General features: G+C 46.2%; 3 pseudogenes; 1 reads left to right on the forward strand and 2 right to left on the reverse strand.

Moving 5' to 3' along the window:
- Positions 1–525: 525 nt before the first annotated feature.
- On the reverse strand, positions 526–7461 carry LOC8033387 (annotated as a pseudogene).
- Positions 7462–9272: 1811 nt separating this feature from the next.
- On the forward strand, positions 9273–57558 carry LOC115310617 (annotated as a pseudogene).
- A 1965-nt stretch (positions 57559–59523) lies between these two features.
- Positions 59524–60219, reverse strand: LOC121837245 (annotated as a pseudogene).
- Positions 60220–144179: the final 83960 nt, after the last annotated feature.

The raw sequence follows: 144179 nt of genomic DNA on the forward strand, positions 1-144179 counted from the left end.
TACGCCCACGCTGTAGCCTTGACTGCGCTGTTGGTTGCGCCTCAATTCGCCCGCTCGAGTCAGCCAATTTCGGCAACTTGGCGAGTTGCAAAGTTTGCCGCACTCTTTAAGGAACATTTAGAGAACTACGTCGAAATATTTGACGTGTGGTCTTCCTAGGTGATACTGAAGAGGACTGCATTGGTTTTTCAAGAACAAATATGAAGCGGAGTGGCCCTTTAATATGCCGCTAAGATTTCTAACTATAATGACATCAAGTGCAAGGACCCTATATGTATTCAATTTACAATGTTTAAAAGACGGGGGAATGTTACCGAAAGAGTGAAAGGGGTGGTGCAACAATTTTTGGACTTCGGTCAAATAATTGTGGTAGTTGTTCCCTGTCCTGTGTGGAGCAAAGGAGCTGAAAACCAATTTTGCTTCTGCACGTAAGTTTGTTTAAAATAAAAATAAAAATGTGACATAGAACTGAATATAGTGCCGTTTTTTCAATGATATGAAGATTTGTAGACATTTATTCATGTTGAAACGACAATATTTATGAAAGATAGCATTAGATATTGAGCACATAGTAGCACATCTTGCCAAGTTATTACAATGCACCGAGGTTGGTGTCATGCCATAGCTCCCATGGCCGCCACTTGCAGCTGTAAATAGCAAAATGTTCCTTGTTTTTTTTTATTTGCTAATACACAATGGAATTGCGATATTTCACAAGAATGAGGTGGTTTCTCTATACCTCGTGGTAAGGTAATGTAAAAATTAAAAACTGCAAATTCTTTCGAACCTAAAATTGTTGCATTGTCCCTTTAAGCGTTGGGTGCTGAGCCCCTGAACACTACACTGTACTGCCAAAGCACATCAGCAGTGAGCGAGCAGAAATACCTGCTGAAGGCGTCCCTCACCGCTTTAGCCCTGTCGTCAGGCACAGTCGAGCTGATGAAACTTACATCTGACAGGGCAGTGCTATCATTTACATCAGCTCTCCAGCCACCGCTCACCACGCCACCCAAAGGGGTCTCGTGGACAGCGTAGTTTTGAGGGCAGTAGCGGCGATGCCCCTGCTCACTCTCATCACACACCCTCAAGTAGTTGTGCAAGTTGACGCATGCCCAGACAACGACCTCCAGGGTTTCCTCAGAAGCCTGGATTGGTTGTCTGAAAATGCGCCACCTCGCCACCAAGATGCCAAAGGCATTCTCAATGATCCTCCTTGCCCTGGAGAGTCCGTAGTTAAACACCCGAGAGAGTAACTGCAGTTCTCTCCTGGGAAAAGGGCGCATGAGGTTAGGGAGCAGGGGGAACGCCTCATCGCCCACGAATACAAAATGCAGCTTGGTTTCTGTTTGGGGTAGAAGCCCAGCTGGCGGGAGACCAAGTTCCCCCGACAGCATGGACCGCCCCATTTCAGACTCTCTGAAGAACACTCCCCCGTCACTAAACCGCCCCGGCTGCCCAACATCTACGAGAGTGAACTTTTAAGTGGCACCGCAGCTGGCCATGAGTACAGTGCTGTGGAACCCCTTGTAGTTGAAGGTGTCGGAGCCCGCACCGGACAGGGCCTGGATGGCGACGTGCTTGCCATCCAGGGCTCCGACACAGTTCGGGAAGTTCCACAGCCTGCCAAACTCTGCTGCGATCCGCTCCCACTGGGCAGTCTTGGGGGCCTAGAACAACAGTTGACCAAGTCTTAGCCAGAATCACACACACACCACCAAGACATACCAAACACTTCAAATCCAGAAGTGTCATATGTTACATCATTTACAGTTTCTTTTTGTAAGAAGGCATAAGTGCCATGAATACTAAGATGTTTTTTCAAGTGATCCTAGCACAGCACTCATAGTCCGTGTTCCCAAATTGACTCAATCTTACTCTAGGGTAAAGGTTCTATACCTGGTGTTTGAAAACCTAAACGCGTCCAGCGTTTCTTTATCTGTCTTGTCCCGTGGCATGATCTGCTGCAGTAACTCGGATCAATTCGAGTTGGGTTTGGGAAACAGCCGTAATGTTGCATTGGTCGCAATTATTTGCAGTTGAGAGTTTACAGGGAGTGTACGCTTTACACAGAGAACGTATAATCCAAAGTATTCATGAACAGCACAAGCCACGGCATTAATTTCTGGTAAAGAGATGCAGTCATAACTGTCTTTCACTTTACCTTCTTTATTTTATTCACTTCACTTCATCACTGTGGTTGCACAAGAGGTTGTTGTCTGTGTTTGTTGCATCTTCAAGAGTTTTGTGAAGCATTAAGATCACAGCCATGAGATACTGGCTTAAGATAGGGCTTTTGCTGCACGGGTAATTGAAGTTTCTGTGTAAATGGTTAATTAGCAAGACCTAGCCTGTGTCTTGGATTTACTTCTTTAACTCCTAAGTTGACAAGGCACTAGAAGCTACCTGCTCAATTGACTAGTCGTGTGTCTACCTTTCGTCACATGATCACGCTCCCTTCTGTGGCCACGAGCAGAGATAGCGGTCAGAAGACGAAAGGGTGGCGGTTGATTTCTCTGGCAAGCATGTAGCTCCCACCATACTGCCAGCTTAGGGGTGGAGGAAGTGTAGTGCAGCACATAACTTGTACGATGGAGCATAAACACCATTGTGCTTCTGTCACTAATGGAGGCTTTTTGTGGATTCGCTCCTTGTCATCAAATGTCCCAGTGGTCAGCATTTCTGGGAAACAAAAATAGGGCAGTAATGGCAGCTCGTACTTGGCTACAACTTTGCCCTGCGAGCAGAGAATGCCGCGGGAAGGCTAGAAAAAGAGGCAAGCTGAATTCAAGGAAGTGCACAACGAAGTACAAGTGGCTACAAAATGCAGAACCAGGATCGCTCAAATAACCAGACGAACTATATTAGAACGCTCAGCACTGCTGGCGATGCAATGCGCAGCACACTCTAGACACTTACAAATTTCAGGCAGCATGTTGCAATTATTGCAAGAAATGCAGACACATTGTCAAGGCATGCATCAAGAAGCGGAAGGATACGAAACATCCGTACACAAATCACAGCATCTATCTATAACAGCACAAGCTGCAGACAAGTGTGCCACAATTCTCATGCACCCTCCCTCACTGGCTACGTCAACACTGTACGAGCTGAACACCGTGCAAATACTACCAATGTGCTGAAGTTCACAGTGGACGTATCAGTTGACAACAGGTGCTTGAACTTCAAGGTTGACTTCGGAGCAGCCTGCACGCTCATCAGCACAGCGCCGTTATGTTCTACATAGATGAACAGCCCGCCTCGGCTGGAAACTGAATGAGCCGGCGCTGTGTGACGTTAGGTCCGGACATAACAGCAACGCTGACATACTCACCGGGCAATACAATGGGTCCAGTACATGGTGAGGTGCCCAGCACGTCTCCCGTAGGATGCTGCTTGCTGTCGATCACCCGATCCTGTAGTACATGGATGCCAGCTGCTGAGAAGACCCATGAGCCAGGCACCTAAAATGTTAAAGTTGTGGGTCACAATGATACATGTGCTAATAGACAAGCAACAGAAACAGTCAATGCTTGGATCAACAGAGAACAAAAAGAGTGATATAAAAGATGAGTGGGGCTCAAAATAATGTAAATGAGATGTTTGTATGTAGACAGTTAAAGGATGTTCTACCTTTGAAATCTGATGACAGTAGGTTACAATCAGGGTTCCATGCTTTTAGTAAATTCCAATAAAACCTAGAAAAATAAACCCGAGTCAGTTTTGTTAAAATCTGGGAAAACTGAAAAACTGATTTCGAGCTGTCCTTGAATTACAAGAGCCCAAGCTTCACGGGAACAAACTTATTATGTTCAGCTTTATTTTGTGCTGATCCAGAAGAGGGCCATTAGCAAACTGCCTGCTTCTTTCTCAGGAACCACAGACCTTATTCCATTTCCTTCAATTTTGGTCCTTGGAAGTTTTCAAGTATTCGGGTTGCGTGCATATTTATTCAACATTGTCGTTGAAAAACAACCAGTCCGTGGGGAAAATAAACCCAAAAAATACACCCCCAATTTGAAAAAGAAGAACTCTGAAAACATGGAACCTTTTTTATATTGCAAATAAATTAAACCAGTGTAGTATGGATGCTAGCCGTAACATACACTGTGCAGTGGTGACACGAGCAAACACCAATACGATAATCATTAAGATTGAAACGGGTAGGTGCGGGAATTTAGGCCAGGCTTCCTGGATCCGTCAGCATGGACCTTTTGGTCTACCTGCTTGGAGTCATGGTGCATTAACACATTCGGCCACCGATCCCCCACGCTAGGAGTCTCCTCACGGAAAAGTGTCAAGATGGCCTTGCACGCCGAGCGCTGATTGGAACGATTAGTGGGTTGCCTAGAGCTAGCAGCCATTGTCTTATTGCACTCATCGAACCCACTCGAATGTGAGAGCAAAATGCCAGACGCCTGCGTTCCACGTTTTAAAGCGCTCGACGAGTGCAGTGGAGACAAAGGCTGCCCTCGTCTCCACTGCACTAGTCGAACCCCTCCAAATGCAAGAGCCAAACACCAGACGCCTGCGTTCCACGTTTTCACGCGTTCGACACTGCAGCGGATACAAAGGCCGCCTTTATCTCCACTGCACTCGTGTGTTCGAATGCGAAAGCCAAACACCAGACGCCGGCGTTCGAACGTGTTTGATGAGTGCAGTGCAGACAACGGTTGCTAGCTTTCAGTCTACCCACCAATCGTTTCAATGAGAGCTCTGCGTTTCTAAGCCCCTGCGCGCCCTCGTCTCCTCCTTTCCCTCACTTTCTTGGCACACTGTCTTTGCTCTCTTTGTCAGGCATTTTGCATGGCATTAGTCACTTTAAAAAAAAAGTCTCGGGGTTTTACGTGTCACACCAACGACGGGCACCTGGCACGCCCCAGCAAAGCACCGAGGATTAATTTGGACCACCTGGGGATCTTTTGACGTTCAGCCGAAAGCTCAATTACACGGCACCCTCTCCGCAATAAGCCTCTGTCAGATTACGGGCACCTCAGCTAAGATACGAACCCGTCACCTGGGTATCCGCAGGCTGGTGCTTCGCCTCGGAGTCAGCGAGGTAGCGATTAGTCACTTCAGTACACAGACCGTGGATAACTGAATGTCATGAAGGCCTACCCAGAGCGCTTATACATGCCTTGCGCCTGACGTCACGCCGCGATGCCCCGCCCCCGATCGCCATTGCTCTGTACCACGGGGGGACCGGAGAATCTATAAAGCGTAGTCGACGGCGTGTTTCGCCCGACCGTGACGTGTTTACGCAGTTTAAAAGCATAGAGTTTTTTTTTGTGTGTGTGTTTGTTGTTTTTCGCACAATTTATAAACAAATTGTTTTAATCTATTTTTACCAGCGCCTACGGGCTAAATATGCCGTCGCCGGAGGAGCGGATGTTGCCGCTCTGTGGAGATCACTTTGACGAGCTCATTGGGCCTACGAGAGCGAGATACGCGAAGAAGGTTGAACTTTGCGAAGGCGAGGATCCCTACGAACTTCGCATCGGCGTGGACACGACATTCGACACCGCCTTTTTCCCTAACGTAACTCGCTGAGCCTCGAGCACTGCGACTCGAGGCTGAGCAATCTCCTTCGTCCGTGTAACCGAGCTTCAAACTCGGCCCCCAGTCAGGATTCGTGTCATCGAACAACTTAGAAGGAGGTCCTGTAAAACAAAGAAAAAACGCCATTCGCTGACGCACTCACGTTCGCGAAACTCGGCGCAGCAGACAATGCTGCGCCGAGTTTTACATTCTTGCGACAGCAACCGGGTGAACGCGTCCTGAAAACGGAGAACGACAAGAAGCATTTCTTACCTGTAACAAAGTGCTCGCTGCACACCTGTGTGTTCCCGTTTACGGCCAAGTCGGCCCTGTTAATCTTCGCAAACCACATGCTCCTTCGCTTCTATGACAGTTCCTGTGTCCGCCGACACTGAGCGAAGATCACCTTCGGTAGTTTGAAAAATCTCGCATCCTCAACGGTGTTACGATGACGACGCTTGTTGCTCTTAGTCCTGTTTCCACAATTAATAACCACACATGCAACCATTCTACGTAGCGAAACCTTCGCTCAGCGAGGCAAACTGACGGCAACTGCAGGGAACTTCCTATGCAGCGATGACGATTTGGTACAGCGTAATAGCGACGGCCCTCCAGCATGCAATTTTAATGACGTAGGTGCAAGGCATGTATATGCACTGGAATGCTGTGAGAGATATAGGATGTATAATAGCTGCTTTACTTTGGCTAAATAAATAGGACTGCCTCGGAATTCCCATACATGTACACCTTTTCAAGTTGGCTTATGGCAAGGTTATTTGAGAGGTTCTTTAACTTACCGGATTGTGAACGACAAACGTTCTGCAGGGCTTATGGGCTCCCTGAAGAAAGTCGCCTCTTTCTGCAAAAGAGGCCCCACCAAGGAGAGCAGGTGGTCAAATCTGTAGACAAAGTGGTTATTAATGTTTGTACTCAAAAGCAATTTGTTCAATACTGTGGGAAGCTATTCTTAAGAAGTGAGCCACTGAAATTAACAATTGCAGGAACAGCCTGTAAAACGCTATTTTGTAATTTGGTCTTGTCTTCTCGGTGAAATGAAATCAAAGCAGACAAACTTGTGCACTTTAGAATTTGTCGAACACAGCTGACAGGAGTCTACTGAAAGTGACCAAAAATGACCTGCCAATGTTGTTTTTTTTTCTCAATCTTTTCTTCAAAAGTGATCGAAGAAAAACTGGTTATTTGAACGTAACCCAGCCATACTGAAGTAATTGCACATGGTCGAAAAAGGTAAAAACTCAGGTGTTTTACGAACCAAATCAACAAATTAGATTACATGTTTGGATACATGGTTTTGCGCAAAAAAAGACGGACTCAAGAGAGAAAAATAAACACGAGCGCACGTTCACCAACTCGCCCAACAACAAACTATTTTACAGTAGATTACATGGCACGCCCCAGTCATGGAACAATTTCGAGCACTTTCTTTCTCGATTACACAGCGGATACTGCGGGTGGGATTCGAACCCCCACTGCCGAATCATAAGCAAAGGGCGGCCCTTTGCCTCAGAGCCACCGAGACGATCGAACATCCAAACGTATCTTTTTTGTGACTGTTTATGTTTAAGGAGAGTTAAGTACCCACCTTTGCGGCGTCATGCGGAAGTATAGGAAGAAGTCGCTTCCGTCGTCGAGGCGCATGTCCCGGACAAGCTGGTGAAATTCACCGTGCGTTGCCCGGGACCGGAGCAGAAAGCGAATCCACCCGCGTGGCTCCCTCCGTCGGGAACGCAGGCGCATCGCTGCGGACGCTCGTGCCACATGTACCCAGTCCACGTCGTTCCCTGACTCCGCTACATATGCATCAACACACTGCAGGAACAGTGTCCGCAGCACATTATTGCTGCCGGAATCGGGCCAGTTTGGCGGGATCGGGGCCAGGGGTGAGCTAATCGCCGGAGCAGCCATGTTGGGACGAGAAGCGAGCACCGTCGCATCATCCAGTGTTGCCTGAGTATGTCGATTGCTAGTGGCTGAAGCCGAGCCCTTTTAGCGTTCTGCTATTGGTTGTCGACGCGACTACGTACGACGCGACTACGTACGACGTGAACAAAATGTTTAGCTGGTCGTAGCAAAACGCAGTGGTTGCTATAGCAACTGTCGTTCTAAGAGGTTGTAAGAGGTTTCAAGAAGTTTTAGCGCACTCGGTCGAAGTCGGTCGCAAGAGTGTGAACGGGCCTTTAAGGTGACGTTGTAGGTATCTGCTCACTTGTGCCTGCCAGGTGGCACAAGTGAGCAGAGCAAAAAAGGGTGCATGTCACTCCATACAAGCACAAAGTTTCACACAGCATTAAAAAAGATTGCCAGCAGATACAATGTTAACATTATTTTTTCTGCGCCCTGCAAACCGGCTAAGATTTGTCCGATGATGACTAGAAAAAAGAAAGTTCTGTGCTCCAAGAAGCATGCAAGCCAATATACTGACTGTGTTACTAACGTCATCTATGAAATACCGCTTAGTTGCGGGAAAGTTTATATAGGACAAACAGGACGCTGTTTCAATGACCGGGCAAGAGAGCACAAACTATCTGTACGCAACAATTCGGGGGGTCATCTGTCGGAGCATTGCAAACGTTGTGGTTGCGAGCCGATCTTGGAGTCAACAACGCTCTTGAAAAAAGCGAAAGAAAAAACAGAGCGGGAGATTATAGAGGCTTTCTTTATTAAAGAGAAGAATGACAAGTGCATCAGTGCGCCATCTGTTAGCCTACTAGGTAAAGAAGTGACCTATCTCGATGGGTGTTTGTAAGGCGTTTTATTGGCTGTTGGCGTTGTTTGAAATGTAAACGGTGGATGAGTTTTCTGTTATGGCGCACCGTGCATTTACGAGGGCGCCCATCAAACCATTCTGCCAATCTGTGGCCGCCAGGCAGCTGCGTAGGTGCCTCGCCTCAGACACGATCACATGGTCGTGTCGCCGCGGGGTCGATCGGGATCTCGAATTTGGCTCCCGACGCGCCGCTTTCTCTCCTAGCCACTGGAGGGCGCTGCAGGCGCCCCCATGGCGGGTGAGGAGAAACCTTCTCGCCCATCGATGGATATATACTCGGTGGGGCAGGGGGCGAGAGGCCTTTTAGGAACTCCGCACGAGACCGAGACGGAGGCAGGCAGGTGGGTGGCGACCGGACCTAGGATATCGCGGAAAGCGAGGTCTAAGGGCCTTCTTCGTGTTTCGGTTGGGCTTAACGTGCGTTTGTAAATATTTGTGTAATGTCGCGTGTATTTGCAGTTTAGATTAAGTGTTTTGTAGCGTTGTGTTTTATTGTACGAATAAACTGGGAGCGGCATCTCGCTTCCGTGAAAGAACCAGGCTGGACTCGGGTTGTTGACGGACCACGTGGGAAACGGGGAATCGGCGGCGGTACGCGATTTCCTACAAATGACGCATCAACGTTGGGGCAGGCGAGCCGTAATTACGGTCGCAACGTCCGTCGACGACACTGCGTGAAAGTTCACGCGGGGCGGTCCCCCTGGTTGGCGGGTCTATACCGCGGCACTTTGAAGGTGGAAAAGGCACGTCCAAACAAGTGTTCGGGATGGCCGCGGGTAATTTCGCGCTAACAGATTTAATGTTTTTGGCTGACGTCGCGACGACACAAGCGTAGAAAGAGCGACGGCTCTCGGGGTTGGCGGAGGGGAACGCCGCGGAGATGACCGTAGTGCGGAGTTCGGAAACGCCGACGGTATCGCCAGTAGTGTCTATGCCGCAAAGCACGGAGATGTCCCGTAAATCCACGGCGTTGGTTGCGGCGTTCGCTCAGGCCTTGCAGAGAATGCAGTGGCAAATGCCACCGCCAAAAACCCTCATCCGCATTCCGGTGCCGGAGTACAGCGGACACAGCGATCGAGCTCTGAGTGCGATCGACTTCTTGCTGGAAATCCAGCGATATCGGAAGGCTACCGGCCTGACCGAGAAGGAGACGCTGGGCAGGGTTCTGCCGGCGACTCTTGTAGGCCCAGCAGCCAGGTGGCATCGCCTTGTGGGCGAGTCAGCCGGAACACTCGACGAGTTCACGGCCCTCTTCCGACATGAGTTCTTGCCGGCAGACTACCTGCCAAGAATGCGCAGGGAACTGGAGGAAAGAACGCAGGCTCCCGCTGAGCCCTTTGCTGAGTACCTGCGGGCAATGCAGGAACTCCTGCAGATCGCCGATCCGAATGCTACGAACCAGGAGCAGGTCGAGCGGGTGGTGAGGCAGGCGGATCCCACCTTTTCGCGGTATCTGCGTGGGCGCCCATTCGGAAGTCTGAGTGAGCTCGCACAGGAGGCGCGCAGGGTTCAGGCCGACATACTGGCAGAGCGCAGGTACTACCTTCCCCCAGCACCAATCGACACGCTCGAACCGCGATGCGCGTGGCACGGGCCGGTGCCTCGTGGGTGTCAACGGGGGGAGGCCGCAATGGCGGCGGCCAGCGGGGAGCCGAGCGGGAATCCCTGGGAGCTCATGGATGACGACTTGGAGCCAGGACGGCGCCGAGGAGGGGGCGCGGCCGTCCACGCGGCGGAATTCCGGCCGATCGGCGCACCACGGATCGCCGCAGCCCAGGAGCAGTCTGCCGCCGACCCGCTGCCACAAAGCGGTGAGCGCATCGGACGTCCCACTGGGGAGAATCCTATCCCAGGTTGGCGAGGCCGCTGCTTTTGGTGCCACGAAATCGGGCACTATAGGCGCGACTGCACAAGGGACATTCCGGGAAACGGAGGAGGCCGCCGATAAAGTTATCGGCGGCGAAACAGACCAACGAGCGGGTCCCCGACACCCCATCGAACGTGTGCGTGCCGACGGCGTATCGAGTCGGAACAGCGACAAGCACCGCGGCCCCATTTATTTCCCTGACAGTGACGGGAAAGGAGTTCGCAGCTCTTCTGGATAGCGGGGCTAGTGCGTCGCTAATTGGGGACGATGTCCCCAGTCATCTCCAACAGAAGTCCGTTCGGGTGAGGCATGGGTAGACCACTTTCCAGTTGGCTTGTGGGTCGACGACTTCGAGGGGAGCAGTGCGTCTCGTGGTTCGGTGGATCAACGCGCGCAGAGACAGCGGTTCGTCAATTTGGCCGGGCTGACAGTGCCCATCATTCTGGGACGGGATTTCCTGTCCCACACCGGCATCATCATTGACGTGGCAAGTGGCGGGTACCGAGAGGGAGCACATGCATCCCTTTCAAGTTTCTGAGAGCGCTCCATGGGGGCCATGGCGGCAGCGCTGGGAAAAGCGACAGAACAGGAAAGAACCGACCGCGACGACGCCATGCCCTTGAGTCACCCAACTCCGAGCTCCGCCGAGCACTGCGACGGAATGGGCCACCCGTTGGCCAATGCCGATGGACTGTCTTGACCAGAGCGAGAGAGGTTGGCGGCTTTGCTACATAACTTTGACGAAATGTTCACCGAACAGCCTGGCTGCACTAAGCAGGTGCAGCATCGCATTGAAACTGGGGACGCACGCCCTTGGAAGTCCAATCCGCGTCCTGTGAGCCTGGCGAAGCGAAAAGCGATAGATGCCGCAGTCGATGAACTCCTGAAGTCGGGAATCATTCGCCGGTCATCAGGACCCTGGGGATTCCCGGTGGTTTTGGTGCCCAAGAAGAACGGAACATCGAGACTCTGCGTCGATTATCGGCGCTTGAACGCGGTGACCGTAAAAGATGCGTATCCATTTCCGAGCATCGAAGAAATCATCTCGAATCTTGGGAAGGCGAAGTATTTCACTACCCTCGCCGCAAGCAAAGGCTACCTCCAAGTGGAAATGAGCCCGGGCGACGAAAACAAAACTGCATTCGTATGTCACCGAGGCTTGTTCGAGTTCACTCGGATGCCGTTCGGATTAACAGGTGCACCGATGACATTTCAGCGGTTGATCGACGGGGTGCTTGGAGATGCCAAGTGGCAGCACGCGCTCGCGTACCTGGACGACATCAATGTGTACTCGAAAACTTTCGAGGACCACCTTCGTCATCTCGAGGACGTGTTGCGCAAACTACGGATCGCCGGCCTCACACTAAACCCGACTAAAGCCCAAGTTGGGGCTTCTGTGATCGGTCTGTTGGGATTCCGGATCGAGAGAGGAAAAGTTTCCCCCGACGCGGACAAGTTGCGGGCGATCTTGGAGTTCCCAGTCCCTACCGATGTCGGGGGAGTGCGCCGTTTTCTCGGCATGATAGGATACTACCGAGCCTACATCCCGAACTGCGCAGCCATGCAGGCACCCCTCACGCAATTGCTGAGGAAAGCGGCTCCCTGGAGCTGGGAGGCGCCACAGGAGGAGGCGTTCCTCCAGCTGACTGAGGCCTTGGCGCGTACAACATCCCTCAGACTGCCAGACCTGAATAGGCCCTTCACGATCCAAACGGACGCCAGCGACCAAGGACTCGGCGCGGTGCTCTTGCAGGAGACAGGGGGAGAGATCCGCCCGGTGGCATTTGCCAGCCGGGCGCTGAACCCGGCGGAGAAGAACTACACGGTGAGTGAGCGCGAATGCCTCTCCATCTTTTTTGCTCTTAAGAAGTTCGATCATTATGTCGAAGGGACGGAATTCACGATCGAGACGGACCATATGGCCCTCGCGTGGCTCTCCCGAATCAAGGAACCCGCCGGAAGACTGGCGCGCTGGGCCTTGACACTGCATAAGTACGAGTACCGAATTCGGTACCGGAAGGGCACGACAAATGTGGTGGCCGACGCGCTCTCCCGCGCACCCGTGGATCCCCCACCGCGCGAGGCAGCAGACTACGGAGGCGGGGCCATCCCCCGGGAGACGAGAAATCCCGCCTCGCGCTCCGCTCCCCACTGTGGCGGCGTCGCGCAGCTGGCTGAGGCGATTACCTCACTGGGATCGGCGTTCAACTGAACGGAACTGTACGAAGCACAACAGAGCGATTCGTTTTGTCGCGCTATCTTCGACCGGCTCAGGCAAGAGATGGATCCTGACCAGACGGGCGAAAAGACGCTCCGGCACTCCGGAACACCGAGAGGGCCAAGTGCCATCGCCCAGGAGTCAGACATCTAAGCAGATGAGCTGGAATCTTACCTGATCGATGGGGACGGCGTCCTGCTGCGCTACTTCCCGGAAAAGAGCGATTCAAGTGGGACGTTCAAGACTGTGATTCCCCGCGATCTCAGAGTGGCAGCGCTGCGTCATTACCACGATGCGGACGGTCACGGCAGTGCACCGAAGTCGTGGCATAAGCTGCGCCGTTTCGCTACCTGGCCGGGCATGAAGGGGCGGCTGTGCCGTTATGTCCGTAGCTGCGCAGTGTGCCAAGAGCGCAAGCCCAGGTGCGGCAGACCACCCGGCCTGCTCGAGCCCATCGTGAGTACGCGGCCATGGGAGATCGCGGCCTGCGACTTGATGGGACCCCTGCCGCGGTCAAGCGGAGGCTATCAACATGTGTTGGTAGTAACTTGCCACTTCACCGGGTTTGTCGAGATGTTTCCAATGCGGAAGGTGACAGCCAAGGGAGTCCTGAGCAGGCTGTCCGAGGTCTGGTGTCGCTACGGGTTCCCCGAGAGACTGGTGAGTGACAACGCCTCGATATTTTGCTCGAAAGTCTTCACGGCAACCTGCCAGGCCCTCGGGATTAAGCATTGTAAGACTTCGTGTTACCATCCCCAAGCAAATGTGACCGAGCGGCGGAACCGCGACATCAAGCCGCTGCTCGGGGCGTATGCTCGAAAGCAGCGGGACTGGGATCTGCATTTGGATTTGATTTCGTTTGCATTGCGGTCCAACCTCAACCGAAGCACTGGGTTCACGGCTGCGCTTTTGAACTTCGGCAGAGAACTCTCTACGCCGACCGATGCGGTTCTTCACCCGCGACAGGGTGCGGCCAAAGCGGTGCCCTCGCACGAGGATTTCGCGACGCGCACGAGAGAGCGACTGTCGCGGGCGCTGGACGCCGCCCGCGGAAACAGGCTCCCGCGCGGGCGGAGCAGAAGAACACCTATGACAAAGCGCACCGCGATGCGCAGTTCGAGGTGGGCGACACCGTTCTTCGGCGAAGTCACGTTCAGAGCGATGTGAGCAAGTTCTTCTCGGCGGCGTTGGCCCCCAAGCGGGTTGGCCCCTTTGTCATCGATTTCAAGAAGTCTCGACTGACATACACGCTGAGGGACCAGAATTCTGATCTCGTCCGCGGGACAGTTCACATCGGCGAACTGAAACCCTTTTTCCCCAGGAAAGGGGATGAGCCGGTCAAGCGGCCGCAAAGGGGCATTCGCGGGCGCCAACGATCTTAGGATTTCCTGGGACCACCGCGGCACAGCTACAACACGCGTAGCCGGAGGCAACCCGATGGGATCGGAACCTCGTAGAGTGCCTGTCCCGGGAAAAGGAAGAAGAGGGGGGACGATCCGAAATCGGCGTTCCGTAACCCGGGAAAGGGAAGAAGAGGGGGAGCAATCCGAAATCGGCGTTCCCGGCATTTTTTTTTATTGTTTTTCTTTGTGGGTGGGGGGAGGGTTCCTCGGAACCCTAAGTGTTTGCTTTTCTTTCTTGTTTTTGATTTGAATGTTTTTTTTTGTTTTTTCTTTTTGTGTGCAGCGTTGCTGTTGGTGTTGGGGTGCTGCTCCCTCGCTGGGCGCGCGCCTTGGACTTTTCCCATCTTGTGCGTCATCGCCCCTGCGGCTGCTGCTTCGAGACGCAACTTGGTGTGCACCGAATGGTCCTCTCTGGGAGAGGATGAAAGGAGTCGCCGTTTGGACAAACACCAGCTTTGGCTGAACTCCTCGTCTTCGGTCAGCGTATTCCCCGGCCGGAACCACAGCTCGGGGAGCCTCATGGAACGTCCGCGACGCCACGCAGGACGCCGGGGTGCAGTTCTTAGTGACACTGGACTTCCAGCCCCGTATCGTTCCGGGAGGGCGGTCGCAGCTGGGTCGCACATGCAGTCCCTCTCTGGTGCACCACTCTGTGGAGGGGCCAGTCTCATGGTGGCGAGGCACACTGCTCAAGGACCCCGTTGCCTCGGAGGCCGCCGCCAAGCCGGAGTTGACACAGTCTACTGTGAGGTGTGTGGTGGCCGCGCACCCCAGGTCTCGGGAGAACTGATGGACCTCAGTGAGGACGACCCATGGGACCAGCGGTGTGTGTGTGCGTGTAGGGGGGGGGGGGGTCTCCAGGCCAAACAAAGCGACGGTGTTCCCAGCAGCCTAGCCGTACGTCTGAATTCCGGCGTACATCGATTTTTAGGAGAGGGGAGTATGGCGCACCGTGCATTCACGAGGGCGCCCATCAAACCATTCTGCCTATCTGTGGCCGCCAGGCAGCTGCGTAGCTGTCTCGCCTCAGACACGATCACATGATCGTGTCGCCGCGGGGTCGATCGGGATCTCGAATTCGGCTCCCGACGCGCCGTTTTCTCTCCTAGCCACTGGAGGGCGCTGCAGGCGCCCCCGTGGCGGGTGAGGAGAAACCTCCTCGCCTATCGATGGATATACACTCTGTGGGGCAGGGGGCAAGAGGCTCTCTAAGAACTGCGGACGAGACCGAGACGAAGGCGGGCAGGTGGGTGGCGACCGGACCGAGGATATCGCGGGACGCGAGGCCTAGGGGCCTTCTTTGTGTTTAGCGTTGGGCTTAACGTGCGTTTGTAAATATTTGTGTAATGTCGCGTGTATTTGCAAACCAACTCGCCCAAACAACCATTCTTCGTGTATTTGCAGTTTAGATTAAGTGTTTTGTAGCGTTGTGTTTTATTGCACGAATAAACTGGGAGCGGAATCCCGCTCCCGTGAAAGAACCAGGCTGGACTCGGGTTGTTGACGGACCACGTGGGAAACGGCAATCGGCGGCAGTACGCGATTTCCTACACTATAAAAGCGATGAACGGTCTTGCAATATAATCAGTTGAGAGTAGCGCCTTGCCCCTGTCGTTTGTTTATTTTTTATTGTCCCTGTCTGTTTGCGCTTTTAAAGCTTATACCTACATTTAAGAACGACACACACACATAAAAAATAAACAATAAAAACAAGCCGGTCGCACTTCAAACAACTTAAAAAAATATAAAGATTACATTTTTAGAAAGCCTTTTGAATGGCTTCCAAGATGTAGTGAAGCCTGACTTATGCAGTTGCCTAGAGACTCTATCCGCACGGCCTCCCTTACTGCTCTCTTTACATCGTTCCTTTCTTTGTGTATTATTTCCGTCTCCGACCAGAGCGCCGTGCAGTTGTTACATTCATGAATATGTTTTGCTATTTCCGAGTTTTGTGCATTGTTCTTTACATTTCTTTTTATGTTCGTTTAATCTATCATTTATGCAGCGTGGCGTCTCTCCTACATACTTAAATCTACACCCCAATGGTTTGCGAGGACGTTTGAAGTTCTGTCATTTACGAAGCGAGTAAGAGTTTAGTGTCAGACCGAGCAGCCATGACCCAACGATTCAGCACCGTGAAATTGTTCTGTGTGGACTATCTACGCAGACACTAGAGGAAAGTGCATAGCGATAAGTACCTCGTACTGTAGGGACACTCAATAAAGTGCGGTTGGAAAAGCTACTTGCTCCACGGAGAGTGGATGAATCAGACCTTTTATTCCAACACTGCTACAAATACCCCAGAATGAGATTGCTTCTGCTCACAACGTGAGTACATCAAAATCTTCTTTGCAGGACTGATGAAATTCTGGCTGAAGTGAATCAAGACTTATGTGCTGCTAGTTTGTCGGTAACTGCATTAAAACCATGTAAAACCATAAAAAAAGAGAGGCGCGATGCGAATTTGAAGAAAAAAACAAGCTCAAGTGAGTTCTTTGATTAGAAGAAAGCTGTGAAGCGTTTATGGCTTGAAAACCGGCGAAGACAGTCGAGAGCACTGCGCGGAGTGGTTGGACGCGTTCCGCGAAGCGCTGAAGGCCTGCAGTTCCCACCAAGAACGCAAGCGACTGTACACGATTCTGCCACCAAGCCTCCCGAAGAAAGAAATATACCTTCTGGCGCCAGAAGCGACTGCCTACATGACTGCTCAAACAAAACAAAAAAAAAAAAAAAAATTGAAGCGTAAAGCAAAAAATTGAAGCGAACCCCTGAGCCCAAGATGTGGAAAACGGCGAATGCCGAAGACGTGAAGATTGCACTTGAGTACTACAGATGCGACGACCTCACATCCTCTGTTCGAAGCCCCTACAAAAAGGAGATCGTTAAAGCCATGGTCAGCGACAACAAAACCCGCTCTATTATGGAAGTTAACCAGCTGTATAGGAAGGATCATCCCCATCGAGAACTAAGCATTTCAAAATTGTATTTCCTACTACGAAAATGGGTAAAAAAGAGTACCGAGCACGTGGAGTGCGCATTCGTATACCGCGTCACTTTTCACTTGCTTTTAACAGCAATAGCAAATGCCTCGAAAAAGACATTTTCTGAAGACGACCTCAAGCGCATCTACTTCTGCAGCGCACCACAGAACGATTGCTGCCTGCGCCATTGCGAAAAGTGCCCGAACATGCAGACCCTCTCATTGCGGTCGCTCCATCTCGAAGAATACGAAGAAATCTCTTTCGCGTTATGGGACGCCGGCGAACCCGTGAAAACGGTTATGGATACTTCCGCCTTCTTGCGGGAACTGGAGCCATTGAGCGAAAAGAACATAAGGCATTCTTACATCCGTGACCTTCAACGAAACCTGATAAATGACGCAAGAACCGCCTTACCACCCAAGGCGTGATGTTCCACTTCGATTTTGCGGAAAATTGGACTTTATTCTTCCCAACCGAAGGGCTGAGTTTTTATTAGAAGACGCAAGTGTCTCTCTTCACATGTATGGTTACGTCCACGCAAGGGACGAAAAGCTTTGCCGTTGTCAGCGGTGACACGATACATGACAGAGCTCATGCTCTTCTAGCCACAGGTCCATAGAAGAGTACTTTCATGAACATTACCCAGTCTTTTCTGAAATAATTGTTGTATCAGATGGAGGGGCGGCGCATTTCAAGAATTGCTTCCAATTGCACGAATTGTCTCGGAAGCCGTACTCCTCGGCAAGATGGATTTTTTCACCCACTGGACACAAAAAAAGCGATTGTGATGGAGTAGGTGGTGTTCTTAAACACTACGCAACGCTCACTGACTTGAGATCATTGCTCAACTCAACGATTGTTACCGATAAGTACTTTGTGGAAGTGCTGCGTGAAAAAGCAACAAATGAGTGCATGTTCCACCTGCCTGCGGAACGGGGTCGAGAGTTCTGTGCGGTAATTTAAGCAGAGCGGACCATTGCAAAACTTGTGAGAGGAATCCAAGCATCTCATCTGTGGAAGTCATCATATACCGAGAGGCCGGATGTATACATGGCCACTTGAGCGACTGATACGTTAAAGCTTACTTAAGCATGTTGGCGAACTTGCAGAGTGGGGCCGTTGCATTTTTGTGAATTGTAAGCTAAGTAATGGTATTCCCGTTCAAAGTCTCTTTTCGCTTCAATTATTCTCATCACTTTTGAAAAAAAGATACTTCAAAAATATAAAATACATACCATAACTAACACTCAAAATCTTTAGTGCTGTGCGTCAAAGCCGCTATAACGAAGACATCGTCTCGCTCCGAGTGAAGGTTTGTCGTAGCTTTTACCGTTTGGAGGTCATAGGTTACTCAATGTTTTGCCATCACAAGTTAGTTCAAGTCGTTGCAAAGCGCCAAGAGGAGTTAAAAAAATAAAAGATTGAGCGTTTTCAAACACTAACGCACAATCTTGCCACATTTTGAGATATTAGCTTCATTTCCGCGTAATAACAAGAAGACAATTAAGGACTGGTATAGTACTTTTATATATTCGTAAAGATAGTTTAAAGACGCGCAATAAGATATTTTTGTGAAGTATTATAAAAGATAGTTTATTTGAAAAACAAAAATGTCAATATGTCTCTAAAACGCGTTTTTATGCCGATTGGATTTTTTTGTTTGTATAGAAATATATTATAGATATTTCTTATTTCTTTGCGAATGGTTCAATATCTTTTGTGAAATATATTAAAAAGTTATGGTGGCGTGAAAGCTTCGATGAGAAAATGACGACTATGCAAAATAGCATCGTGAAATCTCACTTTCCACGCTTCGGGCTTCTTTATTTCTTTTTGAGCGAAAAATATTGTTATGGCGTTCATATATAGCTGAATGTGCCTCCCAAAAACATGGCTTTCATATATAATTTTAAGAAAAATATTAGAATTATGACCCGGACCATCATTGTATGAACTGACAACGAATCACCCTGTAACAAGACTGGCCACCTGTCTAAACGCTACATTGTTACAAACAACAAGTCAAAAAGCGCCATTGCTTTATGTATTCACCCAGACTCGGACGGAGGCCCGGATGGGCTTCTTGCAATGGAACCGCAAGGAGCGTTTACCGGGAACCTCAACGCAGTGAAACCGTTCGTGCAGACTTTCCGTCGGGGTGGTGCACCGGTATACATGCAGCTAGACACAGGGGCACCGCTTTCTGTCATCACACGATCCGAGTATCAAAGGCACAAAAACGTCTTGCCGACACTTCGCTAGATGCCGCTTGAGTTGACATGCTTCCTGTGAAAACTGCCGGTGCACGGACAGCTGGATATGCAGGTATCACCAGGGGACAAAATTGTGCCCGATACATTGAAAGTCCTGGAGGGCACTGGTCCTAACTTATGCGGCCGCGACCTGCTGCGATACTTCTACTTACTGCCCACGCCCGCCTTCGTCAACCAATGTCAAGGTGATAGAAATTCAGATGCCGGCGTCAGCCCGATACTTGCAAAGTTCTCCGATTTGTTCGAGCCAGGTTTAGGATTGCTGAAGGGACCCCCGAGTCAGCTACAGCTTCGCGAGGGCGGGATTCCCAAGTTTTACAAAGCTCGACCTCTTACGTACGCACTGCGAAAGCAGGTTTAGGATGAGTTGGATCGGCTTGTACAGCTAGGCTTGTTGTCCTTCTTTGCAATGTCAGTCCGGGCGACACCTCTAGAGTGGTTGTAAAGAGTAATGACAGTATTCGTTTCTGTGGCAATTTTAAAATGACTCTTAGCATGGCATGTCCCGTCGAGGAATATCAGCTTCTACGAATTGAAGGCAACTTTGCGGCGCTAGAGGGCGGAGAAGTGTTTGGCACTATTGACTTGAAAGATGCCTACAACCAGCAGCCCTTGGATAAGGCCGCTAGCATGCTGACGGTAGTAAACACGCAAAAAAGGTTGTTTACCTTTAGTCGCCTACCCTTGGGCGTCGCATCAGCCCCTGCTTTTTGTCAGAGATGCATTCAGGCAGTTCTGCAAGGCTTGCCTGGCGTGCAAGTCTACCTGGACATCATTGTGGCGGAGAACCAGAACGACAGCAGCCTTCTCCGGGCGGTGTTACAGCGACTGTGAGAATCCGGGTTGAGGCTACATCCAGAGAAATGTAAGTTTTGTCAGAAAGAAGCCGATTTCTTGGGTCACAAAATTCATGGGAAAGGGCGGCACCCCAAAGCGGAAAACGTTGCTGCGTTAATTTCCTTACCGTCGCCAACGTGCATGACAGGGTTAAGGGCGTTCGGGGGGTTGGTGACATATTACCATAACTTTTTGCCGGACGTATCCTCGATCACGGGGCCCTTGTACGACGTTTTAGAAAAATGGGACTGTATGGAAGTGGACCGAGGTCCAGGAAGAAGCTTGCAAGCACACGAAGACCCTGCTGCGAGAAGCCAACTTTCTCGCGCACTACGACCCTAACAAACCGTTATGGTTCGAATGCGATGCGTCACCGACGAGAATCGGGGCAGTACTTTTACACGGAGAAGACGGCAAGGAACGCCGATCAGCAGAGCGAAACTACTCGCAGCATGGAGCTCGAAGCACTTACTCTTGTGTTCGGTGTCTAGAAATTTTGTCAATACCTACTGGAACACACTTTTATTCTGGTAACCGTCCATAAACTACTCGTAGGACTTTTTCATCCAGAGAGACTGATCCCTGAGATGACTGCCCCAAGAATACGGCACTGGGCGCCACTCCTAAGTGCCTACTCGTGCAAAATCGTGTACAAGCCGGCGAAAAGCAACATCACGGCAGAGGCTTTGAGTCGCCTACCAGTGCTTGGAATTGGAGGTGACAGCACACGTTTCGCGGATAAAGATGCTCAAGAATACGGTCCTGTCGACCGAACAGTTCAATGACGGAGTGATATCGGCGAAGGAATTAGCAGCACTCAAAGACAATGATTTGCAACTACATGACTGGATACATAACGGCTGGCCGCAGCAGTTGCCGGAGTCGCAGCTGGCGTTACGCCCGTATTTTGACAGCAGAGGCGAGCTGACGCTGAGTCATGGATTGATCTACTGGGGCACCGTGCGCTAATTCCGACAAAGGCGAAAGAAGCAATGCTGAAAATGTTACATGCCACGCACCAAGGCATTGCGGCTATGAAGACGCTTGTGCGCTTACTTTTTTGGTACCCCTTGGTTGACAGCGACATCGAACAGTTGGCTAAGCTTTGTCAGGTTTGCGTGCGATCCTCCTCTATGCTGCCAGCGAAGCCTCCCGTTAGCTGGCGTAACATTGAGGAAAGGTGGTCAAGATTCCATGTCGACTTTGCGGGACCGGTCGATAATGATATGTTGCTGATTGTTGTTGGTTGATTCAGCAAATTGATCGAGGTCAATTCAATAAAAACCGCCAGTTCGCTGACCACTGTCGAAGCCTTGCACACTATTTTTGGGCGGTTTGGGTTGCCACTTACTGTCGTGTCAAATAATTGGCCGCAATTCACAAGAGAGAAATTTCGCAGGTCCTTGTGGCAGATTAACGCCATCCATCTGAGAACGGCGTCCTACCATCCACAGTCAAACGGGCTGGCTGAGCGGGCCGTAAGCACTGTTAAGCAAGGACTGCAGAAAAGTTAAGTAAGTTCCCTTCAGACTCGGCTGGCAAGACGTCTCTACCGGTACCGCCGCACTCCCCTCGGTCATGGCGAAAATCCGCCCATGATGTTGTTCGGCTACGATATCTGCTCGTGCCTCCAGCACAGACGATGGAGTTACACCAACAGACGTTGCAGAAAGCGCAGCCAGCGTGGAGCCGTAATTACGGGATGGGGATAAGTGGGAACCAGCAAACATTAGAAGCAACGATGGGCGCCCAAATGGTCCATGTGCGCGACATACACGATGGCCAACAGCGGAGACACTACGACCAGCTGAGAAACTGAATCGACCGCACCAAACCGGCGTCAACATGGGAAGCCATACCTACGTCTACGGAAGGATCGACGGCAGCCTCTACTGTCGACCTTGCGGACACGGTCTCGAAGCCTGCAAGGATCTCCAAGAATGACCCCCCAGTCACCACTTAGCTTACGACTCCACTGCGGCGTTCTACTAGAAGGCGAAAACCCCTGCTATGTCATACAATGACTGTGCGACCCGCGTTGTAACAGACGATGACGCAGCTGTTATCCGCCACTAATCTATATCTTCCCTTCCTTTCGCTATTTTGTTCTTTCTTTCGTTCCCTAACATGCCAAGCTGTTAAAAAGAGGCAAAGCCCACGTAATAACGGCTCAGCCTACCCTAAACATTGTTCAAGTCACTTCTAAAATTAGAAATTAACGTTTTTGTTCCAACTTTTACAAAAAAGAATTAAAATATATCTATTTGCGTTAGTATTTTAAGACAGCACAAACTCACATTGATTCCCATTGCTACTATAATCTTGCACAGCAGATTTGTAACGCCTTTCGGCTTTAAAAAAAAAAAAAAAGTAGCTTACGCTCGATCTTGATTATAATTTACTGAATGAATGGGAGATTTCATGAGTATTGCTTGATCCGTCTATATAAAATTATGAGTAGGCCGTAAAGAGATGCATTTAAAAAAAATGTGTAGAAGTTTATTTTTTTAGGTTTTTTAATCAAAAACACCACCTTGGATGGCAAATGTACCTTGATAACACCGCTTTTAAAATAAAGATACATTAAAGGTACTCGGCTTTATATTTAACTATAACACTTGTGCGTTTACACGTGAAAGTTGTATGACTGTGGGCAGGACAGATGGGACGTGCTTGATGCGGATATTTTCACTTTCTTAAAGCCTGTACTTTTCATTTTGTTTTAAAAAAGTGAGTTCAGTCAGAGTTCTTGGCAAACATTTTCGATCTCCTCACTAACATGAGAGGGACTCTATGTTTTTCTTGCTGAATCATTTATACTTCTCTTACTGAATTAGAATGGTACTACCAGTAGCCATTTTTTATAACGCGTGATGCATAGGCATCTAGGAAAGAGGCAAAAAAAAGTGAAGTTACCTTCGTTCGTTCGATGTTACCCTCAATAAAACTTTAATGGTGCTTTACGGCAATGGTCTTCGAGCAGTTTGCGCCGCAGTACTAAAACCTGCAGGTGTTTTACTTTTCTAAAACATCATCTGCGCCCTTGTCCGGCACCCCGAAATCAGAATGCCGTTCAAGGACATCTGGGTTGCCCCATGGTCACCTCGGGGTCATTAGCCATTTGGAAGTCGAGCTGGGTTCTTCAGATTTCATGCGTTAAGGTTTTGTTACATGGCTACCAAGAAACCTCTCTCTTACGTAGACCATAAGTCGGTGCACATCGATTGGGAGAATTCGAAATGTACCTCCTCCAGATGTACTAGAGAGTTTTAGTAGATCATAGGCTGCGGAAAGCGGGCCAAGCGGGCCAGTCACTTTTCTACACACCTCCTATGGGGGGGGGGGGGGGGGGGTAAACATTCCTTGTTTTTCTGAAGACACCCCCTTGATTCGCAACGACTCCTCTATTCTCAATGCCCCCCCCCCCAAGTTTAAACACCCCCCTATTTTTAATTCCTTGGGAAACCCCTGCAGCAGGCGCGCTCACACATTTGCGTCCGAGAGCCACTGCAACCACTTGCGTCGCGTTAAGACTTCTTGCGTCGAGCTGTTGCCGTGGCGACACTTAGATGATACGATAAGGAGGTGCTGTGCTACATGACGCAACCGAGCGCAACGGGGTCGATGCAAATGTGTGAACTAGCCTTTAAGACGCGGCCATGAAAGCGACGCGTCTGCGACCGCCTTCGCTTGCGTGCGTCTGCTCTTCCGCCCCCTTCTAAATCCGTCTGTGGCGGTCGCAAGACGCGACCATGAAACGGTGTTCTAGCATTTCATCATGCACGAACCTCTGTCTAATTCAATCGTCTGTCAGCGTTCGTCGGTGTGCGGTAAAAATCGGCCGAAAGACCTAAAAAAATATCAACAAAAATAATATGGAATGCTCTCATTTTTGTTGTTGTTTTCTTGGATAGCGTCCGCGAGCGAATTGGGCAAGCATCATGAACAAATAAAATGCGAGCTAAATTATACGCCTTAGCAAGCCAAGTGCACTGCTCATAACGTGAGAATTAATGACCTTTCGAAGCGAAATGACTGAAACCTACAGGGTGTCACAAAAGAAAATTTACATGGTCTTTGTTACCGCAAAAATAAACTAGGCATCGCCGAACGCTCATTCTCCGTCTAAAGGTAGAGCTAGAGGTCACAACGAGATGCCAAAGTTTCAGCCCGATCCAATAACTTAATCAAACTTTATAAGTTATTTTCTGAAAATTTCATTCGGAAAATGGAGCCCATTTTTGGCCCGTTTTCGGTTTCTGGTGCCGTAGAGCCCCATGTGTTAGAAAACTCCGTCGGCCGCCATTTTCCCATTGAAATTTTCAGAAAATCACTTATAACTTTTGATTAAGTTATTGGATCGGGCTGAAACTTTGGCATCTGGTTGTGACCTCTAGCGCTACCTTTGGGTGGAGAATGAGCGTTTGGCGATGCCTTCTTTATTTTTGCGGTAAAAAAGACCGTGCCAATTTTCTTTTATGACAACCTGTACATGTGAAAACCTCGTGCGTGGAGAAGATTCGATTGCTTCCAGCTAAATGGCTGGGCACTTCTTACCTGTGCTTGATTACCTCTTAATACTCAAACCATGGTCACAATCACGACAGCTGCAGGTTTCTGGGCATAGTGGGGACGCTCTTCCGGGAACTGACCCCTTTGTGTAGCGTCACAACGCGCAAACGAACAAATCAAGCCAGATCAAGCAAAATAGTTGACGTGGAACACTATAGCTTACGCCAGTCCTTCTACGAGAACAAGCAGTCACACACCGCTTCCGAGGGCGTGTATTTGCGTCAGGCGTTTTGCTGCAAACTGTGTCAGTTGATGATATTTTCCGCTAAACACCTCGCAGAACGCCAAACGACTCGCACTAATGGAAATAGACCAACTCACCAAGCTACGCAGTGTGTCAAACGCTGGCCGCCAACGCCGGCAGCCATGTTTGTTATCCCTTGAAACCAACGCGGAAAAGACGATCTCTCGCGATATTTTTAAAAGAGTAATGACTCTATCAACATAGTTTGTTTCTCAAACATACACAAAAATGTCAAATAAAAGACTACGGCTGCATGGTGAAACAAGTTTACAAAGATTTCACACGTGAAACATTTCCCGAGCTAATGAGAGCCGATAAAAGGGGTTTAGTTATCAAAGCACCGGGCGCGGCCTAGAGCGGTTTCAATCTAAATGACGTCTAAAGGTGTAAATAATGCGCACATTTTTTCGCGAAAAAAAAAAAAGGTGTTTGAAATAGGCCTTTGAGTCTGTTTCGTTGTTGTTTCTTTTAATTTCGTATTCCTTTAAGGAGTGGCAGTCGAATAATTTTGCAATGTCATTCAGGTACGTCTGGCATCCTCTTACGTTCGCTGCAAATGGTAGACTGTAAAAAGACACGAAATCGGTGCTAAACACAAGACAAGACAAATGGCCGTTATTTTATTTTTCTTGAATCGGGATTTAAACCACCAACTAGACTGTTCACGTAACGACGAAGAGAATATATATCAGCACTTAACTTTAAGGGTCTCTCTACACACAGTGTCCCAGCGGAGAAGTGCACTCGTATAAGTTTGTGACACATCAGACTGAAAGATAACTAAGCGATAGGAGAAGTCAATTATAAAACCCTGAAACCGCAGCACAGTAAGTTACTTAGTACCGTGTCATTTATTAGCACGTCCAATATTTATAGGTATGCCTGAAAATAATTTATCTGCTGGAAGATTATTCTTTTTGGAGCAGTGTTAATAAATTGATGAATAGATTAAACCGCTTTGCTAGTATATGCTGTTTTTTCTAAGTTATTGTATCTGACAAAACACCGCTTGAACAAGATATATAATTAGACCTCCGACTTTAAAATTATAGTTAATTTTCTCAACCCACATATTGGGCAGCAATCAAGATTGCACACGTTTAACTTCTCAGAAAGATCAGAGATAACTTTTACTTAGTTTTTCCCAAATAAATAAATTCTAACTTTCTTTATACTAGCAATACAGACAAAGCTTCACTCACTCAAACTTCCACACTCATTCCAGGTAATCAAATTACTTGTAATCGAGCATTTTTTTTAGTAATTCTGTAATCACCAGAATGCTTTTATTAGAAAGTTATAGCAAAAACAATCTGATTACTTCTGGAAGGACTAAAATTTCTTGTAACTGCTACAATGTGACGTGTTGGGCTAGTTGGTTTGAGGTGAACATATTCTGAGGAAACAGCGGCAAAGAAACTTGGACAAGCGTGGAGGAACAAACAGGACAGGGCGGCGTTGAACTAACAACTGTTGGCGCTGAACTAACAACTGCATTTTAGTAATAAATAACAGTTGTTGGTTCAGCGCCGTCCTGTCGTGTTTGTTCCTTTACTCTTGTTCAAGTTTCTTTGCCGCTGTTCCTTCCCAATATGTTCACTTGTAACTGCTACTATTTTCCCCTGCCCTTTCTAATGGCGCCCTATGCTTTTGCAAGTTTTCTACAAAACAAAATCTTCGAGCAAGGTCTTCAACACGAGGATGGTTTACCGAAATGGTGAATTAAGAAGATAACTAGTATATAGTTTGTTGATCCTAATCTAATAATGGACAACACGAAAGTCTTGTTTTTAACCCGACAGAAAAATTTTGCGTTTTCAAAAACTGACGCAATCGGAAAAGTAGAGGGCACTGTTTCAAGTAACGGCCAAAAGCGTTTTTCTCAAGTAATCAAGGAATCTAATTGAATATTTTCGAAGAGTAATTGTAAATGTATTTGATTAATTTTTGATTAACGTGTACAATATTGCCGCTGCTTAGTGAGCGTAAATAATTACCTTACATTTACGGGGAAATTGGGACGTCATATAACGTCACGCGACACTCACGTCACATGAGGCGTTTTCTCGCCAAAAATTAGCGAGGAAATTGCAACTTCGTTTGACGTCACGTCACGGGAAATCACCTGACACACTGACCTCATGTGAAGTCTTTCCCGCTAAATTTAGTGGAGAAATTGTGACGTCATGTGCAACTCTGGTGTCGCGTGACATTACATAGCCATATGATGTCACCGTCTTGTTACATCGTCCCAATTTCGTTGCTAAATTTAGCTGGGAATCTGTGTCGTTACGTTTCAATGTAATATCTGCACCTTTGCCAAATGTTCAACGGCGATAGAGAATGATTATGTGCGTAGTCTGCGTGCATCAGAGTGTAAAGCGCCTCGGCTGGCTGTCGCTTTAGTTTATTTAGAGTCCGCGTCAAGAGACAGTCGCTTTTCTCGTGACCGGATGTATCTCAAGATACCTTATAGAATTCTCCACATGGAGCATCAAGATCTCTCTGCCGCGTTACATCTTAAAGTAGAAAAACAAAAGTAAAAAAAAAAAAAGCCATAAGTACGCTTTCTTATATATGTGACACAACGTTGGCTGTCGTCATCTCGCTCCGTTCGCGCCATTCTGATGGTTCGGAAGGGCCTTGTGGATTACATTATAAGGACGGCGCGCAGATGCGGTGTTGGGTAACCGTAAGCTAACACATTATTGCTCGCCAGTCCCGGCACTTTCCGAGCCGGACGAAGTGGATGATGCATAAATTCAATTACGGCTAGAGAGGAGTGTCGACCCAGTGCAGAGGATAGTCCGGGGAGGTTGGTTCGCGGACGTGTAAACGACCGTGCGATTACTTTGACGCAAATTCTTCCGAGCTTCACTCATCTGGCGGGAACGTTCTAGGAGCGTGTTTGTCTCTGCAAGCCGGCAAGTGTGAATAAACAACAAACATACATAAAACCTAATTGAAAAAAAAAAAAAACAATTACCTCGCGCAACCTGCGTGGAAGTCAACTTAAAGCTTTGTGTGAGTTTCCGAGCACAGCTGTTGCTGTAGTAGAATGGGAGAGAAAACGCAGAGTCCTCCCCGAAGCTTACCGAGTGCTCGAAGCTATCGGCAAAAAAGAACAACGTATACACAGTTTGACACTACGTTCGAACTTAGCTGACGCTATGATTCGATGATGTCAATCAATCAAAGCAGGGCCAAGTGTGCATCGCCATGGCCTTCGTCGGCTTTGTGGGGTTGCCATCACCGGCTAAAGCAATCACGTAAAATAAATGCGCCTTGATCCGCCACTTTTCTTTTCACTACGTGAATGGTTTAGTCAATTTTGGCTAACGCACGAAAAACGACGAGCGTCGTTAAAGCTTAGGAGCTGTTTGAGTTGCTTTGTCAAATTGCATAGTTTAGGTTGTGCTGAGACCTATCGTGCAACGTGGTACAGTATTGATAATAGATATTCTCTCGCTAAAAATACAAACGCTTTCTACAATTTAAACGATACTGCACGCTCAAGACGTTTATAATCAAAGTTAGATTTTATGACCGAGAAGTTGATAAACTGAGTTGAGGAGAACACGAAAAGAATGCCCAACGGAATAATTTATCTCTATATCCTACAAATAGTCTCCACGAGTCAAATCCGCCGCTGGTCACAAGTACTGCAATTCACGGAGGGAGAGCTCGGAAAAAGGCGTTTTTGGAAAACAAATGTGAGGTCTGCGATGTGTCACTTTCGAACCTGTCACTTGCGCAGGTCCCGTTCAGTTGGCAAAATTAACTTTTAAGTCGAAAAACTTTTACAACTACGGAAAGTTTTTTTTTTTTTCGTACCGCATATTGCAGTAAGTTGCACCCGGTGTACCGTGTAAAAAAATAAAGCGTAGTTTTTCTTAGGTGTAATTGATTGTGCTTCGTTTCTGTCCTCCAACGATCCTCTTAGATGCTCTACTGTTCCCAAATGGAAGCGGTACACGTAGATAGAGAAATCGGTGTTCATTAAACAGTGAGGTCAACCTGCGCCAATTGCTGGTTTGCTACATTTTGAAATGAACGGAGTGAAGAAAGAGAGAGAGATAGAGAGGGATCACACAAAACGCAGGGGAGATAAACAAATGCCAGCAGTGTCATTTTTTATGAGTTTATCTTCACCTTCAAAAGTCTTTGATGTAGGTGAGCCTTTTTGAGGAACTTCAAAAGAGCTTTTGTAGCATTATACGCTTGAGCAGGAGACGTCCAATAATCAAGTAGAACATGAATGCCTACCTGCTGGTCTTCTGTCAGTAGGGTCTTCATAGCCTTCATGTCAAGGTTGTACTCCACACCATCGCAGAACACGTGCTGTATGTCATGGGCCTTTCGACATGATATGCATTCGGAAATGTCAGTTTTTCCTATTTTATAAAAATAATGGTTGGTGTACGCGACTTTAAGTTTTAGACGACGTAATACTGTCTCAATTGCTCTTGGAAGTCCTCGTGGAGCTCGGAAATGGAGATGAGGATCTATATTGTACAGGAAAGTCTGGTGATATTGAGGATTTTCTCATATAGACGTTCTCATTTCTTTACCTATATTCCTCAATGAGGTATTCGCGTCGTATGTTGAAAATATAATTAAGATAGGTAGCACGCTTTCGTGGGAATCTCTGGCGGCTCTGTCAGCAGGGACATTCCCGGCTATCCCACAATGAGCGGAAATTCATTGCAGAATATTGTTTTGTCCCTGGAATATAGCACGCCGTGCAGTTTCCCGGATTTTGTGGGCAATACGCAAATATGGGCCATTCGTTTTCATTGACGAGAGAATCCGAAGTGTCGGTTTAGAGTCAACAAATATTGCTCAAAATTGCGTGCTTTCACTTTCTACTGTGTTATGGCTGCTTCTATTGCTGCGAGCTCTGCCGGTGTTGATGATATAACACGGCTTAGCTTTGCTTTTAATGTTCTGCCTGCCGTAGATGAAATGTGGACCCTTAACGAAAATGATGCTCCATTGTGGAGCCATCAGTGGAGAAGTGGCTAAAGTAAGAATAGGTCTCGTGGATGTATGTTAGAGTACCCTGCGTGACCACTGGGAGGGCATTGCTGCTTTTAATGTGATTCCTGGATTATAGTTTCTGACGTCTAAGTGGGGTACTTCCATGGCGGATACGTCGGGACAGTTAGCAGTTTCAAAACAGCTGGGAATGTAATCTTCGAGCACTCTTATGACTTCTGCGAAACCTGATGATGGCCTTCCAGTCGCCATATTTCTCAGATGGTGTTGATATACTCGTGTTTTGTGACGAAAATGGGCACGCGAGGTTTCCTGTGCTCGGTAAAATGGCGGGTCAGGGTGCTCGCGCCTCTACCAGAGTTTACGGATTTGAAGAACATTTAGGCAGCCCTAAGCACGCGCGCACAGTTAGTGCCTGGGCACTTTAGAGTTCTTTTAGTAGAGATCGTGATACTTTATGCATAACAGATGGACTGTAGCGCAATAGTTTACAATGCCTTGTTCCAAGGACCATAAGTGCCGATACAAAGCAGCTGCGTTTGGTTTTACATATCATTATAATTATTTGAACGAATCAGTTCAGCTTCATTTTAGGCGCATTATGTTTGCGTTTCTGGTCAGCTGATTTTACAGGGTTACCCAGAAATGTGTGTGCCGTCACAAATCAAATAGCGATTTCATCTATAGTAATTAGGTATTTGTCTCTATGTTTGTTTATGAATGCCATTGCAGCTGGCTTGTCTGGTAATCTCTAGAGATCATGGTAGCGAAGGTACCGTGCTGTGGTGCTGATGGCTTTCTGTAGCCGTGCCCTGTTAATATAGAGAGATCTGCTCCATGCCCAGAGACAGATGTCCTCAGCATAGGTCGATACATGTATAGTTTTTGTAAAAAAATTGTAAGAACTATGAGTGTTATAATAATTAAATAGGGCTCAGAACCCCTCCTTGCGGAACTCCACGCTTGATTTTCTGAAAGTTGGTGTTTTCGACTCCTGTAGACAAGTAAAATTGCCTCTTCCTGAGGTAACTAACAATCCAGGTGTATAGGCGCCACCATATCCCAGCGCCTTTAAAACATATAGAATGGCCACCATGATCCACAGAATCAAATGTTGAATTTATATCTGCGAATGCAGCTGTTGATAGTTTTCATTAGTTCAATGCTAGTTAATAAATCAGTGACGTTGCCGATATATCTCCTTTCTGCCGAAATCAATGGATGGAGAAAGGAAGGAGCCCTCTTTTTTCTAGATCCCACCTCAAACGGGCCAGAAGCATTTTAGAGCTCAGCTCTTAATCGCCCATTTCCGGCTTGAGTGGCGTCGCCGTCGCCGTCGGCGTAACCGCGCGGTACATTACGGGAAATATCCCATAATGCAGTCCGTGAGACCCTCGTGACGTCACGAGGGCCCCGCGCGGTGCGTTATGGGACATTTCAAATGATGCAACCGGGGGGGGAAGGAGGAGGGAGGAGGAGAGGGAGGAGGGCGAGGGCGAGGGGAGGAGGAGGGGGAGGAGGAGGGAGGAGGGGCATACCCTCCCCCTCAGTATTCTTCTCTCCTCTCCTCCTCAAGAACTGCGCTCTAATTCGGCGTTACAGGGTGTTGTAAATGACTTTCATTTTTTCCATCTCTTTGCTAATACAGCTAGTCAGTGCTATTGGGCGGTGTGAGTTAATATATAGAGGCGATTTTGCAGGTTTTAAGATTGGCAATACTACAGCTATTTTTCATTCCTTGGGTACAACACCCGGTTTCCAGTTGAATTATAGATTCTTAACAGAACATTTTTAGCTGTTTCCCCCAAGTGGCGTAAAGGTGAATATCGTGCACCGTCCGAGACAGGTGATGATTTAACATTGGATGTATCGAATGTCATTTAAAGTTCTCTCAAAGCAGTGTTGTATACGTTCCTCAAAAAAAGGAATGAAAGCTCGTTCCTCCTTCCTTCTGATCTTTGGAACGCATTCCCGTTACAAGTTCCATCTGTGAGAAAGGAACCCGTTCCCGTTACAGTAAAAAAATGTAACGCATTGTTACGTATACGTTACATTCGCAATTATCTGATTACCATAATTAGTTAGATCAAGCGAAGTTTTTTTGTTTCTTTCTTAATCTTTCCCATTAAATGGCAACATACGAATTTGAATGCAGTGATGGCAGGGCAACAAGATAAGAAGACACACGACAGCAGGGTTCTTTTTGTTGATATATTCGCCTTTAAAGATCTCAAGGTTTGACCATATTCCTGTTTGGAATGGGCGATTCAGACGAGCCAAATGTACTGCTACCCCACATTGCACGAGCTTTTTACAACCTCACACATTTACATCTAACAAAGTACCTTGTTCGAAGTTAACAGCGCTTGCTTCTCGATGTCGGCGTCCGCAAGACGAGCAAGTAAAGAAGAAGGTACTGTTTTTGAAGGTCAGTCTTAACAAAAACAAGTACTTCTTCGTGAAGTGTAGATTCGTTGTTCTGTTTGAAGGTTGGGGACAAGGGGAGAGGTAAAGATTAATATTTTGTATCATTTAAAAGATCGATATTCGGGATACAAGGGTGCGTTCGATGTCAGATAACCTGTCCTTTTGTTGTAACTGTAGGTCTGTTTGTGGAAGTTCAACGATGGGTGTAGTCGGCCTTAGATTTCTGGGTGTATGAGTATTCGTGGAAGGAAAGAAAGTGGCTAAGTTTGAAACGTCCCTCTCTCTGTGTCTTTTCCTTCGACTAAACATTTTGCGTTTCGTACCGCACTCTCCGGCATTGCAAAAATAATAAATGTCCACTAGCTCTCCCGCACCCGGCCGTTACCAAGCGGAGACTATAGAAATTAAACCCTAAGTGATCAAAAATTTAACGAGTAAAGATATGGTTTTTGTACTTTTAGAATTTCCCTCTTAGAAATAACATACAAATTACCCCATTGGACGAAAAAAAGGAACGCCGTTCCTTTTTCCGTTCCAGTAAAAATGTCACGAGTTCCCGTTCCAGTTCCACCGATGAAAAATGTAACGGCGGCGTTCCTTCGTTCCTTCTAGAAGGAACGTTCCGGGAACGCCGTTCCGTACAACATTCTCTCAAAGTAAAAAAGGCATCCATTGCAGTACAAACACTTGTGGATATGTATCCATGCTCTGCATCAGCTCTGCAATTGGTGATGAAAAAGCAGCAGGTGACATTGGCGCAGAAATCCTCAGTTACGACTCTTCCCAAAACTTGGCGGTTGAGGTTGATGGCCCGGATAGACCAATTTGCTGAGGTTTTACACCCAGGTTTCGCATTATGTGCCATGTTCGCGCCGCCGGCTTTCTTGGGTTCAGGCGGGTACTTAAAGACCTCCAGCGTCTCTTCAAAAGTTTATCGCGGTGCCGCTGTAGTTCCTTGTGCACACGATTAGATGTCCGAACATCCGCTAAATGTTTAGTGTTTTTTTTATTTAAGTTCAACACAACGACGCATGGCCACGAGGGCGCTCATATTATCCTTCGACACCATTCTGACGGTTTGGTATGGTTACAGTTTTGGTAGTTTGGGTAACGGAAGATGTTAAAGCCATAACAAAATCGTTATCATTGGTTAGCACAGAGCAGTCAGTTTCCCTTTCGTCTTCGAAGTTATTCCAGTTTGAGTTTAACAATGAATGTGAGATCCTTCCGAAAGCCTTCTTAGAGTTCGGCAACTCCACTCTTTTTATAAGTATGAAAAAGCTGATAACCGGACAGCCTGATATTCTTTATTACTCGCGACTTTGGAATTGAAATATTAAGAAAATGATACTTGTATATAAATGGCCGAAAATGTGGAAGCCGATTTCGAAGTCCCTTGAAGGACGCTGGCCTCTTCACGCAGCTTCTCTTGTGATACGAGAGCATGATCAGTGGAAAAACGGCGTCAATCAAGCTCAGTAGTCCTTGGACGAAAGGGGAATTCTAAGAAGGAAGAATATTACGACTGACGTTAACAACTGGTTATTTATTTATTTAGTATACCCCAAAGCGCCCTTTCGGGCATTGTTTGAGGGGGGAGTGCACGTTTCTGACAAAAAAAAATAATTGAAACAATAAATTTTGTACATATTTCCTTAAATAAAAGAAACAATGCAAATATACCCACTCAAGAAAAAGTACACTCATACACAAACAAAAATAACGTAATATACCCACTCAAAAGAAGAACACTCGTATACAAACAGGAAGTATCGCGCCAACCAGGCTACAGGAAAAGAAATCAAACTATCTTCGCACATGAAAAACATAAAGGACACCATCTATTCACTTATTTATTTATTAGTACCTTGAAGGCCCTAAAACAGGCCATTATACAAGAGATAGACAGCTAATATTTGTAGGACAATAAGAAAAGCATATAAGCATATACACTCATGAACAACCAAACAAAAAGAATCGACAAAATATTCAAACAAAAGATGACAAAAAGTTCACATACACTTATGTTCAAAAAGTGCTAGTTCATTATGGATTCTAAAAATTCGCCTTACCTTTTTCCAATACATCTATATTGTGAGCTGTGATTATGTTGTTACGCAAAGCGTTGCAATCAATAATTGTAAAAGGTATGAAAGAGTTAGCGTAAGAAGTCGTAGATGCATATATGGGTTGTAGTTTACAGTTGTTATCTAATCTCCAAAAAAAAGAAGTGGGTGGACGAAATAGTTTATTTCTAATTGTAAGGTAATGGTGGTAAATCTTGGAAAACAGTGTCAAACGAAATATTTTCCACCTTAAAGTGAGTTCAGGGAAGTTTGCTCTTTTACGTAGTTCAGACACACTTGTATGAAAACAATAATCAGAATAAATAAATCGTTATGCTCCTCTTTAGACACGTTCTAGTTTGTCTTTCAGATAATTTTGCATCGGAGACCATATGGATGCAACATAATCTAGTTTTGGGCGTACTAATGTGAGATATGCAATTTGTCTTACTTTAGGGGGTGCGAGTCTTATGTTCCGTCGGAGAAAACCGAGTGTGCTGTTCGCCTTAGAAACAATGTGATTGACGTGGGTGGTCCATGTTAGATTGGTGGTTATATGAAGACCAAGATACTTGCAAGATGAGGATGAACCGAGTATAATATCGTTAATGCTGTAGCTACAAGAAGACAGCGACAAAAGACGAGAAAAGGTGAGCACTTTGCATTTATCTAGGTTTGGTGTCATCTGCCAATTATCACACCATTCGGCAATGAATGACATGTCAGTTTGCAGGGATAAGTGGTCGCTGGTGCTCGAGATAGTGCGGTAAATTACGCAGTCGTCTGCGAAAAGGTGGATGGTTGAAGAAACACAAAGAGGGAGGTCATTGATGTAGATTAAAAAAAGAAGTGGTCCGAGTATGCTTACTTGAAAAACGCCAGATGTTACGCTCATTCTGGATGATGCTGAGTTATTAACAACGGTATATTGGCAGCGGTCATAAAGAAATTCAGAAATCCAAGTAATAATGAAGTGGTCAATTTTTAATTGGTGAAGTTTCAATATAAGGCGGCTATGTGGTACTCTATAGAAAGCCTTCGAAAAATCAAGAAAGATAGCATCAGTTCTTTGTTTATGTTCCAAATTAGAATGAATGTTATGTACAAATTCGAGGAGTTGGGTCTGGCATGACAATTCTTTCCTGAATCCATGTTAGTTTATGGTAAGATGGCCATTAGATTCGATATATTTTATAACATTAAAAAGATACATGTTCCAAGATTTTTGAAGGAATGCTGGTCAGTGATATTGGGCGACAACTTAAGGGCGAACTTCGGTTTCCGGACTTATGTATGGGGATGACGCGGCTAATTATCCAGTCATGAGGGACGATACCTGACGAAAGGGATTCACGAAAAATGACGGTTCAAAAAAGAGATGATCCATGGTTTGTATTTTTTAATATATTTGAGTTGAGGAGGTCATCGCCAGAACTCGAGGAAAGTTTCTGATTTTCAATAGCTTTGACAGCCCCAGAATAGTCGATGATAATGGTTTCCATTGACGGATGAGTAAGGGCAGGAAGTACCGGAATGTTGTTAAGATTTTCGTTGGTGAACACGGAACAAAAATAGTTGTTTAGGCAATCAGCACACTGGTCTTCGAAGAGAACTAGACCTTCGCCATTGGTGAGAGCAAGAGGGGTGAACGGCTTAGGATTGATTACATTCCAGAACTGTTCGAGTTTGTCGATTAATACTTGTAATAGGTCGGTACCATAACATTTTGATTTGGCTTTTGTAATTCCAGATCCATAAAAGTCTTCGCATTCTTCATATCTATTTTATATTTCTTTGTTTAAGGGCTTCTGTTTAGCGCGCTTGAATAATCTTTTTTCTTATTGCCTAGTCGCTTGATTGCTATAGTATACCAGGGGTTGTGACTATCTGTCTTGGTGTTCAGCAAAGGCACGTATTTATTCGCAAGGAATGATAACTATTTTTTTTAAAACGGAGCCAGTTTTCCTCAATTAAGTAACTATGGAACGCCTCTTTGAAAAACACATAAAATGCCTATAGTTCAGCGTTAATAGACTTCTAGTCGGCTTTGTTGTAATCCCTTATTTGTTTATAAAGAATACATTTGCGCAGAATAGAAAACAAAAAGTCAAAAAGTGCAACGAGGTTGTCACTGAGCCCAGGTAGTAGTGAAAGGTTGTTGATCACATTTGGATCCGTAGATAAGCAAATATCAAGCATGCCGCGCTACTGTGATCAGTGATTTGAGTTGGCTGACTAATCAGTTGTGTAAAGTTGAAATCCCAACATATATTGATGAAATATCTTGATTCATTGTCATTTTCTGTTAACTTATTCCAGTCGATGGAGGGGTAGTTAAAATCAGCTAAAAGTATAAGCTTTGCTTTAGGAAATTTTAAGGATATATCACTGAGACACTCTTGTAATAAAGGTACAAAGGCATTATTACTGTCAGGTGGTCTTTAGCAGAGGCCAATGACTGTTTGAAAAGATTGTGATGAAAGGTATAGCCAAACGATTTCTAAGCCCGGTGCAGTAGTCACTCGTGATACCGTCACGCGGTTGTTCACAGCTATCAGCACTCCCCCACCCCGTTTGCACATTCTATCACATCTACACAAATCGAAATTCACACACGAGGGGAAAACTTCAAGGTTATGAATCTCGGGAGTGAGCCATGTTTCGGTTGAAAGAACTATGTCAGCTTGCGTTGAGTCTATTAGAGAATACAAAGCATCGCGTTTGGATAACACACTTCTTATGTTGGTAAATAGAACAGAGTAAGCGTAGAACGAATCTTCAGTTTGTTTGGATAACGACGCAGAAGGGGCGGAAGAAACGTATTTTTTATTCTTGGGCTGCCATTCGTCCTTGCCAGTTACACATTGGTTAGCGTGATCATAACCGAAACAGGTGTTATCTACGTAGACCTTATCATATCGAAGCTTAAATTGACAGTTTTTGTGTTTCACGTACGCGAGCAGTTCCCTCCTTGCAGTTCTTATGTTTACCGGAAAATCTTCCCCCACAGATAGATTAGTACCTTTCAGTTAATTACCAGCGTAAAGAATGGCCTGTTTATGTTTGAAAAAGCAGAACTCTGAAATAATGGGCCCACGTTTGTTGGGGTCGAATTGGCCTAGACGATGTGCTTTGTCTACGGCAAAGTCGTCTAGCGCAATGCCAAGTTTTTCGGCACACACAGTTCGGACAATCTGCTCTGACTCAGCCCAAGTTTCTGATTCCTTATCGTCCAGACCATAAAATAGTAAGTTAGACCGGAGTGCTCGGCTCTCCGCGTCGTCAAAACGTGCTTCCAATTGTGTCGGATGAGACTCCGTGATAGCAGCGTTGGCGCCCTCGGTGCGAACCGTCACAGGATTAAATTTTACCGTAGCCAGATCAGCCTCTAAGTTGGTTACTTGGCTGTTGGGAGGCTAGACGTGTTACAACTTGTTCGTATGCGCCTGCTTTTCGTTGAGTTCTTTTACTTGATTTATCAAAGCAGATTGTGCAGTTTCAAGTTTTGTTACAATTGCCATGAATACTCAGCAGAAGTTCTTCGCTTTGGGCCTTGGTCAGCGGACCTAGATTGGACTGTATATTACAACATAATATCAGAAGCAGCAATTTCCAAAAAGGTGTCAGGCATGCCTGTGGGCTCGGCAGAACTACAAGGCAGACTTGGAAGGAATCCGTTACAAGTAACGGAATTACTTGTAATTAATTACTTTTCTAGTAATTTTGTAATTAATCCGTTACTTTTTTGAAAATGTAATTTGTAATCTAATTTCATTACCTTTTCAGTAACGCGTTACTGAAATTACTCGTTACAATTCTTCCGCCCCGTCAAAGGGAAAAATAGAGAGGAAGAAGGGCGATGCAACGGCCTTCGCGCTTTTAGCGTGGTAGCACAAGACGGGGGTTCGCTCGCGAAGAGATCTAGTGGTGGCGAAGGAAAGGAATTCACGGAAACCGCGACAGCCCAGCCAGAGCCCGTTTCTGGATTTGTTCGTACGGTGAGTCAGGCTGGGAGGATTCGACTGTCTACATGAAGGCAACAAGCTTCGACTTGGAAAATGAACGAACTGCTTCGAGCGCACAAAAGAGCAGAAAACTAATGGCCCATAAAACCATCGAGTGGGAGTCGTGAAGAGTACGAACGTGGACACTGTGACCGCGGTGCAGATGTCTCCTCGACCCCTCCCCCCCCCCCCTCCTTTCCGCCCCACACCCCGCGTGTTTTCCCCCAAAAACCAATCAGCTTTTTTTTTTTTTTTTTTTGTCACACGAGACCGTCTTTTGCTTTTCGATGTTCTGCCTACACACACCCACCCCGCAGACAAAAAAAAAAATTGTAACGAGATCTTGACTTTTTTCATCTTTGACAGCGCTGTGAAAGCTAAATACTGGCTGGACCAACCAGCTTTGTGGTTTCTGTCACTTGACTTCGCACTAGCGGATGCGTAAGGCACAAACATAAGGGAAGCGATGGCAGCAGCTCATTTGAACAGAAAAAAAAAGTAGCATCAACACTACTGTCAGCTCAAACAGTAACTTTAGCCAGCAGGCGATAAGGTGGCCGGGGAGCACCGCCAAAATGGCTTGGACTTCGAAGCTGAACCCATATTCCTAGAAACGAGAATGTTGGGGTTCTCGTCAGCTGATTGTGCCTACGGTTACCTACGGGAACTTACTCCGACATTTTAGGGAAAGGGAACACAGCCCGAGTTTTCTGAGAATAAACAGTGGCTGACTTGGACAGAGTAGGGTGCCTACACAGGAGCGCAAGGCGACTGTAAACGCGTGAGATACATTGAAGCCTGCTGTTCACTGAAAATTGTGCTTTTTTAATATTTTCTAAACGAAAAAATCAGCCTAGCTGAAGGATTGTGGGTGAATATTTCATATAAAGTTTCAGTTTTTATTAGTTTGATGATCAAGAAAAAAGATTAGGTGGGCCAAGGCCAGATAACAACCTTCAACAAGCGGTACTTTGAAATCTGCCCAAACGCAAGTACCGCATCTAGGTCTTACAGCCAGTTGGTTTTAGTGGCTAAACCAGCACCAATTGAGGCAATATATAGCAACCGTAGAAAAACCACATCTTCAGGAGAGTCGTGTTCTGAAGTTTGCCGTTGCCATATTTGGAATTGTGTGCGTGCCTCCGCCACCCATGTGCATTCGTCGCATGTTCATGGGATTGAGTTCTGTCCTGGGTGGACAGCGCTAGATTTGTTTATATCGAACACCTGTTTCAGTCCTTTAGAGATTTATAGATCCATCGTCGTAAAATTATTATCCTAAAATAATCGGGAGATATAGTACTGAATCTGTTTTATTTTTGATGGGGCCCGAAATTCCCCCCCTCCCCCCCCCCCCCAAGACGCAATAAATATTGCAGGTATTTAGCGTTTCTTTAAAGTAACGTAAAAGTAATTGAGTAAAGTAACGAAGTAATTAATCAGTTACTTTTTGCGGGGAGCAATTTGTAACGGTAATCCACTACTTTTTAGGCCAAGTAATTATAATTGTAATTAATTACTTTTTTGGAATAACGGGCACAAGTCTGCTACAAGGCCAAATACAGTCGCTCTTAAAACAATCAAACGGTTTGGCTCACCAACCTGTATGGCGAAGAGCAACAGTTTAGCCTTCATCGTTCCACGGGTGTTGCCGAGCCCATAGGCAAACTGTCGAAGCGCACGGTCTTTTGTAGCCGATGCTGTCGTTGTCGATGGTGTTACCATGGTGAGAAGCAGTCTAGCAGCGGCAACGGCAGTACCATCTTGCCCTAATACGTCGCACTTAGATTTCCAGCTCCAACTGACCGCTGAATTGCTTCGTTGCTCCTGGACGCCGCCGACTACTGCAAGCTATCACCCGACCGCCATTGGACAGCGACAAAGAGGCTGAGCGACGTCACCACGCTAACGCGGATAAAACGACTGTCTTCAAGACGGCGCATCAGAAGCAGTCTAGCAGCGGCAACGGCAGTACCCTCTTGCCCTAATACGTCGCACTTACATTTCCAGGTTGGTGCATTGCTTTTTTTTCTTCTATTTCCTTAAACTTAGAAGTTTCACTGGCATTGCTGCTGCTACTGCTACTACTAAATTTAGGATTGTTTCAGTGCGATGTCATCCGATGAAGGGGATTCAGCATGTATAGCGTACGATGAACCCTTGCCAAGAAGTGACTCACTTATGTGTTGTGCTGAATGTGAGTTCAGCTTCCATTTGGGGGCGTGTTCGGGAGTGTCTGAAAGCGCATTCAAAAAGAAAAGTGCTGCTTCGAAAGAAGCCTGGACGTGTCTAACTTGTAAGAAAGCAAAAGCAAGAATTGATCCAGTAGGTGAAAATCCCAAATCAAGCAACGAAAAAGATGATGCAAACACACTTGCGGAAATAAGTAGAAAACTCTCTGTTTTGATGACACTACACGCAAAAGTTGACGCATTGATGGAAATCAAGAACACTGTTGATGGAATCGAGCGCTCGGTCCAGGTCATTTCTGACCAGTGTGACGTACTGCTTACCGAAGTTAAGCAGCAGAAAAACGAAATCAGCGAGCTAAAAAAGCGTATCGGGAGGGTGGAAAAAAGTGGCGACACCGAGGTCCAACAGCTCAGGCGCGAAGTGAACCATCTAGAGCAGTGTAGTAGAAGGCAAAACATTGAAGTACACGGGCTGGCACCTTCCGGAAATGAAAACTTACCGAGTCAACTAAACGCGCTCTCGGAACAACTTCAGTTACCAAAGCTGACCGAGCAAGATATAGAGGCAGCACACAGACTCCCCCCCAAGTCCGACAAAGTTCCAGTCATCTTAGTGCGATTTGCGTCACGTCTCACCCGAGATAAGTGGCTACAGGGAAATGCGCGCCTAAGGCAGATGAAATCTACAGTGCGAATCTATGAAAACCTGACAGCTCAAAACAAAAAGTTATTCTGGCAGATTAGGACAAAAACCGCTCAAAAGGGCTATCGATTTGCATGGCACAAAGAAGGAAAGATGTTCGTGAGAAAAGCTGCCGGTGTCCATCTTATCAGGATAGAACGCGAAGATGACCTGGAACTGATACGTTAATCAGAAACGCGAAGTTCACTTTTACTTTTATTTTGTCGATAATGGGTAGTTGTTCCACAGAACACGGTTATTATGATAACAATTTGTTCAGAAATCTTGTTAATGGAAACATTGCACACAATGACAATAGATTATCTGTATTTCATTTAAACACAAGAAGCATTAGAAACAAATGTGACGAAATTGAACAGTTACTTGACTGCCTAGAACTACGCTTTGATATCCTAGCATTCACTGAGACATGGCTTACGAATGATTCACATATTCCTGAATTTAACGGTTACTACCACACAGAGATATTTCGAACTGGGAAAAAAGGTGGGGGAGTGTCCCTTTACTATAAAAGCTACTTGGAGTGCAGTGTTATCTCTGAATATACTCGTGTCTCTGCGAATTATGAGTGTCTTCTTGTAAGGTGTCGTGATTACATTATATAGGTGTTGTGTACAGACCGCCATCCGGATCACCCAGTGTTTTTCTAGACTTTTTACAAGACATTTTTCAGTATGCATCTGAGAGTAAACTTCCTATGATACTAGTTGGTGATTTTAATATTAATCTGATGTTGTCTGACTCATGGCAGTTAGAATTTTTAGATCTCGTGCAATCACATGGTTATGAAAATGTAATTGATTGTCCTACCCGTGTTACATCTGAGACGGAAACTTTAATTGATTTATGTTTGACCAATGCAATGAGAAATGACGTAGTATCTGGTGTACTGACGGTGGATTTAAGTGATCACTTACCTCTCTTTTGCTTTCTCCCATGCACAAACGTTGGCTACAATAAAACGAATATAACTAACCCTTATTATCGAGACATAAACGATTATAGGATCGAACGCTTTGTTACGCTTGTATCGGCCATACACTGGAATGATATATACAATGAGCCAAACCCTAGTAAATCCTACGATAAGTTTATAGAAAATATAAAAGAAGCCTATGAAGATGCGTTCCCATTTAGGAAAGCTAAAAGACATAAGAAATCACGGAAACCCTGGATTACCGTAAGACTTCTCAAACGAATTAATGAGCGAAATAAACTTTACGGCACATTCATAAAAACAAAAGACCTCGATATACTCGCTGAATACAAAAAGAGACGGAACAAGCTAAACTCCGACATAAAAAAGGCGAAAGTAAACTATTATAAAAATAAATTCATTACAATTCAACATAATCCACTGAAAGTATGGAAGACGGCAAAAGAACTGATGTCCAAGTCAAGCAGTACCATCCCCAATGTCCTTAGAATAGATGACGTGGATTATTCTGGTAGAGAACTTGCAAATCTATTTAATGCTCATTTTTTGCTTTCGGGCGCTCCGACCTTCTCCTTACAACAGGAAAGAAACTTTGAATTTCATACCCGTGTATGTTTACAACAGTCTATATTTTTGTCACCAACTACAGGGACTGAAGTGCTTAACGTAATAAATTCATTAAGAAACAGCGGCGCATGCGGCGATGATGAGTTGAAAGTTAAACCAATCCCTACTGAAAAAAAACATTTGAAATTCAAACGGGTGCAAACTTGTCGACCCGTTTGGATCAAACGTGATTATGGGATACGGGTAGCCGTTTGGAAACGGTACCCGCTCGAAACGGTACCCGTTTGATACAGGTGACCGTTTGATACGGGTGCCCGTTCGACCTTGCACGTGACCACACGTTTGAACGTGCCATTCGAATCGGGAAATTATGCGCTAGCCCTAAATGGGGATCGTCTGGTAGGTCGGTTATCTTAAACTTAAAGTTTATTACGTCTTCTGTAGACAAGTACAAACGTGCTAGCGATCTGTGAAATGTGAGAGGCACTCTAAGCTTTTATACAACTGAGAAGATAGCAAAGCAAACAAGAACCGAGGTAATTCTTGACTATGAAGGTAGACTTTCGAGAAATTATCCGCCTGGCTGCCGCAAGAATAGTGGCTGCATAATTATATAGGTAATCTGGAAGAGTACGAGTAGAAGAACGGTCAATCGTTGCCAAGAAGTTGGTTGAAGTGCACTTACCATAAAAATAGCGGACTTGAAAGATGTAATCCGTGATATTTGTCGACACGGTCAAAGCAGGACAACCACACAAACACAAACGAGAGGGAACAGCTCCTTGGAAGTTTCAACACGATGTGGCGCACTAGCTGTCATTTGCCGAACCCAACCAAACCGCAAGAATTCCTGACTTCTTTGAAGAATCGCTTGTTGCCGATATAGGCGTAGGACTTTTCGAACACTGATAGTTTTGGTGCACATCCAATACGTTGTCGAGTGACATCCTAATAAGACCGCAGGGTTAGACGACAGATCGAAGCAGGTGGACGAGCGAAGTTGGAACTGGAACTGACTGACAACAACCTTTCCGGATCTCGAGGCTTATCAGCGTGTAGCTCACGCGTTACTGCGGGTCACATGACAGGGGCGACAAGAGAGTAGAGAGGGGGCGAGGTTCAAGGCGCCGGGACCACCGGTACAGCCCCTCTCCCTCTCCCCAGGCATTCCAGTGAGATGTGTTTTCGTAGCCTCAAAAAACATACGCGCGCGCGCGCTCGGATTTTAGCACGCTCGAACCTTGGAAATGGCGGCGGGTCGGCCAGAAGCTCGGCTTGCGCCCGAGCGAAGAAAGTACTCAGCGCGAGCTCGTAGTTTGACTGCTGCAACGGCGGGCGTGCTCTCGCAATGCTCGATGTTCTTGCAGCCGCGTGTACACGTGCTATCTTCGCTGCGTCTTGAATTAAAGTGAAACGGAGTCTAGACATACATTCTTTCACGCGGTCGCGTCGTCTGCGAGAGAGATTCGAGCTGAATAAGTAAATTGAGGCAACAAAGATGGACAAAGTTTTAAAGTTCTGTCAAAAATATCGGCTCAGCAACGTCGCACGTTTACGTAAAACAAGAAAAAAAAAGGTGTTAGCTTTAGTTGCAGTATAAGCGAACATCAGCGCAATTGAAATATAAATATAATTACTTGCATTACGCGGACGATCTGAAATCGATGAACCGGCGCTCCCAGCCTTCCGGAAACATTGGCTTCCACGGCTGAAACGCTAGGCGTGACCACGCCGCCGATCTGTCCGTTCAATATCAAACGGGCTCCGGAGAGCCGTTTGATTAAACCGGAACAGTTTGCAACATGGTCACCGGTTTGAGCAAACGTGCGACAAGTTTGCCCAAACGAGTCGCCCATTTGCCCAGACGAGCGACCCATTTGCCCAGAGGAGCGACCCGTTTGCCAAAGGAGCGACCTGTTTGTCCAAATAGGTGACCGTTATGGCTCATACGGGGGACCCCTTTGAGCCATACGGGCGACCCCTTTTACAAACTGGTGATCGGTATGGTTAAACTGTTACCGGTATGGACCCGTTTATTTTCATATAGGCGCCAAATGGTTTTTTTCAGTAGGAATAAAAGCAATTGCTGGGGTAATATGTCAACCACTATCAGCAATCTGTGATAAAATATTAAGCACCGGGATATTTCCTGCTCAATTAAAAATCGCCCGAGTATCAGTAATACACAAAGGTGGGCGCCACTTAATAATTTAAACAACTACAGACCTATATCTGTATTGCCAGTATTTTCAAAAGTAATAGAGAAGATAATAAACTCCAGGATGTCGGACCATTTCGTTAAAAATAACCTAATTGTTGAACAACAATATGGATTTCAAAAAGGGAAATCAACCGAGGAAGCTTTACTGAAAATCAAGGACAAAATTTTAACCAATTTTGAGACCAAGCTTTACACATTAGGGATATTTTTAGATTTCAGGAAAGCGTTTGATTCTATTAAGCATGAAATAATTCTGAAGAAGTTGTATAACTATGGTATTAGAGGAGTGGCCCTAGAACTTATTCAAAATTACTTATCAGATCGTGTGCAATATACGACTTTAAGTTGCGAGAAATCAGAAATCGGTAAAATACAATATGGTGTTCTCCAGGGGTCCATCCTTGGACCACTCTTATTTTTGGCGTATATTAATGATATTGTCAACATTCCCCACACACCTGACATTGTGCTATACGCCGATGATACAAACTTATTTTTTTCTGGTGCCAACATAGATGAACTTGAATCCCTTTTGAATGATTGGATGTTTGTATTAAGTGCATGGTTGACATGTAATGAATTAGAGCTAAACACCGAGAAAACAAAGTATATGATATTTCGAGCAAAAAATAAAAGTATTAATCAAGAACTTAACTTACGATTTAGAAATAGTGAATTTCAATATGTAAAAGCTCACAAGTTTTAGGTGTATACTTTCAAGAAAAGCTTAATTGGTCTTATCACATTGATCAGATCCGGCCAAACATCTCCCGGTCAATAGGCATTATAAATAGGCTCAAATATATCATTCCGGTTTGGTTAAAAGGACAGTTATACTTTACTCTTGTTCATTCTCGTTTAAATTACTGCAGTTTGGTATGGGGTACGTGCTCACAGACCTGTATATTCAAGCTGCTCATTTTACAGAAAAGAGCAGTACGGTCAATTGCCAATATCTCATATAAGGAACACTCTAGCCCATATTTTATCAAATATTCTCTTCCTACGGTAGAACAATCACTCATTCAAAAACTGGCAATTTACATGTTTTACAAAATAAAAGCACACCCTCAGTTTGTACATGAAAATTACATCAACAATGCATCAATATACTCATTTCGCCATACCCACTACACTCAGTCCAGAGTACGCACAAACTACGGTAAACAAAGAATACTTAATCAGATCGCACAGCTATTAAACAACCACCCTGAAATACTTTCTATGATAAATAATTCCAACACAATATACACATTTAAACGAACACTGAAAACGTACCTTTCAGGTATAACATGATTTATTAAAGTTTCCGGCCGCATTTCTTTTGTTATATCACTGTATCTCAGTGTAATCCCACTATTAGTATTTGATTGTTTTTGTTCCTATGTTTCTGTACGTTGTGCTGCTGACTAGGGGGATGGAGCCCTGTCAGGCGATTTAAATCGCCTTTTGCCCCATCGTCCTAGGCACTTGTCTGAATAAAGAATAATAATAATAATATTATTATTATTATTATAGATGCAGATAATCCAGCGCAGCGGATTCGAAGATAGCCCTGGTGGCTTTTCTCGCTCCAGGCGTTAGGGCGGGCTTGGGTGGGAATGGACCATGTTCCGGCTGATTCAGGATCTGTATGACGAAGAGCAACAGTTTAGCCTTCATCGTTCCACGGGTGTTGCCGAGCCCATCCTATAAGCCTCGCAAGTGGGCTCATTTTCGTCTTCTGCGCATAAGAAAGGAAGTAGCGGTGACGTCAGAACGCCGAACTCTCATTGGCTGATCGCGACCCCCTATCTCAGCGTCGTCTGCTCCTTTGCAACGTCGTCTGCTCGCAACGTCGTCTGCGTCTGTCTTACCTTTCCTGCGACTTTCGGAGCGAACTCGACCTCGCCTTTCAGAGAGGGCAGACGAAATAACTCGAGCGGTACGTTGTTTTTGTCTAGCAACTGGCAGACGCGCATCAAGGAGGGAAGTCAAAGGACTCCCTGGCGAGGTGTCCCGGGGCGCCGAGGTTTTTTTGCTTAGAACCGAGGCAAGTTCCCTCCCAAATACTTTTTCCCTCCATTCGTGTGCGGCGAGACCCCTCACTCTTTAACGGCGTCGGCGGGTTGGCGCAGTTAACGTCGTCTGCTTTACGTCTGCTAGTCAAAGGGGTCAAAGCGATGGCTACTTTGCCTTTGCTGCGTCTGTCGGAGATTCACCGCTTTTTCATCGGCGAGAGTCACCGTTGCCTCGGGAAACAAGAAGATAACAAGAGGAAGAAATTGACCCCTTAATCGAAAATTGAGGTCAGCAATCAAAATATTATACGGGAAGGGTTCACAAGGGTCGCGCGGGCATATTCCACTCAGCACGCCAGCCGGTCGTGGGCAGACGGTCGCCGAGTCGCGGAGAGCCTGCTAGGCCTAACTGCCCAGCTCGTTTGGTCGCGTTCGGTGGGATCGTGGCCGTGGGAGCTTTTCCCGGGTGTTTGTGGATCCAGCGTTCTTGTTCGTCGTGGTCTGTTTCAAGTACTTTTTACTTTTTTCTTGCTGCTTGAAGTCGGGACGCGTCAGAACCGCACGTAAAAAAATAAACGTCCGTGGGTCGTCGCGACCGCGACGTTGTCGGCCATGCTGATTTGATCGTAAGAAGTGCGTGAGACAGCTTCGGAGCTGTCGTAGGATTTTGTCGTAACCTGCGCAAAACTTACGAAAATTTCGTTTCGTGAATACGAATTTGTTCTTAAGTTTTGTCTTACGCACATTTTTTGCGTAAGATCGTTTCGTGAATCTGGCCTCTGCACTTCCGAAAGTCGCAGGAAAGGTAAGACAGACGCAGACGACGTTGCGAGCAGACGACGTTGCAAAGGAGCAGACGACGCTCCGATAGGGGGTCGCGATCAGCCAATCAGGGCTCGGCGTTCTGACGTCACCGCTACCCCCTGCGCGAGAAGCAGACGAACTTGCCCTCCGCATTACTCATTCCTGGGAAAAGTGGAACAAACGTTCACATATAGGTTTGAATTCATTTTTATCTGTTGTATCTACAACGTGGTGGGGCAATGAGTTCCATTCTGTAATGACAAGCTGTAATGGCGAATTGCGAAATTGGTTGGTGCGCCAATTTGATAAGCGAATTTTGTGAGGATAATCATGTCTGGGAAAGATGTGATGAGGGGTAGGCAATAAGTGTTCCTTAAGGTTAACATCAAAGTAATATATATTGTGGATGAACGCCAGACGGGAGATTTTGCGCCAGGCGTCTAATAAGGGTAAATTAGCCCTTTTTTCAGCAGTGAAGCGCGCGGCTTTCTTTTGATTTTTTCTATTTGGGCAATCAGGTAATCCTGGTGGGGAGACCATATGATGCTAGCGTATTCGAGCTGAGATCTCACAAAGGGCTTAAAAGCTAGAAAAGGAGTTTCAGGGGGAGCTAAATACAATTTCCGTCTGATGAATCCAAAAGAACGACTGGCTTTCCCCACTATGCACTTAATTTAATCGTGCCAACTAAGAGTAGCGGAAATGAAAACACACACCCTATTGGAAATTCTCATTTGTATTAGAAATTTCTTGTGTCCAATAAATACATATGAATGACACAAGATATATAAGAACATATAAGAGCCATACAACAACTATATAAGATATATAAGAACATGGAACCACCATATAAGACACCTTTGAGAAGTTTCTTACAAGTTTCTTATATGGTTCTTATATATCTTATATAGTTCTTATATGGTTATTATATAGTTCTTATATGTTCTTATATATCTTGTATGATTCATATGTGTTTATTGGACAGTTCTTATATGGTTATTATATAGTTCTTATATGTTCTTATATATCTTGTATGATTCATATGTGTTTATTGGACATAAGAAATTTCTCATACAAATGACTTTTTTCACTGGGGCAGATATTTATATATTTTTACCTTTTCCAGAAGGTTACCAATGATAGCGTATTTCAACTCACTGATGACTGCTTTTTTGTCACAGTCATACATTTGGTTTTGCCGATGTTAATTCGCATCTGCCACCTGTTGCACCATGAAGCAATCGAGTTCAGATCGTTTTGAAGCGTACAGGTGTCGGCTATATGTGCCATCTTTCTATACAACACAGAATCGCCTGCGAAGAGTCGAATCGATGAAGAAATGTTAACAGGGAGATCATTTATATTTATAAGAAAGAGAAGGGGTCTCAGCACGGCGCCCTGGGGCACGCCAGACTTAGCATCAGTGCTTGATGATAACTGAGTAGAAATTGCGACGGATTGAGTTATATTTGTTAGAAATTGTCTAATCCAAAATATAAGTACGAGGTCCATATTCATATTTTCAAGTTTTGTAATAACGGCTGGTGTGGTCCGCAGTCAAATAAGGGAGATGTTCGATGAGTTTTCCTATACCACGTGAACAAACAGTGATCTTTTACAGAAGCGCATGGTCATAGGTCAATTCACAAGAAGGTAACGGAAACGATACGTTGGTGAAAACTTCACTAAAACATTCATTAAAATTGTTAGCAGTTTCAAGGTCGCAAGTTCTATTTCCCTCCGCATTCGCAAAGCTACGATTAGAACTTGTTTTCGGCGCATTTAAGAAATTCAAGCATTTTATTTTATTTGACTTCAGAAGGCCATTTAATTTATCTGTGTAGAAAGTTGTTTCAGCTTTTTTTAATTTTGAGAACGCATATAGATGAATGGGAATTATACAAGTCCCAAGATAGATTGTCGTGGCTTTCCATGCCCCTGTTGTACAAGCGTTTCTTTTTGTTAAGAAGAGGCGTAAGTTTTTTTAGAAAACCACGGACGTAAAGGGTTGTTCGGAATTTTTTATTCTTGGAACGAATTCGTTGAGAATACAATTCAGCTGATTTTTAAATTCGGACCAGTTTTCTTCGACAGATCGTAAGGAGGACAGCTCAAAGCTACCTAGAAAGATCCTGGTAACTGCTTATTTCACTAGTTTTCGCCTTAAAACAGTTATGAATTTCTTTAAACTGGTTGCGGGGGTGCTGAGTTGCCATTTTGATTTCGATTACCACCATTTTATAATCACTAATCTCTTCAAGAACATTTACGCGCTTAATTATGTCAGGGATAGTCGTAAGAAATAGGTCTAGAATGGAGGTTCCTCGGGTAGGCTCAAGAACAACTTGAGAGAGGTGAAGAGATTTGAAAAATGAAAGCCGTTTACAGTTCCCTGTAACGCCGGTCAGAGCGCAGCTCTTGAGGAGGAGGATGGAAGAGTACTGAGGGATAGGTGACTCCTTGAGGTCACGTGACCTCAAGGGGGTCAAGTGACTTCAGGGGGTCACGTGACCTCAGGGGGTCACGTGACCTCAGTGGTCACGTGACCTCAGGGGGTCACATGACCTCAGGGAAGTCACGTGACCTCAAGGGGGTCACGTCACCAGGGGGTCACGTGACTTCAGGGGGTCACATGACCTTAGGGGGGTCACGTGACCTCAATGGGGTCACGTGACTTCGGGGGGTCACGTGACTTCTGGAGGTCACGTGACCTCAGGGGTCACGTGATCTCGGGGGGTCACGTGACCTAGGGGTGTCACGTGACCTCGGTGGGGATTACGTGACCTCGCGGTTACGCCGACGGCGAGGCCGACGCCGCTCAAGCCGGAAACGGGCCCCTAAGAGCTGCGCTCTAAAAACATTCAGGAAATCTATACACTCGTAAACATGTCTGCAATCTGGTAGCGGTCACAAGAAATACAGTCAATTCCTGGATAATAAAAAACCTCCTCCAAAAAATACAGGAAATCCGGGGTAACGAAAAACAACATCATCAAGGTTAATACAAAGATCACGGACGAAATCAACGGTAACATGTGGCGGCTTGTAGCATACACAACCAGGACATAAGAAAATGAAAACTTAACGCGAACCCAAGCCATTTCCAGATCGGTTTTTAATTCGACAGGGACGGAGTGGAAACATTTCTTAATAGCGATTAGCACCCCTCCACCTTTTGAATGCTACCGGTCTTTCCGACAAAGCAGATAATCTTTATCTAAAACAAGCTCACGGTTATCAATGTAACTGGAAAGCAAAGTTTCCGTTCCAAGTATCACGTGCGGTTGACAGATCTCGATCGAACACAAAAGTTCTCCTTGCTTAGAAACAACATTCCTGAAATGGGTGACAAGAAAAGACACAGTTCCCGAAAGGCGCTCCTTTGCGTGACGTCATAATTCAGCTAGTGTAGGTACAGAGCTTGTTCTTTCCTGTTCAATCACATCACCTGGCTCTGAATTGTAAAAGAACATACAATCCCCAACGAAAAGCTTGTCAAAAACAAGGCGCACACGGGTCTGGGTCGAACAAAGAGGCGTACCGTACTCCCTTAGCATTTTTCGAGCATGATGAATGTTAGGTGAAAAGTCTTCACCTATCCAAACACGCCAATTCTAGAGTTGCTTCAGCTTTGACGCATTTTCAAGGATTTCATGCTTCTTTTTAAAGCTACGGAAGTTAACAATGATCTGACAAGGGTATTCCCCCCGCTTTCTTCCCAATCGGTGTGCGCGCTCGATTTCTCCGGCCTGAATTCCAAGGTGCGTTTGAATAAAGTTCTTCACAATTTGCTTAGATGTGTTGCACGATGCTTTGTCTTCTTCAAGAAGACCTTTGAAAATCAGGCTATTCCGGCGTTGTTTGTTATATAGCGTGTCCAAACTGGTTGGCAGACTGCTAAGACGGTTACAGGTGGCGGAAATCGATCTGACTTCATTTTCCAAAGAAGCTATTTTTGCTTGGACACCGACAATGTCGTTCTGAACCCGTGACAAGTCCTCTAACTCTTTCTTTTAAATGAGTCACTCTGTCAGTCATGTTTCTCCCCTCATCTACAATGGTAGAAAGCTTGGTTGCATTTTCTCGTTGATATTGCTCAGATGGCTGTACAAGTTTTTAAGCGTATTTTGAAGTTCTTCCAAGGCCCCGGGGCCGGGGTTCAGCTCCATATTTCCGACAAGAATCAAAACGTTGCAGAGGCACAAAGAAAATAACAATACGTGAGCTGTGGGGACAAATACTAATGCCCGCGGGAAAACAAGGAAGTGTCGGCTTGCGCCGTGCGCGAGAGAGTAGGAAAAACATCCTATGCGAGCGCGATAAACGGACAGGTCAACGCCCATACCACGAAGAGAAGAAACACTGGGGATTTGCAGCCTTACGGCACAGTTTGTCTAACTATAATATTAGTTCAGAGTTCTCACCTGCAAGGTCAGACAAACAGGGTTTAGCCGCTCGGCCTACCAGGCCTCAAGTCCCCTGAAGCTTGTCTCCTGACATAGAAGGGTGTGTTGTGGCCTTTGATCGGACGCTCTCGGGCGGCTTCCTTTCTGAGTCTTGTGTATTAGGACTTGATGCTTGAGTAGGAAGTGGTGGAAATTTATTTTCATTCTCCAACAGCAGTGTAGAGTCCTCAGCATCTATATGTTTTATAGGCTCCTTGGTTTCCTTTCTATTTTGCGTCGGTGGTGGTGAAAGGTGTAGTTATGCGTTGGTTAACTTTTATTGCAGTTGACGAGCTATCAGACCTTGTTTTGTTGTGGAAGCGCATGTGTCAGTAGAAGCTTTGATCTGTCGCGTCCTTGAAGACGGTAGAGCCTCTCTTGCTAATGTGTAATCAACATTTGCTTCGCTTTTGTACCTGTAAATTTTATGTTCTCTTTCGTATGCTGGACACAGACGAGATGTTCAGTCATGAGCTTTGCCACAGTTTAAGCAGAGCGCGTTATGTGCGTCGCACTTAGTCTGATCATGACAACCACCGCATCAAGCGCATCGCGCCTCCTTCGTGCAGGTGGGTGGAATATGTCCAAAGCGCTTGCATTTCAAGCATTTGCAAGGTTTTTTTAAAGAAGGGCTGCATTACGTGCCATGCATAACCAAGAGTGACATACTCAGGCAGAGTGTCGGTGGGGACAACGACGTTGACGGACGCAGATGAACCTGGTCGGCGAATGGAGATCTCTGATGCTGTTGCACGCGTATCCACTTGAAGTTATGCTTCGGTACTGTCTACCGCTACTATGTGGATCACTCCAGCAGCCGATTCCCGTGGTAGGGGCTTGTAACTTTGAATAAAAATTCCAACTATGATTTTGAGTGCTGAAAGAGCTGCAGTGGCATTCGCGCTTCTACTTTCTATTGCCAGCAAGTTCAGTCTTCAGTTTGGCCTGACCAGCATGGCTTCGCCTTGTGCAGTCATTGCCGGCTTTTCTGTGAACTTCATGGGGTTACTTGCTGTGATCATTTTCCCTGTGTCTTTGGGCTTGAGTATCACCCTGAAATAGGACTGCTGATTATTCAGGGACAGAGTTTCGCTGCTCCTTTTTGAGTTCATAAAAGATTTATGTCACTTTCGGTATAGCGTTAGCTGATATTCGGGACCTTGAGCATAGTCAGGAATGCTCTCGCAGTACGAGGTGATGCTTGATGCGCTGGACTTTCCTGTTCACGCCTATTCCATTGCGATTTGTGGCGTATCTTGGGGCGGAGGAGGGGCTAGCCCCGGCTATAACAAGTGACCGCTGCCCTCAAATCGAAGAAACTCTTGTGTTTAGCTGGCCAGAAAATCCAGACTTGATCAAATTCCAGAAATAACGGAACGATTTAAATAGCTGCAGTAGTGAATTGCTTTCATTTTGCAGTACAAGTAGTGCATTTAACTGTGAAATGGTTTAATATTTGTAAATTTAGTACTTTCAAAAAAGACTGCGCTACGCGCGTTGCATTATTTTGCTTTTATTTACAGATAGAGGTATGTAACCCTCTTTTTTATTTACCATTACTTACAGGTACCTAACCCTCTCCTGCTTGGGCAGCAAAGCTGCTGAAGGAGGAGCGGGTTACAAAAATTGTGAAACCAGGAGACGCTCAAATGATTCAACATTTGTGCATTCAGTAAGCAATGACGGCAAACAGTTCCAATGCTCCATTATAAATGGAAAAAAAGATTTTTGAAAAGAAAAAGTTTTGTTCTAGCAAGATATGGGCGTATTATATTAATGTGGTTTAGTCGTGTTAATCTGAGTGGCGCTAAAAATAAATAGTATTCACTTCTCAGGCCAGTACTGTTATGTGATAGTAAATATAGAATCTTTAACCTGGCGGCTTGACGGCGCATGTGGAGTGGGCTGAGGACCAGCTGTTTAAAAAGGCCCTAAACCCCAACAGTAGTTTTTTGTTTTCGTCAGACGATGCAACTTGTAGTTACAAACACGCAAAAGCATACTACAACGCAAAAAAACAAAAAAACAAAAAAATTCCGACGCGCGGTCGCCTTTTTTTTAAACTTTTTTGCGCCCTGCTCTCCCGCTTCTCACCTCCTCGCATCTTTTTACTTATGACGTCAAAAATATCAAATCTAGAAGCTTTGTAAGCGACATTTTGATAATATATATTAGCGGCATTCCCAAAACATGTTTCTTGAACGCAATTGCGAAGGCACTACGGCCCTTATTTTTGAAATACTAAAAATCGAAGACCAGATGATGTCGCCTTTTGGCTTTTTACCCTTCCTCGGAAAACATGGCGGCGCTTGACACATGTAGCACTGAGGATGAGCGGTGAGTAGGGGGAATTGGATGAAGTTCTCTTGTTTAGGTGCCCGATGACCTCTCACACTATGGAAAGGAAATCATCAAACTATCAGAGCAACTGGGTTTGGTGACTGTGTAACGTAGTGTTGATTGTGACTCCGCCGGGGCAGCCTTTCACGCAGAACCGGCGCGACGTGGCCCCTTACGTCTTTCACAAAATTCCACTGCGCGTTCTTTTGCACCTTGTGAAACAGAACAGCATCTCGCTACTGAAAGAGGAGACCAACAGGGAAAAGGATGATCTCGTGCAATCCAAGGCTCGGGCACGCAACACAGTTTTTTTTTCTCTGGACTGATTGTGCAACCGCTTTGACGAGCTGTCCAGATTAGATCGCTTGTAATATCAGAGGCTGTTGGAGGAAGTCTTTACAGAAACTTGATCGTGCCGAAACCCGGGAAGGCTACCTCAACGCTACAAAAAGCGAACCGAGACCTCAAGGAGCTTCTGAAGACAGCCACATGGAGCGAGTACGGAACAAGTGAACGTCTCGTCAAGCCCAGACTACTCGGCTCATCCACGAGGTCAGGGCAACTCTTGCAAATGACGATCATGATCTTAGTTCGCTCTCAACGCTTCTTTAGATATTAACAACAAATATCGAAGAGATGAAAATATTAGATCAAGAGTTCGAATCCTTCGTAAGCGACGAACACTTTGAGCAAGAGTATGAAGCGGTAATGACCTACTAAGACAACTCAACGCAGACATTTGCAACGCTGAGTCATCGAATTGAGATTCTGTAGAATCCAGAAGCCCATGCAGTAGAAGCAAACATGACACCGGCGATTCTTCCGACCACCACCGAGAACACCAGAGCAAGACTTCTGAAATTGGAGATGTTGAAATTTGACGGCAGCACTTCTCAGTGGCAATCCTTCTGAGATATGTCCTAAAACACGATCGACTAGCATGCTCGACTGTGTCAGGCTGACAAGCTTCACTACCTCCGGTCCTTCTCACTGGACCCGCAGCTAGAGCCACTGCTGGCCTTCACGGGTCTAATTCTCTACACAGACGTGTTGGCTATACTCCGAGGGCGATTTGGAGACAACAAACTCATCGAGCAAGACCATCTTTCAAAACTTCGAACGCTCCAAAAGGTCCCATCATCAAACGACGTTGGCGCCTTAATAAGACTTCTCGACGCCGTTCAGCTACACATTCGTGGCTTAAAAGATCTCGGAGTTCACGCTATGTCCTACTCTGCGATGCTGAACGAGATACTAATGAAGGTTCTACCAACCGACGTCTTCATCGAATATCATTGACGAAAATCCTTCAGCGGAGCTATAGAGCCACTAACGTCAGAAGGAGATTTGGAGACCTCAAAATTTCCTCAGATTGAAGTAGAGTATCGAAAACAAAGTGGTCTGACAACAAAAAGGACAAGTCAAGACAGTCGACCTGACACTAGGAAGTACGATTCCAGAAAAAAAGGAACAAGAAGCTCCGCAGCTCTCCTACACAGTGGGGCGAAAGAGTCAGCGGAATATTGCAACATGAATGCTACAATAGATGAGAAAAAGAAGAAGCTCTTTGACGACATGAGATGTTTTAAACGTGCCATGAAGGGGCAGAGAGTGCGAAATTGCAGAATGATAATCGTCTGCAATACTTGCAAAGGCAGACATGCTACATCGATGTTCGACCCACGCTTGCAACGAATTAAGGAGACGAAACAAAACAGCAAAACGAAGGCACTCCATAATTACGCTCCACCAACAACGCAAAAGGAGCCTATCAATTGCCCTATTAATCGGTGCTGATTAAGTATGGAAAATCATGAAGGGTCACAACATCCGCAGTGAGAGTCAGCAGTCAGCAGCTGACAGCGCTAAGCACTTGACTTGGTTAGACGGTGCAAGGACCAACGGACGAAAATTATTTATTGACAACACAAAACCGTGTCATGGCCTGTATCCTTAATGCAGGAGTCACCACCGAAGACGAAACGAACAACTTGTCAGCTTTTTGGGACCTGGAACATCTTGGAATCACTGACGAGGACGATAGGTCCCAGAAAACGGTGTTAGAGACATTTGAAGAGTCGATTCGTTGAACTGAAGGAAGGTATGAAGTCTCACTACCCTTGCAGCCGACCAAAAAAACCGAGCTGCAGGACAACAAGGAGCTGGCGACAGCAAGGTTAAACGGGTTGATACGAAAACCGCGGAGAAATGAACGCCTGCTGAGCACTTACGGCAGTGTGGTCCGTCGACATTTGAAAGATGAACATGCACAGGCGGTTCCAGAATCGAGGAAAAATACAGGACGGCAGTACTACATGCCGCACCATGCTGTAGTACGCGAGGAGGCGCTCACAAGGAAGATCAGAATACATTTGACGCCTCATCTCACGAGCAAGGAAGTGAGAGTCTCAGCGGATTTTTTGAAACGGGACCAAAGGCATCTGACGACCTATTACAGGTTCTCCTAAGGTTCCCAGTGAATAAAATAGCTATGACAGCAGACGCTCAGAAGGCATTTCTGCAAATATCAGTAAAAGAGAGGGATCGAGATGCGCTACGCTTCTTGTGGTTTGAAGAGAGGCCCACAACAACCGGTCAGTTACCACCAATTAAGGAATGGAGGATGACCCGCGTTCCGTTTGGGACCATATCCAGTCTTTTCTTGCTGACAGCTACCCTACAGCATCATTTCCGAACAGTTCAAAACCACCCGGAGGCAGCTCAGGTTTTAGCGAAATCCTTCTATGTCGACGACCTCTTGACTGGCACCCAGAGTGAAGCAGCAGCAGTCAAGTTGTTCAACGAAACACAAGACATCATGCCACAAGCTAGCATGAATCTTCAAAAATGGGCATCCAACAGCAAGGCACTACAAACGTTGTTCCAGAAAGGAGTCCCCCAACCAACTGATATGGCGAGAAACACCAAGGTGCTTGGAATGAATTGGAATACAGAGAAGGACACTTTGAAGTTGTCGTTTACCTCGACGTCGAACTTCTTGAAAACGAATTTAAAAACAAAGCGATATGTCCTTCAAGCAGCCAATATAATCTACGACATCATGGGATTGCTATCACCTTTCACCATCCGGGTTAAGAATATGTTCCAGAAACTGTGGGAATTAAAGATAGACTGAAGCAATAGTCTTCCTGAGGACATACAACAAGAATGGAACACGAAGTGCAACGTGATTCTACAGCTACAAGTCATATCCATATCTCGATTCTTTGTTCGAAGAACTCCGAGACACTACGCTGTTCTACGAACTACATGTCATCACTGACTCCAGTCCGAAGGCTTACGGCGCAGTTGTCTACCTAAGAACATCTGACTCCGAGAACATAGTAGAAATGCATCAACTACTTGCAAAGACGCGAGTAGCACCTCTTAAAAAGCTGACACTTCCTCGCCTAGAGCTGATGGGAGCTCTCATCGGTTCTAGATTAATGCGCTATGTAAAAAAAAACATTGTCTCTTCAAGATTACGAAGTATACTTGTGGACACTACCACAACGTGGAAGAGAAAACAAGGTCAAAGTCACCGGTGGGAGACATTTGTTGCCAATAGAGTGAGGGAAATCCAAAACAACACGGCTACAGCTCGCTAGAGATTCTGCGCGAGTAGAGAAAACCCGGCAGATTGCCTAACAAGAGGGTTCTCCACGTCAAACCTAGAGTCAAACAACCTGTGGTGGACTGGTCCTTCTCGGCTCAAGAAACCATCACTAGAATGGCCACAGGCGCATGCCGAACGAGACGACGTAGACGACATGGAAGACAATGACATCAAGACCAATATACTGAAAGTAACAACTACCGTAGACGATCCTGTACTTGACTTGCAACGCTACAGCGAGCTCTCAAGGGTCCTACGCGTCACTGCTTGGATTTACCGTTTCAAAGAAAACACTGGCGCCACTGAAGGAATCGTCTAACTACCTTTCAACCGCAGAACTCAAAAGGGCGGAACAATACTTCCTGTAAAACCGTCGACAACTCTTCAAATTAAGGTAGCTTCGTCCTAGAACCTCACTGAGGGAGGTCTTCACTGTCCGTATCATTCTCTCCCAGAAACCTACCCACTGTTTCAAAAAATTTGAAATCGCTGAAAGAGCCAAAGAGCTGAAAGAGACTTAAACTCGAAAGTGAAGCGTCGTCTGCTCATTTACAGCGATAGGCGACACGCAAGCGGTTGATCGCGGAACGCGGACGAACACAGTTCTGGCCGGTTCGAAGAAACTCGAGTTCCGGGACGAGTCAATAATTGACGTCACTGCACTGGCGCGGATCGCGCGGGAACTTCAAATTCGGCTTTAGCAAATTGTTTTTTTTTTTTTACTTCACAAACACTAAGTTTATAATTTTCGAATTTTGAGGGCAATGTCAAGGTATCTTATACAATCTTGTGCGCAGCAAGGACGTGGACAAAAGAATAGAACAGGACGCTGCAAGACGGATTTAAGACGGTTTCTCGAGCCTTGTTGTATCGTGTTCTCTTCTTTTGTCCTCGTCCTTGCTGCGGACAAGATTGTATAAGATGTCAAACCAACTCGCCCAAACAACCACTTTCCTTGAATCTAGCCATCGGTTTTAATCATTTCAGATAATACAAATAAAATATAATTTTGACCTGTCACTGCCCTTTAGGCATATCAGTCACGGATGATGATGTCCGATAGTCTGAAGAGATAAACCGAGCAGCAAGACGCTGGATCTGCTCCACCTACGTGGTGTTTTTGATGAAGTATGACTCCCACACGATCGAAGAGTACTCAAGGACTGGTCGGACTAGAGAACGATATGCTTCCAGCGTGACATTTAAAAGACATCCCTTCAATTTTCTGCGCAGGAAGCATAGATTTCGAGTAACGTTACTACTTATATTACTCAAATGTTCGTCCCACTTAAGACTATTTTTTATTGTTACCCTGATGTATTGAACGGAAGAAACTTTCTAGGTGCATTGATTGCCAATGTGATAAATGTAAGGCAAGGGGTTTCTTTTTGTTTTCAAAGGCATTGAGACTTTTTGGTAAAATCAAGTTTCATCTTTTGAAGAACACACCAGTCTGACAGAAAGCGTTTTTGATAACAGAGTAGATTACGCAATCATCTGTAAACAGTTTCACGTTAACAAAATCTTCAATATCTTTGGTAATATTCTTTTTATAAATTAAAAACAGCAAGGATGTAATCACAGAGCCCTGAGGAACTGCTGCAAAAAAATGAAAGGCTAGCAGCCATTGTACAAACTGGATGCTGTACTGCAGATACGCCTGTATCCAGCGTTCACGCCTATCAGGAACACCCACCCTCTTTAATAGTTTATCGACCGGCAAACTATAAAGCACAAAATGAAATACTTTCGACAGATAAAAAAATGCCTCAACTCCTTCGTGATTATCGATTGCTGCGCGGAAGTCGTGAGCGACAAATAAAAGTTGGGCTGTTGATTTTTGTCAAAAAAGGTTGTCGACTAGCTAGATATGTTGCGGCTAATTGTGTGTTCAAGATTCTTGCAAAATGTACTTATTATGGAGATTGGCCCATAACTGCCAGCGTCTAATTTGTTCTCCGATTTAAACAATGGAATCACCCTAACCATTAACTAACCTCAGGGTAGGGCACTCTGGTTGGGTGAGTTATTAAATATTACGTAAAGATGCTCAGAAATGATTTGAGAGTAGCAACGAAGAAAAGCATTCGGTAAACCGTCTGCACCGCACGATTTTTTTACCTTGATATCCAGTAATATTGAAAATATGCCCTCTTGGCTTAAAACCAGATCAGGGATCATCACACTACTAGATGCCGATACACGATACAGACAGTGAGTGAGAAGAAAATTCGGCCTGGTGAACGCTCTTTGGAAACTCTCGTTGAATTCGTTTGTACTGATTTGAAGATTTGTAGTTACATCGTCGTTAATTCTAAGTTGGTCTACAGATTCTTTTGTGCCAGAGAGAAAGCGCCAGAACATTTCTTGGGACTTTTTCAAAAAATTGGTAAGGGTATACGCCTAAAATCTGTCACGTAATTTGCGCAGCTTAGAGAGTAATTTGACTTTGAGAGCGTTTATCTCTGCGCTACTTTTAACTTTTTCCCTGTGCTTTCGCTTAATACGCCGTTTTAGGTAAATTATCTCTCGACTGGCTGATTGTGTCGCTAACTGTTTTTCGATGGTTAAGAACAATTCTATCCACATGACATGACAAGTGACTCGAATTTGTCCCAAAGAAGCGAAACGTCACCACCGCCTTCAAAATCAGAGAAAGAAAAATACAAACGATTTGGAATAGACTCATCATCTTCTGCTGCGAAATCAGAGAAAAAATTTGAAGTGACCGAATTTTCTTATCGTTATACCATTCAGATTGAGATGGACTGATTTATGGTCGTGAATTCCCTCGTTAATACCGACAATTAAATCTTCTGGAAATATTTTAATAAAAATAAGATCTAGGATGGACTCAGTTAAGTCAGTTACTCGTTTTGGGACGGTGACTATTGGTTTAAGGTAAAAAAAAAAAAGCGTAATCGAGAAGAGAATGTGCGCTGTTACCATCTTGAGTTCCCGAGATTGCTAATGTAGTCCAATTGATACTCGGCAAGTTAAAATCACCAGCCAGCACCAATCTTTGATTAGGAGTGATTATGCGTTCTAGCTGGCCCGCCAAGGATTTCAGATACGACACGGGGCGTTTGGGAGGTCTCTAAATGGCGCCGAACAGAGGTGAAAAAATTTTGATAATGATTCTTGCACCTTATGCTTTTATGTTCAGGAATGCCTTCGAGTTGAACGTAGTTGACTCCTTATTTATTATAAGAGCCACGCCACCATGTCTGCCCTCTCGATCTCGTCTTAGTATTTTGTGTGAAGAGGGGAAAATTTTGAAGTCAATAATGTTTGGTGAGAGCTATGTTTCCGTAATAGCTAGAACATCTGGGTACTGGAGGAAGAGCCCATCCTTTAATTGACGTGATTTATTTGCAATACTTCGAGCCCTGAGCACAATTACACGTAGCGTTTTGAGTTAGTTTCAGGTGGACGCTTGCCACAAGCTTGATTGATGAACTTGTTCTGGTCGAACATTAACTGGGTGAGCTAATTCCGCTCGTAAGTTTACTTCGTCCCACACATAGACGGAATCGTCCACATGCGGCCGGTCATAGTCTTTGGTTTCCTTACAACCGTGGGTTTTGCATCTCTTGCCGTGTTGCCATAAGTTAGAGTGTTTGAGTAGAGTAGCTTTGCAGAAATCGTGACTAATATAAATAGGCGAGCCCTTCAGTTTCGAACGATTCTGCAATATATGCTTTTTCTCATTTTAGTCGAATAAATCCAGCATGCTGGGTGTAGGCTTATTGGATCTCTTGGCTATTCTGTGCAGCCTTTCCACGATCTTAACTGTCATACCAAGTTTTGAAGAGAAGACTTCTTCGTGAACGTGATGTTTTAAGCACCCAGTGTTCTCGCCTTCCACTTCAGGCAGGTCAAAAATAACCACGTTACGGCGTAGATTCTTAGTTTCTTGTGTGTGCTGTTTTAAAACGTTCAATGAGTTATTCAGCTCAGCAAATCTGGCTTTTCTAGTCTCCTTCATTGCCGAATGGTTAGAAGAAACGCTGTCCGTTGAGACCTGCAGAGCTGTTTGCATATCTTGTAGTAGATGGTTAAGATAAACCGGCCAAGGGTTGTGCTTGACGTCACCGGCAAGCAGAATCAAAAGGACACTGTACGCTTAATTAAGCATTGCAAAACATATTGCTGGGCACGGCAGGAATATAATATACCGATCTTCGCTACGAAACTTTTATGTGTCCTATTTTAAACGAACCTGGGTAAGGAACAGGAAAGGGTTCATCGTTGCGTCCGGGATGGTCCCGCCGTGCCCACTGAAGCCCGTGAGGGCATGAACGGGTATATGTCTCGCCGGGAGTAGTGGTGGCGCTGTTTTGGAATCCTGTGAGTGCGGCTGAGTCACCAGGCCGCGTCCCCGTGAAGCCGCGTGGTCTTGCTTGAAGACGAACGCAGCAAAGCTGCCAGGTGTATTGCCGAGCGGAGCACACTTGATCTCGGGCCACAGTGTGACATGCTTGTGCCACCTAGCCAGGCTAGGTGGCGCAAACTGCCGCCCGTTACAAAGGGTATAGCCATTACCATCCATCCAACAGAAAAGGGTTCATCGTTGCGTCCGGGATGGTCTTGCCGTGCTCACTGAAGCCCGTTTGGCCATGAACGGGTATATGTCTCGCCGGGAGTAGTGGTGGCGCTGTTTTTGAATCCTGTGAGTGCGGCTGAGTCACCAGGCCGCGTCCCCATGAAGCCGCGTGGTCTTGCTTGAAGACGAACGCAGCAAAGCTGCCAGGTGTATTGCCGAGCGGAGCACACTTGATCTCGGGCCACAGTGTGACATGCTTGTGCCACCTAGCCAGGCTAGGTGGCGCAAACTGCCGCCCGTTACAAAGGGTATAGCCATTACCATCCATCCAACAGAAAAGGGTTCATCGTTGCGTCCGGGATGGTCTTGCCGTGCTCACTGAAGCCCGTTTGGCCATGAACGGGTATATATCTCACCGGGGGTGGTGGTGGCGGTGTTGTCGAACCCTGGAACCTATTCGGCCATGGAAAGGACATGGTTCCAGTTTTGGTGGCTCTGTTGATAAAGTAGTGAATCTCAACACTACATGAAAATAAAGTCGGCACTTGTTTGCATTACACCAATTCATCTTCGTGAGAACCTTCTTGAAACACGGACCTCCATCGGCCGTATGGGCCTGTCTAGGTTTAGCGCGGAGCAGGAGTGCGACCGGCTGCGTCACGCACTTTTCTGGTGGCCTGGCTACGATTCTGGATTCTAACGGTGTTAGTAGGCAACACCAATCCTGTCGTAAGTTTAAGGAATGTCACATTTTTCAAAATTAAACACTGTATTTGGTCGAGACAAAATATTGTGAAGTGAGGTTGCACATCAAACCCGAAACCTACTGTCCAGTGGGTTCTCAAGTTTCTTTTCGCGGCACTACGCTGCTAAGACTGCTTCGATTTTTCAGGAGCTCTATTCGTTACTTCTGAGGTGATGGTACAGCTCAATTTTGACAAGATCGCACTAAGTTGGGTTCGGGTGAGCTCGCCGTAACCGGCCTTTGCGCACCTTTCCCAGCTGAGCAAATGTAGTACTGAATGACAACGAGTCCCAGGCCAAAAATGACGTAGAAGTCGTGTCCAGTTTGCGCCCAGCGCTATCCTCAATCTAACATTACAGCCTTGTTGCATATTCTATGAGGCGGTGGCTTGACCAGATGTTCACAAGAAGCTAATACAAAATGATAAAGCAAGCTCGCGCATTAGTCGTAGCAACTGAACGCACTCTACTAAAAAAGCCAGGTGAACAGGGTGGTCCAAACCAGCCAGCAAAATGTCGCCTAGAATAGAAAAATGGAACAATTTTTTATAACATCAGCAGGTTAGATATGGGGTAATGTGTGAACCGTCTGAATCAGTTAGAGAGACAGTCAACGCGCGGGCGACGGCGGGTTGAGCGGGAAAGGGGAAAACGCACATTAGTCTCCACGGGCGGGAGAGGATGAAAAGGTGCCCTTTGTGAGATTTTTAGTGGTTTTGAGCGGGAGAATACAACAAAAGCAACTGTTTTTTTAAGCCTTCATTTGTCCTTTTGTAGGGCAACCGAGAAGTGACAAGTGCACCCCACCACCTTCCTCCCCCTCCCCCACCCCGCACTTGCACCAGGTTTGTGAGGAGAGCGTGGACGTTCAAGACGTTTTCCGAGGATCTGCTACTACCAAAAATAAGCCGTACTCCGGTTTTGTCCGAGTGCGGCTGAGGTGAATATATTGAACTTTCACCCCGAATGCAGGACCCAAAAACGTCACCGTTTACGTGGCCGTTGACGTCACTCATCTTACCGGAATTTCCCCGGGAGACACTTTGCCGGTTGATTTGGACCTCCTTTTAACGGTGGTCCAATCAGAGCTGGAAGGCGGTTCCCGGAGGAATTCCGGATAGACGAGTCACGTCAACGGTGACGTCAACGTTTTGCGGCTCCCGTTTTGGATGAGGGGCCCCGAGAGTCCATCGGTCGATCAGGGGGAGGCGGTCTACACTCCTTGACCTCCTCACAAACCTTGCGTGGGGTGGGGTGACCCTACAGAAGGACAAAGGGAGGCTAAAAAAGCAGTTGCTTTTGTTCTGTTTTCCTCTTCGAAGCCCTTTTGAAAATAACACTTCAGACCTGACGTGTTAGGGACCTTTTCAGCGCTTCAAACCCCTTCAGCACATCAAACCCTTCAGCCCCACAAACCCCTTCAGCCCGTCAGACCCGCGCACCCCTTCAGCCCTTTAGACGCCCAAATGACTGTGAACAATAGACCAAAAATGCAGTTTAGAACGCTATTTTAAATTTGTTTCAGACATTGAATTTTTTATACATGTTGTAACTCAAGAAGACGATAAGGATCAACGTTTCCTCAAACCCTGCAGCAAGCAGCTGGCAGCTGTAGATGAAAGTGATCAGAAAAAAATAAGAACAGCCGAGTTCTTTGTCGCCACAATATATATCAAGGTACTCACAATGCCACAGGGTAAATTCCTGAGATGTACGAAAGTTCAACTAATAAAACCGAGCAGGTGCTTCACACTGACACATCTACACTGTCAGTAGCACGTTTAGCGAAAACCACAAACCTGCAACGAACATCCGACGCCGTTGAGAAATCCTGAGCACAGTCATGGTATCGTCTCCGGCGTCGTTTTCGATCACTTGATGCTTCAAAATCCGGATAGACGAAGAGACGAAAGAAACTGGGCACTGAGAGACTTTCTTGACCTGCACATTCAGCAGCTCTAGAAGATAGGTCCGACGCATGGAACGGAAAACTGACACTCGGCGTCATTTTGCTGTTGTGCATTTTAGCTTGAGCTTGTTGAAAGAGAAGAAAACAGGGCGACCAGCTTCTGACAAAGACTGTATTTCGACTGACTAAACACAGGTATCTAAAAATAAACAGTGAAATGTCCCCTTTCATTTCCCCCAAGCGCCCTTTTTTCTTTCGTGAGCGACGACCCATGCATCGTGTACGCCTGATAGCATAGCGACGGCGTCACTTTGAAAATCCCGTCCATAAACCGTGCCCCCGTGGTAGAAAGGCGCTCAAAATACACCATACACTAGCTGGAAGGGCGTCACTCCTGTGGTTTCTTGCACTGACGCGTTGTAGGCAAACATGACGTAGGGCAGCACTTCGTCCCAGGCCTTGTACTCCACGTCGACGTACATAAAGACCATGCCGGCGATTGTTTTATTGAACCGCTCCGTCAACCGTTGGTCTGCGGAGGCAAAGCAGTTGTTCGACGGTGGTCCGTGTGGCTCAGACGAAGGAACTCTTGGGTGAACTGTAACACGAAAGACTACCCTCGGTCTGTTTTCAGGAATTCGGGGAGCCAACCGGAGGACGATGGACTCGATGAAGAACTTGGCGACCTTGACAGCAGTCCCCGACGGAATGGCTTTCGTCTCGGCGCAACCAGTAAGATAATCTGTTGCGACGATTATCCAGCCGTTCCCCATCCATCGTCGACGGTGGAAAAGGACCCAACCGATCTATTCGAATTTTCTGGAAGGGCTTGGTTGGGCGAGTAATCGGCTGAAGGAGACCTGCTGGCTTTGACGGCGGTTTCTTGTGTCGCTGGTACTCATGGCACAATCGTCTGTAAAGATGGACGGTCTTCGGAAGCTTGGGCCAGTAGTATTTTTCACGTATTCGGGCTAGTGTCCTACTGTAACCGAGGTGACCTGAAGTCGAGTCGTCGTGGCAGGCTTGAAAAATCTCTTCTCGAAAGCTGGTAGGGACTACCGGAAGCCACGGCGAATTACTGGTTCCGGAATTCTTCCTATAAAGTACAGGTCGTCGACACTGAAGTTCGTCAGGGCTCGTGAAAAGACACGAGGAACGGTACTTTCTTGTCCTTCTAGATGCTCAATCAGAGCGTGCAGCTCAAGATCGTCTCGTCGGAGTCTGCCCATGTCGTCGGTGTCTACGGCACCGACGTCCAATTCTTGCAGTCGAAGACTCCAGCGGGCGAAGCGTCCTGGCGGATCCTTGAGGTTTGCGAGCCAGCAGACGGGCGTGGTTGTCTGTGACCACGTGGAACGGGATCCCGTACAAGTACGGACGGAACTTGGTTATCGCCCAGACGGCTGCAAGATATTCTTTGTCGGTCGTTGAATAAATTTGTTCTGCCTTAGACTGCGCCCGAATTGCGTAAGCGATTACTCTCTTTGCCCCTTCTTGTCGCTGAATGAGTACCGCACTGATACCGGTATTGCTGGCGTCCGTGTGGGCTTCAGTCTCCGCCGACTGATCAAAATGCCCGAGGATAGGGGGCGACTGGAGCCTTTGCTTGAGTTCGTCGATCACTTGTTCTTGCTCCTCTCTCCATCAGAACTGCACGTCGTCCTTCGTCAGATGTGTCAGCGTTGCAGAAATTTGTGCAAAGTCACGAACGAAAGGTCAGTAGTGGGCGCACAACCCAAGGAATCTTCGAACGGCCTTCTTGTCTGCTGGCTACGGGGATTCGGCGAGCCAACACTTGGACGTTTCAGCTCACGATAGGCGAACCAACACTTGGAAGGCTTGAGTGTCAGTCCAGCAGCCTTGAAGGCCCATAGCACGGCTCGCAGTCGTCTCAGGTGCTTCTCGAATTCGCTTGCGAACACCACAACGTCGTCAAGGTAGACGAGGCAGCTTTGCCATTTAATGCCGGAAAGGACGGTGTCCATAACGAGCTGGAAGGTTTCCGACGTTGTGCACGGCCCGAACGGCACTACTTTAAATTTATACAGTCCGTCCGGCGTGATAAAGGCCGTCTTCTCACAATCTCGCTCGTCGACCTCAATATGCCAGTACCCGCTCTGCAGGACCATCGACGAAAAGTATCGGGCGTGGCGCAGCCGATTCAGGGTGTCGTCGATGCGGGGCAGCGAATAGACGTCTTCTTTTGTTACTACGTTCTACCGGCGATAGTCCACGCAGAACCTAAGAGTTCCGTCTTTCTTCTTTACCATGACTACTAAGGAAACTTACGGACTGTTTGAGGGCTGGACGATGTCGTCATCAACCACTTCCTGAACTTGCTTCTGGATGGCTTCCCTTTCTTTCGCGGAGACCCTGTATGGCGGCCGATGCACAGAGAGTGCGCAGTCATCCGTAATTATTCGATGTTTTGCAACCGTCGTTAAGCGCACCTTCGACGACAAGGAGAAGCCCTCACTGAACTCGGCGAGAAGGTCACTGAGTTGTCGTCGTTGTGGGGCTGGGGCGGACGGGTCAATGTTGAGCTCTGATGCAGTGACTCTCTAGTGCTGCGTCGGAAAGGCGTTTTCTGAGGTCACAGTGATCGCGGCTGAGTCCTGAATTTCCTCGACGTAGTCCACAGCTGTGCCCTTGCTAAGGTGCTGCGGACTCTTGCCGGAAGCTGGTGACAAGGGATAAGGGCTACGGTACGCCTGTCCTGGAGCTCGGTTACGCCTCCTGCAATGCCAATCCCCCGTGAAACGAGAAGTTGTACGCTTCCTTCCAACGATACTACGACGCAGGTGCCTTCTTCGGTCCCGACGGGCACAAAGACACTCGACAGCGGCGGCAGGTTTACGTGGCTGGCAAAGACTCGCACTGCAGCTAACGTCGCTTTGGGACGTTAGCTGCAGCGTCGGGGTTTCTTGCGTTGTTGGCATTCGTGGCACAAGCGGACGTTGAGGTAGACAAGTTTTGGGAGTATGGGCCAGTAGTTTTTTTCTCAGATCCATCCAAAGGTCGTGCTGTAGCCAAGGGGACCAGATGTCGTGTGTCACGAATGAGGGTGACAAAAAGTTGAACAGTGAACTGAAAAATAAAGGTTTAATAGGCGAACTTGTGCCAAATAAATTAAGTAGCGAAAGAGCGTCGAGGCAGCAGAAAAGCGGGCGGCGATTCAGCGGCGTAACAGAGAGCGAGAGCGAGACTGACTCCACAAGGTCGCGGGCAGCTGCTTTTCTACAGTGTGTCACTATCTCGAAAGTTCGGCAAAGGACGGTTCGAGCGTCGCGGGCTCGGGGCGAGGATAAACTGGCACTTTCGAAAACAATAAAGCAGGACGAAAGTTACATCCAGTGCAAGAATGAACGCGAATCTTCAAGAGGTCCGTGACCGAGCGTTGCTTTCTCGGCCCTGCGGGCGGCATTATCCCCCCTTTTAAAAGTGCATCGTCTCGATGCAATGCGAAAGGAAAACGGAAATGTCTAAAAAATTTACGGTGAAACGAAATAAACATGCAGGGTCAAAATCCTAATGAGCGTAGAACGCCTTAAGTCGGACTACGTGGACGGCTTCGGGTCGTGGCTGGCGACGTCCTGATGGTCGGGTTCCGCCGGGAGCACCTCGTAGTTCAAGTCCCCAAGGCGGCGAATGACCTTGTAGGGTCCAAAGTAGCGTTTTAGAAGTTTCTAGCTCAGGCCGCGGCGACGAATGGGTGTCCATACCAACACCCTGTCTCCGTGCTGGAACTCAACGTCGCGGTGACGAAGGTTGTACTGGCCACCGTTGGTACATTGCTGGTCCTTTATGCGAAGGCGGGCTAGCTGGCGTAGCTCTTCTGCTCGTTGGATGACCAGCTGGGCGTCGTCGTTCCCGTCGTCCGTCTGGTCGTGGGGCAGCATGGCGTCGAGCATCGTCGTCACCTTTCTGCCGTGCACCAGCAGGCGATTCAAGAAACCAGCCAGTGGTTTCTTGAATCGCCGTGTTGTACGCAAACGTGACGTAGGGCAATACTTCATCCCACCTCTTGTGTTTCACGTCCACGTAGATCGATATCATGCCGGCGATGGTCTTCTTTAGTTACTCCGTCAGCCTGTTGGTCTGCGGGTGATATGCTGTGGTCCGGCGGTGGTCGGTGTGGCTCAGGCGGAGTATCTCTTGTGTCAGTTGCGCCATGAGCGAGGAGCCTAGGTCCGAAATCAGGACTTGGGGAGCGCCGTGTTGGAGGACGATAGACTAGAGCACTGCACGGGCCGGAATTTCTAGTCCCGGCCCGACCCGGCCCGGTAGAGACACGGCCCGGGCTCTCTACCCGACAGAATTTTTAATTTCTAGGCCCGGCCCAACCCGGTCCGGAAGAGACACGGCCCGGGCCCGGCCCGAGCCCGACAGAATTTTTAATTTCTAGGCCCCGCCCGACCGGGCCCGATGGCTGTAGCCCGAAACAACCCATTCCTGTTTGAACCCGTCCCCTGTCGACCCGTTCCCGAAACGAGCTCCCCATTTCAACCCGTCCTGTTTCGACCCATTCTTTAAACGCCCTTCCCATATGAACCCGTCCCGTTTCGACCAGTTCCCTAAACGCCCTTCTCGTTTGAATTTGTCCTGTTTCGACCCATTCCCTAAACGCCCTTTTTATTTGAACCAGTTTCCGAAACACCCTTTGCGTTTGAACGCGTCTCGTTTCAACCTACTTTTATAAGGCCCTGCACATCGCAACCTCTTCGGAAAAAGTCTCCATCGTTTTAAGCCTCGTCTGCGCACCTTTTCTCTTTAAGAATATGTTCTGAAGTAGCTTTACATCTCAACGCGCTCTTAAAATATACAACCCTTTCAGGCAAGCTTTAGTTTAATATATTCCTACTTAACCCCTTACAGCGTTTTTTTTTTTCAAGATGGTTCCCAAAACGTGCAAGCGTGGAACGGAATAAGTACACTGCGCGACACTGATACAGCGAACACGACGTTGGCTCTTTTTTCGAATTTTACTTCGAATTGGTGTTAGTAGGCACCAAAGTATACCGCTTAGGTCTGTGGCCCAGATGAGCACTTCTAGATACATTAATACTTTTGAAAACAGCGTTTTGATTCTATGAGATAAACATAAAAACACGACGATTGCTTGTTCGCGCTAATATAGTGTCGCGCTCTGTGCAATAAGAGAGTCTTACCGCCGATTTCAGAAACCTCACTCAAACTACACTCAAACTGAAGGGCCCCTCCACTTCCTCGAGGAAGGCGCGAGGGCCGGCGCTGGCCAATCGCGAGGACGGATCCGCCGTCGCGATTGGCCAGCGCCGGCCCTCGCGCCTTCCTCGAGGAAGTGGAGGGGCCCTTCAGTTTGAGTGTAGTTTAAGTGAGGTTTCTGAATTCGGCGGTTAGAATAACGTACTGAAGCACTTTGGGCAAGCTAAAATCAGCATCGCCATAGGTTTTACATCGCAACGCTATTCTTACGGTACACAAAGCGCTTGCGTACGTTTTTCGAAATCTTCCTAATAGTGAACTAGATATTTTTGAGAGCGATGAATCAGACAGGTTGACAAGCATATGACTGGGACTTTATTTTGTGTACAATTGATAACACTGAACCCTCGCTCACACGAAAAAGGCTTGAAGGCTTTCTAGCTCCAAGACGTATTTTAGTTATTATTTTCAACGACGCTGTAGTGAATTTGCACTTCGCTTTTTTTTTTTGTATTCAATGAACCTAAAAGATTAATGAGCAAAATTCTTGCTATCAACAACAATTTATGATTTACGGCACAAGATTGCCCAGGCACGACCCGGGCCGGCCCGGGCCGGCGCGGCCCGAGAACTTTTTTGTTCAAGCCCGAGCCCGGCCCGGGCCCGTTGAAAATACGTGCTACCCGGCCCGAGCCCGGCCCGCGGGCCGGGCCGGGCTGGGGCTTTCGGGCTGGCCCGGGCCCGTGCAGTGCTCTACGATAGACTCCACGATGAACTTGACTACTTCCGCGGCGGTCCCACACTGGAGTGCTTTTGTCTCGGCGTACCTGGTGAGATAATCAGTTGCCACGATTATCCAGCGGTTTTCCTGCGTCGACGGCGAGAAAGGTCCGAGAAGATCCATTCCAATCTGCTGGAACGGTGCAGTCGGGGGTGCGATTGGTTGCCGGAGACCTGCCGGCGTCGTCGGTGGTTTTTTGCGCCGTTGGCATTTGGGGCCCGAGCGGACGTAGAGGTGGACAGTCTTAGGGAGCTAGGGCCAGTAGCATTTTTCTCGGATCTGTGGAAGAGCCCTGCTGTAGCCAAGATGACCAGATGTCGGGTCGTCGTGGCAGGCTTGGAAGACCTCTTCTCGAAGACTAGTAGGAATCACCAGGAGCCACGTCGAGCTGCTGTCCCCGAAGTTCTCTTTATAGAAGATACCTCTCCGGACGGCGAATCTGGGCAGGTCACGTGAGAAGGCTCGGGGACTCGTATCCCCTCGTCCCTACAATTGATCGATCAGTGGGCGCAACTCAGGATCGTCCCGCTGGAGCGCTGCCATACCGTGAACGGTCACTGCGTCGAGAAAGTGATCGTCGTCGCCATCGTCTTTGCCACAGCTGGTAGCTGACTCGACGGGGGCTCTGGACAGGCAGTCGGCGTCGCTGTGTTTTTGGCCTGACTTGTAGACCACGGTCACGTCGTGCTCTTGTAGTCGTAGGCTCCACCGAGCGAGGCGTCCCGATGGGTCCTTAAGGCTTGCTAACCAACACAGCGCGTGGTGGTCGCTGACCACCCCAAAAGGACTCCTGTACAGGTACGGGTGGAATTTCGTAATGGCCCAGACGACAGCCAGACATTCCTTCCCTGTCGTGAAGTAATTGCGTTCCGCGTTCAACAGCGATTGGCTAGCGTATGCGATCACGCGCTCTGCACCCTCTTGTCATTGAACCAGTACCGCTCCAAGCCCTGTGTTGCTGGCGTCCGTGTGAACCTCCTTTTCGGCTGATTGGTCGAAGTGGCCGAGAATCCGTGGTGACTGGAGCCGTCGCTTTAGCTCGTCGAACGCCTGTTGTTGTTCTCCACCCCATTCGAAGTTCACGGCGTATTTCGTAAGGTGCATGAGCGGCGCAGAAAACTTTGCGAAATCCCGAACAAATCGCCGGTAGTACGCGCAAAGTCCCAGCAACCTACGGACGGCCTTTTTGTCGCTAGGCGGTGGAAATGACGCTACGGCGCGATTCTTCTCAGGGTCAGGACTTACACCTTTGTTGCTTACAACGTGTCCTAGGAACTTAAGTTCGCCGTAGGCGAACCGGCACTTCGTCGGCTTTAGGGTGAGTCCAGCATTCCTGATTGCCTCAAGAACGGCCCGAAGGCAGCGCAAGTGCTCGTCGAAGTTGGTCGAGAATATCACAACGTCGTCGAGGTAAACGAGACAGCTCTGCCATTTGAGGCCTTCAAGAACGGTGTTCATGACACGTTGAAACGTTGCCGGCGCCGTGCACAGTCCGAAGGGCATCACCTTGAACTCATAGAGTCCGTCGGGCGTGACGAAGGCAGTTTTTTCTCGGTCCCGTTCGTGGACTTTGATCTGCTAGTAGCCACTCTTTAGGTCCATCGACGAAAAGTATCGGCATTAACGCAGCCGGTCCAGCGTGTCGTCGATGCGGGGTAGCAGATACACGTCTTTCTTAGTGACCGCGTTGAGCCGCCGGTAGTCCACGCAGAATCGAAGCGTTCGGTCCTTCTTTTTGACCAGTACAACTGAAGAGGCTTACGGGCTGCTCGAAGGCTGAATGATGTTTGTTTGTTTGTTTGCTTTCTGTGCTTTGTTTGTTTTGTGTTTGCTTTATGTGCGTTTGTCGGTTTATGTTGAGGGTGAGGGTACTCTGTGAAGTGTTCGAGGAGGTCTTTTGAACTGTTTTGGAGGTTGGTGACGTGTATATAAGACGATGGTTGTTAAATAAATTTTCAAGCTGTGTTAGAGACTACGTTGTACTGTCCGTTTTTTTTATTTTTCCTTCGTCTCAGGGTTATTATGGATACCATTCACCAGCTCGCCTGTGTTTTTTACCTTTCTTCACGAATGATGTCGTCGGTCAGCATCTCTTGTACCTGTTCGTGAACGAACTCTCGTTCTTTTGGGGAGACCAAGTAGGGCGGCCGACGCACAGGGAGTGCATCCTCGTTGATAACGATGCGCTGTTACGCAACGGTTGTCTGGCGCACCCTCGACGTCGTCAGAAAGCAGTCGCCGAACTCGGCGAGGAGGTCTCCGAGCTGTCGTTGTTCCGTGGCACAGAGCTTGGGGCACAGAGCTTGGTGGTGTTTTCTTGTTTGAGCAGTTTTTAATAAAACTCCAGTTGATAGTCAGCGCTTGTCCTGTGCTCTTCTCTCGTTGTCTTCGTCTTTTTGCGCGCTGTTTCCAATTTTCTAAGTTAACGTCGAGCTGCGGCGGCGGTGCACTGTACGGCTGGCATGGCGAGGGCTCGTCGGAGATCGCGGCGATTTCGGCGTCGGCCTTGAGTTCCTAGACGTGTCCTACAGCCGCACCATTGGCGAGGTGCTGTGCCTCTGGTCGAAAGTTTGTCACGAGGACCAGTTGACGTCCATCCTATAGCTCCGTTACGCCCCTTCGACGCTTATTCCTCCTCCAAGAAGCAGTTGGACGTTGCCTTCCAGAAGAACTTCCCCGCAGGCGACTGCATCGGACCGCGGAGGCAGGTTCACGTGGTCCGCAATGACTCGGACGGCGTCTGGCGTCGTTTTGGATCCCTCCGGAGGTAGGACGGGCTGTCGGAGCGTCAACCTATTTGCTCCAAGGTCGATCACGGCACCGTATTTACAGAGGAAGTCCATACCAAGGATGACGTCTCTCGAACAGTCCTTGAGGACGACGAATTTCACGGGACAGGTCTCCCCGTGGATGTCCACGCGCGCAATACACCTTCCCACTGGTGTGATGAGATGTCCGCCGGCGGTTCGTATTTTCGGCGTCATCACTTTATGAAGGCGGCGAAAGGGCTTCCCACTTAAAAGGGAAAAGTCTGCTCCGGTGTCGACGAGTGCCTTCGCGTCGTGGTCGTCGATTTTAACGTCGAGGTTATTCGACACCGTCGCAGAAGCGTCGTTCCGGTGCTTTTCGTCGCTAGTGTGGGAGCCCTCCGACGTTTGTGAAGGATATTGGCGTCGTTCGTACTCGGCCAATACCACCTCCTGGCATTGCCGCACTTAGTTTGGCCGAAGAGGCAAGGGGGACAGGCTTTCTCGGCGGGACCTACGACGAGGCGCTGCAGGGCGTTGCGGTGACGGCGATCGTAAACCGCGGCGGGGAGACGGTCCCGGGGATGGCGACCGGCGGATGTATTCGTCGATGTCCCGGGGTCGCTCGCCATAGCGTGGTCGGGGGTCGTCGGTGTGGAAGCCGCGTCAGTGCCCGGTTACTGCCATAAACCCAATGGAGTCGATTTCTGGGTGAACTGGGCGCTCAGCAGCGCTTCCATGGTTGGAGGCGCTCATTACTGTAACGAATTGGTGACTCATTGCTCTATCGATAGATTGCGAAACTAAAATAAGCAACAAAAAGCACGTGCATAAATTGAAGTGCTAACGCTTTAATTATTACTTTTGACGCCATCGAGCTAGCTGGAGCGGCTTCCTAGCCGTTTGCCAAAACGAAGACGCTCAAACTCAAACATAGCGCAGACCCTCCGTCGTGGCTGCGTATTTACGGCCCCGATTTGAAGTCCAGGGGGCGTGGTCAATGACGTCACGGACGTCATAATAACAGCTTTTATTTTGACATCTTGGTTATTTTGACGTCAACAACACGTTTTCTTTGGATGCCGCTAACTGCATTTTGAAATGTCGGTCGCTCGGTGTGTGTGTGCCTGGTTGCTCGGCGGCTCGCTGGTGTCCGCGCTGGTGCGTGTTGTCAACGTTGCCGCCTGTACTCGTCGAGTTCTCAGGAACATCAAAATAAGCGCTCTCCATTTTCAAACTTCGGTCGGCGCCGTCCGTCACTCCTGTTGCAAATGAAGATTACATATACCGAAGGCGACAGAGCCCAGCCGCAGTGATTTTTTACGCATTCTTCTGGAGCTGTACTCGTGTGTAATACGACAGACTATCACCCTTGCATACAATAGCTGCAACGGCCGTAAGAGCGGCGAGCGAGTAGCCTTCACTGGCATGACTGCACCCACTGCAGGGGCGCTCGTGCCGCGCGATCCAAAGCAACTAGCTCGCGCTTTTAGCACTCTCGTCGACAGCATCCTTTTTTTCAGTGTTAATCGTTAAAAGGAAATGTCATAAATATCGCCAAATGCCCCAACAACTCTGTAGACCAACAAAACAAAATGTTCGAATGAAAAAAAAGAAAAAAGTAAGCCTCCACTGCGGATCGAACGCACGACGGCTGGCGTATGAGGCAGGCATCTTAACCGCTAAGCCGCGGTTCCATTTTTGTTTTCTTTATTGTGCACAATGCACTCCAACGATACATAGCAAGCTGGGGCTAAAAGAACACGTGCCTCATCTTGGGGCCGCAGTGATCATTGACATTCTTTCATATCTATCAAAGCATGTAATACGCCAATCCACACTGGCGGGATCTCACTCTGTTCAAAAACACTCTTTACCTGTAAAACAACTTCAACAAAAAACAAACGTGCCGACTTTGGCCTAATTTCGGCATTTCGCACTGTCATGCGTGATTTCCAAAGGCTGTACAATCCCAAGGCCATGAACAGGTCGTATGGCACATTTTCTTCTTTCTCGACAGGAAGGAAACGAATGGTGTACTGGTCAGTGCATAGTTCTTTTTCGGGGTCCATTTTAGCACATAAAAAAAGACAGCGTCCCAGCAATGCAAGAACGCGTGCTCAATTGTTTCCGGCTGTTTGCACAGGAGGCAGTTTATGCCCCAGGGAACTTACATCCCACGCTCCTGGAGCCAGACCTTTACTGGCAAGGTGGAAGTATAAGGACGGAAGAAAAACGATTTTAGACCCGGCGGTACGCACATTTTCTTTACACGCTTCAGTGCATCCTGTCCAGGGCCTGCGATGAACGGCAGCCGGTAAAGCGGCACCGGGAATTATATGTCAAGAAGGTCGCGGGTCAATTTTCCGCGTGTTACCGTTGACAAATATTCAAGAGAAAATCTCACAACCAAAAAAATTAACAAAGTCTACCACCTCGTTTATGAACCCAACCGTCTTTGCAGGAGGAACCACCTCTGTAGACACGACTAAATATGACAGGGCTTCAGCTTGGCGCGTTTCTAACATAACCTGCAACAGTGGGTTTCTTTGGTCGCGTATGAAAAGAAAACGCGACACAGTTTTCTGAGACAAAAGATGGGCAAGCCCAACTCCTCCCTTGGAAACACTGCGAAAAAGATTATCACGGCACATCGGTTCGCTCACCTTTAACCACTCAAACAGCGCAAAAACACGATGTATCTTCTGAATGCAGCTTCGCGTACACCACAATACTTAGAGCACATACCACAACTTGGCGGTTAAAAAGAGATTACATACCGTTGCTCGGCTAAAAATTGACAACTTACGATTCTGCCACACATATGTTTTCTTCTTGAGTTCTTCAACTATACTCTCCCAGTAGGGTCTTGTACGTTTCAAGTGCTGCAGCGGAGCCCCTAAGTATTTGCACAGGGTCGTGCTCCATCAAATTCCGTCGAACTGAGCTGGCGTTGTTGCCCACGAACCATGCCATAAGCCAACGCTTTTGTCTAGGTTAACCGCGGCCCCCGTTGTATCAAAGAACGCCATGCAAAGTCTTAAAGCCTCTCCAACACTCTTCTTGTCGGTACAAAACAGTGCAATATCATTCGCATAAGAAAAAACTTTTGTTTGTATTGAACCTATTTAGAATCATGCACAGTCTTGTTTTGAATCACACTTAAACAAAAGTGCTCTAAATTCAAAGCAAAGAACAAAGGGGACAAGTGGTATCCCTGCCTGACAGAGTCCAACACAGATATTTTCGGGGATAAAGCATTGTTCAATACTAATTTAGTCGTACACCCAGTGTATGCCATACGAATTCCTTCAAAGATAACATTCACAACATTCGCTCGTTTTAAAACAGCAGAAAGCACGTCCTGTTGCACGCGATCAAATGCTTTCTCTAAGTGGACTTGAACCATGGCCACCTAGCCGCTTTCATTATCAGCGCATTCCAAAATAGTACTCGCGACATGCATATTTGTTTGTATGGATCGTCCACGAATCCCACAGGTTTCGTGTTCCCCGCCTAACTCCCGTACCACATGTTGCAGTCTGCTAGTCAAAACTCGAGCAAAACTTTTAAAGTCCACGTTACGTAGAGTAATGGGTCGATATTCGGTAACGCGTCTTGCCTGAATCGTGTCAGGTGTCTTTGGAATCAATTCAGTGCTTGCTTGTAAAAAAAAGGTAACACATTGAGAGAATACACCTCGCGAATAACTTCAAAAAAAAAAAAAAAGGGGGGGGGGGTCAACGAGCTCTTGAATTTTTTACAAAACTCGCCACTAAAGCCCTCAGGCCCAGGCGATTTGTGTGACGCCAGACCATCTATGGCGCATTCAATCTCTTCGGGCGTTATTGGTTCCTCCAACCACTCTTTTACGTCTTCAGCAAGCCTAGGCGTTGCTTCCAGTATCGTTTCGAGGCTATCTTTGTTTAAACTATTTCTTACGCCTACAAATATATCCTGAATAGTATTCTATAAACACACGTTCAATAAAACTCTGATCACTGCTCGAAACCCTTTCATGATAAACTGCTGGGATCTCTTTTGCGATTGCATATTTCTTTTCCTCGTCTAAGGCCCGCCGAGTGGGCTGTTCACCCAACAAAAACTTCTCCGCCCTCGCACGCACAACTGCTCCGCGGTAGCGCTCCTGGTGGAAGCCTTTTAGTTTCGCTCTTACACTCTTTATTTTCTCTCCCGCTGAGCGCGAATTAGCGTTTTCAATTTTGAAAAGTTCGTGCCAATACGTTTGCCACTCTTTCCCCTCTCTGCTCGCCTCACGCTTTAAATAAGACGACCTTTTGATAGGAGGTTGCTTTACCTCTTCCTTAAACTATTCCCAATTGTCGAGATAACATTTCTCTGGCATCGCAATTGTTTTGTTAAATATTCCCATAGCTGCTTCGGCGAATTTGCCATCCTTCAGCAAATTATTATTCATTTTCCAAAGCTGCCACTTAAAACGGTTTCTTCGTGGTCCCTTTTTCCCCAGCGTCACGCCCACAAGGCAGTGATCTGTAAAAAAAAGTGGCTTGACCGTGTAATCTGCTACACTGCTGATAACCGCAGTGGTGACGTAGATGCGATCTAAGCGTGAGTGCGATGCCCGTTGGAAATGAGTAAACTGAAGTCTATCTCGTCTTGCTCTCGCACGCACTTCGTCTTCCAGAAAGTGTCAATTCAATGCTTTGGTCAGTACTTCTGCGCTGTTATTGCGCCGTTCCCTGATCGATGTGCTATCTTCCGGACTGCAGACAAAGTTAAAGTCTCCCATGATTGCTACGACTTTCTCGCATTGCAAATATTGTTCCAAAAATTTAAAGAATAATTTTCTTTCCTTAACCCTGTTGGGCGCGTAGACGCATATAACCCGCCAGTCGTGATTAAACAAAATAAAGTCGCACAATATGAAACGGCCACATTCGTCTGTCACAACGGTCAAGTCTCGCAATGACACGGACTTAAAAAAAAAAAGGAAACAGCCCGCCTAGATTCCAACCGAATGACTAATGCAAATTTCGAGACGTCTAAAAAAGGGTGTAACGCTTGTTATATGTCATTGTCAGAGGACATTTTTGTTTCTTGTAAGGCGAAAAAATCTATTTCTTCTTCAGCTAGCCACTGGAGCTGATAGTGTTTTTTCCTGGAGTTGAAGCCGCGGACGTTTAATGTTGCGAATCGAATGGGGTCGTGAAGATCACGCGTGCCCGGGTCAAAGGGCATCATTTTCTTTTTGCGGAAGGAGACTCACTGAGCTCCGTCGGGTGGGAAGCGAGGCTTTGCCAGGACGACTCTTTTTGGGCGCGGGCCACTGCTGCTTGCCGTATTTTCCTGCTGCAGCGTCTCCCGGGGATGACGTTGGGTCTCGAATTCTCTTGACGACCTGGCTCATCACAACGTCCTAGTCCGGCATGGGAGCCTTGGGGTCACGACTACCATTGCTGTCGTCGCACTCCCTCGGTGCGCTCGCTGTGCGTGCTCGCTCTTGGGCCGGTGGTTTTTCCCTCTTCTCGCCTTTCGCTCCCGCACCTTGGGGCGCAGGCTCGGGGTTGCTTGGCTCAGCCACCGAGACCTGTTGACCGCTATCTTCTGTGGCAGCTGGCCAGATGCCTTCGGACAGCGGTAGTGCGACCAGGGCGGGAGCACCGACCGCCTCCTCCGCTTCGGTGTCGTCCATCATGTAGTCGGTCTGTTTTTCCATCTTGCGGTCACAAGCCATCAAGGCATAAGTCTTGACGCAGTCCTCCGCTTCGTGCCTGGAACTCCGCCGTTTTCTTCATAGTCCCCGATTTGCCTAAAAGCTTGCTTGACACACCAACAAACATCGCTAAACTAGTAACCCAAATATTTGGACAAAATAACTTTTTTTCGTGCAGTTACAGAATTTACAATTTTGGACCTCATCGTGTTTTTCAAAGTGAAAAGCTCTACGGGCAACATTGAAAAAGTGACGTCATGGTTGGGTAGGAGTTCACTCTTTGGGCTGTAGACTTTGTTCACATCTGATTACAAACAGTTTCATGGTGTCAAATGAATGCCTTGCAAGGTCGCTCCAGCTCCCGCGCAGCAGCACGATACAAATGCTCGGCATAGTTCATATTTAGACTGCCCGCTCGAACCGCAATCCAGCCCAACCGTGACGTCAGGGCAATGAAAAGCGCGGGTATATTCGAATCTTCGTTTTGGCGTCGTTTTCATTTGCCGATTTCACAATAACTATTCTGAATTTCGCGATACTAAATAGCATACCGAAAAGAGTAACGCACGGTGATTTCGAATATATGGTTAGTTGGGGTTGCTCAAAATATCGCCGGAGTTCCCCTTTAACGGTGGCATTCAGGGCAACGGGGGACGGAACAGTCCCGGCGAATGTGTCCCGTTCGGCGACAGCAAAGGCAGAGTGGTGCACGTCCGGGCACCACGACAAGTACCTCGCACCCCTCCAGGTGGACCTCGTGCGGGAGGCTGTCGGCAGTATAGCCGTCCTTGAAGGTCAGGCGTACACTGCGGGTGGTTAATTCGACAGCCTCAAATCCTTTCTCCCGGAAGAGGTCCCTGGTGATCTCGGAGACCTTGCCGTAGCGTTCCAGCTCCTCCTTCACCTGGCTCTTGGGCACGTCGTACGGGACCCAGTGAAGCTTCATCTCCACTGCTGTGTTCGCAGGGTCAATAACCAGGCAACACTCCCCTTTAATGGTGAGCTCCTTGGCGTCAACCAACCTTTGCTTCGCCGCAATTGAGTGCAACCAGAGCATCCAGACAAGGTTCATCTGGTATGGACCGGCGCTGGCCAGGTCCCCCATCACATCCAGCCTCTCGAGTTCCTCACGAAAGTCTTGCACTCGGTAGGGTCGTCCTTTTAAGTCGCAGTGCAGGAACACAGTATTTGTAATAAGGTATCCTGTTGGCAGTTGGGGCAGTATTATCTGATAATCAACAGCGGTTCCAGAAACAGACGTACCACGGCCTGACGCTGCCGTTTTCACCGCTCCGACGGATCTCATGATAACACGTCCGTCGCGTTTGAGCGCCGAAAGTGGAATCGCTAAACCGCAGTACGATTTCGGAAATCACCTTTTGACAACTCGTTTTAAACGAGACTTTAACACGGCACATCAACGCGCTGCAAAAGTGACGTCGGATGGTACTGTAGTCATTACGAATCTTCTTTTACGACAAGAGTGACGGCGACGGCAGCGGGCGAACGAAATGGGAAAACACTGTCTCTGGATACGCGACGAGGACAGGCGGCACGTCGACACACACCAGCGAGTACATAGCCGAGCCGCCGAGCACCCGACCACGCTCACACACTCGCCGACCGACCGACGTTTCAAAATGCAGTCGATGCAGTCGGCGGCATCCATAATAAAACGTCTTTAAATCAAAGAACACCAAATAGAATCTGGACGTCCGCGACGTCACTGACCGCGACCCCTGTACCCCAAATCTGTGCCGAAAATACGCACCCCTTTGCCGTGCCCTGCCTCTGCTCCCTACAGCGGTAGGTTTTTTTTTTTTTTTTTTTTTTTTTAGGGATTTATTTGGAAATTTACGGTTCGTGCGTACCATGCCACTTGTTATGGCAAAGAATTGTAAGTTTTGCTTGCCTACCTTGTGTCCAGCAGTTGACAGTCCGTTACTTGTCGTCGGCGTCTTCCAGGGAATCGAAACAGATCAGCATTTTTCGCACTCGTTGACGCATTTATTCAGCCATAGCAGGAAAAAAAAAATTCACACTGTCACTTTAAACAAGCGTTGCTATGCGGAAAAAAATTAATAATGCGCTCAGTATCTACATTAGCAAGAGGTGCTACACGAACACGACATAGTGCTTTTTCACTTCTAAAAGCTATCAGCGGGCACCAAAGATTATTTATTTATTTATTTATTTATTTTACAATACTGCAGGCCAGATCTCTGGCCCAAGCAGGAGGGGAAAAAAATGCAACATATCGGTGCACTGCTAAAGTTCACCAAATGACTGCTTAAAGTTTCGTAAACTCAGATGCAACAATGGCGCGAGACTATCTGTCTTTTTGATTGAAAACACAATAGTCATGTCTCGCTAACATGGTCGATAGTTTCGGTCACGCAGCTATATGCTAGGTCACATTTTCGGAGACTGATATTCGTCTCCATACAATTCTAAGTCGTCAGATTAAATAAAAAAAAAAAAAAAAAAACGAGTCCGGACTATGGACTGGGGAACGAAATGGGTAAATACATGTTTTTATCTTTTTATTTCGGTCTCTGCAAAGACAAACGCAAAAAAGGGGAAAAATATTAGTGAGACAAAAAAGAATAGTAAAGCTGTTCGGTTACATAATTTACCCAAAGCTTCGCCATTGTCAGATAAGAAAATGGCGACTGTGGCTACAATTTTCAGGGGTTTCCAACTTGAATCACTTGCAGTTTAACATATCACCTTCATTGTTTATTATTTGTGATCTTGGCATTGATTCATGATTATGGATGACTAACATTATGGAGAATTGTTTTGGGAACTGGAAATGTCCATATTAAAAAGAAAACATCAGAGATGTCTGTTTCCGTGGCATGAAACGCAATAATTATTTTCTGATGTGTTACATAGAAGCAAACCCAGTGTGAAGTAAATATGCAGCCCTGCCGCAGAATTGTAAGTAAACAACCCTATCGATCGGTGAGGTATGTCTAAAAAGATATTTAAAGGGTCATTAGTGGTGGAATCTTAAATACCAACCTGAACGTATATTATGATAAAGCATCAATTGTTCAACCTGTGTACTAAGACAATAACATAAAATTTTAGTGGTTCAGATAGTGCCCAGCAGAACTTGGTTTAAAGGGGTACTCCACCGATTTTTTGAGCTACCTTAACTAACTATATTTTCTGACTCCCCGGCCTTTACTCTCCCCGGTAGGAATTTAGAATCGCGAAATTCATATTAGGTATTGTGAAATCGGCAAATGAAAATGATCCAAAAACCAACATTCAAATATTCGCACACTTTTCAGTGCCGTGACGTCAGTGGCAGGCAGACTTGCCAGTCGAGCAAGCAGCCAAAAAATAGAATGTGCCAATCATTTGCTCCGTGCTGGAGCGCGGGTACTGCAGCGAGCTTCCCAAGCATTCATTTGACACCATGAAACGGCTTCGAATCAGTTTAAAACAAAATCTACAGCCCAAACAGTGAACCCCTGCCTTCCACTGACGTCACTTTTTCATTGTTGCCAGTAGAGACTTCGAGCTTGAAAAACACGGTGAGGACCAAAACTGTAAATTCTATAACTTTGCAAAAAAACTATATTTTGACCTAATATTTGGGATACTATTTTCACGATGTTTGTTGGTTAGTTTAGCAAAATTTCAAGCAAATCGGAGACAATGAAAAAAACAGTGGAGTATCCCTTTAAAGAGTGAAACTCTCCAAGTACATAGTTTGAGTTGTAGCTGCCAAAGGACTTGAAATCACTTGTTCGAAGCAACAGATCTTCCTCCCCCCTTCTCCACCCACCTTAAAAAAAAAAAATCTGCCTGGAGGTTGTTGGCCACCAGCCGGCTAACAACTTGTCTGAACAAAGTGTATGCTCAGAGGCTTCTGTTCGTCTATGATCTTGCTCCATAAAACTCATGAAAGGAGCAACCTGTTGATGCAGTGGACATTGTCTCTGGAAGGTGTCAAGAAGCAGAGCTAAAAGATTTCATGCCCAGTTGAAAGCTCGTGTCATTCTGATTGGTTCATGCAAATAAAAAGTGAACATAATGCATTGTTATTCGGGCGAACTTATACGTTGCTTGCTTACAGACCTGAACCAAAAATGTTTAGAGACATATTCCTTAAAAAGATGGTGAACCGAAATTGGATTTCAGAAAACAATGAAGGAGCTGTTAGGCGGGACACTACAATCCCTACAACCATACTCGTAAGGCGACATCTCAAATCGACGGCCGTAGTTTAAAAAAAAATAATAATAAGGTTGAGACTGAACGAGGCTGATAAGGCGCCTGACGTCCTGATATCCCGTTTCCCCCTCTCTTCGTTTCGCCCCCACGAAGCAGAGAAGATGCGAGGCCGTTCCTCTCCTTCTCGAGTCTTCTCGAAGAAACAAGACTTAAACATATCTGTCAAATGCGCCTCCTTTTTTTGAAACATACTGTCATCCGTTCGATATGTCGTTGTATGAGTAATATTTGTAGCGTACCGTTGCAAGGTCTTGCCGCCATGCTTTGTGGAATCGCGATTCCGGTTCAGCATCCCTTTAATAACGTGTAGACCTTGCACTCTGTAGAGCACTTTGGTATTTCTAGTTTCTCTTGGCCTCTTGATGAGCTGTTGCTTGCGCCGTCAAGTTGAACCACGAGTTGAAGCCTTTTTTTTCGGTGTGGCCACCGAGATCTTATGATGTCCATGGGATGGACCAGCCACTTCATTGTTCTTTCTAATTTTTGCTGTATGTGTGTTCTCTATCCTCTCAGGATCTGCACAGGAAAATGTAAGAACACATTACTTTGTCCCGTCGCAATACATACACTTGCAGAAGAAAAACAGGGCTACGAAACCTTCCGTAGGGCAGTTCCTACTATATTTTTGTTTTTGTTATCATCCTCTTTGCCCCAGCCACTCTCGTTTTACATTGCAGTTGAACGTAGATTAGGCTGCATAGATCACTATGGCGGAACCTAGCATGCTGATGGTTACATGTTCAGCTTGAAAGGTTGGCCAGCAATCAAGTGCACTTCACAAAAAGGTGACCACGGACACTACCTTTTTTTTTTATCGGGGTTCCCTGTCCCCTGAGGCTTGTTGGAGTGATTTTCATGCCTTGAGAATCTGTCTGGATGCTCACAAAAAAAAGAACACATAATGCAAATGCTGCTATTTTCTGTGAAACAAACGAGAAAAAAGTGACTCACGTGAGTTTTAATTGATTTTGAGGGGAGTGCGCTGGTAGGTCTAAAAACTTCAGAAAGAATTACACATGGAAAGACGGAGAGCACATCTCGCGATCAAGCTCGGCTGTCTGTATTTTGCCCTTCTATGCGTAAATCTTTCGAGATTTCAAAGGTGTCTTTCGAAATTAAATTATTTTATTACCCAGCTTTCTATTTATATCTGAAAGGACTAAAATATAGCAAACTAGTCGCAGGGCTGTCAAAGCATCTACACGAGATACATTAATAAAAACGGGCATATATTATAAGATATGAACTCTGTGAAATATTATAAAACTGGCAGAAGAACATTTATATATAATTACAATTTACTCGACGGGGATCTACACTGTTGAGCACAAAATCGACGAGAGGTAGAGGAGGTGAGATTTCGCCAACAAATTATTTGCAGGACAATCTTCATCCCCAGAACAACGTACTAAAAACGCTCGCCGAAATGTGTACATCGCAATGAAATCGCGGTGTCATTTTGTGAATATCAAAAATGAGACCAATATATTCAATTACCTAAAAAAGTACAAAACCCTCAAATAGTGCAATTTGTGGCTGGAAGATGAACTGAGGAAAAGTTTCAATTGGGGTGAAAACTTTCAAACTCACAGTCGTTAGTTGGGATTCGAACGAACGGGTTCTCCTTGTCTCTAACGCTGCTTGGGGACGACTTTGCGTAACCGCACGAATGAAGTAGCTCAAAAACAAGAAAAACATTCCACTCGCCCTAAAGTGCGAGGCTTGTACAGTGCTATAATCGAGGCGCCGACGCTTGACGCATCGAAGACGAGCGAAAGCGCGAAAGCACCGAGCAGACCCACGGACACCTCCACAACGGACCCGGGTCCACTGGTTTCAGATCGCGCACAGCGCAAGCGCGCATGCGCAAAGGCAGCGGTTTCGTTTTAGACGCGTAAAAAACAGAAAAAGACAAAATTAAGAAAGTGTGATGTTGAAAAAAAAAATGTTATAATTTTAAGAATACGTAATTTGGAATTAGTGAAATAATTTGCACTTAGAACTAGAGCCAAATTAAGTTTGATTCATTGTTCTTCCGTTTAGTGTTTAGTAATGAGCGCCTCCGACCACACAAGCGCTTTGTTGTACACCTCAATGATTGCGCCATCGGTTTTCCGGCCGCGCAACTCGCTTTTTTTCCGGAGATTGGCCGCGTAGCCCCAGCTGCCAGTACGTGCAACAGCGGTAGACATGATCGACTTCCCCGCATTGGAAAAGAGCAGGCGTCGGCTGGCCGTTCGCCACACGTCGGTTTTTCTCGGCGCCAGTTGTCCTCGTAGAACGTACTGAGGTCGATCGTCGAGACGTGGGGGGTACGGCTGGGCTGGTGGGTCCCTTCGTTGTGGCGCAGTAGGTTGACGGACAGCGGGTGGCGGTCGTCGGGCCATGGCGGCGTAGCTCACCGCCGGTTGTTCCGGTGGTGGCAGGTCGACGGGAGACTCATGCTGGAAGGCCCGCTGGCAGCTGCACTTCCTCTCGCACTACTTCGGCCATGGAGAGCGAGTCAGGACGATCGGCACCGGACAGCACCTTCCTGATCTCCTCCCGAACGACGTCGCGGATGATGTGGGGGAGATCCGGGCTGTTGCAGCTGGGAGGCGAGAGGGCAGCGACGCCGGGGTCCCGCTGGTAGTGGGAATCGCGCGCTTTAACGGTGGTCGGCGAGCTGCGGACAAGGCCTCCGAAGATCTCATATTTTACCCCGCGCATGAGAACACGCAGCATCTTGGCGTCGGTGGTTTGTGGGTCGGCACGCGGGCTTAGACGCAGGACGTCTTCAACGAAGCTGGTGATACTTTCGTTGGTGCCTTGCGTCCTCGTTCGAAGGAGGTCCTCGGCTCTCTCCCTTCGGTGCTGACTGGCGAACGTCCGTCGGAGCTCTTCCTTCAGCTGGTCCCATGACGTAACCGAGCTTTCATTAGTCTCGAACCAGTGTCGCGCCGCGCCTTCAAGGGAAAAATAAACGTTTTGCAGACGTTGTTCGGGAGTCCATTGGTTGTGCCACGCCACCCGTTCGTATTGCTGCAACCAGTCTTCGGCGCCTTTGTAGATCTCGCCGTGGAAGGACGTCAGCGCACGAGGGGTGACGGGCAGGTAAACGACGGGGGTTGCTGCTGCGGTTTGCGCCGTCGATGAAGCCATCGTCGTTATCGCTTGCCTTGTTCTCGCCGGGAGTGGTCCGAGTTCAGGAGCTTGCCCTTGAAGACAACGGTTGGCACGATGCTCCGAGTCTTCAACGGAAGGTCGTCGGGGAATGGGGCTTGTTGAACGAGTTCTTGTAGGGGTACGCAGCACGAGTCTCATACCCGCACCTCCACCAGAAATGTCACGAACGAGGGTGACAAAAAAAACAGTGAACTGAAAAATAAACTTTTAATGGGCGAACTCGTGCCAAACAAAATAAGTAAAGAACGAGCGTCGAGGCAGCAGAAAAGCGGGCGGCAATTCGACGGCGTAACAGAGAGCGAGACTGGCTCGACAAGGTCGCGGGCAGCTGCTTATCTACAGTGCGCCATTATCTCGAAAGTTCGGCAAAGGAAGGTTTGAACATCGCACGCTGGGGGGGGGGGGGGGGGGGGGGGGATGAACTGGCACTTTCGAGAACAATAAAGCAGGGCGAAAGTTACGTCCGGTGCAAGAATGAACGCGAATCTTCTAGAAGTCCGTGACCGAGCATTGGTTTCTCGACCCGGCGGGCGGCAATATTTCGGTGTGCCGAAAACCAGAAGAGAGTCCTCGTCTCCAGAACCGCCGTCATGAACAAGAAAGAGCTTATCGTGTGGCCCCAACACTTGGAAAGGATATAAAACATATTGCTCTAAATTGACTAACTGGATAGGTCAGTGGGAATTTATAGTACAAGAACCTTGCACTCGTTTGGTTGAATTGTGTCTTCTCGGAGTTTTGGCACAACGCATGGACTTCGGCGTGCTTGTCCTTGCTCTCGAATGGAACGTTTCAGCGTGCTTGGCGAAGGCATTTGGGAAGCCGCATGCTCACTGACAATAGCGTCCGCATCAAGTAAGATCCGATGTCGTGGGCCTCTTCCATTTTCTGGAATAAAATAGCGCACAAGAAAACAGTTTTGAAAATACACTGCCACTTCCCAAAATCGAAAAATGACAAAATATCTTACCTGCTTTTCTCTTCATGCTCTGACGGCCTTTTCGTATGTTGGTCTCAGTTGGATCCCCATGAGTCTGAATCCCAGGTACTGCCACAACAACACTAATGGACTCGTCAGTAGTTATATTTGCCTTGCAGATATGACGATCCTGACATACCTAATCAATACCAGCACCGCATCTTCTGCAACCTGTGTAGGAAAACCCCTCGTAGAGTAGCAACGGAGCCCCATGCTGAGTTATCGTTACTTCCATACTCTAAATGCACCTAGCAAAGACGTGAAGTTTGTACAGGGTGCCACGTTTTTATAACCCGCGTTCTCGGGCCAGCTTTCCACTAGGCGGAACTGGTCAAAATTCGGGTTCGAATTGTTTTTGTTGGACAAAGCATGATTCATTTAAGCATGGCTATCTTATTTCTAAAAAAGCGCAGGTCGGGCTTCCTTTGTTACACGCGGATACTGGACCCTTTCCCTTTGTGTAAACAAGAAAAAAGAAAACAAAGAAAATTTGCTACAGAAGGACACTAGACCCCAGTTCATTTCTATAAAACAAGGTCAAACGTATACTCTCTAATACGGGGTCAGCCTTGCAACCAGTGTTCCGGTGACGAATCACCGGAACGCTGGTTGCATGTGTCAAACGTCATGTGTCAAAACTATGTGGTCAAACACCCTTGACGAGTGTTCGTTTGACGAAAGGACATCGTACGAGACTGCCGATGTGACCAGTTTTCCTGTGACGAGTTTTCCGGTGAGGAGTGGGATTGTAACGAGTGGGTCGGTTCCGGTGGTGGCCTGCTTAGAAGGAATTCTGGACACTGGCGGCGTTTAAATTGCCACATTTCCTTGTTCCTTTTGGTTCGATTGCGAATAGAATTTCTCGGGATTTTTAAGAAAGCATTGCACAACTTTTGGAAACAAAATCCGACAAATGAAAGATATTTTTGTGAGTCTGTGCGCGACAGAACAAATGCCTTTAAAATGTTTGTTTCATTTTGTGCCAATGGCGTGTCAATCTACCAGGGTCTTAACTGTCTAAAATATTTGACCAGATAGGACAGCCGGAATCCATGGGTAATCCTCGCTTACAACCTCAAATTCAACGAGTCTCATCAATCGAACTACATATTGTACGTACCTCACGGTGCAGCGTTATCCAAAAAGGTTTTTTTTTGTTTTTTTTTTTAACAATCTCAAATAACACAGCATACCCGATATACACTATCGACAAGTCACTTCACGACGAATGGACGGAGTGCGGCTTGTCTTTGGACACGTTTTGAAGAGAGTTACTTTTTTTTTGCACAGCACCAAAGTAAATGAATGAACGCCTCTATTCCGTTTCCATATCCCGGAACCTACCAGCTATATTTAGCGAAGACCGGGAACATAGCAGGGAAGAAGTGTCGGAGATTATCTCGACGGAAATAATCCTCAAAGGATTTCGCACGGCCCGCGTAGCGGGCTGTTTGACGTTCGTCCTTTTCGTTGTTTTGTAGCAAAGGCCAAGCAGGCAAGGAGCCCCAGTATTTCCTGATTCTCAAAGTGGAAGATAACACAGAAAGGGTAAGCATCCTGAAGAGGCAAATAAAATGAAGTCTTTCAAGATAAAGTCGGTAGACTCCGAATGCACGGTGTAGATGGGCAGTCGTGCTGACCGGGTTTCCTCAGCTCAGGCGGGTGGGAGTATATTCTAGTTAATAGGGGTCGCCCTAGTCGGGCAAAATGGTGGCGGCCAAAGAGCTGTTTTTGCAAAGGTCTATAGGCGGATTTTTAATCGGGAGCCACACAAAAGTTTCACAAAAGGAGTTCTTTCTACCGCCCATGATGTGCGTGATGTGCGTTTTCCCCTTTCCCGCTGAACCTTCCCATCCTGTCCGCCCGCTCCTGTGCGTTGGCTGTCTGGCTGTTCCTTCGCGTAGTGTCCAAACACTAAGGCATGCATCTGGGCTAAAACGGCAGGCGATGGTTATAAAAAAAGAAAAAAAGAAAAACGGGTTCCGCTTCTAAATATTGCGGACACGTTTTGCGGCTTGGTTAACCGCCCTTTAGGCGTATTCTTAGATATTCTCCACTTCGAGACAAGTAGACATGCGGCACGAATTGTCTTGCCCGAAGCCCGAAGTCCGACTATCATATTGAGACAAAGGCTGACCTGCTCCCCTGCCTTCAAAATGGTCTTTCATAATTCAATGGCACTTCGAAAGGACTTCTGACTCTTTCATTTACCACATATTACCAACCCGTGTTGGACAAAATACGCGATAAACGTATGTAAGTTAAGTTAATAAATACCTGCTTCATAAAGTATTCAAAATACTACTCAAGTTACCTTCACTGTCATAGGCGTGCGCACAGGGGGGGCAGGGGGGGCGGCCGCCCCCTCTAATCATCTAGGGGGGGGGGGGGCGCAAAGTTGGCCCGACTCGAGGCGCGACGGCGCCGGCGGTATAGGCCTCCTGCGCTGAAGCTTTGAACAAACTATAGCGCCTTCATTTTGGGTAGTACAAGCTCACATGATTGAGCATAGCCCTACTTATGGCACGTTGGTCGAGCTTTTTCAATTTTATGTGGTGCTAAAGAGCGAAGAAACAACTTTGGACGCCAGAAATCGGCCAAACTCAACGTTGCAAGAGAATCGAAAGTGCCAAATTCATGACACCACCGTTAGGGCACGCGTCTCTTACCTCTCGGTGGTGACGTCAGAACATCTGTGTCGCGACGCTTTAATTTTTTTTTCTTTTTGATGTCTACTTTGGAACGCGTGAAACGGCATCTCTTGGCTCACGCTCTCAGCGTCTTAGCTTTGACGGCGTTCGAATTTTTGTTCTGCCTTTGCATTTTCATCGTTACCTCGCGCTCCGCACCAAAGCAGGCACGCTTCTGCATGCGTGACAGTTTGAGACGCTAAAATTTGTACTACCCAAAACAAGTACTAACAAGTCTTATTCGCAACACCCTCTGGGCAGCGCAGGAGGCCCATGGTTTCTTTTTCGACGGCATAAAACACCGACGCAAAGTTCCCCCCCTCTAGTGCGCGCAACGAAAAAAAAAAAAAACAACCATAAAAACACGCCGCGACGCAGTCAGTCATCGAACAGTTCGCGACAAAATCACGTAGATTTTGCTTTAGACTTTTCACGATTGGTGAAAAGTACTATATCTCCCACGTGCTACACATTTTCAGTAATCTAGTCATAAAATATTTTTACCACCACATAACATATCTATTAGTTTGTATAATGTTTGTTGAGCATGACATAATGCGTGCGTGTTATCTTGTTGTTTCTATTACATGTTTCTATCAAGCGTCAGAAAGTAAGATTATAAACTGTACATTTGGATGCTCAGAAGAAAAACAAATGCCATGTCACAGCGTTTATCTTCAATAATTACTAAATATTGTAACTTGCTGTTTCGCGTATTTTTAATCTGCGGTATATTCTCGCGCTTTTAAGCTTTGCTATTACGTTGTGAATTGGGTGGCGTTTTTCGTCCTCTGCATGAACGTTGCAGACGCCATATGACAGCTTTCGCCATGTGTAGGTGCACCCATGCGTTTGCCCTGTATGTATACTATATTTTCCATACAAGCAGAGTCACGTTGAGGCAATATTTTTAAATATTCTGTGCTGTTAAAGATGGCATATGTGTCGCCTCTTTCTCTGGTTTAGAAAGAATAAAGAAATTTTGTATGCGCGTTGTGTCACTGACGCCTCAGCTGCGCAGGGACTGCCTTTCTTTGCGGACGTTTCACAAGAAAGTGAAACCTACTGCTTAATAATATTTTGTATATGTTACAATTCAATATTGTTGAAATAAGCGTTTCATAATCATATTTCGTCTCAGCACTACAATATGAGCGTAAGGACATCAGTGGGAGTGCGTTGATAGAAATCGGGGAGGAGGGGGGGGGGGGGGGGCGGCGGGGGCGCTCTGGGGAAACCTCGGCCCCCCCCCCCCCCTAATGAAAAAAGCCTGCGCACGCCTATGTTCACTGTAAAGTATCTTGCGTATAGTACTCAAGATACTTTACTTAGAAATGTAATTCAATTACTTTTCAAGATATTTGCGCATTATGCAATTTGTATTGACGTCAGTGACAAACACAGTCATACAGTTGCGCGAATCTGGTTTACCAGAATGGTTTGTTAGCCCGGAACAACGAAAAAACACCAAAACAAAAATCCTCGTAGGGCAATTTAATGCAGTCCAACTATAACGAGCAGGGTATCACTGATATACGCTACAAAAAAAATTCAGGCCTAAACAAAATAATAAGAGAGGTCGCTTTTGCTATAGTGACATCGCTGAACATCACATCTTGCGGCGCACCTTAGAAGCAGCGTTTAGCTACAATACATATTCCCTATCTAGGGAGTTCACTATAAACGAACTTGAAATACAGAAATGAGTGAATGGATAACAAAGAGAGCCCACATAGCAGTCACGGCACTGGTCGCATTTTTTACAAATAAGCTGTGGTCGGAAAGGAACTCAACGTTGGGGACACAACATTTAATGTAGTTAAATGCAAAGGTTCAAGCGAGCTTGACAAGAATGACGAAAATGATCCGTGGAAAAGGGGAACAAGAGGGACAGAGGACAAACACAAATCTCTAAACGGAGCTAAGTTACTGGTGCGCGACCGAAAAAATCCGCCTGGTCTGGGTATCGAACCCGGGACCTCTCCATTTCCAGTGGTGCGCTCTACCAACTGAGGTAACCAGGGGTTGGACGTCAGTAGAGCAAACAGGTTTGATCAGCTGCCATTTGTTTAACACCAACAAGGGTGAAAGGCTTCCATTTTAAGGTTATGAATTTAATGCAATTAAATGCAAAGGTACAAAGGAGCTGAACAGGAGTGACGAAAATATTCCCTGGAGAAGGAGAACAAGAGGGGCAAGGAACAAACCCAAATCTCCAAACACAGGTAGGTGATTGGTGCGCGACCGAATAAAATACTTCTGGTTCGGGTATCGAACCTGAGACTTCTCCAGGGATTCTTTTATTCATTCTTGTTCAGCTCGCTTACACATTTGCATTTAATTGCATTAAATTCGTAGCCTCAAAATGCAAGCTTTTCACCCTTGTCAGTGTTAGACTGGTGGCAGCTGATAAGACCTGTTTGCTCTACTGACGTCCAACCCCTGGTTAGCTTAGTTGGTAGAGCGCTCCAGTGGAAATGTAGAGGTCAGGGGTTCGACAGCCGGACCAGGCGAATTTATTTCGGTCGCGCATCAGTCACCTACCTGTGTTTGGAGATTTGTGTTTTTCCTTTCTCCCTCTTGTTTCCCTTTTTCCAGGGAATATTTTCGTCACCGTTCGGGTACATTTTTTTTTGGCATCTTGAGAGGTTATCTTGCTCGTACTTTGTTTCTGTCCTGTTCTCTGCTTATCAATATTGGCTTACAGACTGTGCTCGCGAGAGCAATAAGTGTTGAACTGACGACAAAAGAAAAGAAAAAAGAAATCGAGGTTTCGCCGTAGTGGGGTCAAATATATAAGCAAAAAGTGTTTATTTGTGTGTTCACTCGTCATTTTCTTCAATTTGTTATTTCTTTGAAGCTCAAGTCTGCAGTGTTGTCATGGGTCGTTTCCCGTTCTGGGTTGTGCCTCAGTGTGGCAACCTTTGCCACCGTAAAACCACCCTTTTTGTTTGAGAAGCTTTTTGGGAAACTATAGGAAACAAAAGGCGACTTGGGGAACCCGAAGGGCAAACCTTCATTGTACGAAGTTTGGGGTGAAATATGAGACACAATAGGCACAAAAGCGATGTTTTCACGAGCTCAATCTAAGTCACCGTAACTTATCGGAGCTAGCAACAGGATTTGGTTGCCCGAAAGAATGTTCACGTTACCTCGTGCCACACCCACGCCAGTTCATACCGAAAACTTCGGAAAATGGCGAAATGCCAAACATGTATTTATGGTAATAAGTACACGATACTCATAAATGTAATTAGAACAGAGTATCAAATATTCTCGATCAAAAATATTTGCAAGAGACCAATAAACTGCAAAAAGTATTTGAAAACAGTATCTTGAGTAGAGAATGTGAGATAGGAAAGAGTCTGTTACTAACGAAGCACGAAACAGTCAACTGGGAGTTGTCAAAGCTATCCCCAGAAAGTCCAAAAGAGTCGCTCGCGGTTGATTAAGTTGACTGTTAAGTGGGAATGTTTACACAACTTCGATGCATTTTGAGTGAAAAAGATTAATCGTTCCCTCAAATGTTTGCAGTGATCCATCTGCGAAGCAAAACGCAATTTTCGTGGCATTATAAAAAAAAAAGAAAAATTTTTAAGCAACTATTACGCTTATATCATTGTTGCAAAGAAGGACACAACAACATTGCCGGGTGTAGCAGTTAAAATGCCTGGCTGCCCCCGTCTGTACACTCGTAGCGAGAGTGGATACCGTCCCGCAAGTGCAACCAATACTGGCGGACAGCTGTTACCACTACGCATGCTCAAACGCAAACCCGGGAAGGGCCCAGCATTTGGAACGCGTACCCTGATTTCTACGTGTAATTATAAAGGTACACGGGTAAAAAGACAAACAAACAGTTTGGAAATGGTTAATTTCTTTCGTAAGTTTATGTCAGACTTGTGACGGCATATCCAGAGCGTCAAACGTCCATGCTAAAAGGTGTCAAAACACGGCTTTGCTCGATGATAATCCAATGTATCGTAGTCGAGTCCACGAAGTGCCGAATAAAGCTCTATTGGACGACTCTCTGCGCCAATATTTGCGATGTTAGCGAGCGAACGCCTGTTTGCAAATAAACGCAGTACGGGCCCCACTATCGTTTTGTATGTTGTCAGGCCTCACTTAGCACCTCAGCAAACTGGCGGTGTTTCAACACTTCCCTTATTAAACAATTCAGTATATGATTTTTTTTTTTATTCTATTGAATTCACTCGCGTTAATGCTCTTAAACACAAAACCGTCCTGAGTTAATCTGCAGAAATGAGATGCGCACATTCCGGTAAACTAATTAAGTAATTACATACCCTTCGTCGACAGAAAAAACAACTGCAACGTTCAACAACGGTGGTAATAAAATGTAAAAAAAGCTAATAAAAATGGAGTAATTTGTTTGTATATGCAGCCATCAAATATATCGTAAACAAATATTACTTCTAATATCAAACCCGAAATTCAGTTTGACGCATGAATGACTCGCCTGCTGCGCCGTTGAATAAGTACGGCTCTCCGGTTGCATATTTGTCTAAATATTGCTGCGGCAGAATAAACGATAGGTAACATAAAAAAGGAAGGTATGGCCAAGGGCAGCCAAAATGTGAAAATATGAGAGTTTGAAACAAATAAATAATATACTGATCGAACAAACCGAACGTCACATCACAAAAGGTGTACCGAGAAGGGGGAAGCTTCTTCTAAGGAAAATTGATGCGAATTGTGAGCCCTTTTTGGTATTTCCACATCGCCTTCATTTATATTTATCAAATGACACACGTCTACAATATAACGACAAAATACAATAAAACACCACGATGTTCTTTCGGAGATTTTTTTTTTATTGGTTGCGAAAGGAGCAATAGACATGCTTGCGGAATAAGCGCCTTCTCTCTGAGAGGATGGGACCGATATGGAGGAGTTTCAGTTCTCCCGCATGAAGCTCGGACTTGCTATAGTAAGTTACAGCTCAAGAAGGTAGGGCGAGGGAATGGAAGGCGGGGGAGAAAGAAGCAGACGGAACATGGAGAGAAGAGGAGGAAACCTCCTCCTCCCTCCAGCCTTCCGCCTGCTTCCTCTTCCACGGCCTTTTTTTCCCTCGCCCTACCTTCTTGAGTTGCAACGGACTACAGCTTGAATGACTGTTGGTGTCTCGTGAGACTCGAGCCTTGACGCGCAGCCAAATCACGACAAAGGTCAACCATTGTACTATAGGTCGGGGGTCCGAAAAAGACGCCCCGCTGTTCTCGCCATGTCCGTCGAATCGAGCTAGTGCATCGAATCGTCCAATGCAAACGCCTCGATTTGCTAGCCAAGTTCGTCGAGTCTAGTTCAATCCGATCAGTTTGAAGGGGGCGGTGAAGACTTTCAAGCCGAATCGAGACCTCCCTGTCAACTTTAGCGAATCGAATCGAACGCCTGAAGGGTGGGGGAGGGGACCTTCAAACTTTGCTCCCCGGCTTTGTGCAACCCACCGTCCAGACCTCATCATCGCCAATGGACTCCTTTAATCCTCATCCCCTATCGTAGAGATCTCCGGTACGCTGGAAAAACTAGAAACGACCGCTCACGTGGGTTGCGCTGAAATCAATCGTCACGAGGTGTCGCCTCCGGACGGTTCGAATTTATGGTATAACGCAGTGGTTAAAAAGGATTTGATGCGCGAACTCAATTAGTTGCGCTGCGGTCGAATTCATATAGACGCAGCCAGTCACTATGCGCCGAAAAACTGAGGGAGATGAGGGGACGAGAGCGCACGGGGTTTTCAGAGCGCTGAGCTATGGTTGGAATAACTAGTGGGTAGACCTCGACGGCGCAAACAACGTACATAGACGACGGCTTTGCGCAGGGCGCAAAGGCATCGCCGGTGTATCGAGAATGGTTATCGGAGTCATCGGAACAATCTACTAAATCTTAAATACTCTAAGAAGCCAGACGTTAAATTTAAAATTGATGTGTGTCTGCCTTTCCGCATTGCTTATGCGTCACTGGACGTGGAAGAGCTTCGTGAAGGCATCTTTAAGCTTATGGTTCTCATTTTCATGAAGGCCCGAAGAATCAACTTCCTAGAAATGCTTAGGAGGAGTTATAAAACAAATCCGGGGATTTGGAAGATCCCACATGTCTATGCTTTTGTTTGAGGCTACGAATAAAACCGCAAACCACTTCATGTCACCACTAACCTTTGTTTTTTCCACTTAAATCAAGGTCCCATCCTTCATTAGGTAGTGCGTTTTTTTCGAAAACAGCTGTTCGGCACGAGATATGCATGTCTTTGTTGGATGCTAAGCAAGCTAATTTGAGAGATGGCACACGATGAAATCGCAAAACATTCAAATGAAAATCAAGAAAAAAAAAAAAAAAAAGAAAGACTAGCAGGTAGAAAAGCGGAAATAAAGGCGGGTGAGGAGTTGCCTGTGCGCGTATTGCCGTTTTCTCAGGAGAAAAACCATGGAGCGAATCCAGGGACCTGATCGGCTTATTTGAACATCCCGCTCTTTCGCAAGCAGGAGACGAAAATGACACTTCCGCGCTCGTTTGTTTTTTGAGATATGAAGACAGCTCTCAACGAGGGCGGCGGCGGGGTCGGCCTTTTCGGAGATTAGGTGGGAAACAGCGGAGTGCATCACTGGGGCGGCGCGTGTTGTCTCACTCGACCCCCTCATTCACGCTGCTTCACGGCGAAAGCCTGCGGCGGCACATTGCAAGGCGGCACGAGCGGTGCTGCTGGCGATAGAGATTTGGCGTTTAACAGAAGACTCACTCGGGCGCGCGTTAATCCACCCGACCCCCCTCATTAACGCCGCTTCGCGGCGACAGTATGTATCTGACGCCCATTACAGGGCGATAGATATTTGGCGGCAAACAAACGGCTAGTTTCGGTATCGAACACAAACCCTCAACGCCGTGGCTGGAGCGCCAAAAACGTTCGGGCCCAATCCGCGTGTAGAAGCGAAACGCGAGATGACGGCGTCGCCTTTCCGACAGGGCTGCGACCCTGCCAAGGAAGCGTCCAGCCAGGAAGCAATTATTGCTGGCTGGACGAAAACTGAGAGCGAAAAACGCCATACGTAAGAACAAACTATGGCCGACAAGCATCACATTATTAGATCACTAAAATGCTTAATAGAACAGATATAAACATAAACTTTGTCCAGCCTTTTGGTAGTTTCAAACATGTTTTCAGAAAGATGGTAGTGGCGAGTGATGTGGCATTTTTTTTAGTATAAAAACCTTTTTTTAGGTGTAACGCTGTTTGATTTTCGCCCTACAGTATCATGAATTTGCATAACAGTATCTGTCTGACCTTTTGCAAATTTTGTCAATGGTGCATCAACATAGTGTGCAGATGCTTTTACCTTCTATTAATTGTTTGACCTCTTTGGGATACGTTTCATATCGTTTTTATTCCCGACACTATCATTTATGGTCTCCGTTCATGGCTTGTTTTATTTCGCTACAGCGGTTACTTTGTTGGCTTGGTTGAAACTTTTGTTGCTCCTATGTTGAACTGTACGACTAGGGGAGGGGGGGCAGAGGCTATGTTAGGCATTGTGAATCTCTGCCCTCTCTGCGAAAACAAATTTAAAAAAAAAAACACTCTAGGCGGCCTCTTCATAGCCCAGGCAGCAACTGTGTCCGCGTGAAACACTGGCGCGCGTTTGTCCTGCCGGCGACGCGCGTATTTGTGACGTGCCTCAAAAAAGGCCAATCTTGGGCCTCGGATACGCCCCATAGTTTTATTCCGTGAAAAAGCAACTATAGACGCTGGGCAGGGTTCCAGAGCGCGCCACCGTCGGTTGATCATCAGCGCCACCGTGGCCGAATCAAGCAACACTGGGAAGGCTAAAACCAGCAGCGACGCCGGTGTACCCTCGCAAGATGCGTTATTACGAACTCCGAGCGTTGTGTTATCGCGCACTACACTACCGACTGTTTAAAAAATATATCGTACGTTAAATATAATAATGTGCATGGGTGTGGTTGTGTGGTTCTAGCATCAGGGAGCGTTAGCAGGGGTCCCTTCCTCGATAGGTTGCGAAAACCCAAAACGGGATTTAGGAGAACCAAATGGAACGTCCGAAAAATGCAGATAAATTTCAGTGAAAGCAAACAGGCAAATGCAGTTTTTTTTTCTGTTTCTTTTTTTTCACTCTACGCAAAGGCGCTGTCGGAGTATCGAGTATAGCTATAACGGTACTAATGTTGCATCAACATTGGACACAGTTGTCGGAGATATGGAAACGATCTCTCAAAGTCTCTACGAAGTCTGGATCGTATCGAGCCCGCAAATCAGCGCCTTGTCTTTACAAGAATTTGCAGGTTGACAGGTTGACTGTGAAAGTTATGCTTCAGGGGATTTGATATAAACGTTCAAAATATCAAAAAACCTCACCTGCTGTCAAAAAAAAAAAAAAGAAAAAAATCCAGATTGAGTTTTTTTTGTGGTTCCTCTGAGATTGTCAGGTTACAATAGAGAACTCACGATTCGTCCAAATGCAAACTTCGAATAAACTGTTTGCATAGGATAAACCCGAGCACAGGGCCAAGATTTATTCCAAGTAACGGTTCGCGCTCCCCTGACATAGCCCGCGAGCCGCTTCATCTGGAAGCTGTTTATGTGTGAAAAATGGGAGAAGGAAGTGAAACGGCTCACAGTTCGAACATTTGGATAAGGCTAGCGTGTTGTGATTATGAACACATAAAATATAAATAATAAAAACACGTACGACTTTTAAAGACAACCACACTCTTCCATTTAGCAGCGGCGGATATTTATTGCCGGGCACGAAACATTTGGCAGCAACAAGGATCTGGAAACACATACTCAGTGATTCGAACGTGAAGTCATCGAAACCGTTTTCATCGAAAAAGTAAAAAAAGAACGTTTCGTCTGCATCGTTAGCCCTGACAAGACGTGACGTGGAATTTATCAGGCCAGAACTAGACGAAGAAAAATTATAAACAGCGGCAGTCACGGTACGGTGACTCAATCCTTATCGGTGCTCCCGTTCTGCTCTACGAGCGGATTTTTCGTGCCGAAAAATAAACATTCGTCGTTGCTAAATGAAAGAGTGTGTTTTTTTTGTGAAAATCCTCCATGTTTTCTTTTTTTTTTCTCTTTTAGTCATTCCAACACTTCCGCCACTGTTACGTAATACAGTCGGAAACGAGATTCTGTGATTGACCCGCACACAAGACATGGTGAGCGAGGTCCACTTCGATATCAACACAAACGAATGCAGGGCGATTACGCGCATAGAGGTCTGCACCCGATGAATAGAGAAACAACTTCACTTCTGCTGTTCCGCAAGACGTACGAAACAGAAGCCAGCTTAACATGCTTCCCGCTTTGGCCATCCCGGGAACTTTGGAAGCTGTATTCGGTTGCTACCACTATGACGGTTGCACTGACGGGGGATGTCCAAATAATAAAGCCACTATTTTCACGGTTTACGTAAGTCACGTCACAGACGACAAATAAATTTTGAAGTATCTTGACGGCGGACGCGTTAATAGTCGCGGCCCATTTCCGATTGTTAGAACATTTTCTAGGTAGACCAGAGTTCAGCATGGACACACGGTAAGTGGAATGAACGATGATGCGGCAGATGATGCGCATAACATAGAATCTGCACCCTGTGTATGAACACCATGCGAGTCACCAAGCCTGCAGTGTCAGTTCACAGATGTCCAGAGAGCAGGAAACCAGACTACATCGAAATGGAAACTTATCTCGCTGCTTAAGAGAACCATCTTGGCCAGTGCGATATAACTATTTACTTTATATCGGGAGGTTATATGTTAAAATGTTTCGCTATCGCGCCTCACTCCTGAAGGCGAAGCACAGGCGCCCTTCAAGTTTTTGTACGTATTTTGAGACCTTTTTTGCTCGTGTCTTGATTCTATTCTTTTTTCCGTGGCTCGGCTCCGTGTTCGCAATCGGTTGACCTTTACCGTGGAATCTGACGATCCCTAGTTCCGCTTCCGGTGAGAGTTTTTTCCCCAAAGTTGCAAAATGTATTTCAGATATGGGGTTAGAGGTAGTGAGAAATTCAATTAAGATAGATTAGCAAATACTGTAGACTAAACGTACTTGCAACATAGCAAAATATTACTAGAAATATCTGAAAAAAATTATCTTGAGTGGAGTCTTAAGATACGCACAAGTCTGCATGGTTTTCATTGATCGGAAGGATTGATCCCTCAATTTGCCATGTCTAAAACTGCGTTTTATGATAAAGAATAACATTGTTTTCGCTGCGGTAATTTAAAAATAATTAATCTGTGTATATTAAACAGATGAGATTTAAATGAAATAAATCTCAATAATTAATTGTTTTGAAGAAAAATCATGATTTGTTTTTACTCCGATTTGATTTTTACTTTTTTATTATTTTTTGTGCCCTCGATTTCACGAGATATTCTACTTTGCATCTCCCGATGGGGTCTATAATATGAGCAAATAAATAAAGACCGACAAAATTCCATGTAAAGCTGAAGCGTCACACAAACCGATCTCGCGGTATCAGAAATCTGGAGCGCCCACTTTCCCACAAAGCAGTTGGAAGAGCCAATCACAGGAATGGACGGAAGGAGAAGGGACGATAAAGGCGCTAAACATATGTTTACGCGCAGAGAGCAGTCCGCGCTGTGGCAGTGGACATTACATTTCACCATACTCAGTGCCACTGCGCTCAATATATTTTTTTATGCATAGGCTTATGCTAATTCAGCCTCGTCATTCGCCGACCCGCCTCCTTAAAATGCAGCAATAGTTTGCTCCAAGTGCTTAGTTGAAAGGTAGGCGCTGTAGATTTGACTGAGTGTTGAAGCCTAACAGGTGTAAAATCAGGTACAAAGGCGAGAGCGAAGTCATTCTGAAGGAGGAACTTTTCGGCGTGAACTGTCACATGAACCGAGGTCGTAGCTCAAGGATGTTCAAAAGGGGAAAAATAGAGTGTCAATTGTCCGCATCCCGATGTACCAAACATCTTAATGACCCGTAAACATATTTCGAAAATATAATTATCGATTTGATACGTTATTGTGAGTCTAATATGCAAAAATGTTCAATGCCTACGCAATAAGATATAAAAAAAAAAAAAACGAAGGCGATAAGCAAAAACAAAATGATGGCTTCGTGATTCTCGTTACTTCTCTAGTGTAACCTGTCTTATCTTCCCTTTTCTAGGTTGTTCAAATACTAATATTTTTATTTTATTTTCGTGGCTGCCTTTCCGAAGCCCGCCAAGTTCAGTCCTTACAGACGTAACATAACTAATTTATATAAAGCGCCATCTGCGCGATATTCGTTCACTGGCGAGCACTATTGGAGTTATCATATTTCACTCCCCTCCTTTCTCGTAACATAAATCTTTTGTCCAGCGTGCCGAAATTAATCCATAAAAATGAAATAGGTCAAGTTCACAGTGATTACATATTTTTTCAAGGTAAGGTCAACTAGAAGGGCGATAGACGCAGTGGACGATCGCTCAATCGCGAGCCAGTCACAACCATAGCCGAACCGCAATCTTGTGAATGGCAGAGGCATTCAACGCCATGTATAGCGAGAAAGTACACGGTAGGCAGCGTGTTTGTTAGTCTATAAAAGACCCTGAATATTGAGCGCATGTTGCTTCTTTTTTTTTTCCCCGTGTATAGCCGCCGGAAACGAGAAGAGGAAGGCGCCTTGACCCATTTTTGTTTGACTGAATAATCCAGTCGGAAAAGGCAGGCCATCGATCAAGCCAACGCCTGGGCCTAGTGCTGGAGCTTGTTTACCGCTCGTGCCGGAGACTTACGGCTTAGGAGACTCGGAGTTCTTGGACCTACTGCGCAAAGTCGTGCGAGCAAGAGGCTTGTTGTTGGACATGGAATTTATTCTGCTGCCTTGCCCTGGAAGATTGTGGGTTCGGTGAAGTGCATTAAAACATATAATGGCGTTTTTCTTTTTTGCAGTCGATATTCTTTGTTTATTTTTGTGCGACGCGATTTGTGAGCATTCTAGTTCTGGTTGCCTGGCAGCGAGGCGAATATTTTCAAACTTCGATTTCTGTGATCTGAATGAAAGGCTGTTCTCGAAGAAAACATATGGTATTTTCGGTCTCTTACTCCGAATTTTTCGTTAATGTGAAACAAACAAGCTATCTATACTTACCTGATAAAAATAAAAAGAAGGAGGGATTTTTGTGTAAATATATGCGTAAGTTGGTGTGTAAACGTAAGCCATAATAGCACAGTGAAGTCGTTGAGTTAAAATCTCTAGTTTATAAGTATGGCCGTTACAAGACCGTATCTAACAACATTTGTGCTGCAGCACACTTATCTTCTAACCCACCAGCCTATTTAATCTTCCACACGCTTAACAGTTATTGCAATGTCTAGCTGTGTACGTCTCATAGTATAACTTTGGGTCTCGTTAAGAATTCGCATTTATTGAACATCAGTCAATCATATCAGTTTCCTCAACGAAAAAAAACACACACACACACACACTCAAAATAAATGGTGTTTGGGAGATAGGCATATAATTACCCATAGCCGTGAGATTCTTTCTCCGTGGCATATTCGTAATGTTTAGAACCAATACCCTTACATTAACCGCCGATATAGAAAACAATCGGCAGAGACACTTAAGATTGATTACGTGTAGGAATGCTTTCGCATTCTTACACGCAGCGCATCCTTACAAGCAGAGCACCACGTCTTCCTATCGCACACGGCGCTCCGGCGGTGACATCACGCTCCCCCACTACGAAGGCGCGGAGAATCCTGCCGGCTTCACGACGGCTTCCGTGACGAAGCATTGCGTTGCTGTGCTTTTATTCGTGTTTTATTAGGAATGGGCCAATGGGAATATAAGTGCCGCTTCTCGCAGCCAATCGGGATGTATGTGCCATTTCGCTCAGCCAATGGGAATTTATGTGCCGTTTTTCGCCGGCTTCACTCTATGAGACAATTAATGCTTTTGCATTAAAAACTTGAGAGAATGCATTAGACAGCTCTATGGTTAGCTAACAAAGATGGGTGTGCGAATACTGGTTCGAATCGAATAGTAGTGCCATTTATAAACCTTTGGAACTGTTAATAGAACCATTTGGCATGGCTTTGTTATTCACTGGAAAGTCTATTATTGACTAACCGCTGTTTAACAGACCCTTTCCGGAATTCAGTCTGGCCACTTTGATCACTATCATCGTCTGAAAAATGACATATGTGCTATACTAATGGCGGCCTTCTGTTTACTGAAAAAGGAAGAACTTGAAGATGCTCCTAAGCAGATGATTCGAGGCCTATACATTCTAGATGTTAGCGCGGCGTGAAGCAGGAATTGGACGCAAGAGCTGCGTAAGCGTTCATTTCTAACTCGGTCCCAGTCAATCTGTTAGTAGCACTACCTCGGCTTCAAAGCCCATTGATATATAGAACTCTATCAAGGCGTCTATGTGGGTTGGCGCTTCGTTTCGACTGGCTGCATTTGTTTCGCCATCAACACTAAAAGAGATGGAAAAATAATTGTAGTGAAGTGCACATTCTCGTTTACCGTTGACCTTTAGAAGTGACGGTGCCCCATAAAATACTCCAGACCACAGGTTCCTTGCCGCCATTAGTATAGTAAAAGATACACTGCCATTTGAGTCACCAGATTGCACTGAATTCCGCAAAGGGTCTATCGAAACCACTATTGCACATCCTTGCTTAAAGTCGAGTGAAAGTCATTAATTGCGCTAATAAAACGTTTATACAAAGTTTTCAACGTTTCAAGACGCTCTTAGTCCGTTGGTGACTTGCTAAACATTCGCGTCATCGTGGTTGGTTACGCATTGACTGAGGAAAATTTTGAAAACGTAATTGGTGTTTCCAGATATGCTGTGTATGAAAAAGGATCTTATAAAGACGTTTCCTGTGCAATATGTTTCTCGGTGGTGAGTACGACTCTTGCACGTTTATCCTGCAGCCGATTTCTTCTTACCTAATTGCGTGCTTTATGACTTGATATTGTGGTTTATTGGGGTGTGCTCTGGCGCAAATGAGACGTTAGATGAAGCCACGCACTGGCTTTAGCAGATTTGGCAGCGTTGTATTCTAAGTTTTAAACGGGTAAACAAATTGTGATAATGCAGGCTCCCCATATTCACCTTTCAGATGTCCTATTTGTAGTGCCAGAAAGTCTCTGCAAAAGATGTTCTCTCCGCCGAAGAAGGCTGAACATCTTTTGGGCTCAGGCAACAGATAATTACGATAACTCATGGAACTGTTTTGAGAACGGGCTACTGTGTGTCTTTTTTTAAAGAACGTGGCGCCCAAATCAAGTGCACCAGTTTCTATTTACTATGTCCTCGTGCGATTAATGTTCCTCCTTAGTTTAGGAAGGCAAATATATTCTGGGGATGATTGTCAGGCCGCTTAAGAGCAACGAACTAAGGGCAAGACATATCCGAGGGCCCTCACTAACCTGCAAGCGAAATCCGGGTGCACTATACAGTCGAGGCTTCTACGGTCCCCTATACCAAAATAACGTGTCTGCTTTGACTAACGTCACCGGCTTTGATAACGTTCCAAGTTGGGAAGAAACCTATGGGGATACAGAAACATCGACATTTTTATGCTAATGATATAGAAAGACGTTTGTATTTTTGCCATTATCTAAAGGGTAACCATCGTATTCCAGCTTGTACAGCGTGTTGTAGCTATTGTTAAGCAAAGTCTTGCCAACCGGAATATTAATTTTCGATAAAAAACGCTTCATAAAATCAACCTCATGGGTATTTTCGAGAACAGCGTTGTGCCTTAATTTGATGTCATAAAGACTGTGGCAGTCATCACTCGGGCTTTGCAATCTCGACCGAAAAGAGAATATACAACGATGATGAGATCAGGGTGAAATATTTATTGTCTGGTACCATTAAAGGAAAACAATGAGCTATCCTTCCGCTCAGAGTAGACAATTTAACAAGCACCGAGCCCTCACCTGGCTTGGATGGGGATGTGCAGAATACACAAAATATTTTTTTCTTACATTTTTTTTCACCTTTTGTAAAAGCTTGCATCAGATGTCAGGAATACTTGGCTGGATTAGCTCCCCTGTTTGTTTTGATCTGAACAAGAATTCTACTGGCATTCAGTCGTGTATCACTATCAGAGGCTGGCAATCACACTGCGCTGGGTATTTGATCTACATCGTGATCAAGTGGCGTCACATAAAGGCAAACCGACCTCGCTTTTTCTGTAGTCACCGACAGACCGATAATAGCAGCGCGTGTCCTTCGAACTTCAGGCGTCCAGCCCGCGATCTATGCCTTCCGCCGTGCTTTGACTGCGCGCTTGCTTGCTTTATAGCTGATTCGCACAACGGACCGAATCACGATGTTCGTCCGCAGACCGTGTACCACGTGACTGTCACGTCACCGATTCCTGCCATCCGCGTCTGGTCCGCGGACACGCGGACTGATAAAGTATAAGCACATTGTCACTCGTGGATTTTTGGCCGGTGATTGACTTGAAAAGCGTTTAGTCTAACGGTACTATGTTATTTTGGTTTATTGCAACGTTACTAGAATACTCAGTTAAAAAACTGCCTTAGGAGCCTGTTTTGAAAAACGTGGCTCAGATCCGTGGTCGAAAACCAAACTAAACGCCATCGTAACTCTGCCATTTCTGCCTCAGAAGCCACTCCGGGAACTGCATGGCTGCACGTACTCGTTCAGGTCGAGTCGCGCAATGTCTGGTGGCGCCATCTCGCAGGGCCATCTCGCAGTAGGTATATAAAGCAACTTACATGTTTTTGACTTGTCGCTAAAGTTTGGTGCTGTTATCGCATTTCGTTTGTTCTCGGTGGACGCCATCGGTCCAGGTTTCAAGGTTGAGTTTCCCAGCTGCGTGTTTTAGTCACGTTGGTTTATCGTTTTCGGACAATTAAAACAAAGATGGCACATAGTAGTGTTTTGTGCTTTCGCTGGTTCATTTTGTCGCGTGATTCTTTGCTCCACGTGTGAAAGGAAATGCTGAAACTCTGCCCGGCTACGCGACGCAGGTTCCGGTACTCCTCCGGGTTCGTGTCAAGAAGCATGTCGAAACTTGCCTAACACACGCCGCAGACTTGTACCGTACGCATTACAAGTAATCAAATTACTTGTGATCGATTACTTTTTCGAGTAATTTTGTAATTAGTTGATTACATTTATTAGGCAATAATCACAAGAATAATCTGATTACTTTTTGAAGTAATAAAAATTACTTTTAACCATTACTAATGTTCCACGAACCCCCCCCCCCCCCCCCCCCCCCCCGGGCACACACCTTTTTTTTTTTCTGAAATGACAGTAATAAAAATTGAGTCTTTTTCCAGCAGAAAAAAAAATTGCTGACCTTAGGAAACAAGGTTAACCTCTCTGTATGTATAATTTCTGTAAAACGTCAAGTTTTTTTTTTTTTTTTAGCTGGGATGGGGATTGGAAAGCTTCACAAAAGCCCCAGTGCATGACAAAAAACATTCAGGAAGAAGTTTGAAGGAGCAGAATGTAGCCTTGTAAGTCCTTCGTTCAAACTAGCCCCCTCGCGCACACACGCAGAAATACAAAAAAAAAAAAAAATTCTGTTACGGTACCTATTCGCAGCCCCTAGGAGAGCCAAAACCGAAGAATATCTAAAGCGGATGCAAAATATAACAAAGCCAGTTCAAATACACGTCAAGATCCTATATTTCCCCTACGTGGTCTTTGCGACAAGCAAGGTTTCGAGGTTGGAGGTAGTTAATTGTTATGAGCGCTAAAGTTGTAAATCTTCACACAATAAAGTAATCGGAAAAGTAACGATTACTTCTTAAAGTAATGTCCAGTTACTTTTGCTGTCGAGTAATCAAGTAATCTAATCGAATACTTTTTAGCCAAGAGTAATAGTAATTGCAATCGATTACTTATTTTTAGTAACGTGTACATGACACGCGCAATAATTCTTGAACGTCCAATCAACCTTTCACCAAGCAAGACCTTTCTTCTGGCTGTGGTGCACTTATGTGTTGTGCACGAGCGCGGAGTGCGCGAGGGCATCTCCAAATGCCCCTCCGCGAGCCAAAGGCTTCGTCACTTCTGTACGCCGAAGCCTTCTCGAGCAGGACCATGGCTGTGTCACTGTCATGCCTTGGGTTAGTAAAGCTAAGAACGCTTCGAGCGAAGCCTATCAGCGGTGGTTCGCCTTGCTCTGTACGCCACGACAATATACAATTCTTTTTTTTTTTTTTTGCGGTATTTAACGCCGATTTTTCTCTAGTATGACAGTGCCACAGTTCGATGTTGGAGTGTCGCGGCACTGTGGAGTGGCGAACAGGTTCGGCCCGTGCTCGCTGTCGTCTGCTCGTCGTCTCCTTCGCGCATGCGCTTGAAAGACGGACGAACCGCGGACACTTCGTCACATGATCAGTCTGTCCGCGGGACGGCCCGTCGTGTGAATCGGCCATGAGGTGCACGATACGCCGAAGCGTTGCCGAAAGGTACGAAACTCCGGCCTGACGTTCGTACCTTAAAGGGATGGTGAACCGAAATTCGGATTTAAAAAAAAAAAAAAAACAATGCAGGAGATGTAGGCGGGACGCTACAATCCCTACAACACTACTCGAAAGGCGATATCTCGAATGGATGGCCGCATTTTCGGAAAAAGAGATCGAGATTGAACCAGGCCGACGAGACGCGTGACGTCAAGATACCGCGTTTCCTCCTCTTTTTGCTTCGCTCCCTCAAGGCCGCGAGGCGGAGAAGACGCGAGGCCGTTTTCTCTCCTTCTCAGAGAAACATGACGTCAACATTCCCGCCAAATGCGCCTCCTTTTCTTAAAAATACGGTCATCCGTTCGAGATATCGCTGTATGAGTGATGTTTTCGTGTTTGTATAGCATCCCGTTGCACGCTTTTGCCGCGTGTCTTGGGAAATTTCAAATTTTGGTTCAGCATCCCTTTAACCATCACCGTAGATACTTATGTATAATTTGCATATTAGTTATTTGTATTGGTGTTATTATATTGCGTTAGCCAAACATCAGTAACACTGCTTCAAACAGAAACCTCACTTTTAGACCGGACTACGGGGCAAAGACATCTTAGTTAGATGGTGTCGTGTCATGTGTGACACGCACTGGCAATGCGTGACTTTCAGCATGTTCTCTTATTCTTGTAAATAAATTCAGTCGCGAGTCAGCGCTTGTTTGTCGCGCATGTTCCTTTTCTCTGTCCTTGTCTTTTTGTGCGCTGTTCTGTTCATTATGTCATCGTACCAACTCGCCCAGCTTACCACACTTCTGCAGCATAATTTGTAGGGCAGAAAAATTTATCGATTAATCCACCGATTAATGCTTTAATCGCGATTAATGTTTCTTAACCGGTCAAAAAACCGGTCAAATGTTCTAAGGCCATTGCTATCTTTAATTTATATTATCGACCTCCCGGTTAACATCTCCTCGTCTATGTGTCTGTTTGCTGACGACTGTGTCCTTTGTAGTGAAATAATAGATAATCATGACACCAGTGTTCTACAGTCCGACATTAACACTATCATCGAATGGTGTGATTTATGGTCAATGAGCCTTAACGCTAACAAATGTAAGTCTATGCGTGTATCTCGACAATCTTCTGACAATCCTAACTATTTTCTTGATCAGGTTTATATGGAGCCGGTGTCGTCTTATAAATACCTAGGCGTGCACATAACATCTGACCTTTCATGGAAGAATCATATTCAGTATGTTTCCTTTAACGCTAACCGCATGTTAGGTTTTGTTAAACGAAATTTTTCATTAGCTCCAGTTGCACTAAAGTTGACTCTTTATAAAACATTAATTCGTCCAAGGTTGGAATATGCAGCCTCTGTCTGGGATCCTGGACAAGTCACCCTTATCACTGCATTGGAAGCGATTCAAAACAGATCAGCTCGTTTTTATCCTTTCTAACTACCACAAGGGGGGATCGGTGGCCGAGTGGTCTAGCGCACACCAGCTCGGAGCACGTGGAGCGAAAGCTCGCGCTGCAGAACCCAGGGATCCTGGGTTCGAGCCCCACCCCTGCCCGTTTCGATCTGGATGAGCATCGTACCGGCGTGCGGTCGTGTATCACTACTGCGTGATGCACGTTAAAGACCCCAGGCTAGCGGCTGCACCGCACTGGCTAAATTGCTCATCTACAGCTGGGAGACTCGTCGCCCCTGTGAGGCAGACCAAGTTCTAGGCTGTATAAACACACACACAACCCAATTTTTTTAAACTACCACAACACGGCTAGCGTGACTGCCGTGAAAGCTACTCTATCATTGCCGCCTTTAGCCTTGCGCCGCAGCATTTCTCGCCTTTCTTTATTCCATAAGATGTATTTCCACAATTCTATCCTGCGCGACAAATTAATATCCCGTCCTTTTTACGTTTCTTCTCGCAACGATCACAATCACAAGGTTGGTATTCCAATTTCTAACACAACAACATTTCATTCATCGTTCATCCCTCGTACATCACGAGACTGGAACCACCTTCCCGGGACAATTGCCACCATGACGGACTCTGACCTTTTCAAAACTGCAATTACCAATCTTTTATTTGTTGAGTGTGTTTAACCTATTTCTAGGCTTGTTTTCCTTTTCGGTATTTTTCTTTGCTCTTCCCCTCTGTAATGCCTTTGGCCTTGAGGGGAAATGAAATAGATAAATAAATAAATAAATCGGTAAAGTTTTGACGAACCGAAATGAAGTAAAAATATGACGGTTTTAACACGTAGACGTGGACGAGTTCACCTGCACGGAGGGCAAACTTCGGGTAAACTTTTAACCTAGAGTAAACTCTAAGGACGAGATTTGTAACCTCATAGAAGTGCAGAATTTTATACGTGTCTCAGCCACTTCAATGTTGTGCGAGTGTCCGTTTTGTTCAGCAGAGTCTATGGCGAACAATCAGAGGTCGCTCTTGCCTTAAATTATCAACGAATCTCTGCATCATGCAGATGAATATATAATATCTGAGTCTGAGTGTCTTTGAATTATTCTCAACTACACATCCGTGGTTGATTCATAATCTAAATTCTATACTGCGCCAATAAACACAAATCCAGAAAAATAAGAAGAAAAAATACGACTTTTAAAACGTTTTATGCATGGAAATGAACGAAACCCACAAATCAAATAATTAGTCGTTTAAGAGGTGCCGATTAATCGGGCTAAAAATTTCATCGACACCCAGGCCTAATTAATTTGACTAAGTTTTGATTTCAAATGTGTATATTACAGTAGCATGACTTTCCTGCACAAACGATTCTAATGGCCCCTACAAAGAGAAATTGCGTTTGAGCTAGTTGCGTTCAGTTTCGGCAGGCGGACGAAAAGCGTTGCGAGGAGCGTTAGCACCTAGCAAGTAGTACACACAGTTGCGTTGATACGCATTCGACCGCCCTTTAGGAGCCAATAGGTACTCGCCATCGTATCTTGTGGGTCTCAAATAGTTAACCACATCCGCGGCTACATAGCGACGCCCGGCGAAAGCATCGAGGTGCCCGATATTGTGACGATCCCTCCGGCTTGCGAGACTCTTGTCCAGCTTGAACCATCGCAGACTTTAAACAACCTGCTGGTCCCGTGTCGACCCAACGCGCCCCAGCAGGCAAAAGCAAGGTCCTGTCTCCGACGGTAAAAACGGATGCGCGTCGCTGGCGCTGACCGGCGCGGGCGGGTACGTGACCTTCAGTTTCTTTTGTCGGCTTCTGATTGGTGTACCGCAACGCGACCCTTTTTAAAAGTTGAGCGAGGTTGTAGGCGCTGTAGAGTGCTGCACGACCGCGCGCTTCGTATTTCACAGGTAGCCGGACCCTGCCGCAAGAACACCGTTTCGCACAGATTTGAAACGCAAATGTAAGTATGCGCGTTAAATATAACAATAGTTTCGTTACAGCGCCACGAAATCGTGATAGTACTCTTTTCCATAGCTCCTGAAGGACCCAGAAAGCGGTGAGACAAAGTTGAAGAACCTTACGACTTGATGGCTCCACGCCTAAATAAACTTGGTGTACTCTCCATGGCCAAGAGCTTCGTCACAAATTTGCTTTGTAACATCCAACGCTGGAAATCCACGGCTCTAATTCATAATTTCTCAGACTCTTCTAGTCTTCACTTTGCACTTGGCGAATGAGCTTTGACATTGATGTGCACTGAACCTACTTTGGGGGCACCGATCTTCTTTGTGTGCATGTTGAATGCTGCGAACATTTATAGGGCGAGAGGATTACCTTCCATTGATATTTGGTGACTGCCGACCGGGAATATTTAACGTGCATTCCGAGCTAGTGATTCTGTCATATTGAGCGGTAAAATGCCCGTTCATATGAAAACTCGGGAGAAAGGGTACTGAGCCCGGGAACTCATTGATAGCTTAAGAAACGTACGGCGTGGCTCTTCCAGAGCATCTCATGATAGCTTCGCAGCCGAGAAGCCTGCTGCATAATAGCACCAAAGAAAAAAGTACGGAACAAGAAGCGTTGACAATGTAAGTGACGCGCTGTGTTTTTCAGACTCTCATGGACGATAAACTTTGCACTTCAAGTCCACTAAACCGAAGTTAGTGTAAATATAAATTATGAGACGCTTCATTTGCTAGCTTGCACCATTACTAAAATCTTCGTCATACTTAAACAACCCCCTAAATACTGATACCGTACAGAATACCTCGTTTAAAACGCAAAATAATTTCATAGTGTGCCCAATATCGAACACTGAAGACGCCGTAGCAGAAACGCTTTAGAAGCCTTTTTAACCTTCGAATTTCCCTCAAAGTTCTTCTCAGTCGAAGGTAAACGTGTCCGCTTTTTTTTTTTCGTTTTTTTGTTTTGTTTTGCTAGACGGCGGTGAGAGCAGCTTTTGAAATGGGTCACTTTACTAATTGTTCAATTTATATAATATTTTTTCAGCGAGGAAAAATATTTTCCCCGATCATTGGATTTTGTCGGCATATGAGTAAGGGCCCTTCTATAAAAGATTTACAGAGACAAAAAAATTTACCGGCAAGCATAGAATCGACGTGTTTTCTTAGAGCATGAAATAGTTTAGAACGAAATTGCCACCCCCCCCCCCCTCCCCTGCTCCCGCCTGTCTTAAAGTTTCGTCCGTCCGTCCATCCATTTTTTGCAAAATTAATCGGGGAAATTAAGGTCAGGTGACATTACGTCACGTGACCTACACACCAAGTTCAGGAGTGAGCCTGAAGCGACCTATCCGTCAATTCAGTTTTCCCGCTTTATTTAGCGGTGGAATTGAGGTCCCCTGATCTCATCAATTAAGTTTCCTCGCTAAATTTAAAAAGAGAATTGACATTACGTGACGGACACAAGTCCTGTTTCTCTTCCAAATTTAGCGTAGAAATATACGTCACGTCACACACCGATTCACTGTCCCCCTTCCGCCCTCTATGGTGTCTCACAATTTGGCTCCCATCTCGCTCCCCCTCCCTTTCTGACTGCCTCCCTTCATACCTACAATTCCCTACGTCTCTTTCCCTCCCCCTCCTCTCTTGTCACCTGACAGACAATTAAGTTTCCTCGCTAAATTTAGAGGGGAAATTTACGTCACGGGAAACGCCCATTCCCTTCCTACATACTTCTCTCTCTCGTTCTCCCTCCCTCCCTCCCTCCCTCCCTTTCCCAACCCGTCCCCTGACGCTCCTAAAGATAAAAATATAGGTTCATTCGCGGCACGTTTATCCATTGTATTCTAAAGAATTGAAGCATTGTCTCCTAAGTACCACATTTCAATCATTATAGGCCATTAAAAGTAAAGGTGACTGCCAATCAATTTTTTTGGGGGGGGGGGGCAGGGGGAGGAGAAAGGGGAAAGAGGACTTTGGTGGAGAGTCCTGGGTTTCGCTTATTGGCCTTTAGTAAAGGAAACATGTAGCACCGCCTCTTTTTTCACTTATGCCGCTTTATCTTTTATGGAGTTTCCGCTTGGGTAATCTCTTTCCCCTCATTTGTTAGGAGCTCGTATATCTTACTGTCACTATAACACAAGAAATAAAAATGTTTTCGCTCAGCTTAAACAATTTTTTGCGTCTCATGGCTTTTTTCATTGTCACCTTTGTTCAGCCGGTCGCGGCAAGATTGGATGAATCGTAGCGGGCAAGCTTGTTTGAGTAGCAGTCATCCGAATGTAATGCATAATCCAATCATGCCCATCCGCTACCGCATAAAGAAAACAATGTCACTATCACGCTTATTGCAGTCAAGGATTAAAGAAACCGTATGAATTGAAAGCAGATATCGCCGTCACAATTAGCAACGAAGCTTTCACAATAGTTATTTCCCGTATGTTGTTCAGCGGTTTTTTGTGCTAATCACTCTGGATAAGTACGTTTACAAAAAAGAGCAAACAGAAAAAAAAAATATATGATAATCCAAACAAGAAACCTTTGTCAAGGAGGCAAAAAAGTCGGCGTCAATAATGTTTCTTACAGAGAGTTCGTGGGCTCACTTGTTTCCCAGGAGGAACCCAGTGAGAGGCAAGCATTCAAACAACCTAAAAATAAAAAATAAAAAAAAAATCTCAAGCCTTCGTTTCTACGTATACACACGCACACAAATACACAGATGAAAAAAGAAGGAAAATGCAAGCGGTCACAATAACTGACAAGAGCACGTACGCCCCGAACGAAGCGGCACGCTACTATGGCAACGTCAGTCGAGGAGCGTAAATGTTTTTGCGCGCCCTTGATTGCAAGGTTGCGCGTAGACTGAGAGGACAGTCGCTGCTACCAAGGACAAATTTTTAGGCTATTTCTTTTAAAAGACATCGCAAAAGTGTGCACGACCAAAAAATAAAGAAAAATAAGAGGAGCCTAGATTCTTGAAGACATCAACAATGGGGAAGCTGAGGTAAGTAAATGCATTATAACAATCCGGCCAATGCATATAGGCGTGCAAGTTTCTTAATGATCAAGGTGAAGAAATAGCCAGTTCATTTTGTAGATCACTTGGAAAAGACTTCTACTAATCCAGTTCAAGTTAAACAAAGTTCGATACTCATCTTCGGGGCATTGGAACAGCCAGGATTATTTTAAGGGGGACGGGGAGGGGAGGGGGTGGCTGAGGTGGCTGGGATGTCCATAAATTGGGGTACGGAGAGGGGAAGAGGGGGTCAAAGGTGTTTGTGTATATTAGTATATTACAGGGTCGGCTGGACTTCTTTTTTTTTTTTGGAGGGGGAGGTATGAAGCCGCCTCCCCCTAGATACGCCACTGCTTCGGGGGTTGAGTTTGTAACCCTTCGAATACCAATACCATTGACTACAAGCGTACGGACTTGAAACATCTAATTGGCTACATGAAAAAGACTCGAGCAGAGATGACCGTTCGTCGATCAAATTCAGACAATTACAAATCGTGTACTGAGAGCATTGGCCTGAACCATACACTGAACAAGATATAAAATTGCTCAGAAGCATTTAAGGGGAACGCATCACTTAACTATACTAAAGTAGACGGAGCCACATTTCGCAGGTGCATCATGCCCAATGACCCGTAACCTCAGTCAAAGAAAAATCAAGATTACTGTCATATTTCTTTACTTGCTGGAATTATCAATGTTATACAAATAAAGGCAGTATTCGAAAACATCTCTCATGGTGAACGTTCGTGAACATCCAGACGACCAAAGGCAATCCTCACGCGGACTAGAAACAGTAACATACGTAGATTCATAGTTTCTGAAGCTCGTTATTAAGTTGCGCACTTGATCATTTTTAAGCACATGTGTAAACATTTAAACGGCTGTTATAACTTATAGTGCATATTTATGAATTATGTACATACAACAGTAACGCAGACACGTACACTACTGACTCGTTTGATGCCAAACGATCCATGGATAAATTTGACCCTCACGGATTCGGTTTCAAATGTGAAGCTATTAATTGATGTAAAAGTACCTTTCCCAAGATATTGCTGCTTTAAGTATTTAAAAAACCATTTGAATTTTGCGGAAAACAAACCCCAAGAGCTAAAGAACAAATAAAAAAAAAGACTGAAACGAAACTACAAAATAAACACAGTGCGCATAAACATACGAAGTGTGTGTTCGTAGTAAGGGAAACAGTATTTAAAAAAAAAATTATAAAACATTTGTTATTTTGTTTCCTGAAATAAAACTATATTCAACGCGCAGCAATGGCTCATTTTTGGAAACAATCAAACTCCTAAGGTGGCCGGTTTAAAAATATATGCTAAACCGTCATATGTAGTGTAGAATTCTCACAAGAAACGAGCGAAGTTAGAAACAAATGCTATCATTTAAAAAGCGATTTTTTTTAATTTTGTGAATTTGCATTATTCAAAATATTGCAAAACATCCAGCTTTTATTTCGAAAACCTAAAGTTGCTTGGTATAAAGCTACACGCTTAACGCCTATGTGTAGTTTGAAACTAAGACAAAAAGAGCAAAATTTGAATGAGGTATTTGTTTCGAAAAGATAGAAACATGCGTTTTAACATTGGCTTAATGCAACCACATTGGGCTATACTGACGCAATGGGGTTTTATGAAGCAACTGTTAAAACATATTTTTTTTCTGTTTTACACAATAATTCTGCATTAATCTTCGCTTGTTTGTTCTGTTAGTTACGAGCTACGTATAGGCGTACAATATGTAGTTTCTTACCGAACATCTGTTGGTTTTCTTTTTGAAAACTTTATATTTGCAATATTTTGAATACGGGAAATTCACAAGTAATAAATTTTTCTAACTTTGTTGGTTTGTTGTGTAAATATAACCGATGCGTATAACCGATATACTCTATTACCGATGAGTATATATTTTCAGACCGACAACATTAATGAGTTTCTTTTTAAAATGTGCATTTTGTTATGATCAATATTGTACATTTATTTTAGGTAACGAAGTCCCTAATGTTTTATAAAAATAATCTTTAAATATATCTTTTTGTTATTTCGAGCACACATCAGTGTTAAGTCTTCATGTTGGAGCGTGTTTATCAAAATAAAAGGTGAATATCAGGTTTTTTGGACATTTTAGACGCATCTGAATCCTGAAAATACACCGATATACGTGACAAAACGTATAAGTTAGAATAATGTCTTAAAATAATAAAAACGGTGTTTATTTCGTTGTCTCCTTTCAAGCCTTATTGAAACAAATTTTTATTTTTTACCTATTAGGGCATGTTTTCCGCCAAATTCAAGTGGTAGCAAAAAAACGACAAAGATATAGCAAAAATAGTTTGGAAAAGGTACTTTTACATCACTAATAACACATATATTTTTTTGTCCGGGTCCGTAAGGGTAAACTAAGCCTGGATCGTTTGGCGTTGAATATGATCTTACCACGACTCTATATACATGATATAAAATGTATACAGATATTAGCAAATAGACGATTTAAGCAGTTCCGCATGAGATTTCAAGCCGTACAATAACGGCTTGTATAGAAGTACAGATGTACAAAATTTAATTAAACTACTAACAATTATTTCACAGCAAAATGCCGTCAAAAACGACAGAGCTCAGATATATCTTCACATACTAATAACAGATCTAGAAAAGTTCACCAAACTACTGACAGTTATTTTCACGCCGAAAAGAAACCGGTGAACTCAGATATCAATGCATACACCCAAAACACCACACGCCAAAAATATTCGCATGCAATTAATATAAGGTAAGCACCATTCCAGAAGCACTCAGTTATATCGTTTTCACACAAACGTTTACAAATCGATGAATACCATAACCAGTAAGACTAACAATTATAATTGTGCTATAGTCACATCACACATATAGAATGTTACACACACCAGATATGTGCTGCCGTAAGGTTCCTTCAAACGTCGCAAAAGTTTCTGATCCCACACAGAGAAACAACAACGTGACCACTGTAGAAACCTGATGCCTCCCGGAGAGGACACTTTTAACATCCATCCTTCCCTGACAGTTCTATGTTGCAGCGAACTGTTCCTCGATGCGGAGATCTTGCGCTCGTGACGAGACTTCCTCGGCTGTTCTTGGCGTGCTTAGGGTGCCTGTAAAAGAAATACGACGCAGAGATCGTTGAAACGGGCAGCTCCACTCATGAGGATCTTTGTGTTTGTGCTCAAAGCTCCAGAGAGGGACTAAAAGTGTCCAAGTGGAATCGGAGATGGGGCCGATACGGACACCAAGAGAGATTTTACGTCTGCGCTGCTGGAATGTGCCTCGAATGAGACAGTGAGTGAACTGGAACAGGATATATTTGACCTGGTACGCTCCCTTTACGTATCCAATTCAAGATATTTTACATGTCTGAATTACCCTTCGGCATGACTAGTCCTCCTTAACGTTTCCTGTTTAAAAATTACTATACCCACACCGTGTTTTGCACATTACTCAGGGCTGTCTCTGTGTAACGTATCCACTTTCCATAATATGACCCACGATGCACGTGACCCCCTTTTAAAAAGCGCGTGAATTCTCCTCGTTCTTTGAAGACGACACTTTTTTTTTTAAATCGCGAGCCGAAACGATATGCTACGTAACTAGCGAGGACTTAATGCAGCCATTTAATTTGAATCGATTCTACTATCTGAATAACGCCAGAAAGCTGGTGAAAAACTTGGGCTTACTCTGTCAGTCGCCATGATGATATAATACCAAAGATGAAGTTTGAACCATAAGTTAAAATCCGAGTAGATTAGCATGTAAAAAAAAGTCGATCTGCGGAAAATATATATGCAGAAGGGAGCGCGATGGAGTTGAAGCACAGAAGACATTGAAGAGGTTACACTTGTTGGGGCAGAGGAAAACAGAAAGAGCTCTTTCAAATAGCAACGTACATGTATTCAAATCAAATCAAATCAAATCAAGTTTTATTTGTTGTCACATCTCCTTACATGACAACAGGGAACTTAAGACAAAAAGCTGCTGGGTAGCAGCTTGACGAAGGTCCCAGCCCCCGTGCAGCTCGGGGCAGCAAAAAGGTAAATACAAATTAAAAAAAACTGTCACATAAATGTAGACACATTTCATACAAATGTCTGGTGTAATCGAAACTTTACACAATACCTGACCATAAACTACGAGAGCGGTCAGGAAATACATAAGAAAGCACACAGGATAAAAACAACGCCAGTGTTCAAAAAGTCATAGAGAAAAAATAAAGTTTACTAAAGCTCTATGTGAAAGTGCCTCTAAATTTATGCTCTTTCTGTAGAGTGTGTTTAGTATGGTGGACAGCTTAAAATGACGCGTCTGATCGAGGTAATTTGTGCGGAATGGACGGATTACCCAGGGCTGATTTTGCCTAAGGTCACGCAGGATGATGCAATGTTTTAGGTTAGCTAACTGAATGTAATGAACTTTGTTTTGCTGAACAGCCCTACGATACGTTACTAAAAGTTTGAACGCATATATTTGCGGATTTTTTTTACGTTTAGGGCCTTAAATAATGATGCAGTGGGATGGAGAGAGGGCACAGAAGATATTGCACGTACAGCTCTTTTTTGTAAAAGATGCAACTTTGTCAGGTTTGTTTTCGTTGTGGTGCCCCAAAATAAGGTTGCAGTAGTTTAAATAACAACAGGCTAATGATTTATGGATAGTTAATTTAATATGAGTTGGAAGTACTGTTTTAAACTTTGTTATTAGGCGAGTGCTCTTGAATAGCTTTGCTTGGACATAATCTATATGAGCATTCCAGCTTATATCTTGTGAAAACAACACACCCAGTATTTTAATACGGTTCACAAACTCAATTTGTTCATCAATGATTTTAAGACTAATTGGATCGTTTACCTTTTTATTTTTAGGTTGAAACAGAATGACCTTGGTCTTACTACAGTTCAAATTTAATTTGTAGTTCAGTGTCCAGGCAGTAATTTGTTTTAACACTTCTTGTATTGCGGAAATGGAAGTGCGGACATTGTCATGAGAAGAAAAAATTCTGGTATCGTCCGCGTAGATACCAGTTTTACATCAATGTTTTGAGCCACGTTTACCATGTCGTTAATGCACAGAATGAATAACAATGGGCTTAAATTGCTGCCCTGGGGAACTCCCGATGTTATGGCTAGCCTATCTGAATGAGAATTTGGAAAATACACGTACTGATTTCTATTTAATAAGTAGGATTTTAAAATATCATGCGCTATGCCTCTTATTCCATAAAATGGAAATTTTTCAAGTAAAATGTCATGAACAATTGAATCAAATGCTTTTGAGTAATCGAGAAAACCGCCCAATGTTATGTCTTTTTTTGCGTCGAATGTTTTTAAGATTAGTTATTTTTGATTCAGCAATGCTCTTTCTGTAGATCAAGGCTAACGAATTCCAAATTGTGATTCAGCTACTAATGCATGTTTATCAAGATGTGTTAGGAGCCTTTGATGTAGAAGTTTCGTGCGTGGTTTGGAAAAGACAGGAAGAATTGTAATGGTCCTTTATATAGTTGATTATGTCAAACATATCACCGCCTTTATGTAGCACACTAACTTTTGATACCTGGATTTCAAACGGGAAAACACCGGTTTCGAGAGCAAGGTTATATATATATATGTGTGTGTGTCAGATACGGTGCAATTTTATCAATAACGTATTTGATAGGCTTTATCTGCTTGTCATCGGCGTCAGCAGTTTTACTATTTTTAAGATTCATGATAGCTGAACAGACTTCTGCCTCGTCAGTGGGGAACAAAAACAATGTATTCGTCTGCGACAATTCCATACAGGAGGATGACAAAGACGTTGACGTACCAACATTTACAAAGAAATTATTAAACGCGTTCGCCATGGTGACGTCTGTTAATTGAGCGCCCCTTACGGTTACTTCTTGAGGTGCGTTTTGGGGTGGCTTTTGGTTTATTAAAGGTCGGATTCTCTTCCACATAATTGGCCCATTTCACTGGGGCGGCTCATCCTGGTCAATAAAGAAAGGGAGATGAAGGGGCAGCTAACTTGAAAGGGAATTATCTGAGAGTAGCTGGAACGGAAGACGAAAAACCAAAAATCGAAAACCGGAAATTATAATGAAAATAGAAAGAAAAAGAAATTAACAATAAAAATGAAAGTATCATTAAATTAAAGAAATTATTAAAAATAAAAAGAAATTTAAAAAAAAAATATTAAAATTGGGTGATTTCATTTCAAATCATGCTAGAAAAAACGCTGGTCTATAGGAAAAAAGTTTACAAAAACATATATGTTGGTTTAAAATGTGTGACGAAAACCAAATTGCAAATTAGAACTACGGAACATTTTAGTTCCTGAGGTTTGGGCTCCGAAAGGGCAGAAGGTACGTCTCGTCATTTTTACAGTTTTCACGAGTGACGCGATTTGAAGTCTCAAAACTTTTATATTATTCTTTTTTTGTTCGCAAGAATTATACTTTTTTTTTTACTGCTTGAAGACTTCCTATATAAGGGTTAAAGTTCTCTAGAAGTGTGTTTTTTATTTCATGTTATGAATTTTTTTTTCAATCATGAGCTTTTGACAGTAATAGATCAAGTATGAATATAGCTAGCTTTCGATGTAGACTAATTGAAGGCAGAAGAAGTATGAAATATAGGAGCATGTATCTAAAAAGAATTGATAAATTATAATATTGTTAATTTAGAGTTATTTTATGTGGAAGAATTAAATTTGTAAACTTAAGAAGAAATGCTAAAAATATAAAAATTAGTGTCGTTTAAAAAGCATACATATTTTTATTTTTCCAATTTTTTATATGAAAATCTTTCTATGTGTTCTTGCATTCTTATATATGCAACAACATTTCTGTAACATTTATGGTTTCGTCATACTGAGCGGGACGTTTGAAAAGAAGACATTTTTACCTCCATTCAAAGATGAAAAGATATGAACCGTTGCCATATCTTTTACGTAATTATTATATATATATAGGTATATGCTGGTAACTATGATATACATCTTGTACCATTTAGTAATAAGAAGGGTTAGTGTATTGCGTACGCACACACCGCTGTGGGTTTTACGTTGCGGGCTAGCGGGCTTTGTGGGAAGCTCTCCAGATATCTCGGGCCCAGCAAAAGCAGCAGTTTCAAGACGGCGGTTACTACGGCTGGCGCAGCAAGGGCGACACCGTGTTCGCGAAAGTCAGCGCTACGTAAAATTGCGTAATGTTCGTCTCGGCATTTTTTTCCGAGACCTACCGTGGTCGAATTAGATTGCCGTGCAGCTGAAGGAGTGCACAGTGAAAATGTTCACCGCTCGCAATGTGCGGGAACGCCGCGATTTGCGGCGTTCCCGCACATTTCTTGTTTTGCGATCAAGGCAATGGGTAAATAATATGCTGATGGCAGGGTTCTGGGGCCTATAAATGCGTGTATACTTTCCAAAATAAACAAGAGTTGCGAGTGCGCCTTGTGTTGTTCCACTCCTTTGTTCTTGTCTTTTTCGGCGCTTTCAATTATTTAAAGAACCATGAACCAAGTGGCCCAACTTTCCACTTTGCTGGAATAAAATGTCACGGGTGGTGACCGAAAAACAATAAATAAACAGGATGAAATGAACTTTTAATGCAGCGAACTTTGCCAAAAATAAAAGGGTACAAAAGATAATAACAGAGCGTCGCGGGCGTCGAAGTCGGCGTAACAGCAGAGTCGAACGCTGGGGCGAGACTGACTGCAGATCGCCGCGCGGAGCCCCTTATGAACACGTGTGGGCTTCTGGAATAATCGGCGTAGAAGGTTCGGCGTGTTGAACATTCTGACCTCGAACAAGCCCAACATGATTCTCATTACTTTACAGAGTCAACAAAAATGCGCCTCCACGGCCAGGAATCGAACCCTGGCTTTCAGCGTGGAAAGCAAGCGCGATAACCGTTAGGCCACGCGCGCGCTGCTTACTTGGCCAGCTGTGCGCGCGACATTACTCCCCCCTTTAAAAAGTGCATCGTCCCGATGCAACCCCCCCTCCCCCCCAAAAAAAAGAACGGTAATCTAAAGAGTCATTTGGAAAACATAAGGTCCACAGTCCTATTGAGCGTAGTACGGCTTCAGTCGCACAACATGGACGACTTCCGGTCGTGGAGGGCGGCGTGACGAAGTCCGTATTCCGTCGGGCATCACCTCGTAGTTCAGATCCCCGAGTCGACGAAGCACTTTGTAGGGTCCAAAGTAACGTTTCAGGAGTTTCTCGCTGAGACCGCGGCGGCGAATCGGTGTCCACACCCACACCCTGTCTCCGGGCTGGAAGTGGACGTCCCGACGACGAAGGTTGTAGCGGCCAGTGTCGACGCGTTGTTGAGCCTTAATACGGAGTCTGGCGAGCTGACGGACTTTTTCTGCCCTTTGGGCAACCACCTGGGCGTCGTCGCTTACGTCGACAGCCGGTTCGTGGGGGCAACATAGCGTCCAGCATTGTCGTTACCTTGCGCCCATGCACCAGTTGAAAGGGTGTCACTCCGGTGGTCTCTTGTACGGCAGTGTTGTAGGCAAATGTGACGTACGGCAACACCTCGTCCCATGTCTTGTGCGCCACGTCGACGTACATGGAGATCATGTCGGTGATGGTCTTGTTGAGTCTCTCCGTCAGCCCGTTGGTCTGCGGGTGGTACGCCGTTGTGCGCCGATGGCTGGTGTGGCTCAGACGAAGGATTTTTTGAGTCAGCTGGGTCATGAACGATGATCCACGGTCTGAAATCAGAACTTCCGGAGCGCCGTGCCGGAGAACGATGGACTCGATAAAAAACTTGGCGACTTCCACAGCAGTCCCTGCAGGAAGGGCTTTCGTTCCGGTGTACCGTGTGCGATAATCGGTGGCGACGATAATCCATCTGTTTCCTTGCGTCGATGGTGGAAAAGGACCAAGTAGATCCATTCCGATCTGCTGGAACGGTGCGGTCGGGGGAGCAATCGGCTGCAGGAGACCTGTCGGCTTCGTCGGCGGTTTCTTGCGTCGCTGACACTCGTGGCACGACCGTGTGTAGAAATGGACGGTCTTCGGCAGCTTAGGCCAGTAATACTTTTCACGAATTCGGGCCAGCGTACGGCTGTAACCAAGGTGTCCGGACGTCGGGTCGTCGTGGCAGGCTTGAAAGATCTCCGCTCTAAGGTCGGTAGGGATTACCAGCAACCATGGAGTGCTGTTGTCTCCGAAGTTCTCCTTATAGAGTACACCTTGGCGGAGGACGAAAGTCGGCAAGGCTCTCAAGAAGACACGGGGGACAGCGCCCCGTCGTCCTTCGACCTGCTCGATTAGCGCACGCAACTCAGGATCGTCTCTTTGACGTCGTGCCATGTCGTTGTAGTTCACTGCACCTAGGAAGCACTCGTCGTCATCGTCGTCGCTGCTGCCAGAAGTTGTTCCGACGGATGCTCTGGACAGGCAGTCGGCGTCGCTGTGCTTGCGGCCTGACTTGTAGACCACACTCATGTTGGACTCTTGTACCCGTGGACTCCATCGAGCGAGGCGTCCTGACGGGTCCTTGAGGTTCGCAAGCCAGCAGAGCGAGTGGTGGTCCGTGACTACGCGTAACGGGCTCCCGTACAAGTACGGACGAAACTTCGTGATTGCCCAGACGACCGCAAGGCATTCTTTCTCAGTCGTGGAGTAATTTTTCTCCGCCTTGGACAGTGTCCGACTTGCGTAGGCGATAACTCGCTCGGTGCCTTCTTGGATTTGAACCAGTACCGCGCCAAGTCCAGCGTTACTTGCGTCCGTGTGAATTTCGGTTTCCGCATCTTGATCGAAATGTCCTAGAACAGGAGGAGCCTGCAGTCGTCGTTTCAGCTCGTCGAATGCCTGCTGCTGCTCCTCGGCCCATTTGAACTTCTCGGCGTCCTTTGTGAGGTTTGTGAGCGGTGCGGAAATCCTTGCGAAATCCCGGATGAAGCGCCGTTAGTACGCACATAGTCCAAAAAACCTTCGCACGGCCTTCTTGTCTGTCGGCATCGGAAAGGCAGCGACGGCGCGACTCTTCTCTGGGTCGGGGCGAACGCCATCGTTACTAGCCACGTGGCCTAGGAATTTCAGTTCGTCATAGGCGAACCGACACTTTGACGGCTTCAGGGTGAGTCCGGCGGTCTGTACGGCTTGGAGAACTGCTCGGAGCCGTCGCAAGTGCTCGTCGAACTCGCTGGAAAACACCACGACGTCGTCGAGGTAGACAAGAGAGCTCTGCCACTTCAGTCCTGCCAGTACGGTGTCCATGACACGCTGGAAAATTGCTGGCGTCATGCACAGTCCGAGGGGCATCACCTTGAACTCGTACAGCCCATCCGGCGTGACGAAAGCTGTCTTCTCTCGGTTCCGTTCGTCGACTTCGATCTGCCAGTAGCCGCTCTTCAGGTCCATCGATGAGAAGTATCGAGAGTGGCGCAGCCGGTCTAACGTGTCGTCGATGCGGGGGAGTGGATAGACGTCCTTCTTCGTCACCGCGTTCAGCTGCCGGTAGTCCACGCAGAACCTGAGCGTTCCGTCCTTCTTCTTAACCAGTACGACAGGGGAGGCCCACGGACTGCTTGCAGGTTGGATTATGTCGTCGTTCAGCATCTCTTGAACTTGCTCCTGGATCACCTCCCTTTCTTTAACGGAGTCTCTGTAAGGTGATCGATGCACAGGGCGCGCGTCGTCCTCGGTAACGATGCGGTGCTTCGCAACGGTGGTTTGGCGCACCTTCGACGACGTCGCAAAGCAATCCCGTTATTCGACGAGAAGGTTAAGCAGCTGCCGTCGTTTCGGGTCCGGAAGCTTAGGGTCAATATCGAGCTGCGCCGGCGACGTACTGTTTTGCTGAGGTGGCAAGGATTCGTCAATAATGGAGGCGATAGCGGCGGAGTTTCGAAGTTCCAGGCCTGGCCCACGGCTGCACCTTTTGTGAGGTGTGGCGCTTCATTTTGAAAGTTCGTAACGAGGACCACAGCGCGGCCGTCCTGAAGTTCAGCAACTCCTCTTGCGACGCCTATTCCTCTTCCAAGAAGCAACTGGAGGCTTCCCTGGAGCAGAACTTCGCCGGAGGAAGCTTCGGTGGTCCCGACGGGTACGAAAACACTCGACCGCGGCGGTAAGTTCACGTGGCTGGCGAGGACTCGGACCGCAGATGACGTCGCTTTGGGTTCCTCCGGTGGTGAAATAGGTTTTCGTAGCGTCAACCGGTTTGCTCCGAGGTCGATGACGGCGCCATACTCGCAGAGGAAGTCCATTCCGAGGATAACGTCCCTCGAACAGTCTTGCAGGACGGCGAACTTCACAGGGCACGTCTCACCATGGATCTCGACGCGAGCAGTGCATCGCTCGACTGGTGTGAGGAGGTGCCCAACGGCGGTTCGTATTTGAAGGCCTTCCCACGGCGCTGTTACTTTTCGTAGGTGACGAGAGAGCCTCCCACTCAAGACTGAGTAGTCTGCTCCGGTGTCCACGAGTGCCGATGCGTCGTGGCCGTCGATAGTAATGTTTAGGTTGTTGGACACCGATGCAGGGACGTCGTTGTGATGCGTAGCGTCGAGAGAGTGGGAGCGCTCCGGCGTTCTTGGGGGCTCTCTACTTCGGTCGTCTTCGGCAACGCCACCTCCAGGCGTTGTCGCATTTAGTTTTCCCGGCGGCGCAAAGGAGACAGGCTCTCTGCGGGGTCGTGGCGCTGGAGACGCTGAACGTCTGGGCGACGGTGAGCGGGACTCACGGCGGAGCGGCGTTGAGGATGGCGAACGTCGGAGGTACTCTTCGATGTCACGAGGGCGTTCGTCGTACCTTGGGCGCGGGTCGTTCGGGTGGAACCCGCGCAGCCCCAGTTGTCGGTAGGGGCATCGACGGTAAATGTGGCCGGCTTCACCGCAATGATAACACAACGGGCGTCGGTCGGCCGTCCTCCACACGTCGGTCTCTCGTGGCGCAGCTTGTTCTGGGCGGACGTACGCCCGATCTTCCTGGCGTCGGGAATACTGTGGCGCTAGAGGTTCACGTCGAGGTGGCGCCGTATACGGGTGAGCAGGGGGCGGTGGTCGTCGGGTAGCTGCGGCGTAGCTCAGCTTTGGTGGTTCAGGAGCTGCGCTGGCGAGAACTTCTGGCTGCAGCGCCTGCTGAAGTTCTTCCCGAACAATCTCGGCGATTGAGGGCGTAGTCGGGCTTGTGGCAGCAGGTAGCAGCTTCCTGATTTCCTCCCGCACGACGTCCCGGATAATCTCGTGGAGGTCCGGGCTGTTGCAGCAGGAAGTCGAGAGTGCCGCGACGTCGGGAAGTCGTTGGTAATGGAAGGCCCGTGCTTGAAGGGCACGTTCAATGTTTGTTGCCTCCGTTATGAATCCTTCGACTGTGGTAGACGGGGCTCGCACAAGGCCGCCGAAGATGTTTTCTTTGACGCCTCGCATCAGCATTCTGAGCCTCTTCGCTTCGGAGGCTTGAGAATCGGCGCGGTTGCTGAGTCGCAGGACATCCTCCACGAAACTGACGATGCTCTCATTAGGGCCTTGAATCCTCGCTTGAAGAAGCTCTTCCGCGCGTTCTCTTCGTTGTTGGTTCGTGAACGTTCTCCGCAACTCAGCTTTGAGTCGCTCCCAGGAGGTGATTGATGCTTCGTGGTTCTCGAACCAGTTCCGAGCGGTTGCTTCCAAGGCAAAGTAAGCATTCTGTAGACACTGTTCTAGTGTCCACCCGTTATGACGGGCCACTCGTTCGTACTGTTGGACCTAGCCGTCGATGTCTTCGTGGCTTCCGCCGTGAAAGGGAGCCGGTGTCCGAGGAGCGACGGGTAGGTAGACGACGGCAGGAGCGGCGGGGCTCTGCGACTGGTTGGCCATCGTCGTCGTCTTCGGCTTGGGCGTGTCCAGCAGTAAACCGTAGTCAGGATCCTCTCCCTTGGTGCGGCGGCTGGTCCGAGTTTCAGGTTGCGCGGTGAGTGGTCTTCTCACCGAGCTGGGAACCGGACTTGCACTGCGGGCCCTTGGAGGGGAACGCTGCACGGGCATGCGGTACCCAGCACCTCCACCAAAATGTCACGGGTGGTGACCAAAAAACAATAAAAAAACAGGAAGAAATAAACGTTTAACGTGGCGAACTTGTGCCAAAAATAAAAGGGTACAAAAGATAATAACAGCGCGTCGCGGGCGTCGAAGTCGGCGTAACAGCAGAGTCGAACGCTGGGGCGAGACTGACTGCAGATCGCCACGCGGAGCCCCTTATGTACACGTGTGGGCTTCTGGAATAATCGGCGTAGAAGGTTCGGTGTGTAGAACATTCTGACCTCGAACAAGCAACATGGTTCTCGAATTTACCAGAACATAACTTTACAGAGTCAACAGAAATGCGCCTCCACGGCCAGGAATTGAACCCTGGCTTTCAGTGTGGAAAGCAAGCGCGATAACCGTTAGGCCACGCGCGCGCCGCTTACTTGGCCAGCTGTGGGCACGGCAATATGTATTCTTCAAACTGCTCAAAATCTAGAATAACTTTTGTGTTTCGATGCAATAATGGGCAGCGTACAATCATTTTACCAGATCAGTAAATTTATCCAGGTTCGTAGCTAGATATTCAAGTCAACAATCCAAATCTTAATGTATCTGATTTCTTGCATTTATATTGTTCGGCCTCGTCAATTTCAAATTAATTTCAACATTGGGACCGCCAAGACTTTCAACGCCAAGGAAACTGCGCAGAACTAAATTGGCAACAAACGCACGCGCCATTGTTGTAAAGCTAAAACAAATTTGGTGTTTATGACAGAACCGACCGTCCTGCTCACATTTATTATTCAATTAGAAGATGGGAATAAACACTGCTGTTCTTAGATCTGACACCGAGGACTCATTTATAAACGGCTTAACAAAGAAAGATGATAGCTCCTCGAGCACTGCATTTAATCACGCTAAACTAGATTACCTTAATGAACCGAGCTCCCCTGATAGCCACAGAATTGCATCGAAGCTAAAGAATAATAAAAACATTGGATATATGAGACATCGAAGCATTCCCGGATCTCTAAAAGGACACAAAGGTCATTTTTTTCTGTCTAAAACGATAGAAGTAGCTGTCAGAACCACCGCGGTCACACAAAAAATGCAACGCAAAAAAAAAAAAACAAAAAAAAAAACGGAGTCCTTGCGCGCTCGCATTTTTTTATTTTTAGAGTTCTTTTCTTTTTTTTTTCTTTCCTCGTTTCTTTTTATTTGCGACGTACTCGAATATGAATATAAGACAGACTGGGCGTTGCCTTAACATGCGACTACGAGAACAGCACAATTTTATGAAAGGAACCGCTTCAACACATCTCGCGATGCATTGCGGGATTGGGGATGCCAACCTCATTAACACGACAGTGATGTTCCGACACAATCACAAACTGCCTCAAGAAAAGATGGAGACATACTATATAACACAAAACGGATCCTTGTGTGTGAACCAGCCCACAGTGACTTTGACGAGCACTGAAATAAGCTTTTCGGATCTCGAATAATCCGGCCGGTTTCGTGTAGAGTGAAAGAAGAAGCGCCAGGGCCACGGAGGGGCATGCCTGCACGAGCAGCAGCAGCATCATGTGTATTTTTTTTTAATAGAATCAGTTGTTAGTTCAGCGTTTGTCCTCTGTTTTCTCCTCTGCCTGTCCTCGTCCCAGTCGCGCTGTAAGTTATGGTGGTCCTATAAGGTTATTAGCCGCCTTTGGGACCTCAACTACGAGGTGCTCCCCAATTGAACCCGACTATCAGGACGACACTAGCCGCGGCCCGAAGTAGTGCATGTCGTTCGTCTTATGCCCTATACTTGCTCGATAAGACTAATATCTCTTTACGGTTCAGACTACTCCGCGGTTAACTGTTTAGCATTATTTGGTGTAGCCCTTGGTTAATTTATTCAAAGTTGCACCGGGGCGATGCTCTTTTAAATGGGGTAGTAATGCCACTTGCATGACCGAGAATGAACGCTTTTTCGTTCGTCGAGAAGATTCGCGTCTACTCTTACCCAGATTGCAAAAGATAAGGAGGCCAGATTGACCTCGCCTAGTCAGCATCGCCCATTGCCCTAGCTCACTACCGAACATTCTAAGCCGAATCTTTGAGAAGATTCGGCTTAGAAAGCCGAATCTTAGAGCCATTGTCTCCTTATCTGCTTAGAGCAGATAAGGAGACAATGGCGGTATTGCTGATTCATTCACTCTCGCCCTAGCCAGCTGTCACATCGACGCACCGTCGCTCGCTGCTGCTCTCTAGACGTGTGTCCGTCCTTTTGTTTCTGGCACAATCTCGCTGATTAAACCTTTATTTTCAGTTCATTATTCATTATCTCTTCGCTTTCATCCGTGGCAATAGTAAGCTAGGCTACCGATGTACAAAAAGATTCCAGCTAATTTTTAATTAACGATTGGCAAGCTGCAACACCACTTATCGCAGAGCGCCAGAATTTTGTGATTTAAGGTTTGAGGCTGAAAAATGGCGACAACTTAGCAACTTAGCTTAGATTTAGCAATGCGTGCAAGACACGTGAGATGCGTAAAAATCGACGCAAACGTGACAAAATGTGGGCGCTCCGAATCCGGCAGTGCTCATTTGAGCGTGATGGTTAGCTATCGTCCTTCCTTCTTTTTACGGCGGCTGTTAAAGCTTTTTAGAGCGCAGCTCTTAGGGGCCCGTTCCCGGCTTGAGCGGCGTCGGCGTCGGCGTCGCCGCCAGCGTCGGCGTCGGCGTCGGCGTAACCAAGGTCATCCCAAGGTCACGTGACCCCTCCCAAGGTCATCTCAAGGTCACGTGACCCACGTGACCCCCTGAAGGTCACGTGACCCCCAAGTCACGTGACCCCCGAGGTCACGTGGTCTCCTCCCCAAGGTCACGTGACCCCTCTCAAGGTCATCTCAAGGTCACGTGACCCCAAGGTGACCCCTCTGAGGTCACGTGACCCCTGAGGTCACGTGGGGGTCACCTTGGGGGTCACGTGACCTTGAGGTGACCCCCATGTGACACCCAAGGTCACGTGACCCCTAGGTCACGCCTCCCCGAGGTCACGTGACCCCTCTCCCCGAAGTCACGTGACACCCCCCCCGGAGCCTATTAAAGAATGAGGGGAGGAGGAGGAGAAGGAGGAGGGGTCTACCCTCCCCTCTGTACCCTTCACTCCTCCTCCTCAAGAGCTGCGCTCCAATTCGGCGTTACAGGGATTTGTAAACGGCTTTCACTTTTTTCTTCACGGGACACTACTTCAGCGACCAAAACCTAAAATACCAGGTGCACTAAAAAAAATTTCAGTTTTCTGCGGGTCAGTTTGCTGGCATTAGAAAAAACAAGGCGACCCATAATGCAGTAATTGCTTTCACAGTAGCCTAGTACAATGTAAACCTAGGAACGGCTTCACGCCCACTCGCTTTCACCTAGAGCGGGGGCGCTATCTACGTTCGTGCAAGCGCAACCGATCTTTTTGGAAAAGTCGGTTTTTGCAAAGTTTGAACGATTCTGTTAAGACACTTTGCCCCTGCTGTACATAGGTGCCTCCACAACCGACCTTCAGTTTTTGTTTCCTTTCATTCCGTTTATTATAGCAAGCCAGGCTATTGTCATCTTAGATTTTATTGTGTCCTGCTTAACATTGGTTTTTGTGGAAGTTTGTCAACGCCCGTTTTATACCCCTGTTACACGGGCACACTTAACCGCGGTTAACTCAGCTTTAACTGCGGTTATGTGGCGGCACAGATGCCGCACTATACCCTCGGAGAGCTATTTCAAAAGAAGTGAAGAGAGCGCGTGCACTGCTTTGATGGGTGCTCAAGATGCTCAAGCGCACGTTCGCCCATAGCTCTGACTGCATCGCCGCAGAATGTTGTCGGCAAGTATTGTGCGCTAATTGTGGTTTAGCGTAACTGCAGTTAAGTGTGCTCGTGTAACAAGGGTATTAGTGTATCAGTATCTCGGTAGGACAAGAAAGGGCCAGCATTGGCGGCTGTAATCTGGCGCGTATGTCAAGCGTTTACAGAACCATCCAACCGATACCCGCCAGGAATTTCAACTTTTTCATCATGGACGTTTGCAGCGCTTACCTCCCAGGCAAAAGAATGACAAGTTACTATGCAGTGGACGCACGTGCGACTTCTCATATTCCACTTAAAACAGCTACTGCGCATGCTCAGAATGGATTTCATAAAACAAAAGATATAAAATGTTCGCGCGCACGAGGCGACTATTGCCCATAGCTCAATCTATATTCTCCTGTATTCTTACAGTAACTAAAAAAAACTATCACTGCCTCATCTAGGGCCCTTTCTTATTTTACATTACAGTTCGCGTTCAGTTTAAGTTTTCTGTTTTTCTGTGCCATAAAAGGGATTGCATTCCATTGCACTCACTTAACTTTCTACGTCGTCGCCGCCTGCCCTAGAGTGGTCATAAGGAGGCCCCACAATATCCTTACTTCAATTTCTTTCCACAAATTTTCTGCCTTTATTTGTTAGTTTACTTGTTAAGTATAGACCTTATTTTATAGTTGCCTGTACTTTAGGCAGCAGCGAGTCCCACCTGAGCCTTCAGCGGTGCCAGCAGCTCCCTCGCGCCCTCAGCAGAGGGACAGCCTTCGTCATGACCGCTCGGCAGCGACCTTGTGGTCCAATCCTCCAGCGGCCCCGAGGGCTTCCGACGGAAGCCCATCGTGTTCCTCGCTCAGAGACAGGTATAAAGAATGCCAGCTGGGCTCTCGCTCCGTGGACAGGCTGCCCACACGGTCGATGTACTGGTGCACCAGGCTAGCGCTGTCAAGCTTCTCCACGTCCCTGTACATGCCGCCGTCCTCGTCGTCGTAGTCGTCGGGGGTGTAGGGTACGTTCAGGAACTGGTCTCGGGGTCCCGACAAGGACACCGACGTGGGCAAAGCGCCGAGAGGAGGGGGCCTGTCTGTCGGCGGTCGCATCTCCAGGAGGGGACTGCGGTTCGGGAACGGAACCGGCGATGCAGGCGCGGCTTTGGCCCTGGAAGGGCGAGGGACATGTTGAGGAATATGGAAGGGACGGGCTGAACGGAAGTAGTTTCAATGAAGAGCTACGGTGATGACATTTGTTTGGGAAAGTGGCAGGCTCATAGGGAATGGCTTGTTATCAACAGGGCTGCAAGCAACTGGTGAAGGGTGACGTCATGCTTGGACGAACGTTACTATATGGGAGAACTCATGCGGGTGACCCGAACGAATGCACCGTGGAGAAACGTCTGCGGACTTTGTGTATTGTGCAACGTAAGAACGAGGAAACGGCACAAAGACACCACGTGCTGAGGACGTTCCTAGACGAAATGATACACGAATATAAAAACAAGCCGCTGACCTTTGCCCTTTTCTTTGTGTTGGGACGTTTGCGAGCGCAAGGAAGAAAAACGACATAGTTGTGAGCAAGAGTTCGCTGCTCCTAACGGAACAATGCGGTACGCTTGGAGAGAAAGGTAAAAACATACGAGGAAAATAGGAACTGCAGCAAGGGGAGAAAGTACCTTATACCGAGAGTGCAATATGAAAGACATCGTTCCTTTGACAAGACTGTTAGTTGGGAAATATGGTCGAAATTCCTTCTTTTGGGGGAATACATCATGAATTCTGTGTTTGAGCTCCTGTATGGGAATGAGCGGCTCCAATAAAGATATTTATTTTGTGACTTCTCTGCAGTAGCATTCAGGTAGGCTGTAGTAGTTCTCTGTATACATGAGCGTTTCGATGTAATCTACGCGTAAGATTACTGGCCAAACCCGATGTAACTGAACCTTATATATGATGAATTCAGATCGCTTTAAGGGGGGGGGGGGGTGGCGCGTGTTCACACTTTTGCCCGTGTCCCACTAGAGCGACAGACAGAAACAAAAGACAGCGACAAGCCTCAAACCCATGCAGCATGCTCGCAATGGTACATTTGGCAGGCTTTTAGACGTTCAGTGCTCGTGAAGTAAGCACGAGCGATTGCAACTCTGCCAAAGATACCCTCCGGTATATGATGCTCGTGTATGAGCATAGCCTCATTTATTCTACAAAGCCTGTCAAATCGCGAAAGACTGTGGTTTGAGGCTTGTCGTTGTCGTTTGTTTCTGTATGTCGCTCTAGTGAGACACGGGGTTTACAGCAACTGTTCTTAATACGAGTGGATTACCTGACAGTACTTAAATGTTACACAAGCTGCTGATGTCTAAGTAAATGGCCTAAAGCCATCCTGATTCTAAAATGGTCTTTGTAAATACTTTTGCGAAACACCATAACAAGGCAGAAGTCGCTGCGAACAGGGTTGCTGCTCCCGGTGAAAGAACGTATCGGCATAAATTAAATCGACAGCACATTTTAAGTGTAATATTTAGATTCAAAGGAGTTTACGTTCACGTGGGACAAATTCCATCTTTGACCATTTCGCTTGACTCTAAATCCCCTCTCTTGCCCGCAAATGTTGTAGATGAATGTTTGCTGTCAATTTAAACGGACACAACAATCCTTTTCGGTCTCCGTTGAATACTTTTAGGCCATATGCAGCTTCAAATTTGAAACGGACACATGGCGAGACAAGAAAGTCTAGACGGTGATTTAAAACGCGGAAATGACTAAGAAGAGAAGAAGGGGACAGGACAGGCCGCCTACATAGAGCCGTCAATTTAATAGAGCTTCTAGAGAAAGGCAAGGTGGAAGTGCTATATTAAACTGACAGTTTAAGTAAGCGCTCTGCCCTGTCCCCTTCTTCTCTTCTTAGTCATTTGCGCTTTTTAAATCACCGTCTAGATGTTTAACCAACTAGCCCCCTAATTGATCTTGAGACAAGAAAGAATTGAAGAATAAATGTTGGTCGGTTCCGTATCCTGCGGTGCACATATTTTATACGGGTTACCTAGACGTCAATTGGCGCCTCTCTTTAGGATTGTGAAAATCTATTCAGCGTTGGCGAACTGTTATAAAAATTTGGAAAGTGACCGGTCGAGGAATTTCAAGCAGTAAACAACAAGCGGGTTGAGCGCATAGACGGCGCACCTGCCCCGCGTTCAGAAACTTCAAGCTCTTCAACTCTAGCCTTCAGTGTTTAATCAACCAAAATAGCCGAAACAACTGACTAATTCCATAGATATTATTTGGCTAGATTGCAATAATTATATTGCCCTCTCATAAAAGACGCAATAACACGTCAATTGTCAAGGCAAAGTGAGTTTGCGCTGTAAAAACCCGTAATATGGAGTCTAAGCTATACTTCGGCTCACCATATATCAGAGAGCAGCCAAAGGCTAGAAGACGTACGTACAAGCACACAAAAACACACATATACTAATGACGCAGTCAGTCTGCCATAGATGTTTAGCCAAGGATAGCACCCGCAGAGGAAGACGACGAACAACGTGCGTTAGCGCTTTTGGTACTCCCTTATTGACCCTTAAATTGGCCCCATTGTATGGCAGTCTCTTTTACGCTCTGATTTTAGGCTGGTTGACACAGCTTCTTTCACTTACGTTAAGAAGCTTACGTTCGCTTACGTCGAGATTCAACGGCAAGTCGCCGGCACATTTGTGCCTCACACAATGCGTTTCCACCAGTTACATGACTAGCTTGGCACGCGGAATACGAAGCACGGATGTTCCGGTGACTTGTGGTTGCGCCTCGTCCTAAGCGTACGTAAGCCGCATAGCGTACGAAAACGGTGCTAGGCTTTAAAATGTAAGAAGTATAGCCTCCATCTATGGACCTAAATCACGTGTGTTTGGGTCATTTTACTTCGAGATATTAAATTATCGAACTCTTAAGCACAGGCCAACAAATACAAGAACAAACAACAGCAACAGGGACGTCCTGGGGAGTATCCCATAAGGGAGCTTTAGTGGATCGTACGCTAAAGCTCCGCTTTGCTAGCGGGAGGTTGCGACGTCATATCTAAGCACTGCGTTAACGCGCCCGCTGGGCACGCTTTACGCAGTGCACGATCTGTGTAAACCCTCTAATAACGGCGGAGGCTTCGCTAAAAGGCAAATTGTAGGTAGTTTAAGTTCTCTGAAAGATTCTCGTTTAGAGTACTCGTGCCAGATTGTTTTGCATTACAGGTTTGCTCAAGGGATGTTCTTGGGCGGAAAAAGCCCTAAGCTGATGGCGTTTTTGCGACACTTTACTTTTCGAACCCATTGGTTTCTAAGCAATAAAACAAAATTCAGGTCCCTTCCGTGCTTTTCGAATGATTTGCGGCGACAGCCGAGACGCTGAGTGCTATTGCACAAAGTTAAACTGCCGTGTTTACATATATAGGACTTACATGCAGCTAAACTGAGTGGACGGTGTTCATGTGAAACTGTGACGTCACGTGTCGCCATGACATCACCTGAAACTGTGACGTCACGCCAAGACTACACCTGCCACTCTGACGTCACGGGGCATCGAATGCCCACTAAACCTAGCGGATAAATTCCCAGCTATATATAGCGGGCAACGACGTATGTACACGATATACACACGTAATCCGCTGCAAAACCTTGTTGACAAAGCCATCGCCGTAAACGCGTACATACCTCGAAAGGTACTGCATGGGAATGGCGAGGATGACCAGTCCGCAGGACAGACAGACCACGCCGGCGACCAGGTGCGAGAAGCAGACGGTGAGCCCGATGATGGCGAGCGTCATTCCGACGCCGAACTTGCACAGCGATCCCCGGTAGCTGTGGTCATCGATACTGCTCAGCCCGTAGTCCTTGTAGTGGAGCACGATCATCCCGGTCGCGAAAGGGCAGCAGGATGGGCCGCTGCACCGGTCGCCCGCTTGAACAGCTCGCAGTCACCGTCTGAAAGCGTTTTGCGGATGATTCGAAAGATGCATGTTTACTGCAATCATGAACCACGATGGAAGATAGAATCATCACAGTGCTTTCGCTTCTGCGTCTCAATGCATGTAATATTGAAAAGAAGCAGAAAAAGCTGACGTGTACTTGGTTTCAACTTAACTCCCAGTGCTATACTGTGTTCACCCCTAAGCTGACTGTGGGGAGTAAGCTACGTGCTAGTAGAACCACTCATACACCTCTTTTTTGCCACGTGATCACGCCCCAGCCTCAGAGAGTGAGGTCATCTTACGGAAGGGAAGCGGCTGATTTGTCTGTCAAGTGCGTCGCTCCTACCGTAGTATAATGTTAGGGGTGAACAGAGTATAGGAACGCTATATTTCAATGGGTCCAATCAAAATCCACAAAAAACGCCAAGTCACGCCGTTTTCTATGCTTCTAATATTGTGCTACCGCCTACAGAAACAAGCGAGCCAAAATAATACGTTGTGCTTATGATTTTAGGGCGCCGCTCCTAGGCGCCTGTTCCCGCATATAGCGGCGTCGCTGTCGGCGTAACCCCTCAACGCGTGAACGGGCGCCTGAGAATCATATAATGCAATACTGCGCGCGTTGCATTAGGGGACGTCATAGTCCTATGGGCCAATTCAATTCCCCGCTAAATTTATCGGAGACTCTGAATATACATATATATATACTTTGCATTTTTTTGCGATTCTTTGCAATAAGTCGGATAATTAACTCAACTATCTCCATTATCTTTTAGTTAATAAAACTAATCCCATAGTTTCAATTAGAAATATGCTGAGCACAATCAACAATTACTATATTAGTCAATTCTAGAACGACTTGAAGCTCGTGGGAAACTCGGAGGTGCACCAAAGTTACCGCTCCTGCAGCAGGCGCAAAGCTAGCAGTGAAAAAACGGGGATGATTCGATTATCATCGCTCTTTTATAAGATGCCATGAGACAAAGGAATCGTTTTTCTGAGGCCTGATGCTGCCTACGTACGCTGCACAATACCCGAGTGCTCAGCGCACGACCATAATGCATGTGACGATAACGACGACATGTGCGCTGCTCACGACGACGATGGGAACGACGTTGGGGAGATGCAGGTAGGTGTTGCGTTATAAAAATGACACAAACGATCAGCTGATATACTTTGTACTTATACAATTTTACTTAAACAACATAGCCTATGTTTTGCGATTTATAGACGCTTTCAGAGCGCGCCAGATTGAGCCGTCTTTATCGACCTTCCCTAGTCTTACCGGGATGGCGAGGCACTAAAGCGGGGGTTGATGAGTCTCCACAACGGCCTATGCTGGGGAGAAGGACACGACAACTCTTAAAATGGCAATAACCTGTCCTGCTGTGGCAATGATGAAGTGGAACGAACGGAATAAGAGGGAACAAAAACTAAAGGTCGGTTATGGCGGCGCCCATGCACAGCTGCCTAAAAGCGCCTATCGCGAACCTTGCCAAAACTAATATTAACTGAATCTTGTATTGACATCCTGTTTATACGTGGTTTTTATGGTTTTATCCTTAAAAAGTTATATCACATTTTAAAAAAAAGAAAAAGGAGTCATATGTGGGTTTTTAATGACGTTCAGCAAATTTGTACATAGTTGCAAGAGTATATTATTTACAGTAAGTAAATAAACTTGTCTCGATCATTTTGATGAAACCCGGGAAGCACAAAATGTGTAGCGCTTATATTATACGTGCGTTATGATTTGCTATGCTCGGTTGCGGTGAGCTTTGGGCGTTTTCGGATGCGCTGCACACAGGCAATTCTTGTGATCTTCGGGTTCATCGGAAGTTTCGAGAAAAGATTAAATTTACTCAATGTTCTATTGGTTCTGCTTCTTTGGTGGGTGCGCGTAGGACCTCGAATTCTGAGGGTCCCGTTCACACACTCGGATGTGACAACGACCGAGTAAGACAAGACCAATTTTCACGCCTGTTGGGACGGCCTGGAATCGGCTACGAAGAAACGCAGAGCCGGTCACAAACCGTCGCAAAGAGGCTTAAAAACCGGTCCTGTCTCAATCAGTCTAACTTTAATGCAAGTGCGTAAACGGGCCTTTACCCCTCTTGGATCGTAAGGATCGTTGTCACTGAATTAATTGCGAGGTGAGGCGGTTTACGTCATACACCTTTACGATTCAGCCCGCGAGGTCTTGAGTCCACTTAAAAGGAAACTCCGCCTCATTTTTGGTTTAAAAAAAAACAACAACAATGCAGTCCCTTTTTAGTATCACCTAGGTAGACCACACGTCAAATATTACCACCTAGTTCTGCCTAAATTTTTCTTAAACGGTAAGAAAAAGTGCATTGTCATGGTGCTCGTCGTCTTTGTACTTTTTCTGTCGCCGACAGAACCAATCACGCGCAATAAATTTGCCGTGGTCGTGCGCTTTTTTTTTTCTCGCGTGATTGACTTAACCGGTGTCAAGAAACCCTTAAAGAAAGCGAGCGCCGTGATAATGCGCCATTTTCACCGCTTGATTGGCTTCATCAGATCGGGGCGACGGCTGTGATCCAACTTAAGGATAATTATGTCGGAAGAAGTCCGACTCGCCGCCGACGATAACCTGCGAACTGATTGAGATCCATGGACTAAGTGTGACTCACCACCGCCGGTCGCTCTTCGCAGACAGTCCCGTGCTACTGCAGGCGACTGTCAGCGGCAAGTCATAATCAGTTCAGTTGATCGCGTTCATCTCGCACTTGTGGCGCCGAGCAAAGTTGCCGGACTGCAGATCCCGAGGTTCGATTCCCGTTGAGGTCCTCGTTAAATTTCTCTGGTTTCGATTGTGTGTTTCGAGTTATGATCGTTTATGCATTGCTATGACCATACATGGGTAAATTACTTACAAAATGTAATTTAAATATAATTACTTGGATTCAAGAGTAGTTTTACTACAATTACTACTACGTGAAAAGCAATAATTACAATTACAAATAACTATTAAAAAATATTGCAATTATTTTCCAAATACTTATTTCTGAGAGCGACCCGACTTGCGCAATATAACTTTAACAGAGTTGTATAGAATGCAACGTGTTTGTTCATTTCTTGTCCCATGTTTGCGGAGACATAATGATCGGTACATAGATGTTACGTATTGTACTTTGCTTTTATGAATTTTGTTAAATTTATGGTAGAACTTGAGAGTTTGGGGCGACTGTCAGCGGCAAGTCGTAAGTTATGCTGGAAGACGCCAGATCGCAAAAAAAAAAAAAAAAATTGGGTAGATAGAGTCTTGTGTGCCAGGCAAATAAAATCAGACAACTAGTCATATATGACTATTTTACAAATGTTAGTATAAAACTAATATCCAGACGTGCTAATACGACCCCATTTACATACAAACATTATAGTATTGTAAATTATTTACACCGACTAAAATTATGATGGTTCAGAAATATATAAGAACCGAATCGAGGCTCCCGAATCATTGCTGAAAATATACGCAGGTGCAAGGTCAGTCTTTAAAATGCTTACACAAATAATATCCGAAGTAAAACCAACAGGAAATAAAATTCAAAATAACAGAACGATACAAATAGTCAACAGTACTGAAAGAGGACGTAAAAAAACTGCCAAAAAAGAAAGAAAAATAGCTTCATAGACAATTAAAATTGCCCCCTCGGCTGAATGCAGACGGTCAATTTCCTTTTCTTTGAATATTCCGAAGAAAATTGTCTCTCAGACCACAGTGTCAGCAACGAAACAACAAACAATGTGACGCCATATATTTATGTTGTGCGTGCCTGTGCGCGAGTGTTTCACTGAGAGCTGGGCCGCTGGTACGAGCAGGCTTTCAGAGAGGTTCCGTCGGAGCCGCAAAGTTTTGCAAAACTCATTGTAATTGTGCCTGAAATTTTGCAATCACTAATGCTAGGAAGTAATTAAATTACCATAACAATTTCTTTTAGGTAGAAGTAATTATTAGAATTACAAATTACCAAGACAAGTAAAGAAATTACTGTCATTCAATTCCTGTAATCGCATTTTACCCAAATATGGTTATGACGAGTTATGCCTTCTACATGCTTTGAATGCTTATGCATTGCCTGCTGTGTAGCCCTTATGTTGCATTGGGGCGTCTGTAACGCTTATGCGTCACACTCCACCGTTACGCTTTTCTATAAAATACAGTCCATAAATGGATAAAATGCCACAATTTAAATAGGGTAGTAGCTTAGTCGAGATCATAAACAGTAGGCCTAAACTGAAAAAAAACAGCACACAAGATTAAAACACAGAAAAGAAATGCCTTTTTTTTCTGCGTTTTCGTCCTTATACGCTTTTTGGTCGCATATCACAATTGCGAAAAAAGAAGTGAAAAGATTGTATATACGAAAACATCCGGACAATGCAGAAAGGGCGCTTTCAGTACAAGTAAAGTTGATGTTCATAAAAAATAAGAAAAACAAACAAACATGTGTGTGAACGTGCACCGAAGAGAATAAGCCCTCACTATTTCAGACCTGCTAAAAAAAAAAAAAAAAAAACATGCATAAGAAGCGCACGATCTTTTCCTGGCGGATACGGATGACAGAAAAAAACGCGCAACATATGGTGACAGAGGCAGTAATTCAAACAAATGGTTCTTCAAAAAGAAACAAAATGCGAAGGAAACAAAGACGCTCACGACCCTAAACGCTGCCATACTCATATGTAAAACAATAGAGAGGCGAGGATCTTCCAGGCATCCAAGCCCCATAAAACGGTACATCTATATATAAAACACACACAACAAAAGAACGAACAGCGACCAGGGTCCAAGTTCCAGCGACAAAAGAGAGATGCCATATTCGTCCCCTTCACACGTCCATCTGTCAGCACGATGTGCGCATCCGGCGGACGGTAGCAGGAAACGAATGTCTCCGATGTGGCTTTTTATGACCCTGAGTATATATTCAAATATACTATCGATCTATGTACTCAGCTATATCTTGCCACTGGTGGAGGCCACACTATTCAAGAAGAAATGAGCCCAAATGCGAAACCTGTTCAGGATTATATGCGCTATGTGAAGCGAAACCATTTTTTTTTAAATATGTAAACCATTTACGATACTTTTTTCTCACTAGGCTGTCGTTTTTCGCGAGGAGGCAAGGCGTTTTATTTACGTTTATTAACTATTTTTATTTATAGAGTGTTTCAGAGTTTTCAGCACGTCAATTCTACCAGGCGCATATGTCTAAAGTGGCATGCTGGCCTTTCTGTTTTGACGGTGTGTCGCCCAAGGGCTCGAGGTTGGACGCACGGCGAGAAAGTCGGCGAGATGGCCGAACGCCACGATCGGCCAGCGCCATGCTTGACCTTGGCACTGGCCAATGTAGCGCAACGCTGACCAATCGCGGCGGTCAGCGATCTCGTCAACTTTCTCGCAGAGAGCCCAACTTGAACCTTCAGGACGTGGAGATCTGTCTTGCGCATACGTTTAAAGTGGCATGTTGGTTATTCAGAATGCGACCCAGAAGCAAATATCAAGACGTTTGCGTCGAGACATCTTGCATTTAGAAATCGATTTACCGTCGGCTCCGATCCTAGAAGGAGAAGCTACAATGTATAACTGTTTCGATGCTCCCTTATGCTATTCCCGGATGTCTTTTGTTGTATACCGCTGCATTTCCACTCCACTGCCTCCGCTATTCCGAGCTTCTTTCGCCCACCCAGTCTCGCCCGCTCGTCGAAGGAAGCGTCTACAGCACTCTTCTTTCCTACACTGGGGTCATTCGATTTACCTTCTGCTCCTGCACCAGCTGCACTGGTTGCACCCCCAGTCGTATTCGATGTACGAGTGCAGTCTATCTCAAAACACAATCGAAAATGTACAATGCCCCGTAATTTTCTGCACCGCGGAGTAGAAATGGGGACGCGAGCTGCGGCACGAGAGGCGACGCGAGCGACACGACTGACGGCCGACGACGACGATCGATGACGAGAAATAAAGATGTTGCGAGATCAAACGGTAGATGTTTTCCTCCATAGCTTGTACATATTATCATTAAATGTTGTAAACTTTCGAATGTGGTTATTTTTGTAACGCAAATGAAAACAACTAGCTCAAAGTTTGTTGCATTGGGACGCAGGGGTCGGCGATGCCAGCTAAATCTAAAAAATGCAACGTCATAATGCCTGCTATTTTTCTGTACGTTTTCCATCATCGCTGAACGAATCATATGCACGAGAAGACCAGCGACGTATTTTTGTACGTGTGTTTGGGGTGCAAGTGCTCGCGCCTTCTACTGCGCTCTGACATAAAATAAAACAAAGTATTGGCATATGGGAGCCCAGGGTAGTGCATCTGCCTTCACATGGATTAGACGCTGCTTTGTATCCACCAACTCATGTTTACAAACAAATCGGAGCGCCCCTAGCGATAACAATGACGTCGCGCATGCGCGTTTTGGTATGTGCGAAAAGCGCACCGTTCCCCATCAGCAAATTATTGGAATGCGATGTTGTCGGCATCGGTGTGAGTCCCCGCGATTTTTTCGCGCCGAAAGTTTTGATTCTACGACTTCGTAGCAATGCGTGACTGCCACAGTGGCTTCAACAAAATTAAGAAGGGTCGTTACACCCCAACACTTCCCGTGAATAATGTGATTCGCGTCGATTCATTCCGCGTTGACGCCATAGAACGGACGCTAAAGCCTGCGATGTTCGACGTCGATACTGAAAATCGCAAGCAGAATCCCACAATGTGAATCTGACATAAAAGTCCACCGGTAACAATGATCAAAATCCCCTTAACCGAGCCTGCTATACAAAACAACCTGCAAATTTCAAATCTTTTGAGGCCCGTACTTACTTCTTATCGCAATCACCGCGTCAACGTGCGGTCTACGGCCGGTTGCCGATTGAACGAGCAGACGGTCGTTTGCACGCGAACACGCACTGAACTTGTTCTGCGGGCGGCCCAGACAACTTGATGATTTTCCATCTTTCATGTTGGATCCAAATAAATAAATAAATCAAACGATCACAAATCGCGATATCAACTCAAAGTGCTTCCCGCACATGCCATCGTGGTCCCACGGCGTCTACCTTTGCCTTTTCACGGCACCTATCCACGTTCTCGAACGAGCCGGGCTGGCAGAGAACACGAGAGAACTACCTTGAAACCTTTCCCGACGCTTTGGGTACAGCCCCAGTCGAGGCGTCTTGACGAGAATCCAGGTTTCCAGTCTGGTTTCTTCCAAAATAACACAGCACTGCCCGGCCCGCGAGCGAGCTCCCACCCATACCCCCTGACCAGAAAGGCCCCCGAAGTGCCACCACCGCGGCGTGACGTAACAGAGCCGACTTCGTGTATACGTGGCTTGCACATGACGTCATTTCCGATGACCTCTAGAGAAAAGGGGAAGAAGGAGCTCCCCTCTAACCAGGAACCTCCCGGATTTGCACAGGTGTCACTATTCTCCTACCAGAAAGTTATAGAAGATTATCCCGTCACTCAACATTCTTACAAAGGCAGTTTCCCTCTCTTCCTTTTACATGGCGTTCAGAAGTATGCGATGTGACGTCAGTGCAAGGAGCCTTATGGGGCCAGCCTCACCCGCGCGTTTCTCACACCTCCCCTTCTAGCACACCGCGTCCTGGGTTTCAGCACGCGAAAGCCAGTTCACAGATTTTCGTTTGAGTGTCATCGACTGAGCAGCAACCACGTACGACGCGATAACTCTTGCGACCAATCTCCGCAGAAGGCGTCCCCCTTTGAATTGAAAACCCTTGAGACAGACACTCA

Source organism: Ixodes scapularis, unplaced genomic scaffold (assembly GCF_016920785.2).
Source record: "Ixodes scapularis isolate PalLabHiFi unplaced genomic scaffold, ASM1692078v2 PGA_scaffold3__209_contigs__length_174095766, whole genome shotgun sequence".
Lineage (NCBI taxonomy): Eukaryota > Metazoa > Arthropoda > Arachnida > Ixodida > Ixodidae > Ixodes > Ixodes scapularis.